The sequence below is a fragment of the Eleutherodactylus coqui genome, chromosome 13, assembly GCF_035609145.1.
Source record: "Eleutherodactylus coqui strain aEleCoq1 chromosome 13, aEleCoq1.hap1, whole genome shotgun sequence".
Taxonomy (NCBI): Eukaryota; Metazoa; Chordata; class Amphibia; order Anura; family Eleutherodactylidae; genus Eleutherodactylus; species Eleutherodactylus coqui.
This window is the reverse complement of record NC_089849.1, coordinates 84,506,901-84,643,478: the sequence shown is the minus strand read 5'-3', so window position 1 is coordinate 84,643,478 and position 136,578 is coordinate 84,506,901. Positions and strand designations below refer to the sequence as shown.

The window sequence follows — 136,578 nt, the reverse complement described above, 5'->3', positions numbered from 1 at the left end:
TTCGAAATATAATTCAATACTTTTTACAGCTATATGGGAGTTAATGTACAGCCACAAATGCTCAAATGAATTGAGATCTAGTCTCTGATTTAGCCACTTGAGGACATTTTTGTTTTTGAGCCGTGAGGTTCTTGCGCCGTTCAGGTCTGAACCTTCTCAAACTTTTAACCTTACTGACTTGGTACCATTAATGCTGGTATTTGCAGCTGGCACTTTGTGTACAGAAGGTGACATTCCACTAATTCTAATCTTTGGTGTGTGAAGGTTCTGTATAAATCAACATTAATTATAACTGCAATTACTGATCAGCGGTTCCTCCCCTGATTTTAATGAGAAGGCAAGGTAGCAGAAGCAGTGATGATCTACAGACCTTCTCTCCCAAGCTCATTAACACTGGTGCCTAGAATAGAAAAGTGGGCAGCTGAGGGGGTGCAGCACCAACCCTTGTCTTTTTAAAATTGAACATCGCGTTTCCTTAAAGGGGTTTCCTGTTTTATGCAATGAAGGAACACTCCCTTTTATTAAAAAAAGTTCTGCAACTTTACTTTTTGTATATTTCCTGCAATTTTCATGTCGTTAGTTTCAGCTTATTAGAAATGGATTCATTTGGATCAAATCCAGGCAATGCTCTGTGAGTTAAATACAATAACAGCAGCTGACAACTACTACAAATGACTCTGCTAGCTACAATTTAAGAGTATGGGCATGCCTGGTGGTCAAACACTGAGCTGATGTGGAGTTACTGCACATTGGCATAGTTCTCAGTCAATTAGTTTTTTTGATGTCCATAGTGTCTTTTTTTTTTTTTTTTGCAACAGCAATTTCGTTGCAAAACACCCCAAACCTGCAAACATTACATGGACACTCACTTTCAGACGACTTCTGCCTTTGATAGCCAATGTACATAGAAAAACTGCTTTTTAACCTAAAATAATGGTTTTGTGCTAAAAAATCACTCTAAAGTGCTGTCTCCCTCTCCCCTGACTGGTTGTCCGCTGTCTGCTCTCTCATGATTGCTAGAGAATGCTAGAGTAGGGGGCTGAGTCATCATGCTCATTGAACTGTATACAAAGTGGAGGGAGAGGGAGAGATGTAAACAGATGTGCCTGCTGCCGGAGCTAATAATGAGGTATCAGCTGCTGTTTATACACTGTAAAATCTTTCTATACACAACTGCATGTGATTGTGTGTAACACAGTAAGAAAGCATGATCTCTGTAGTTCTCTGTGTACAGTCTATAAAACAAAGCATGGCAGCAGCTCCTCCTAGCAGTCCTGAGAGGATGGAGAATCAGATAAATAGCCTTCAAAAGGGAAAAAATGGGAAATATACTAGATACAAGTCATATACGAGCCAGTAAGAGCATTATTCCTCATCTACACACAACATCTTTTTTTGAAAAGTCATCTGAAAACTCAGGCAGGTTTTAACAATCATTTCAAAACAATGTTGGCTTGTTGCCTCAACCTCATGGTGGCAGCTACCTGTGCCTGTACCGTATCAGTCTGGAGTCTAAAGGTAACTTTACACGAAACGACTTTCGGATGAATAATTGCTAGTGAGAACGAACACAAATGATAGTTTTGTGTAAACCTGAACATCAACCAGATGATGAGAATAAATTTATATGGCGATTCCTTCTAAGGCCTCATGTCCACGGGAAAAATCAGGCCCGCCGCGGATTCTTCATGTAGAATCCGCAGCGGGTCCCTCCTGCCCCGCGGACATGAGGCCTAAAAATCAGAATAAACTCACCTGCTCCGGACGATGCGGATCTTCCTGCCTTCGCGGCTGGATCTTCTTTCTTCGGCCCGGCGGATGTGCTCGGCACATCCACTGGGCCGAAGAAAGAGGATCCGGCCGTGAAGAAGGGAAGACCCGCATCGTCCGGAGCAGGAGAGTATAATTCTGGTACAGGTCTCCCGTGGATCCGGACGGCTTCCATAGGCTTCAATAGAAGCCTGCGGGAGACCCGCACGAAAATGGAGCATGTCCATTTTTTTTCCCGCACGCAGATCCGCGCCTGACAGGAGAAATGACATCGGCAGGTATTTAACTACCTGCGAGTGTCCAATGCATCCCTATGGGGCGCGGATCCGCGTGCGGGAGAAACGCTGCGGATTTAAAATTTGAATTATGCCGTGGACATGAGGCCTAAAGAGCGATGTCTTTGCAAACCACTAACGAAAAGTCATTGCTCTATGTAAATGCAAGCTGAAGCTCCATAACAAAGTACAGTATAGTATGAGTAAATCTGGATTTAACCAACCCCAGTCAAGAAATCTTCAGGGGAAGGTAGTCCTGCTGCAGGTTTTCAAATACAGTGAGTAAAATCCACAACAAATTCCACACCAACTCGGTGCAGAACACTATAGGTGCTCATCAACTAAGAACTCTTTGTTGCAGCGAATAGTGGCCTTCCGAGACATCATACAGTGGCACATGAGTCTATAGCAGATGGCATAAAGCATAAATTACTAAAAAGGGATATTCACATAGTTGAAAATTGATTTATAGTGCAAATGTTTTTGCAATATACTCTATATACAGGGGAAAACAATGATACAGCATTTTTATTAAACTTTTCAACAAAGACAGGGAAAGGTTTGCTTACATGTCATATGATGGTGGATCTACAATGGTTCAAGAAACCAAGAAGGTTCATCTCTATAGGCAGTAATGGTATGGATATTTCATCAAGCTCAGTCAAGGTTGGAGCTCGATGGCCACCAATGATTCGCTATACCCTCTAAAAAAGAGAGGGGGGAGAATGAGGTCCCTCAACTGGACCCATGCAAACATCAACCAACAAACTTCCTTGAAACCATAATTATGTTAGAGAGATTACCTGTTTTTCTCTCTTCTTGTGCAATTCCGACTCGGCAAAGATTGCACCCAGGTAACCCAAGTGAGCACGCCGACACGCGGAATCCCTATTTCACCCTCCAGATTGCAATTACATCAAGGCAATCGGTGGGATCTCTCCATATACCAGATGGTTAATTTGAAAGAGTTGTTAAAAGCCTCCCTCACATGGTGGGGCAATATATCAATAAAGCTTTCCCAGCTCTCACAAAATGTTTGTACCTCTGTTTCTTTTCTAAAATCAATTTGCATAGGAAATGAAAGTTTCCCTAAGAAAAGTTTAAAGGGCGGAGGGGTCGTGTCAATCATGTCTGCAGGACTGGTTTAACTTCAGCCATAGCAGCCATAAGTAGGAGTTTTCGACTTCCTGGAGAGTATTTGTTTTTGTCTTCATCTATGTAACCAAATATTGCCCCATTGAATTAATAGGGCTAGCTGAGGCTAAATTTGTGATGCACCCTGACCTAAAAGATCTGAACAGCAGGACAATCCCACAGACAATGTTGAACACCCGTCCCCGTCTCCTGACATTCTATGGGTGTTGGGATTCAGATCCGCTGCTTGCTTTCTTAATTGGTTTATTAAAGTTGCCATAACTGGCAGTAAATTCCCAGGTTTAGCTTCCACCTACAACCTCCTTAAAGAACATAAATAGAAAAAAATGATTAGTGGTTATCATAAGTCTTGTCATTTTCTCATTCTCTATCCATTTTATATTCTCTATATTAATTGGCCAGTATGCTCACAAGTAACGTTTCTCTGCGGTTCTTGTATTGGTTGTTACTCATTTTTCCAAATACATAAGGATTAGTGATGTGATGCTATTTGCTTATATGACCAGGCGTCAGACCCAAATGTACACAGTAGATTCAGTTGAGAATTGCGGGGGTGATACAATTTCACAAAGCTGCAGAGGAATGTCAGATTAACCCTGACCTATCATTATTAAAAATAAATCACCCGGAGAAATAACTGGACTTGTTCATTAGTCTAATGGAACGGTAATTAGCAGCAGTCCGAACTCCTAAAATAGTGAAGATACAGAGTTCTCTGCTTAGTAACTAGTGTAACAAATTGTTGCTATGAGTCGAGCAGCATCCTGTGCATCGCTAGAGGGTCATCCTGAGCCCCCAGGGTCAATGAAACCCATGTGATCATAGTTAATTAAACATTATCTAATATTCTGTGTGGGAGCTTTTTCTGCTGTGGAATTTGGAAAAGCATATCCATCTAAGGGCTATTTCCAACGAGTGTCTATCGGCCCGCCGTTTTCACGGTCGGCCGATATACGCTGTGATGTGATGCATTGGATTCTAATGCATCAGATCACATGGTCATATTCCTGTGACGTAAAAGCGCCCAGCCAGCCAATATAGCGCCGGGTGTTTTTATGTCAGGCCCAAAAGATAGTCCTGGAACTATCTTTTAGGCTGGAATACGTTGGCCGCTGCATGGGCTTCTATGGGAGTCAATGACAGCGGTCAGAGAAGGGAGGTGGGAGAGAGTTTATCCGAGTGACTGCTAAACTCCCTCTTCTCTCCTCCCCTCCAGCTGATTCCAATGGGAGGGCGTGGAATGGGGCGGAGCTAAGCACCACTCTGTCCTCCATTGCTGGCTGCAGAAAAGGGACGAGCGGAGCTAAGCTGCCCTCTCTGCCCCTTGTCCGCAGCCAGCCATGGGAGGCGGCGGAATAGGCCGGCACTTAGCTCCGCCCCCGCCCCTCTCATTTCAATCAGCTGGAGGGTAGGAGAGAAGAGGTGAGCTGACGAGGGGGAGGGAAGGCTCAACAGCATGGCAGCCTCGGCGTATATGCGCTGGGGCCTATGTTGTGTAAATGGGCGCACAAACGTTAGATTTGTGCGCCCATTCACGAGCTTTTATGCCCCAGATGGTAGCGTATATCGGCTGGCCGTAAAAATGGCAGCCGATATACGCTCGCAGGAATGAAGCCTTAAGGCTCCTTCACATGGGTGTTGCGATATTCGGTCCCCACAGAGCCCTGATCTCACATCATCAATGAGTCTGTCTGGGATTACATGAAGAGACAGAAGGATTTGAGGAAGTCTACATCCACAGTAGTTAGTTCTCCAAGATGTTTGAAAAAAAGTTCCTTCAAACAATGTGTGCAAGTATACCTAGAAGAATTCATGCTGTTTTCAAGGCAAAGTGTGAATACTGAATATTGATTTGATTTAGATTCCTCTTTTGTACATTCATTTTGCATTTTGTTAATTGACAAACAAACTATTAACACTTCTATTTTGTGAAAGCATTCTTTCTCTGCAGCATTTTTCCTACATCTGCCTAAAACTTTTCACAGTACTATATAATGAATTTCCACTTGTCTTTCATTTTTTTGGGGGGGGGAGGGGGAGGGGGCACAAAAGTACTACACTTCATTCCAAGAAAGAGATTTTGTCCACAAAATTTTTTTTCATCTATCAGACTAAACTTTCAGGCAAGACAAACCTTGTTATCAGTTGGCTAAATTTCACCAGATGAACAATCATTTTGCGTTCCCGGCAGTAAGAGGTGACCCCTATTGTGGCCCCGGCAGTAAGAGGTGATCCCTATTGCGGCCCTAGCGTTAATAGGTGACCCCAGTAGTAATAGCGACCCCTATTGCAGCCCCAAGTAGTAATAGTGACCTCTATTGTGGCCCCAGTAGTAATAGCGACCCCTATTGTGGCCCCAGTAGTAATAGCGACCCCTATTATGGCCCCAGTAGTAACAGCAACCCCTATTGCTGTCCCCGGCAGTAAGAGGTGACCCCTATTGCGGCCCCGGCGTTAATAGGTGACCCCTATCGCATCCCTGGCAGTAATAAGTGACCCCTATTGCAGCCCTGGTAGTAATAGGTGACCCCAGTAGTAATAGCGAAACCTATTGCGGCCTCAGTAGTAATAGCGACCCCTATTGCGGTTCCAGTAGAAATAGCGACCTCTATTGTGGCCACCTGTAGTAGTAGCGACCCCAGTAGTTATAGCGACCCCTATTGCTGCCCCAGTAGTAATAGCAACCCCAGCAGTTATAGCCACCCCTATTGTGGCCCCAGTAGTTATAGCAACCCCTATTGCGGCCCTAGGAGTAACCCCAGCAAAAATATTAAGCCCCCTCAGTAACAACATTAACCTCCCCCCAGTAATAACATTAACCAACCCCAGTAATAACATTACCCCCCCAATAATATTAACCCCCCTAGTAATAACATTAACCCACCCCAGTAACATTACCCCCAGTAACAACATTAACCCCCTCCCCAGTAATAACATTAACGCCCTCCAGTAACATTAACCCCCCCAGTAACAACATTACCCCCCAGTAATAACATTACACCCCCCCAGTAACAACATTAACCCCCCCAATAATAACATTAAACCCCCCTAGTAACAACATTACCCCCCCCCCAGTAATAGCATTAACCCACCCCCCTCCAGTAATAAAATTAACCCCCCCCAACCCATATACTTACCTCCTCCTGGTACTGCTGTATCTTGACGCCACCAGGAAGCTAGGGGTTTGACAAGACAGGGATGCAGGAACCCTCCTGACACACCCCTAGCTCCCCATTGGCTGCTTTCCTCCTGGTCCTTGAAGGTCCTTTAGCAGCGTCTTGCATGTCCCCTGTGAGCGGTGCTGTGCCTCTGCTCGGTTTCTGCTCCTGGCAGCATCTTGCATGTCCCCGCTACCGATGTGATTTCCAGCCAGAGAGCTGCGGCACCCCTGGCAGCCTCTCGTGGCACACCAGTGTGCCGCGGCACCCCAGTTGGGAATCACTGCTCTAATTTGTCAGTTTCCCTTCCAAATCTGATGAGGGAATTCAAGAGCTATTGCCATTTGTCTAATTTCAAAATTAATCTCTTTAAATTTGGAGGCAATATTATTCTTCCATCTGCCCTGGCACATTGCTTGATAAGCACTTTCAGCTTTTGCTGGGCTCCCCTGACCCTAAAGTACCTCAGAATTAACCTTCCCTCCAACCCCCAGAAGATAGATCAGATAAACATTCTGTAGTTACTTCAAACTATACTGGAGGATTGCTCAAGATGGGCCAAGGAAACATTTACTTGGTTTGGGAGATATGAGTTCTTCAAATTGAATATTTTACCTGGAATACTGTATTGTCTGCAATCTTTGCCCACTAGAATTCCAGCATCCTTCTTCAAAGTCCTCACATCGAACCAAATAACATTTATCTGGGGAGCAGAGAGCCAACTAGGATCAAGCATTTCCTACTCAACAACCCAAAAAACAATACAGGAGTTGGGCTCCTGGACTTTAAAACCTACTACCTTGCATCTCACTTAGAACGAGTTATTAACTGTTGTCAACACATGACAAAGTCCTGGTTCCAGATTAAACAGGGTTTCACAAATATCCTATTTCATGCCCAAACCTAGTTAGATCCACCTTGTTGTGAAAGTATTAAGATGATCTATGTTACACTAGCTTTTCAAGAGTTTATATAGATTAATCCAAAGCTCATGAAGAGGTGTAAGCTGCACTGAAATGTCCTTGGTACTCGGGAGTGTTTCCTAGAGATCATATTTAATCATTTTATCCAAATTTCTTTACTCTTTTCAAAGTAGCTAATGTATGCATATGTCATATTATTTATTGTCCACTGTGATTCAACTATTATACCTTTCTTTGTTCTACTATTTACAATGAAAACTCCTGTGAAGGAGCTACGTCCTTCAGAAGGGCTTTGGAACAAGACCTAATTGCTCCATATTTTGTTCTTCTCCAGTGCACCATACATACAATTGGCATACCTGGTTGATGAGATGCTAATACCCCTTGAATATCACCTATTACAAGAGACAAAACAATTGACTGCTACTTTACATTACACTCAGGATGTTGTAGGCTGGTTTTTGGTGTTGGAGACCTGCCCAGTTAATCTATTAGGGGCAGACATACTTACAGCAATACAAGCAATTATCGAGTATATGCTAAATAGTATTAAGGTGACTAGCCCTCTAACCACCAAACAGTTAACTTCCATTCGTGCCATGCTTACTGTTATGGACTCTCAGGCAAATGTATCTTCCTGTATGCAACAAGTTCTAGCATCATGCCAGAAATATGGTGGGCTAAAGACAAAATGGATGTTGGATGGCTACCTGTCACTCCGGTAGATGTAAAAATCAAACCTGGTGTGCAACCACCCAACATCAGACAATACCTCTGAGCACTGCGGAAAATAGTTGAAAGGCAACTAGTTCCAAACCTCACCTTTGCCAACCGTCATGTTTCTGGGTCATTGCATTTCACAAGGCACTAGACATACTATTACTGACAGAGTACAGGCAGTTCAGGCTATCCTTCTTCCCAGACATCCTTGAAACTCTGGGATCTATGTACCTTCCTGGGACTAGTGGGGTATTGCAGAGAATGGATACCTCAAGTATCCAGCCTTTACAACCTCTTAATGATTGCCTGTAACTTCTAAAATTCAAACTGTCCGTTGAGGCCCAGCAGTGCTTTTTATTGACTAGAAGAGATCTATTGCCTCAGCACTGGCTCTTGGACTTCGCAATTATGCTGTGGCCTTTACCTTATTCTCTCATGAACTACAGGGACATGTGCAAGGTGTAATTACCCAAAAGCATGATGGTAAAAATAGACCATTAATGTATTACTTAGCCAAATTAGATTCTGTGATACAAGGTTTACTTTCATGTGTGTAAGCTGTGGCTGCTGTTGTGTTGGTAGACAAATCTACCCTTATTGTGCTTGATCACCCCCTCACAGTCATGGTTCCACATGCAGTAGTGGAAATACTTCATAGAGCACAAAATAAATATTTTCAGTGGATAGGCTTATTAAGTATAAAATTGCCTTGCTAGCACCCTCTCACATCACAATTAAAAGATGCCCAATCTTGAATCCAGCTACTTTATTCCTTTTCTGAGGAGGGGGAAATCGGAATAGATGGTAAATATCAAATGCATGGCTGCTTGGAGTTAATGGAAAGTGAGACCAGAGCTCTTGAAAAGGTTATTGAAACTACCATTGCTAATACAGATTTTGAGTTTCTTGTATATGGTTCCAGATATCATGAAAATGGACAAGAAAAAACAAGCTATGCAGTGGTAACCAACAACAAGGTAATTGTGTAGAAACCACTCCCTGCTGGGAAGTCTTCTCAGGAGACTGAGCTGATGGCACTCACTGAAGCTTGTAAACTGGCTGAAGATAAGGCTGTTAACATCTATACCCATTCAAGGTATGCTTTTGGAATTGCGTTCGGTTTTGCACCTTTGCGGTACAGTAAAAATTTTATCAGATCATTGAGTAAACCAATCCGGAATGCAGAAAGAGTGTCTTTGTTGTACAAAGCTTTAGCTCTTCTCAAACAGCCATCATAAAAATCCTGGCTCATACCAAGGAGACAACTCCTGAGGCCCTAGGGAACCAAAGAGGAGTTGCATATCAGCGATCAAGGGAGGTATGGGATTAGGTTGTGTTCATGTCACCCTCCAATTAGCCCTCACACTAGCTAAAAACTATCTAACTAATTATCAAAGAGTCTTACTAGAAGGTAATAGATGCCATTCTGGCTCTTTGGTTAACTGGTGTCCTCAACCATACTGTCCTAGCACTTCCTCTAACTATCTACATTGCGTTCGGACATGAGGCTTATAAATGGCTTACGTTAAACAAGTCAGGGTTATGTACCCTTGCTCAGCTTACAACAACCACCTTTGTACTCCCACATGATGGTCTCTCATATATGGGTATTCCCAAACACACCCTATTTAGAAGAGCAGCACATAATAAGCCAAAGCCGAGTGCTAAACCTCATGTGCTGTCTATGAGTTCCAGTAACAAGGTTATTAGTACATTGTCCAATGATCATGCAGAGGTGGGATAAGTTAGTAAATGCTACCTACTATTTAGATAACCAAATATTTGCACTATTTGTATTAGTCAATCAAACCAATGTGGTACAAACACAGTTGATTATGGTAACCAATCAACATATCATAGTAATGGATTACCTTACAGCTGCCGGGGGTGGGATGTGCCAAATAATAGGACCAACTTGTTGCCATTTTATGTATCCTGAATGTAACATGCAAATTAAACATAGTGTGCAGGTAGTGGCTGAGATGAGAGATAAAAGGCTAAAAGCAGAATGAGCAATAGCAGGATACATGGTGGATGTGACACATTAACAGTATTCAACTCTAGTAATCAGTTCAAATCCATCGAAAGATGGATAATGGGTATAGTTCAAATTATTTATACCAAATATTATTGTTATACTTAGGTGTTCATGTTGCATTTAAAACCTTAATGGTTTGAAAGGGAGCTGGGCGGGCCTCCCCCCGAGGAGTCATGGAGGAGGGCCTACGTCCTCACGCATAAGATTAACATCTCAAGCAAAATACAGGAATTAAATTATAAGATCCTGACAAGGTGGTATAAAACACCAGCAGCACTTGCCAGAGCGTTCCCCCAATACCCGGACGTCTGCTGGAGATGCCTAAGAGAAAAAGGAACTTTCATCCACATTTGGTGGTCGTGCTCGGGGATCTGCTCCCTATGGCAAGAGGTTGGTACACTTTACTCATGGGTGAGTAAAAAGAATTTAAAGCTGTCGACAGAAATAGCCCTACTATCAATGTTCCCAGGCTCTCTTGGGCAGGCCAAGAAGTCACTGCTACGGTTCTTTGTTATAGCCGCACGATAATTCCCAGGAAGTAGAAATCCACATCGCCACCTACTAGATTAATGTGGCTGGAGGCACTTGATAGCATCCAACAGCTAGAAGAATTATGCGCCAAAGACGAGATGCGGCACAGCAGCTACCTGGCAACCTGGTCCATATGGACCCTGCATCGCAACGCTCCCGAAACATTAACGTGGGTGGCGAGTGGCTCCATACCCCAACAACAGTCTGTACCCGTCACTCCATAACAATGTCGCAAAATAACCAACCAACACGTAACCGGCTAACAGGTCAGATCACCCTACCCCCCCCCCACCTCCCTCTCACCCTCCCCTCATGTCTCCCCCACTACGACTGCATGCCTTCTCTCTCTATTTCTTTCTTCTTCTTTCAACAGCTGCTTCTTGTTTTAATAAGAACCAATGTTGGTAACACAGAAAGTTCAAGCGAATGCAAGCAAACCAAGACAAGGTTGTTTATTTTTTCCTTTTTCTTTTATTATTATATATTAAGTTCATTGCATTGTCAGGTAAAATTGTTATAAGGTGGTAACGTAATAATATTGGACAACACCTAATGCCATAAGTTGTTAATTGCTTTCTTATAAAAACGAATAAAACATTTTGAACCTAAAACCTTAATGGTTTGTATCACTTATTTGCTTAAAATGTGTAAGAAACGAACCAAACGAGTTACCAAAGTTGTGCTCCCTAGGGAATGCCCATGATAAGATGCTCCTTCCTGTCGTCCAGCGCTCAGAGTTTCTCTAACCCAGAGGAGTTCTCAAATTGGGGAACGGAGTGAAGACAAGTCCTCCTTGGAAGCTAGCTGTAGGGTGGTGAAGCACTAAATGTTAGGGTTTGCTGCTGGGATCTGTTGAGCTGGTTTGGTGCTCATATATACCAGCTCCTTTGCTAGAGGCTGCTGGCCTTTTCTCTGTTTGTTCAGTTTGGCAGTGTCATGCTCCTGCGTGTTTATGCATGTGGCTGGACATGAGGTGTCTGTGCAGCATTCAGCATGTTCAGTGTGAACAGTGTGATGCTCCTGCGTGTCTGCGGCTCTTGGTACTTGTGGTGTAAACTGTGTCTTGCTGTGGGTCCTTTTATCATCTAGGATGAGGTAGGTTCCTAGGTTTCAGCACGGGGTCGTCCCTATCAGGACGATTGCCCCGCATTGCAGGCAGGTTTTCCTACGATTAGTTGTCTCGTTAGTGTAGGGACCTGTGAGACAATGGGGACCCTTGAAGTTGGGCTTGCAAGCTTAAGTATCTTGGCCAAAATATGAATTAATACCTTGTACGTTCTATCGTTATTCTATCTGGCTATGTGTGCAGGTATGCAGGTGAATGTTTTGAGCATTTTTGTCCATGAGATTTGTGTCCAGTTCGCAGTTCTGCAGTTCATGTGCCGGTAAGGCACTGCCGAGTGCTCTTGTCCCGAAGTGACATTACAGAAAATGCATGTACACAGATAAGGAGATATTGGTTCATCTCCCTATTTGATGTTTGTTACACTAAATGTCCCCCAGGGGATTAGCCTATGGAATGTACCTGATTAGAGAATAAACGTGCAATCAAAAAGGGGACGATGTGAAAGTATTAAGATGATCTGTGTTACACTTGTTATTCAAGAGTTAATATATATTAGCCCAAAGCTCATGAAGCAATGTCTTTGATACTCAGGAGGGGGTTGAGCGTTTGTCATGTTATGTATGCATTCATTAGTATCAAACTTTTATAATGAATTGCTATTTTACTACTACAAAAAGGTGTAACGTAGAGCGTTGTCCACTGTGATTGGACTATTATACCTTTCTTTGTTCGAATTTTGCAATAAAAACTCCTGTGAGTGAGCTACTTACTTCAGAAGGGCTTTGGAACATGATGTAATTGCTCCATGTTGTCTTCTTCTCTCTTGTGCACCATACAGACAATTGGGCATACCGGGTTGATGAGGGTTCTATACCCCTTTAGTACAACTTAAATTAAGGGATTACTCCAACACCAGCTAGACTCACTGAGGTCTCACACCACTATTGAACCTACGATTTCATGCTGCTCCTCAACACTGGCTCTCTCCCATGCCCTCCTTTCTTCCTCCCCACTGTCTCCAATTCTGGGTAACCCAGAATTTCTGCCAAGTTCAGAGTATTCAGTATTTAGAATAAATACCTGTAGGTTCAGGGTCATTTCCTATGAGGGAGACCTACTTTGGCCATCTATTGATATTGCAGTTATCTATAATCTGCACCCCTTGGGGTCTCTGGAGAACACAAGACACCACCTCTCATCCTGCCTGCCCAGGACTACTTTTCTACAGGAAATGTCTAATTTTGATGAACTCTGCTTGGAATCAAATGGGACACGGCACACTTTATCTGCTTCTTATTTTATACTTCACTCAGATGCTGAGTAGGTGCCTTCCAGATACATTTCACAGTAGGAAACCAACTTGTGATAGTTCCTCACCCCAGAGACAACACATCTGTACTTTGACGCATAAGACCTTCCTTAGCTTCTGATACCAGGAGGCTGGCTTTAAATTACTGGTGTGATGGTATGGAGTTTCCTCATGCCTACTGTTGACCTTATGTGTTGGAGAAGTGGAGAGGAAGAGGATAACCCTCTTTCATAACTTTTGGTTTTGCAGGGTCCTTGTACGATTTGGGAGAATGTTCCACAGGTGATTCACTCTATTTTGGCAGTGACACCTAACCTTGGTCTGGTGCTGTTCCTCCATCACTGCAATATATTTATCAGAACTTACAGGAATTTACTGCTTTGCTTTCTGGTAATTGCGGTCTGCATAACCCTGTGCTGGAAAAAGAGAGATCCCCTCCTATCTCATTCTGGATCTCCAAAGTTAACAACATAATGTATATGGAAAACTTGAGACTCTCTCTGCATGATGTTTGATAAATTTTATAAAACTTGGTACTACTGCAGTGAGTTCTAGCAAATCAGTACTTACAGCTTGTCATGATATGGCTCTATAGAGTGCTTGACACCCTACGCTATCTATTATGGTGCCAGAAATGTCCCCCCCCCCCCCCCCCTTTCTCCTTGTCCAACCCCCGCTAAATTCCCCCCCCCCTTTTTTTAAATTTTCATTCTTCTCCTTTCCAGACTCGCCATCTCTTCCCCTTTCTCGCTTTTTCTTGTCTTTCTGTTGTTTCTTCTCTAATGTTTCCTAATGCTCCTCAGTCTCAAAGCTGAGACTCTCTGTTCCAAATATCTGTAGTCTAGGCAGCTAGCTTTTGTATAAGGTTGACTATAGTCAACATTACTTGTACCTTATCACTCTTTGTTCACTCTATACTGATCTTCTATGCTGAAGGGTCTCCCGCTTAAAACAAAGAATTAAAAAATATGTCCCTCAAGTTACGGATCTCCTCGTTATACATTGCTTAAGGTATATTTATGTCACACTAGGATACTCCTTCAAGCAATAATCACTCACACCACATCATGTTAAAATGAAAAAAAAACGCCTACGCAGATCTTTGAGCTCCCCCCCACCCCCTTCCCGGTCAAGGTGACAGCCGGCTATATGGATTAATTCACAGTTTTCTTCGTTATTCCAATCTGAATGTGGAAAATTGCTTCTGAATTAATCTGATGATAAGAACTGCACATTAGATGTACCGTGACCCTTGTTATCTTCTTCTTAATCACTGTCTCCAAGACTCGTGGATAGTGTTACCAAGACTCCCTGAGACATGATGTAGGGAGGTATCACTTTTATATGTTCTACCAACAACGTATTAAAGCTCTGATCATTGCTCCTGGGTGCCCATACACTGCCCGCTTGTTTACTGGAATGCATGCCTATGACTCTCGCCCCTGGAGGTTGGTTGGCATCCAGTCCCTGGCAGGTGTCTTTATTGAGGAGATATTCATCAGTGGGAAACGGCTGGGAACAGAGTATTATTTATGCATAATTTGGACTGCGGAGCTTCTGAGCACAATTAGATTGGTGCCGACTAAATCAGATCACAAGGAACTATATAAAATGCGAATCAAAGGAGGCGATTATTACTTGTATTTCAATTCCGGCAGCTGGAGACCTGAGGGGATTTGCATTACTAACAGACTAGACCTGTCACATCCACTCTCTGATGCTGGGACTCCGCATTTCCAAATCCTTCAGTCTATGTAAGAGGTAATAAATTGGTGAATTATGCTTTTATGTTGAATTCATCATCTTCAGGATCCTATATACGTTTCTATTGCAGATGTTTGCCCATTATTAATTCATCTTAGACCGCACTCTTGGGTAGGTTCCATATATGTGTACGCCAATTGCTGAGATTATTATTGGGTTTGAAGATCTAGGAGTGAGGAATATAGACAATCATGTTGCATTGTAAGGACTCTATACCCCACAGGGGCATACCATTATATGATATTTACTGATACACCTGTATTATTTACCTGCAGATATTGACACACGCAGACAGAAGAAGGCAAGTCATCCGTTTATTTAGTTTATTAATTGAACAATTATGTTCTAATGCAGCAGATACAGAATCAAGTACAAATCTACACAAATGTCTGGCCCTTAATCTAAAGGTCAGGGTTCCTGCGGAATTAGGAACGATACATGGCAGTCTCTGGGGTGGGAGGGTCAGGGACCGAGACAGTCGGAGCTGTCCAGTGACAGGTAAATCTGAGCTTTACACTGGAAGGTGCTGGAGGTGTCGGGGAGAAGCTCGCAGCTGTGAAGGTTTGGCGATACGTCTTTTACACACAGAGCCTGCGGGAGAGAGAGATGAGATGATCAGAAGCTGGCAGGTGAAGTAGCATTATTTCTGTACTGCTGATATATTTCATATTTAGATGTTTTTGTTAAAGACATTATGAATATAAATGATCAGTAGAATGTAATAACAAGTATTTCTGAGAATTACTCCATATATCTCAGACATTCCAAACGTCTTTCCCCTATTAGCTTCATTAGGGGGGTAGTGGGGAAGGGGTATAGGAAGAAGAGAAAAGAGATGTTTCTTCTTTTGGGGGTAGAGGGGGTAACAACAGAGGCTTTTAACTAGGCCCCTGTCTGACGCCAAAATGATCCCTAGGTAGATTTAAAATGTTTCCCTTTTTCTTCCTCTTTTTCCTCTCCTTCTTTCCCTCCTCCTTCTTGCTATTATCTCCATTCTGGTATATGAGAGGTCCTAGGACCTGTCTCCACACTGTGAACGGATATATTTAATAAGAATGCCCCCCACCATTGGGAACTATGCTGAAATGGACTAATATATAATTTCTTATATTGCACTGCCTATATAATCCATGCATAAGAATATATGACTGTACAGAAGACCAGCTGTAGTAAAGGGAGTCTAAACTTGTTTTTTTCACCCTATTAGTAGTAGTCCCCAACATATGAGTCCCCAGTTGTTGTGAAGGTATTTGGGAGTTGTAGTTTTGCTATAGCTAGGGAGACACAGGTTGAGGACCACTGATTTACAGCATCTTACCAACTAATTTGCTTGGCTATGTATACGACTCACTGAGCTTTGTTACTCCCAAGATTTGCACTGAATGTGAGCCTTGACGCATATTGACCCATTGAGGGAGACTTATTACTACTCGCTCACTGTGTGTCGGATTCATCAGCGTGGCTCTGGGCTTAAAACAATGCCAGGTTGGACTTAGCTTTCAGCAGTAGAAAAAAGTAAGTGAATCCCGCTCGGTGAAAAAAGTCTGAATCCTGGATGTGAATGCTTATTGAAGACCCCTATGTTGCCGCCTATGTAATGAAGTAAAGATTGTAACGTCTAAGTGCAACACAACGGAGGAGATGTATCAAAACTGATGCAAAGGAAGCATAGAGTAGCTTTCCATCACAACCAATCAGGTTGCTGCTTTCATTTATGAAAGGGGCCCTGAAAAATGAAAGGTGAAATTTGATTGCTTGCTATGGGAAATGTCTTCTTTGCTCTAGTTTTGATAGATCTCCTCCTTCGAATAAAAGTGGTTTGCTTGTGCATGCTAAAATCAACCAGGAAGAACAACCAACTTCTAAATGTTTGCCTGGAAGAAGATTCTAGGACTTCCATTTGCATGTTTCCCAGGGTACCCCAAGGAGACCATATTTTATAGCGATATACTTGGTTGGCTATCATTTGTCATATGAATAAAGCCGGTCATGCGATATTTTATCTGCAGACCATTGGCAGATGTAGCTAAAAAGCCAAGATAAATGACTTAATAGAAGACTAACTAGATGTATGAGAGCTTCGCATTAACAACAATGGTAGTTCGGATCATATGGTAGACATACAGAACAAAGTGCATACTCACCATACTTTTGAGCAGCGCTCCTTGCCGTTGGCTACCAAAGTTGTTCAAGAAGTTGTCTTCCATATTCTCTGTGCTCTCGCCTACATTTTCAGGCTCCGAGCGTCGAATGTCTGGAGATCTGCGGATACCAGACAGCAGCCCTGATGCTCTTCCCACAGAGTAATAGCTGGGGCCAGTGGACTGCTTGTACCAGGCGTTGGCACGTTGGCAGGAGAGCAGCAGAGCTAGGGCACTGCATATCAAGGTCAGTCGTAGTGAAGAGCGAGAGCCTAGAGACAGCATGATGAGGATGTGGAGCTTGGGGCTGTCGGGAGAGTCAGTTCTAAAGGAGAAAAGAGTGTCAGACTTTTATAGAGGAGAGGGTTGTGCATGCCAGCTCAACTAGAAGGGGAGGATTGCGAGGTGGGAGATGACTGGGGGTGGAGGGATGATGTTATTCTCATATTAAGCCCATGACAGCTCTCTGATCAGTCAGTAAATCTACGAGAAGCCCAGGGCGAAAGATATGGAGATGTTCTGCCAAGTGACAGATCTAATTTGACTGGGTAGCAAGTGATAAAAAATAAGTAGTTGTGATTACACTGTGACAATTGACCCAAAAAACCAATCTACATAGTAACAGATGTTGCATGCACAGGACTGCGCTCCCCAGCTAAGTATGAAGGGATAGCGAAGACTCTATAGAACTCATTCCGTCTAATCTGAACATATTGAAAATGTACGGTTTCCCTGGAAGATACTCCGGCAGTCCTAAGGAAAGTGCTGTATGCATGCTCCACGCATCGGCTGTCATGGCCCCATGGCAATCTGTCAGAATGTTTTACCTCTTATTTCTAATATCTGTAGCCCATGATCTGACACTTCCAGATAATCTGACATCAGATGACTTGATTGCTTCTCATCTTGGTTAATGAGCTGTGATGAACCAGCCTGTGACTCACAAGGCTCCTTGTTTGTTGATGCGGGAGGCTTGGGGCGCTTTTAGACGGAACGATTATTATTCAAATTATCATTCAAATGGGCGAAAGGGAACGATAATCGTTTGGTCTAAACGCGAGCCAACGACTGAACAACGATAAAGGAAATAGTTCGTTGTTCAGTTTCAGCCGGCATAAAAATCATCGTTGGTTCGTTAACTTAAGGAGAGCACCCAGAAGGTGTGTGGAGACACCTAGGGGGTGAGTGGGTTGGAAGGGACATAGTCTCTCCCCAAGGAAAGCACCCAAAAGGGATGCAGGGACACCTAAAAGGTGAGTGAGGAGATTTATAAGGCCATGCAAGCTCATCTGGGTAATTTATGCAAATAAGGGAGATGGAAGAATACCTGTGCAGCGCCACCTATTAGATGGCAGCATTTCTTCAAATCAATGTGACTTTTTAACAAGACTTAACAATGATTGGGAATAGGTTAAGACTTGTTAAAAAGTCACATACTTTGCAGGAATGCTGCCATCCAATAGGCGGCGCTGCAGAGGTATTGTTGCTTTTCCCTTATTTGCAACCAAAAATGTGAAAAACTTTACACAAGCTGAATGATTTGCTAAGGTTGATCTGCATAAACAGGACAATCGTGCATTTTGTTGTGTGTAAAAGGGCCATCAGTTATCTGTGGGGTATTCTGTGAAATATATGGCAGTGGACGACTTGTAAGGGCCCTTTTACACAGGACAACCTGTCAGATGCAGATACCCGACAGGTCAATCCAGCAATGATCCCTCCCATGCTCCCAGGAACGATCATCAGTGAGTGAATGGAGTTGGAGGGGTCGGGGATCATTCCGTCACGCCCGCCTCCGTTCACAGTAAACAGGCAGTCATTTATAGATGAATGACTGGCTGTTTATACAGGCCGGTCGTCATTCAGTTTTTATGCATGCCGTTTGATTTTATGAGGTCCCCCATGAGGTCCGGACGCAGAAGGACCGGCTCTACAGTTTCAATGGAGGACAGAGGGGGCGGTGCCAGCACAGGGAGCGGGTACCATTTTGGATCCTGAGCTCTGACACGCACCTCCAGAAGCTCACAGGCGGTGGCACAGCTCTGACAGCCCTCCCCGGGCACCCTAGCCACCTCCAAGGTAGGAAGCTCGGAGATAAATGGATGGAAGGGGAGAAACTCCATCATAGTGCATAGAGCTGCATAGTCATGGGGTTACATTTAGGACTCGGGTGCAGTTTCAGTCCATGAAATACACAGCATTTTCACAGACCGAAACTGAGCGTATTCACTGTCTTTTTAGCCCTTCTTGTGTTTTTTTTTTTGTACGCATATTCACTTTTTTTCATGTGCGCATGTATTGTGCATATTCACCATCGACTAAAGGGTAATTTCAGTCCTCAATACAGATCAAAATAAGACATCCCGTCTGTAAATACTGGCATAGATCATACATGCGTAATAGGGAGCACAAATATGCCCGTGTGATTGTTCTCAGTGACAGAAACCACGTAATCTTGTAGATATGATACCTTTTAATGGCTAACGAAAATACATGATGTTACAGCGAGCTTTCGGGTCTTCTATTGATCCTTGATCAGGCTAGAATGGAACTGGTTTGGATGGGGCACATGTATAATATACAATATAATACAGCCCTCTTGATTGAAAGTATTTGCATCTGTATATTCTATATGTGCCCCATCCAAACCAGTTCCATTGTAGCCTGATCAAGGATCGATAGAGGACTCGAAAGCTCGCTATTACATCATGTATTTTTGTTTACCATTAAAAGGTATCATATCTACAAGATTACGTGGTTTCCCTTGCTGAGAACAATCACACTTTGCTCTACTGGCTAACATCGTGCCAATCGAGTCTTTATAAACGGTGTTTTGAAGGCAACCATAATGCTGATGTGGCCCTCGGTGAAAATGAGTTTGACCCGCCTGCTTTATACTGAACGATAAATATTTAGATTCTTGCTGGATTGCCGGAATCCAAATGATTCGGACGTGTAAAAGGGCCTTCAGACACAGAAGCACAAAACAATCCCGCTGTGACTTATGTTACTAAACTTTGCTACGAAAGACAGTAGAAGTGGATGAAAGACTGAAAGGTGTGAACAGTGCCCTAATTCTAGGGATGTTCCCTTACCCCAGACAATCAGTGCGTTCCATGGGGGCCCATTAACTTCATGGGGCACCTTATAAAGGCTTTCTTCTAACTCACATTTATTCCTTTTCAGCACTTCGAATCGAGATGCTGCAGTATTGATGAAATCCTGACAGATCCTTTATAAGTCAATGGGGGTAATACCTGATCCCAGCAGACCATGACAGATCCCTCACGGATCCTGTAAAAAAAGAAGCCATGACCAGTGTGAACAGAGTAAGGCCTCATGTCCACGGGGTTAAAATCCGCAGCGTTTCTCCCGCACGCGGATCCGCGCGCCCATAGGGATGCATTGGACACCCGCAGGTAGTTAAATACCTGCGGATGTCATTTTCCCCGTCAGGCACGGATCCACGTGCGGGAAAAAATCCGGACATGCTCCATTTTAGTACGGGACCCCCTTCTATTAAAGCCTATAGAAGCCATCCGGATCCGTGGGAGATCCGTACCAGAATTAAAACTCACCTGCTCCGGACGATGCGGTTCTTCCCTTCTTTGCGGCCGGATCTTCTCTCTTCGGCCCGGAGGATGTACCTGGCGTATGCGCGCGGCACGCTGCGGGGCCGAAGAAAGAAGATCCGGCAGCGAAGAACGGCATCGTCTGGAGCAGGTGAGTTTATTCCTCTTTTTAGGCCTCATGTCCGCGGGGCAGGAGGAACCCGCTACGGACTCTACATGAAGAATCCGCGACGGGCCTGATTTTCCCCGTGGACATGAGGCCTAATGGCATTTATTTAGGCCGGCTTCACACGGATGTATTTGTGTGCAGAAAATTTGCATGCACAATTCCTAGAGAATAAAACCCATTGATTTCAATAGGTTCGTTCATATTTTCGTATTTTGCGTGCACATTTCAGTCATGCAAAAAAAACCAAAAACATCCATTTCTCTACATATTTGCTCACCAAAGGTCCCCACAGAAGTCAATAGGGAGGTGCAGGGAAATCCGCCTGTATGAAGGAGCCCTAAGGGTCCTTCTAGATGAGCTGATTATCGTTTGAACGAGCGAGTGACGTTATCGCTGACTCGTGAGCTCTCATGCAGCCTCTTAGACAGGCAGATACATTGTTGGCTTGTTCAAATGAGAAAGCGTTCAGTCGGTCACATTCGCTGTATTAGTGAATGAGAGGACTGAATGACTGGTGTGTAAACGGAACGATAAGTGAACGAGCCAACGATGATTTTTATGCCGGCATAAATAAATGATGAACGAAAAGTGATCATCGTTAGTCGCCGACTCCCGTTTAGACTGAACGATTATCGCTTGTTTGACTGATAATCGTTCCGTCTAAAAGCCCCTTGAGTTAGTTTCTGCTACAAGTCTTACTGTGGCAGAACGCGCCCTCCTACCCCCGGGGCCCTCGCAGCTCTGCACCTGCTGCGCCGGCGCTATGTCTCCTGTTGCATATTCTGCATCTGCAGCTAATAAAGAATTCCTGCCATGTATATAGCTAACCTGCTCCATGTATAAAATATTGATCTGACTCCGTAGAGCGGGACGGCACAGCTTGGCAGCACTATTCCCCGCGCCCTACGTCAAATGGAACACAGCTGTTGGTTGCAGGCCGTTAACGGGATAATTTGCCTCCGTTATGTACTCTGCTCAGAATCCACATTTCTTTACAGCTCTTTATGGCTCCACAAGGAGGTTTCCAAGCAGTCTGTGCCCTTAATAATACCAGGAAACCTAATAATCACGAGTAACTAGGACATGTTTACTACAAACCGGGACACAGAGACAAACATGAGCGATGAGCAGAGATTACCGGAAGGAAAAAAAGCTGGACGGCGCTCCCCAGAAATGAATAGCGTGGAACAAAGTCAAGCGGTGTAGCGAGGTCGCCACGGATAATGGAGGTCGGCCTCTACACCCCACAGTCATGATCGTATTGTATCATAAAGCCTCAATGAAAAAATGAACTCCCTGTCCATTCAGGACAGCTGGTTCCTGAGAACACCAATCACAGACCGGATACCAAAATCCGGGGGTGAGCATAGATTAGAAAAGAGCAAAGGTTCAGAGAGTGACGTATAACCAATAACGGCGATGATATATGTGAAATAAAGTAAACTTTCACTTACTTCACCAGGGTGGTGAGGAAGACTGGACCAAGTCACCAAAACCCCTTGTATCCACGAAAACTGGTAAAGCCAAAGGACGGGTGAACGGGCTGGTAGTGAAGAGGTCTCATCAACGAAGAATTTATTGCTAAAGGATAAAATAGGTACAACTCGATGCGACGCATTTCGGAGGAAACACATCATGAAAACCCCTTCTTTATTAAGCAGTTACAAGAGGTAGAAAAGTGCTATCACTATAATCTAAACATCTGGTGGCAGTGGTGGGTGGCATTCACTAATGCGCGTCAAAGCAGGCTCAGGCCCCTTCGAGAATGTGCGCCAGACTGGAAATGGCATGTGCGTTCCACCGGTCTGCGTCCCAAGGGCCGGACATAATGAAAGAACATTCTGCGAGAGAAAAGGCGAACAAAAACAGTCGCCGAATCTTCTGGAAATCGTTTGCAGATTCCAAAGACCGAAAATGATCCAAAGGTGTCTGGCAGGGGAGAGGCCGAGCAGACCTATAGATAAATAAAACTATGAATGAATACAATTAATAAGAATCATAAATGAAGCCCTCGATGGGAGTATATAGAAGTGTGATCGTATAAACATAATTATGTGATTTAAAACTGAAAAAATAGAGAAAAAAAAGAATGGTGAAAAAAGAATGAAATCGCATTCTGTCATAAATGAAGGAAGTAAAGAAGGTAGACATTAGGTTAAAACTATACACAATCAGGAAAATAAAAAAAAGATACATTAAAATGCTACATATGAGAAGAGGGAGAGGGGAATTAAGGACATAAAACAAGATAAAATGGCAGAATAAAATAAATAGTATCAATATATCTGTATTGTAAAGCAAGTAAGAAACAGTCGTGATACAAATGTGATATGTAACCATGGCGAAAAGGGGTGGAGAGGAGGGGGAGGAAGGGGTTGACATATATTTTCCAGTGTCTCATTGAGACTATTTAACAATAAATCCAATACATCTTCTTTCTTTTTAGTCTTTGGACTTTTCCCGCTGGTATTGGTTCAATCCGAGTAATGCACATATGTATAAGGTCTCTATGGTGAGATGATAAAGTCTCTAGGTTCACTGTGTTCCCCATCACCAATCATGATGTTGGATCGATGCTTATTTACGCTTTCCCGTAGAATGTTGATGCTGTGACCTACATATCGGAGATTACAGGAACATTCCAGTAAATAAATAACATAATAAGACCCACTGAGTCGTTGCCGAATCTCATAAGGTGTGTCATCGCCTCCGATGTCAGTCATGGTTAATATCTCTCTACAACATTTGGGTTTCCCACATTTAGGCATCGTTTTCCACCCCACCGGGAGAGGTCCTACTATTGGCAGTCTTCCCTCCGTGGTAAGGTAAAATATTTTCCTCCGCCTCTTCTCCATGAGATGAGCGAGTATACTCGCTAAAGGCAATTGCTCGAGTGAGCATTGCCTTTAGCGAGTACCTGCCCGCTCGAGACAGAAGGTTCGGGTTCGGGTGCCGGCGGCGGGCAGGGAGCTGCGGGGGAGAGCAGGGGGAGATCTCTCTCTCCCTCTCTCCCCCCGCTGATTGCCATTACTCACCGCGCCGGCACCCGAACCTTCTGTCTCGAGCGGGGAGATACTCACTAGGGACAATGCTGGCTCGAGCAATTAGCGAGTATACTCGCTCATCTCTAATGGTTATGTAACACATTTGCAGGCTGTTCTGTTATTTGTTTTACAATCCAGATACATTCATACGATGATATTATTATTCGTTTTATTGTATTATTTTATCTGGTTTTTATGTCCTTCATTTTCTTTCCCCCATCATCCTCTCATTGGTCACATTTTAATTCATTACATTTTCATTTGTCATGTTTTATTATTATTTTCCTGATTGCGTATATTTTTACCTTCTTTATTAACGTCATTTATGTATGTGGCTTTGTTCTCTATTTCACCATTATTTTTTACTTTTCTATTGTTGTGTGACTTACAGTTTTGATCATATAATTGCATTTTTATATACTCGCATTGGGGGTTTCATTTATGATTTTTATTAATTGTATTTATTCATAATGTTATCTATTGGTCGGCTCCGCCTCTCTCCTGCCAGACACCTATTCATCATTTCCGGTCTTTGGAACGCATGTATCATTTCCAGTTGACTGTTTTTGTTCATCTTTTCTTTCGCAGAACTCTCTTTCGTCATGTCCAGCTCTTGGGATAGAGACCGGTGGAACGCACATGCCATTCCCGGTCTGATGCACACTTCTGGGCCTGAGCCTGCTTTGGCGCACATATTTGACCACCACCCACCCATGCCACCAATGAAGGCAAATATCTATATTATATTTACAGCACACTTCTACCTCTCGTAACTGCTTGATAAAGGTGGGGCTTTCCTGATCGGTTCCCTCCAAAACGTGTCACAAAGTTGTACCTATTTTATCTTTGAACGGTAAATTCCCCATTAATGAAACATCTTCCCTACCAGCCTGTAAGCTTCATTCTGCAGTGTGTCAGGATTTTCTAGCATACGCCTTCAATGGATGCCACTCTGCCCTTACCGTGGTATCCATCGCCCATACTCTCTCACTGTAGAAAAAAAATATAGACAGCCCAGTATAGGATTTTTTTCACTGGTTACCCCAATGGAATAGCACAGCAGTCTACGCTATTCCATACAGCTAAGAAATAGAAAAAACTATACCAATCTATGCAGAATGCATCCTTATTCTCCATGATGGGGCCCCCTTGCAATGAAAGCATACGCAGTGAAGCCTGCACATGCATTGTGGTAACATTGAGGCGCACTGTTTGCAGGTTATTGTTGGTAAATGGGCCATGCAGGATGTATCTGTAATTTTTAGTACTCTCGGAGTTGGTGGGAGAAGTCTAGATGCTATGCTGTGTTCTACAGACTGTGCACAGACAAAACTGTGGATTCTGTCTCCTAACTGTCTGTATCCTCATCATCATGGAGGCCATTAGCAAAGTACTGAGCAGTGTAGATGTGATTTCAGTAGTTACTACACAGTAAAAAAAATCACTACTAGCTGCTGGCAATGTATGTTTGAGTCTCTGCTTGTGCCTTCCTCCTTCCCCCTCACCTTTCCTCTCCGCTCTATAGACTTCAAGCAGAATAAGTCATCTTGTTATCTCGGTTACTAGAGATGGGTAGCACTTGACAAAAGGCAGTGGGCCACAAATTAGATGGAAAGGAGACCCCTAGTGGCAAGCCCAGCTTGCAGCACAAAAACAATTTCAGTTAAATTAAGCTATTAAAGGCTCCTGTCCACAGGCGATAGTTCATCGCGTTATCCACTGCGATAATCCGGCCGCTGGTAACTCAGTGAACGCTTTCCATAGCATTGGTATGGAAAATGCAGCCCCACTGTCCACGAGTGGAGAATCATGGCGATTTTCTGCTCAGAAGATTCAAATTGTGGCATGCTGCGATTTGTCGCAATTCTCCGTGGTAAGCGTATCTGTTAGATAGATTCACCGCAGAGAACTGACAGCTCTGCTCTCTGCTCCCCCGCAAGCGCTGCCTGTAATTGGCTGAGTGATCAGCCAATCAGCACAGCCCTTTCAGGAGGCGGGGCTTTTTAAATCCCCGCCTGCTGAAAGTGCTGGACAGCAGTGCAGGGGAGCCAGCCGGAGGACACGTCTGAGAGGTGAGTAAAGATTTTTATTTTTTTTTAACCAGCTAGGGATGATTTTCAGGGAAGGGCTTATATTTCAAGCCCTTCCCCAAAAATCATGTTGCGGGGGTTGCCATAAAACCACTGCTTTCAATGGGGCCAGCGGCAGCGCCGATCCCATTGACAGCAATGGGATAACATCCTGGACTTCTGCCACAGCTGTGGCAGAGAATTCCTTCATCCCCGCGGGGATCTCCGCGAAGGAAACTCCTGTCACAGCGATGGCAGAAGTCTGCGATATTCTACCTATGCTTTCAATGGGGCTGCCGCTGGCCCCATTGATACAACTGAGCGATATCGCAGACTTCTCTGCGATGCGAAGCTCTGCTGACACATCGCAAATGATTATAAAACCATTGAAAAGCATTGGTTTCATAAACATCGCTGTGGCATCGCAGGGAAAGAAAATCGCAAGTGGGTGTCCCCCCTTACTTTGGTCTTTTGTCTGTATTTCCTCTGCATTTTACATCACCGATTTTATTCTCCGGTTTGTTATGTGGGTTTTATCCTGGTGTTTGTGGAACTCTGTCTGTGCAATTGCATTGCCTTGGTCATTATTTACGACTGGGTCTGGTTGCTGCTGATTATTTTCTCAGTCATTGTGGAGAGAACACGTGTTTGTGGTGGTAAGAGTTCTGCTGTAAAGCTAAGTGGGGTTTTTCTTCTTTTTTTAGTTGTTAGAGTTAGTGGCCAAGGCGCTAGACGTGGGGCCACCTTTATTAAGGCAATAACCTTGCTTTTAGGCACGGCCGTTCTTGTCCTAGTAATCAGACTTCACTGGGCCAAGAATAGTCCAAAAATACCTGTAGAGCCAATTCACTGGTTTGGACTACAATAAAACATAGTTTTAATTTCAATGATATTATTAAAAGTCAAGACTTACAAACACGTATCTCCTGCAAATGAGAATTCTAAAAACCATAGGGCATTGCTCACTTATTTCCATGAGTAATATAGTCGAAATCGATATGGACTAGTTTTATTCTTTTCCGTCCAGTGTACTGATTAGTTATATGGTTGTGTTTGGTGTCACTATAATTCATCGACCTAGTTCAATATCGCCCTGAGACAAAGGGGCGGTATGAATTTGGCCAATCACAGAAAAAGGGAGAGAATAATCTCCGACTAGAGATTCTCTGACGATCGATAGGTCCTGTTCCAACGAGTTTTGCTCACAAACGAGCTCCTCAGGGACCCAGATATGTCTCTCGCTGGTAATGTATGGGTGATTATACAAGCACCCCAATTCTATATACTCATTACACTTCCATATATCTTGAACAGGTAGGAGGTAGTAAAAGATATTACTAGAAGACACAAGACTTGAATTGCAGATAGCTAATATAGCCTGCAATTAGCGTTATACAGAATATGAAATAGCTGTGATACTATTCTCTATTCAGAGGGGTCTTGCTTTCGCCTCCTCCGTTTTTTTTAAGAGCCCTTCTTTTTATCTTACCATTTCTGCTCCAATAACTATTAGTCACTATTTTTTTGAACGATCTATTAAATTGCCTAAGATAGGGGATTAAGTTTCCTTTTCTATCTAAGGTACAGCTCTAGGTTGCAGTTCTATTGATAAAGTTCCTAGAGCTGCTTCATTTAAATAACCTCCCCTCTTCAGTTTCGCATACTCCATTACCATTTGAGAACATCTCATATCATTTCTATCTATTCTCAATTTAGATTTTTTCTAATTCCTATTTTTCTCTTTCTTCTCCCTATTCCTGTTCTCCCAGAAGTCTCGCATACCATAGCTATATTTCTAGAATTCTATTTACTAGAGATATAAATAATAATGATGATACAAAAAAAGAATAGATAAATAGTGGTGAAGTAGCAGACCAACAGCCTTGATGGTAGGCTGCTAGTATGAACACAACCCTACGGTCATCCTAGTCGTGGTGCTTCTTACGCTTAGGGTGAATAGGACATTCCAGTTCTAGATTGGCATGCATACCAATTTGCATTCTTCACCTGCAGAGGCGTCGTAGCAAACCCTGCCCGGCTTCCTGTCCCTCCCCTGATCGCAGCAGTCAAGGGGGAAGAGCTCAGGCATGTAGGATTTTGAGTTGAAAAATCTTTTGTCCCCAAAGCAGAGACGCTGAACGTCAGGAACCAGTCAGTGACTTATTCCCGGTTCCCCAATGAAATGCACAACCTCAACCAAGCCGAGCGTGCATGTTTAACGCTTAATCATGAGAAATTGCTCTCATGTTTCAGGACAACTTTACACGACTCAACTCCTCGGGGGAAATGGCATGGGTAATGATTCATCATGACTAGAGATGAGCGAACACGTTCGGCCCCGCCCCTTTTTCGCCCAAACACCGAACACTTCAGTGTTCGGGCGAAAAAAGTTCGGGGGCCGCCGTGGCAGCGCGGGGGGGTGCGGCGGGGAGTGGGGGGGGAGAGGGAGAGAGAGAGAGGGCTCCCCCCTGTTCCCCGCTACTGCCGCCCGCGCCACCGCGCATCTCCCCGCCCCCCGGCGGCACCCGGACCTTTACGCGCGAACACTGCAGTGTTCGGCAAAGCCGGTGTCCGGGTGCGGATGTGTCCGTAACGGACATGTTCGCTCATCTCTCATCATGACACCTAATTTCCCTAAACCTTACCTCATAAATATCTTACTGTGGTATTATTTAGCTATCATGTAATAAATAGGGGGTTTTTTTTACACTACGCCCAGAGATTAAAGTGAAGGCTGAAAAGAACGCAACCGAAATAAAAGCATAAAAGAGATCTGCACAACCTTTAAGCCCTTACCACTCAACAGGTTGCGGCGACTTTAAGTTTGTCTTGAGAGCTTCTTTAAATTATGGACAAGATAATTACCCTGTTTCCCTGAAAATAAGACATACCCTGAAAATAAGACATAGCATGATTTTCCAGAATTTTTGAGGATGCAAAATGATTTTTCAGGCTTTTTGAGGATGCTTGAAATATAAGCCCTACTCCAAAATTAAGCCCTGCTAACAGTTAATTAAAAAAAGTCAAATTAAATAGTGTCCAAGCAGCTATACATATAAAAAAGTTAAACCTTTTTGAACAAAAATTAATATAAGACACGGTCTTATTTTCGGGACAACATAGTAGTTGTAGTGAGACATCTCCTCTAGGGCATTCCGTTTAGTCATCCTGTAAGAACTTTCAAAAGAAAGTTTGTAACAATCGATGAGCTCACCCCTCTTAATCCTATAACATGTTTAATGTCAAACCAAACACTAATCAACCCATGGAGGATAATTAGCGAATACATCATCTTAGTCATGTTCTTTACCAGCATAACACTGTACCGGTGAGTCAGGTACCATTCACTTTTCTCCAGTCAACTATTATCTGCAGATCAGCACATTGGTGATGCCATTAGGACAGCACAATGCCATAATTGATTGGAAAGAAAAAAAAAAGTCAATGATTTGAATGGTTTGAGAATAAACTACCTGCAATACTAGATGCAGCCACGAAGAAGAGTAGTGCTCTCGTTGTCATTAAACAAAAAAGACTAAGTCTGCAGTCCCTTTGTTTTTGTGCTCAGTTGGCCGCCCATTGATGGCATAATATAGGACTATGCCATTTGTTACAAACTGCGCTCCTGTTCACCTCTCCCCCACTTGTTGAGTAATGTACGATTTAACATGCAAGTTATTATACTTAAAGGCAATTTCAAATCACAAAGCCATAGAAGACTTTGGGAGTACAAATTTATAACAACTTTTGATACTTTCAACAGAAGGCTAAATTCTTTAAGAGGATTCATGTGTGAATGGGAAGTATAAGAAATTTATAGCACAGATAACACTCTGGCCTGGTGACCCCCTAACACTAATTCAAGGACCATAAAACCTTCACATCTTTATCATTGGAGTATTTAAGTATTTATTTCTTTACTCATCCTGTTGTAGTATTCCTTGAAGTGCAAATTAATCACATCCATGTCTGTGCCTTGTCATAAGTATGTATGTGTATATATATATATATATATATATATATATATATATATATATATATGCATGCCTGTTCGGATCTATTTCGTTACGCCTGAGGAAGAACCCTGCGTAGGTTCAAAAGCACGCTATGTATTTTTGAAAGCTATTAAAAAGGTATCATATACACAAGATTACTTGGCTTCTCTTGCTGGGAACAATCACATTTAACAGTAGGACGATCCCTTTAAATCGGAGTAATATCTAATTACTTTGCTTTTATACACGACGGTCCTCTTTCAAAATATGCTTGAAGAAACACTTAGCAGTAAAGTGATTAATTTCAGGATACTAAATGACGTTGATGAAATCATAAAATTAAGAAATGTGACGATTGACTTGGAAAAGGGAAGAAACGTGACCTCTTGTCCATGAATATAAGCAGGATAATCCCCCCCCCCCCCTTATTTTCTGCGGGGGCTCATCGCTGCAGAATAAAATAATTCCATTTCTCATGTCAATAAGTAGGAGTTTCACCTTTCGCGAGGAATGCGCCAATGTCCTTTATTCAATTTACAACTGGAAATTACAAATTTCAGTTGTCACAAACAAAAAGGTAATTCAATTGCAAAGTATGAAGTGTTGGCAATTTACATGCAGAATAGGTTCCAGAGGGATGGAGGAGCTGGCCCCTGGAATGGCAGAAGTGTATGGATGGAGGGGTGTCCACGGAACAGTCCTAGTAGAGACACTTCAGGAGGAAACCAGTCTTTACTTTCCCTTTGTACATTATACAAGTTGTGTAAACTTTGGTGCCCATTATAGAAAGTTTACATGCCGGCAATTAAAGTACCATATGGGACTCTGCGGCTGCTGGAACTAGAATCACCAGCATATCTGCCACGTACTGCAGGTACTGCAGTGTATTACTCCTTGAACTTCCACTCCTGCCGGCACATGGGACAATGCTGTTGCACTTGCTGTGAGTTGAGCCACTTTAGGATGCAGTGCATATGGAAGCAGTGTGAACAGTGTCCCCAAACCAAGGGGCAGTCGTCTCCGGGTACCTTGCCTGCAGGAAGAGAGAATACAAAGGATGTCATGGTAATACGCAACATTTTGAGGAGAATCAGGAAAATCTGAAGAAAAGCAAAGAACCTGTATGTACTCATTGCAGGGATGACGTATGGAAACTTAGGGTACTGCTACATGGGACAACTGTTGGACGCTTAGCGCCAATTGCCGTCCCAACGATTATGGCTCCTGTGATGTCACATGGGTACAACGCTCAGTCACTGAACGGTGGTGGAGCACACGGAAGATTTCGCTTGGCCGCCCACGTTTCACGGCCTGATATCGCACTCGCCCATGTGAAATTAGTCTTAGGCTCCTCATATACATTAGATCAAGAGCCATCTCATCCCAGACCTCCGTATACAGTACATGTATGCACGGCTGAGCATGGTGGTGCTCTGAATGTAATGAGGTGAGAAAGCTGCTGCAGGTCCCCTAACGTCTGTGTTGGAGCAGAGCTGGCCGCCATATGCATGAGATGATTGGCTGGACCTGACCTATATTGTGTATGCCACAAAAAAAATGTAAACCTGAAGTATTTGCACGTTTTTTTTTTTATTGTTCCCTGTTATCAGGCTGATTGTGGTGTTCCTCAATAGACTAAAGGCCCTTTTACACGCAATGATTATTGCTCAAAATTTGTCCAAAAGGCTGAAAGGGAGTGATAATTGTTACGTGTAAACGCGGGCAGTTGTGCGCTTCTCGTTTAGCTGGCATGAAAATAGTTGTAAGGATGTTCAAAATTCTCTGCATTTGAATGGAAATCGTTCCATATTTTGAGCAGCTTGACGACTAAACAATGTACTCATTGTGTTTGCCTTTCATACACAATGAGTACATTATTTACTCTGCCAGAAGAAGTCAATGGAATCCTGCCAGCCAGGTAATCCCTCGTATAAACACACGCCCACCTGAGCGAACAACTAGTTCTACTTCTACAAAGTTTACTTTAGCGAATGAGGGAAATCGAGCCTTTATATGTGCATGTAATTTTATGCAAAAATGTGGTCAATTCGTTCAGTCATGCGGCAGTTTAAGCGATTATCTTTGTGTCTAACCAGCGATAACATAGCAATCATATATCGTTCACTTGGCATGCAGTTACACTGAATAATTGTGTAATTTTGATTGTTCATCGGATCAGTATCAGACCTCTAACAAGCGTGAAATATAAGCCCTACCTCAAAAATAAGGTCCCAGGCAGTCTTGCTTGTAGTTTTCTCCTCATCGATTCCTGGTCAGGAGTTTGAAAAAACCCGCCTCCAGGAAGTGCTGGCTGTGATTGGTTCTTCAGCGCCGCGCCAAACAGAGCCAGCGCTCAATGAACCAATCGCAGCCATTAATTCCTGACCAGGAATCACTAAGGGAAAACTACAAGCAAGTCTGCCGGGGATCTGAGGAGATGCGCGGTGAACCTGACAGCGCCTCTAAGGCGATGTATTTTTATTTATGCAGCTAGGGCTTATTTTAGGGCTTTTACAGTAGGATTTCCTACTGTAGAAGTTGCATCACAACTGAAAGGAAGGCTCCACAGGGCAACATGGGCTACAAAACCTCGCAAATCGCAGCAAAATTTGGCAACCCACAATACAAAATCTTGCTAATGTGAAGGAGCCTATTGGAAACCACGGGCTTCACATACATGTGATTTCAGCACTGTCGCGGTGCAAAAAAAAAAATAAAATAGCATGATTTTGTCGACCATGTGAAACCAACCTTAGTCATAGAAAGTCCAGACAATTTTCGGTCAAATAATCTTTTTTTTTATTTTTTTTAAACACAAATCTCCAATTTTGGACACCTTTCCAAACATTGGTGTGAATGATCTCATCAGTCGTAGATTATAGGTTAAGTGTCCTTAATTGTACGTTAGGGGGAAGCGGTCGCGTCCCCACAGCACCAAAAACTAAGTTATGAAGTTGTTAAAGGAGATGTCCCGCGCCGAAACGGGTTTTTTTTTTTTTAAACCCCCCCCCCGTTCGGCGCGAGACAACCCCGATGCAGGGGTTAAAAAAACCACCCGCACAGCGCTTACCTGAATCCCGGCGGTCCGGCGTCTTCATACTCACCTGCTGAAGATGGCCGCCGGGATCCTCTGTCTTCATGGACCGCAGGGCTTCTGTGCGGTCCATTGCCGATTCCAGCCTCCTGATTGGCTGGAATCGGCACGTGACGGGGCGGAGCTACACGGAGCCCCATTCAGAACAGGAGAAGACCCGGACTGCGCAAGCGCGGCTAATTTGGCCATCGGAGGGCGAAAATTAGTCGGCACCATGGAGACGAGGACGCCAGCAACGGAGCAGGTAAGTATAAAACTTTTTATAACTTCTGTATGGCTCATAATTAATGCACAATGTACATTACAAAGTGCATTATTATGGCCATGCAGAAGTGTATAGACCCACTTGCTGCCTCGGGACATCTCCTTTAAGTGAGGTGACAGCGAGCTGGGCGACCTATTTCTAATACTCACCTGCTCCCTGGATCTAGCCGTGCCCCTTTCTGCAGTCCCGGCGAAGCCCTCGTGAGTGCGCTCTCCCATAGACTTGTATAGAAGAGCGCACACACAGGACTCTGAAAAGAGTCCGATTTTTGTGCACCGCCGGGACTTCAGTAGGGAACACCGCTGGATGGGATGAGTGTAACCACACAGCACCCGGCTCCATTACCTCCCCTGACAGCACTGCTGTGGGGATGGGACGGGTCCCTTTAAGGCCATATTCAGACAGTCATATGCGGGCTGCACCCGAGAAACTCTGGCACAACTTGCACTAGACAGCACGGTCCACGTGGAAGAGCGGTCATATAAGTAGGCTATTATCGGGGTTGTGGGCTGTTCATGAAACACATGGGCAGCATACATACGTCTGAATGGGCCACTAGAACAAGATCTTATATGGCAAGCTACACTGCACAAGGCTAAATCATTACAACGAGACATCCCCGCTCCTGACCGGGTGCCGCTCAGTTCTACAAGTGAGGACCAGCCCCGATGAATTGTCCCCCACCGGGGCGTTCTGCCCAGACTGTTAGGGGGTGTTGGGAACGGTGGATGCGTGAGGACACACAAGGTGACCGGGCTCAGGACGCCCCCTACAGACCACCAGTAGAGAGGAGCGTCCGACCAGACTGTTAGGAGGTGTTGGGGCCAGTGGATGTGTGAGGGTACACAAGGTGACCGGGCTCAGGACGCCCAACAGACCACCAGTAGAGAGGAGGGTCTGACCAGACTGTTAGGAGGTGTTGGGACCAGTGGATGTGTGAGGGCACACAAGGTGACCGGGCTCAGGACGCCCCCGACAGACCACCAGTAGAGAGGAGCATCTGACCAGACTGTTAGGAGGTGTTGGGACCAGTGGATGTGTGAGGGCACACAAGGTGACCGGGCTCAGGACGCCCCCGACAGACCACCAGTAGAGAGGAGCATCTGACCAGACTGTTAGGAGGTGTTGGGACCAGTGGATGTGTGAGGGTACACAAGGTGACCGGGCTCAGGACGCCCCCTACAGACCACCAGTAGACAAGAGGTTCTTGGCTGAACGGCATTTGATCTCACGGCGCCCATTACATGTACGGCCTCTGACCCCCACCGTCGCCTCCATTCACAGTGGTGTAATAAACAATGAAACTGGATGCTATGGAGTGGAACCGGGCTGTCTTCAGCGATGGATCCAGGTTTAGTTTGGGCACGGATGACGGTTGTGTTCGTGTCTGGAGACATCGGGGTGAGTGCATCAGTCCTTACTTTGCTGTGGAGCGGCACACTGCCCCCTGCTGGTATGATGGTCTGAGGACCATCACATACAACAATTGGTCACACCTAGTAGTGGTACGAGGGACAATGACCGCTCAGCAATATGTTCAGGACATCCCGCAGCCACATGTGTTCCTGTCATGGCGGCTTCCAGCAGGATAATGCTCAGCCGCACACACAAGGGGGTCACAGGAGCCCCCACAACATTGTCACACCTCAGTGGCTGCCCGGTCGCCAGATTTATCACCAATAGAAAATGTATGGGACCATCTGGGAGGCCAACTTCACCAGCCTATAGGTTTGCCCGATCAGTGTTTCCAAACTCCAGTCCTCGAGGACCCCACCAGGTCATGTTTTCAGGATTTCCTCAGTATTGCACAGGTGAAGTCATTCTTGTTGGCGCCTCAGACATTGCCAAGACGCAAGGTGCTCTTACTATAGGAGACCCTGAAAACATGACCTGAAGACTGGAGCTGGGAAAACAATGATCTAGAGGCTCAGTTACAGCAAATGTGGAGCAATATGCTGCAAGATATCACATGGAACCTGTATGCTGCAATGCCCACCTGTATCACATCTTGTATCCAAGCTAGAGGTGGTACAACAGGGTACTAGAGCCTCCATGCCCGCCCGTATCACATCTTGTATCCAAGCTAGAGGCAGAACAACAGGGTACCAGCGCCTCCATGCTCACTCGTATCATATCTTGTATCCAAGCTAGAGGTGGCACAACAGGGTACTAGAGCCTTTATGCCCGCCTGTATCACATCTTGTATCCAAGCTAGAGGCGGTACAACAGGGTACTAGAGCATCCATGCCTGCCTGTATCAAACCTTGTATCCAAGCTAGAGGCGGTACAACAGGGTACTAGAGCCTCCATGCCTGCCTGTATCAAACCTTGTATCCAAGCTAGAGGCGGTACAACAGAGTACTAGAGCCTCCATGCCCCCATATCACATCTTGTATCTAAGCTAGAGGTGGTACAACAGGGTACTAGAGCCCCCATGCCCACCCATACCACATCTTGTATCCAAGCTAGAGGCGGTACAACAGGGTACTAGAGCCTCCATGCCCACCTGTATCACATCTTGTATCCAAGCTAGAGGCGATACAACAGGGTACTAGAGCCTCCATGCTCGCCCGTATCACATCTTGAATCCAAGCTAGAGGCGGTACAACAGGGTACTAGAGCCTCCATGCCTGCCTGTATCACATCTTGTATCCAAGCTAGAGGCGGTACAACAGGGTACTAGAGCCTCCATGCCTGTCTGTATCACATCTTGTATCCAAGCTAGAGGCGGTACAACAGGGTACTAGAGCCTCCATGCCTGTCTGTATCACATCTTGTATCCAAGCTAGAGGCGGTACAACAGGGTACTAGAGCCTCCATGCCTGTCTGTATCACATCTTGTATCCAAGCTAGAGGTGATACAACAGGGGAGGGACATTTATGAGTGTATATGGTACTTAGAATGCGCTGCCATCATATGGCTGGAAGCAGCTGAGCAGGTAGTCACAGGGAGGAGGAGTCACCCGAGAAGAGGAGGAGTCACCGGATGGGGCTGACAGCCTGTGGATACCTGTACGTGCTGCCTGCAGTATAAAGTACGGGCAGGTCCCCGCAGCGCCGGGCTGTGAGCCGCCATATAATCCTTGTGCCCCATTATAATAACAACCACACGAGTCTCATTGATAGCCGGCAGGGGGCGCATACTTACAGTCCGGGCAGCAGCCATTAAAGGCCATCCGACAGATCCCGCAGTTCTCGTCATTTGCTACCCACATCCATGAGGCGACGCCATTCCAGGCCTTAATGTGAACCTTCATCCTGCCGCCTCTGTAATATACACAACGTCAGTCTACCCCCCGGCCCAGCGTCAGCCTTACGTCACACCATGGTTGTTATCGCTTACAGATCAGCTACTCCTGCCTGCTGCTCACACCAGCCATCCACATCCTCAATTAGTTACGTCTGCGGGGGGCGTGGCTTCTGAGGCGTTAGATTCCCGGGCGGCCATGATTGATGTGGGCAATACCTATGCTGAGAGCTCATTCGTGGAGAGCGCGGAGCGTGAGGCGGGAAAACAGTACTGGCCGCAATGTGAACGTGTGGTGTGATGCTGCGACGCCCCCCAGCGGCTCACTGTTGTTTCAGAGGGTAAAACATTGTATTTTACAGGTGATGCTAGTGGAGGAGTAAGCCGGCGGCATGCCCAGTGCTGTACCCACATGTGGTGCCTGAAGTGTTCCTCTGGAATGTAGTTTGCCTCCATCTTTCTTTTTTCCCTGTACGCAGCGCCAATGTTACTCCATGCATCTATTCATACCAGGGCTAGAAAATCCGTCCTCTAAAATCCCCGCTTGCATCAATTTGGCGCTTTGAAGCCTGCGGAGGGCGCTAACAATACGGGCGCGCTTTTGATCAACAGTGGCGCAGTCACATGAACAATATTTTCCGTATTTTGGGCGACGCACACAAATTTCGCACAAAAAAAGAAAAATATTTCCTTCTGAATGGATTCATTTACGTTCGCGGGGGGAGAAAAGAGTCGCCGCACGTTCAGAACGCCCCGCCCACTGCTTTCAGCGCACACCGCGCGGCGACTGACATTGCCGTCTGTAGAAGACATGGCGATCCCTTTATGCAAACTGTGAAGAAACACACATTTGCGCCCGCCTCAATATCGCACTTGCTGTTGTGAATGTAGCCTTATGGACAGTAAATTGCGCTAATGTGAAGGCGGTCTGAGGGCCGGTGTCACGCGGGTGTAAGCGTATTTACGCTCGGTTTTGCCTGATGGGCATCGTGTTATACTTTATCAATGGCTTCTCATCACTGCAGGTTGCGCGCAAATTTTGCGCACGAGATGCAGTTTAAATGCGATCATGTGAATAAGCCCGAGGCTCTTTTACACGCAACGATGAGATCATTCAAGAAAGCCGTTGACTGCGAAGTTGAGTGATAATCGTTCCGTGTAAAAACGGCCACCGATTGGACGACTCATTTAATTCGCTCCGCGCTCGTTGTTTATTTCAAGCAGGCGTAATAATAGTCGCATGTTGTCGCACGTGAACGCGGATCGTTGAGTTGTCGCACTTGCTGGTGTGGTGAATGCGGAGGATTTACGAATTCCGAACAAAATTGCGAAATGATGCCTGTATAATCAGGCTTTATGAGCGAACTCTGTCGCCATTCGCGCGTGCAGGTGGTTAATCGCTCCGTGTAGAAGGAGCCTGAGGGGGTTGTCTCGCGACACGTTTACCTGCCGGGCGGCCATCCCAGCTGATCCTCATCCCGAAGTGGGTTTTTTTTTTTTTTTTTGCAAAACTGCATTGCGCTCATAAAAAAACGGAAGTTTAAGAGTGCGCCATCGGTCAGAGCCTCCGGACGGCGCGAATCCGGGTTTGTAAGTACCATAACTTCGCTTCTGATCCCAGCGGCTTCTGTTCTCCTCTACATGCCTGATGCAGCAGTGATGTCACCGACACCAGGGACATGTGACCGCTGCAGCCAATCACTGATTCGTGTCTGCCTGTGATTAGCTGTAGTGGTCACATGTCCCATTGTCAGGATGCCGCTGCTGCAGCAGGAAGTGGAGAACAGCGGGGATCAGTGAGGGGGGTGTGAGGAGTTTTATGGTTTCCCGCCACCCAGGTTTAAAAAGAAATTTTTTTTTAGGTGTCTGGCCCTTTAAAGGGGTAGTATGGTAGGTAATAAAATAAAAGGCGGCGGACTAATCTGTGCTCGGCTTCCACTGCTTCCTCTTCCTCCGCTGTGAACTCCTGGCATCATGGGGCTCAATTTGTGAGCACTCATGCCAGGAGTTTGGATGGCCTCTGATTGGCCGCAGTGGCCAACTGACGTCTGGTGGCCGTTTGTGGGTGGGTCAGTGGGAGTGGCCTAGCCGGGGACAGAGGAGTATGCTGCCTTTTATTTTATCACCTTTCTGTCCGTTAATCCGGACAGTTAATAATTAACATTTAGCATGTACCGAACAGCGTGCCGTCCGCACGTGCATGGCACGTAGCGAGCATGCAATGACATTGCGTATTTGCTGCGTGCCGCCACTTGCCATGTACTATCTTGGCGTGTTTGTGCATGTAATACGCGACCGATATAGAACATGATGCGATTTTTCTTGCATATGTATTTTGCGCAACTTGTGTGAGCAGAAAATGGCCGCCTATCAGATTTATTTACATTTTCAAGAAAAATTCCAGAACATTTTTTTAAGCACCATTTAGGTTATTAACCCTTTCCAATCCAATTTGTATCCCGGTTTTCCTAGGGGGCTTACTCTTTTTCTGCTGTTATACAACGGCGCTATCTGCTGGCTAAAGCCAGTACTGCATGAGATGACACGTTGGATAGGCTCTGACAGCAGAGAGGCTGACAATATACAGTAAGAGAACCCCGACGGACGTCTTCCAACATCGGAGCTGTACAGCCTTAAATCATAATGTCTTCAGACGTCAGACAGTGGATTGGAAAGGGTTAATATCCAGCCACTGGGGAGGGAGGAATACAATGTCACCATACTGGGATACAAATAATATATTTGAACGCTTTTATGAAGTTTTATTCTGAAGACTTTTGGGTTTTATTTATTTTTTATTTTTATACAGGAAACAAAATTATAAACTGCCATATTCTGAGAGCCGTAACTTTTTTTTAGTTTTCATCACCAGAGCTGTGTGTGTTTGGGGGGGGGGGCTTACTTTTTTGCGTGATGAGATGACATTTTCATCTATAGCATTTTGGGGTACAAACATTTTTTTTATTGCTTTCTATTCAGTTTGTTTGGAGTTCATAGAATCATAGAATGGTAGAGTTGGAAGGGACCTCCAGGGTCATCGGGTCCGCCCCCTGCTCAGTGCAGGATTCACTAAATCATCCCAAATAGATATTTGTCCAGCCTCTGTTTGAACACTTCCACTGAAGGAGAACTCACCACCTCCTGTGGTAACCTGTTCCACTCATTGATCACCCTCACTGTCCAATATCTAATCTGTGTCTCCTCCCTTTCAGTTTCATCCCATTGCTTCTAGTCTTTCCTTGCGCAAATGAGAATAGAGCTGATCCCTCTGCACTGTGACAGCCAAAAAGGGGATAATGACCTCACTATCTAGACTCTATGCTTCTCTTACTACATCCCAGAATTGTGTTTCCCTTTTTGGCTGCTGCATCACACTGTTGACTCATGTTCAGTCTATGATCTATTAGTATACCCAAGTCTTTCTCACGTGTGCTGCTGCTTAGCCCAATTCCTCCCATTCTGTATCTGCTTTTTTTCATTTTTCTTTCCCAGATGTAGGACTTTGCACTTCTCTTTGTTAAATACCATTCTGTTAGTCCCCCCCCCCACCACCACTACTGTGTAAGCTTTTCTAGATCTTTTTGAATACTCTCTCTTTATTCTCTAGTGTTAGCTATCCCTCCTAGCTTTGTGTCTTTGGCACATTTGATCAGTTGCCCATCGATTCCCTCCTCCAGATCATTTATAAATATGTTGACCAACACTGGGCCTAGGACAGAGCCTTGTGGTCCCACTTGATACATTCTTCCACTTGGATATGCAGCCATTTATGACCACTCTTTGAGTACGATCACTCAGCCAGTTGCCTTGTCAATCCCATATTTGGTCATTTTTTAATAAGTATGGTATGAGATACTTGGTCAAATGCTTTACTAAGGCCAAGATAAACTATATCCACCGCATTTCCCTGATGAACCCAGTCAGTGATACTATCATAGAAGGAAATTAGATTAGTCTGGCATGACTTGTTTGTTACAAACCCATGCTGGTTGTGGTTAATTACTCCATTTTTATCCAAGTACTTGCATACATGCTGTTTATTAATTTTTATATGCGGCAGACCCACAGGTCATTGTTAGGTCTCCCGCTGCTATAGCAATCATCAACACCCAGCAGTCACATTGGGTTGGAGATGACTGGGTAGTGAACCAGCTGCTAACCACTTAGATGCTGCAGTTACTACTGACCGCTGCATCAAAGGACTTAAAGGGGTTGTCCCGCGAAAGCAAGTGGGGTTATACACTTCTGTATGGCCATATTAATGCACTTTGTAATATACATTGTGCATTAAATATGTGCCATACAGAAGTTATATACTCACCTTCCCTGCGCTGGCGTCCCCGTCTCCATGGTGCCGTCTAATTTCAGCGTCTAATCGTCCGATTAGACGCGCTTGCGCAGAAGGGTCTTCTCCCTTCTGGTCGGTCCGGGCACGAGCGGCGTTCTGGTCCCGCCCCGTCACGAGTGCCGATTCCAGCCAATCAGGAGGCTGGAATCGGCAATGGACCGCACAGAGTCCACGGTGCACCATGGGAGAAGACCCGCGGTGCATCGTGGGTGAAGATCCCGGCGGCCATCTTGGAGGAAAAGAAGGAAGAAGTTGCAGAGAGGGGATTCGGGTAAGTACTTTTTTTTTTTTATTTCAACACATCCTTTGGGTTTGCCTTGTGCTGAACGGGGGGCCTATGCAAAAAAACAAAAATGTTTCAGCGCGGGACAACCCCTTTAAAGGGATATTCTGGAAACTAAGCAAAATTTCTGTAATGTTTGCACATATACAAAACATCCATCTCAATCATCAAAGTGAACTCCAGTACCTTCTTTTGCCAACCTGTGCCATCGCTGCTTTCCAGTCAGCTGTTGATTTCCACTTTATTTTATTTGGCCGTCTGGGAGTGCATAGACTACATCTCCCACAATGCCCCACTGCCAGTTACTGAGGAGTGTGCATTCACAACTGTCCAATCTGTCATCATTACAGAATGTGAAGGCACTGAGCGTGCCCGACCAGTAAACAGTGGAGCGTAAAGGACGTAACCGTTGGCTACCAATGGAGAGCTGAGCAGGTTGGAGACCGCAGGTGAATCAATGTGTCAGCCGCCTTGTAAAGCAAGTTAAATTGCAAAACTACATGTTGTTGCCTTATGAAGCACATACATTTCAATGTGGATCACCGGAATCTCCCTTTAAACAGCAGTGATTGGAGTTCTCTCTGATCTCAGGCATCACGGTGGAAGCCTGGCTGTCAGGCCTCTGCGTGATCACCATGACATGTATGTACAGGATGGAGTTTTTCACGGCGTACATGGAGTTTTAGAGCAGTTTCCTAGGACTTTAGCATTAGGGACCTGTTCATAGTGAAGGCCATTAATATCAAATCAGTGGGAGTCCAACTCCAGCTGCTGCAGCTTAGTCCTGTTTACTGTAAAGGGGCTCGTCTGCAGTACCAGGCATGGCCACTACAAAATGTATAGAGCTCTGCCTGGGCAATTATTAGGCCCTAGCATAAACTGGAGTGCCAGTCCCTTCAATAAACCGGAGCCGCAGTGCTAGTTGGAGCCACACCGGTCTGATAAGGAAAAGCCATCCGTATCCTAAGAGTACCCTGTACGACCCTGTGTACTGGATCCGCTGTGGAATTTGCTGCTTATCAGTGTGGAAATGCTGTTTACTAGCTGCAGATTCCATTCTTTCTATAGCAAAAGGTGAAATTCTCAGTGAAAAATCTGCAGCAAATATTTGACACACTGTGGATTTAAAACCCAAACCGCATGTCACTTCTGCTAGGCCTCATGTCCACGGGCAAAATATGATTTAAAATCCGCAGCGGATCACCCGCACGCAGATCCGCACTGCATAGGGATGCAATGACCACCCACGGGTAGATAAATACCTGCGGATGGTCAATAAAAGTGAATTAAAAAAACCATGAAGCATGAAAAAAAATGGACCATGCTCCATTTAGGTGCGGGTCTCCCGCGGGGACGGCTCCCGCAGGCTTCTATGGAAGCCGACCGGATCCGTGGGAGACCTAAAATAAGAATAACTTACCCGCAGCGGACCGGGCAGTTCTTCTCTTCTTCACGGCCGGATCTTCTTTCTTTGGCCCGGCGGATGTGCGCGGCGCATGCGCGCGGCATGCTGCCGGCGTGCCGAGTACATCCGCCGGCCGAAGAAAGAAGATCCGGCCGTGAAGAAGAGAAGAACTGCCCGGTCTGCTGCGGGTAAGTTTATTCTTCTTTTCAGCCCTCATGTCCGCGGGGCAGGACGGACCCGCTACGGATTCTCCATGGAGATTCCGTAGCGGGCCTGACTTTCCCCGTGGACATGAGGCCTTAGGGATTCCTCCATGAGGATTTTTGCTGTAAATGCTGTGGATTTTCAGCTCAGAAAGTGCAGATCATTTATAGCATGCGGGAACGTACCATAAAGTGTGTCACCGTTAATATAACCACCAGTCAACATACTTGTGGCCCTGCCACTATAAACAGCCCAAATACTAAGGTTGGGACATCGAAAACCGATATATGGCTAATGCTTTGGCGATACTTTCCATCCATATTGTTCTGTCCGATATATCGGTAACATCGATAGTTTAAGGCGATATAATATTGATTTTTGTAAAGTAGTAACATGTCTTGTGGTCCGGTGACCAGATCCTCCTTCTTTACATTCCGCCCTTTCCTTTGTGTTGTACAGGATGTAGTTTTGCTCGCGGCACTAATGAACTTATAAACAAGTTCTAGAAACTTTTGGAAAGTGTCAGGTGACTCTTTGTCACCAATAAGGTTTGCTCCAGGCAGAACGACTCTCAGAATAGTGGGGTCTTCGGCCCTCCTCCACATGCGTTTGTTCATGGTGTTAGACGCAGGCTCTGAACGCTTACATCTAACGCGATGGCTGTGGGCAAGGCTTTCTAAATGAAAGATGGAGGGCTGCGCTGAACGTACAAGGTCGTGTCCAGAAAAGGAGACGTGACATGTTGTGCGATCAGCGTCTAACGTGAACACAGTGCATAGAGAGACGTTCAGGAGACAATCCCTTTAAAATATGGAGGGGAATATGCCAACCTACTCCATATGTACCCGCTTGGTAGAAAATATCCTTCTGTAGTCGCTACTTCGGTTCCTGCAGAAAGAATATTATCAAAAGCTGGTGAAATGATGTCTGCTGGAAGCAGCATTGTGAAGGGGGAGCCGGCAGCAAATTAATGTTTGGTGGCTCATCAGATAACGATTATTGGGGCCAATGGTAAAGAACTTCTCATACACCTCATTTTATTTATATGTTTCATCTGTAATTTTTTATTTTCCTGTTATTAATAGTTATAAGTTAATAATAAATTCAACAGTTTAAAGTTTTACATGTTTTTGGCTGATTTGTTGCTTTATTAGCCCCAGACCTGTTTTATTTTTACACAGCATTTTAAAAAGTCGATATATCGGAATATCGATAGTTTTCCACTGATATTTTACAATAATCGATAGTTTGTTCAGCGATAGTCGATACTATCGATATTTTTGTGTTGATGCCCCGACCTTACGGACAACACCCATTTATACACCCCTTCCCAAGATGTCACGTCACTTCTACAACACACCAGTGATTGTCTGTCCGCTGTCTCTAGCATCATGTCCTCTCTTTTCAAAACTGAACTTTTCGTGTTTCTGTACCACCGTAACTTCTAGTCTGCACGCCCGCTGTCTGGGGGTCATATTTGACTCTCATCTTTCCTTTGCTCCCTATATTCAGTCACCTGCAGCTCAAAGACCTCTCCAGAATCCATCTTTTCTCACTCCGGAAATAACAAAACTCTTATTGCTGCACTGATCCACTGACTTGGCTGCTGTCACTCACTAAACTCTCCCCACTCCAATCCATCCCAAATCCTGCCTCCAGACCCCCCCCCTCCTGTCCAGCAGTTACCCTGATGCCTCCGCCTGCAATGGTCGTCCGTCCACTATATAACACAATATAAACTGCTCACTCTCCACAATGCTGCACCGCACTCTGTGCTGCCTCATCTGTCTACCAGCCTGCCTGTGCTATCCATTCCGCTAACGATCTTGCACTAATGACCCTTTTAGACGAGCCGATTCTCATTTGAATGTACGAGTGATGTCGCTGCTAACTCGTGAAGCCTGTTTAGACAGGCAGATCGTCGTTGCGCATCATTTACTTCTCGTTCAGCGTTTCACATTTGCAGAGTGCTTAAACGCAGCAGGAAGTGAATGAGCCAACGATGAAACTGAACAACGAATGAAAAGTGAATGATTCGAATGATTCTCATTTGTCATTGGCTCATGTTTAGACCGAGTGATGATCATTCCCTTTCGCTCATTTTAACAGTTTTTTGAATGAACTGTTATGCCTAAACGCAGCACAAGTTCCACTTACTGTGACCCTCCCACTCCGGTCTCCACGATTTGTATGGAGTTGCATCAGGATTTGCTACCCCAGGGGATCAGACTAATTACCAATATCCAATTTTAAGCGTACCCTAAAACACATCTCTCTAGAATGGCCTATCGCATTTGCTAATCTTACCTTTTTCCGTTTTACCCCATTTCTACTATTCTGCTTCAGAACTTGACCCCTTTTTCCACAGTATCCCTCATATACTCTAAGGGCTTTTTAACACGAGCGAATATTGGCCACGCTTTCATGCCCGGCCGATATACGCTGCCCATCTGATGCATTGGATCACAATGCATCAGTTCACATGGGCATATTCCTGCTGCGTAAAAGCACCCGGCCGGCCAAGATAGCGCATTCCGGTGGGGTGTTTTTACACCCGCCAGAAAAGATAGTTCAGGAACTGTCTTCTGGCCGCAAGACAGCGGTGGCTCCCATAGACTCCCATGGGAGCTAAGGGAGGTGGGAGGGAGTTTAGCAATATGACTGCTAAACTTCCATCACCTTTCCTCCTCCTCTCCACCCCTTGCCAGCTGTTTGCAATGGGACGCGGCGGGAGTTAGTTGCTTAGCTTAGCTCACTAGCTCCCGCCCTGTCTCTCCCCTTGCCGAGAGCTGACGGGGAGGCAGTTTAGCAGAGCTAACCAGTCTCTCCCGCCCGTCGGTATCCCGGGCTCAGCGTATACTCGCCGCACGTGGGCCGTCTGACCGGACGCACAAACGGGAGATTTGTTAGCTTGTTCACGCGATTTTCGGTCGCACTGTAGCCGTGATAAGGTCACCCGAAAATCGCCTCCACCCCTGTGAAAGAGCCCTTAGCTGCTTTATATCTGCATATACTGGTTTGTGACTGGCTCTTACAGCTTCATGTATGGCCATTGTACAGAACAACTCTTTTACTTCGTGTCATCCTTATTTCCTCAGATTGTAAGCTCTTGTGAATAGGGCTCTCACCCCATTGTTCACTTATTCACTATTGTATGAATGTCTGATTGTTCATGCACCCTCTGATTTGTAAAGCGCTGTGTAATATGTTGCCCCTATATAAAGAAATATCATTACCATTATAAGATGGTCTCAATTCAGACCTTTATGCCATATATTTGCAATATCGTAGCAAATGGCAAACATTTTTCAGAACAACAATTCGCATCTCTGACCACCCGTCTGCCATCGCGGACGATAGTGTAAAATTTTCAACTGCTGGCACTCACAATTAGCCAAAATCGGCCAATTCAGGCCACCGTTCTCATGTGTATATCCACCTTAACCACTTCCTGATCACAGCACTTAAGAAAGTATTAGAGGTTTTTTGAACTGATGACTTGCCCTCTGTTAGGTCATTAGTACTTGATGAACAGGAATCTGCCACTTGGGATCCCCGTTCGTCAGCTGATCACGGGCCCCGCTCTCACTGCAGCGGGCCCTATGTAGTCCTCAATGGTCATGGCTGGAAGAAAGAGTTCCGGCTTCACTTCCATTGAAATCGATGGGAGCGCTGTACTTACACTTCCTGGTTCCGTTATGGTCAGAACAGGATGTAATGTCCCGACTATAAGAGAAGCGTAAAAGAAATACGGAGCTCTCTTTGATTTCAATGGGAGTGAATTTGTCACTCCTGCTGTGACTACCAATGACTACGTGCGGCCCGCTGCAGTGACAGCGGGGTCCGTGATCCGCTGATGGATGGGGGGGGGGGGACCAAAAAGGCCTTGAATGCCTCTTTAAATATACATTATGTGGTTCCAAAGAGTGTATGGAGTGTGCTTGGGGGCGAATTCGCTTGTTTCCTTGGTTATCGGCTGTTCCTGATCATCACCAACTTCTGCCGTGATTAGCATCATCTCTGATCACAACACTTAACTATTGAGGTGTAGTGCTCAAAACAATCAGCCTGCAGGGAGGGTTTCCTCCTTTGCCCCATTGGCCCCCTTATCATACAATCATGGCGTGCCGATGGGTTGGCACAGCAGCATTGAGCCTGTCACAGGGTATAAGCAACACTGAAATTTGCTATATAGTGTAATACTGAAATACTGCAGTATACAGTATGAGCGATCAAGTAATCACAAGTTCAAAAGTAGACAACGGTTTAATAATATTTTAATGTAAAAATAATTAAAAGTTCAAAAAAACATCTTTTTCCCATAAGAATTCTAAACAATGAAAACCACATTTTTTGTATCGCCATGCTCGTAAAAGTCCGAACCATTAAAATATCACAGTGTTTACTTGGAAGAGACCATCCTATATAAAAAAAATAGTTACGCCAGGTTCCAAAAATGTATTTTTTTTTTAATGATCAAATAGAAGTATGTACCCCAAAATGGTGCTAATAAATACTATAACCTGCCCTGTAACAAAACAGGCCCCCACCCAGCTCCAGCTATGACACGATAGTTAGGAATCTCAGAATGTACCGATGGAAAGGAATTGATTTAGGAAGTAAAAGAAACTTTTTTAAGTAGTAAAACATAAAAACCTAAAGAAATGTGGTACTGCCATAACCGTACCGACCCGTAAAATAAAGTGTGTATCTCATTTTAACTGCTAGGCTCCGCCCCCTCCCATTGCAAACAGCCAAAGGGGAGGAGAGAGACAGAGAGCTAGGGAGAGAAAGGGGAAGACAGTTAGATGGTAGCGTATATCGGCCGGCTGTAAAAACGCTTGTGTGAATAAGCCCTAAATGCCATAAAAACTAAGCCTACCAAAAAAAGCGCAATTGCTTTATTTTTCCATTTCACCCCACCTAAATTACGTTTTTCACTACAATATAGGATACACTGAATGGTACCATTTAAAACTACAACTTGCCCTACAAGAAACAAACCCTCATAAGCCTATGTACTAGAATAATGATGTCTATGGGCGGTTATAGACAACAAGGAAGAATCTCAGGTCTTTTTTTTCTTAAAGAAAAGTGCCATCAGAATATGCCATATTGTATAAATCAGGTATTTATGGTAAATATATTTTTCTTTAGTTGTAATTTGTGATGTGATGATCTATAGTCAACAAAACACCTAAATTCTTGCACTTTTCACACCGATCACCAATAGTCTAATAGCTCCTGTAGAGAAAACTTTTCAGCAGCCCTCCCAGTATGACAGACAGGAGTATAATGGTAACAGATAACAGGATCTACTATTCACAATAGGTCAGAATCACCTCCAATGACCTACAACAGAATGCCATAGCAGTCAATGGGCCCCCTCCTTCCATTGTGTGAAGGGCCCAGGAGGCTGCACATCTCTACAGCAAAGCTCATAGTCCGACAACAGCATAACAATTAGAATTAGAATAAGATAAATAGATAATGTTTCAGCACCTGGTTTATAATGAGTCACAATACAGCTCATACATCCCCTTTAGGGCACTGTGCCTATGTAATGGCCTATGGCTGTTTAGTGAGGTACGGCCCTCATACTGTGGCCAACGATCGGACACGAATGTCCGTATGTCCGTTCATACGCCTATCTGAACGCGCCTGCAATCAGCCGAAAAATGAGCTAATGCTGGTTTGTCGGGTGATCTACCGTATGTGGGCACAAGCATGTTCTCTGCTCGGCGGCTCCTATAAACTGGGAGAGGGGCTACCGGGGTATGCCATCCGGATGTAGTAACGGTGGTTTGTCCTCACACCTGTCATCATCTGCTCAGTGTTGGTGTTTCATGTCCACAGGCAGATTATCTGCCCATCTAAACGCCCCTCGTCGGCTGCGTTAGGGACAGTTCAGGGTTTCCATCGCTCTTTTTGGAGGACAGAAACTGGTAAAAAACTGTAAAAACATCCATTTACTCCCTCATTGATTTCAAAGGGGTTTAAAAAGTACGGAAATCCTTCCATTTGCATCAAGTTTCTGTTTTTTGGATAGAAAAGTAACGCTGCAGACTGCACTATTGTTCCATCCGATAAAACCTGAAGCCGGATGGAAGAGAAGCGAACGGGAGCCTTTTGTTTGCTTTCCATTATTTTTTTAAACACCACTGAAGTCAATGGGGAAAAAACAGATCCGTTCTATTTCAGTCTCTCCTCCAAAATGAAAAAGAGAGACGAAAACCCCGAACTGACCCTAACGCCGGTGTGAGAGCCCCTATAGTTGTGTTGTTGGTGATGCAGGAGGGTATACATTACATTATTCCATCTGGGAAGAGTTGGGGTTGGAGGACCCGCATGATAGTCACTGGGGGCCGATACTTGTGGTGCTCCGGAGTCAGAGCCGAGCAACTGAGATAACAGCGCAGATGTGAAAACTAAGGGCTTCCTTGGATACGTATTGGAGTATCTTAGGGCTGTAATTACTGGAAATAGTTCCCATCTCTGAGTTTCTGCTGCAGTTTTGGAATTTCTGTCAATTTCTTTGAGTAATGGGGAACAGTAGATAATAGTGAGGATGCGTCGGGCCCTCATGTTGGTGCTAGGGCCACTCACCGTACCCAGTAAATACACACGTAACATGCGTATATGCTACATATGGTAATCACCCATAGGGCTTATTCAGATGGGCATATATCTGTGGGATTTTCACGCCCGGCCGATCTACGCTCCCCTCTCTGCAAGGGAAAGAGGCGGGCTGGGACGGGGGGGCTAGTGCACTGAGCTCCTGCCCCTCGCCACTGTTTGCAATGGGAGAGCGAAGCTCAGTTTCACCCTGCCCCCTTCAATTGCAAATGGTGGAGAGGGGGTGGGAGCTGAGTGCACTGCTGCCCCTTGCAGAGAGGGGCAGCGTATATAGGCCGGGCGTGAAAACCCCACCGATATATGCCCATCTGAATAAGCCTATAGTCTGTATGGGGTGTATTACACAACCCAATAGGATATGCCACCATTTTTGTCGTGCATGAGAAAGCCGCAGGTCCGAATGGCCTCATGTCAACCAATGGGCTTTATTAGCACTGCGCACTACAAGTGTAAAAACTACATATGTACTACATGTGAATGACCCCCATCTGTGTAATCATTGGGGAGATTTGTAGCCAGGGGCCTATATATATATATATAATCTCCCCTGATGTAGCTTATTATCACAATATCCTGCTGCGCCTTAATTAGGTGATGCTAAAATAAGACATTTTTAATTCCCCATTGTTCCCCTCAGGAGACTCCGGCCTGGAATCCACTGAGAGGATTAGGAAACAATGCAGGAAATTCATTCTTTATTCTGGCATCCAATAATCCAGAAAGTCTGTTCTGGATTATCAGATCTGCACCAGTTAAAGCAGGGGTCCCCAACTCCAGTCATCAGGGACCGCCAACGGTCATGTTTTCAGGATCTCCTATAGTAAGAACATCTGTGGCAATGTCTGAGGCGCCGACCATAATTACATCACCCCTGCTATACTGAGGACATCCTGAAAACATGACCTGTTGGGGTCCCCGAGGACTGGAGGTGGGAGCCCTGAGCTATGGTATATGATGTCCAGAATGTCTGTGTATATGAAATCTGTTGCATTGTATACAGTAGAGCAGTGCCCGGCCCCCCAGGCTGCCCTCCCCGCCCGGGCACACCCCATACTAGTGTTGTCACAACAAGTCCTGGCCATACCGCTCTCAGCGGGGGGCACTTTCATTTGCCTCCCCCCCTCAGGCCGGTCTCACAGGGGGATTATAGAGTAGAGGCCTCTGATTTCACTGAGTTTCTTCACATTTCAGTTACAATAGATACAATGTGCTTTATTTTTCTGCATATTTGTTCCCTAAAGGTCCCATAGAAGCCAATGAGATGTGGGAAGCACTGCAAGTCCACAGGAAAAGGAACCCATCTGGGACTAATTGGCCGTGTCAATCAGTGCGTCCGTGTGCCGTGCGTAACTGAGCAAGCAAAAGGTACCGTGAATTATACTGATGGTCCTGGAATATAATCACAGATGGAACACGTCTCCAATACACGACATCTGAACTGATCATTAGTAGCAGCCATAACTGTCTCCTCGCTGGGGGTCCCACTTCAGGGACCCCCGACTAACACAGTGCCACTGATTCTGTAACTCTCCATCAGAGCCGCTGTCGTACAGAGCGGTCGTTGCGGTGTATGAATGTCGCACTCATTTGATTTCCGTAGAGCACTGATTGCTCGTTAGTGGCGTGCGGAGGTCTCCTTCACAGAGGGGGCTCCAAATTTGAATGACTTTGAACAAATTTGCATGAGCAACGGCGACTTTACACCAGACTAGTTATGGTCAACCAGCGACTATTTCTTGTAATCTAAAGCAATGGGACCAGTGACTTATGTCCCCTCACCCCCACGGCGGACATGTTGACACTGAACAGCAATCCTTTGAGTTTGCGCTTTCCAGCAATCATGTGTGACCTGCATCTGCTGTGGATATGACGTTATATGCGTATAGTGATGCCAGGAGGAACAACAGAGGACCTCATTGCAGTCTGACATTTATCTTTAATTCCCCGTTTTGTCTCATAGCGGCGTTGTGTATACAATGAATACGCTCCCCATAGAGCACAATAGGGCTGTACACACGTAAATGGTGATGTAGAAGTAGGTGAAAAGATGTGCTGGTAGCGTGAAGAATTGGGGCGCGGGGAGCGTTGTATCTGCTGACATCGCCGCGGCGATGGGCTGTATAGGTTTTGACTGTTCCCCTTTAAACCTCTCTGTAAAGTCACGCCGTCTAGATGCAGAACCAGACGTGGAATTCGCTGTCAACGGTCAAAATCCCTGAACGGAACTCCGACGTGGACAATTGTGTTTCCGCCTCAGAATTCCGTATGCAGATTTCACCTGGTCAGGGTCAGGTCACACGGCGGAATTCCAAACTGCACTTTCCAGTAAGGAGGCCTGAATGTGGAGAGGGGTCAGCAGGACAACAGCCATGTTTATAGGGACAGTTGGTTGCACATAAGGCACATGAAACTATATCTCTGCAGCGCCACCTAGTGGAAGGCAGCTCCCATCACATACACGTAAGCTCTAGTACTAGCGGCCGGCCCCCGCTGGAGACCCTCCCCCCACTGCTGATTGGCTGTGGCGAGGCTTCCCACGAACACGAGGCTTAGACCGCAACCGTGTGCGTGACGTCAGCGGGCGGAAGTGACGCCAGTAGTGGCGGGCTAGTACAGGGCGGAGCTATATAAGCGCGGCTCACTCCTGCCGTTGTATTGTTAGAACGGAAGCCGCGCCCGGGCACGTGACCCCGCTACACCGGACACTCACCACCATGGGGGACAAGATGGACATGTCCCTGGACGATATAATCAAGATGAACCGCAGCCAGCGGACGACGGGCCGAGGCCGGGGAGGGCGAGGGGCCCGCGGCGGAGCCTCCCGAGGTGGCGCCATAGGCCGCATTGGAGGTGGTGGCGGCGGCGGCGGCCGAGGAGGCGGGGGGCCTGTGCGGACGAGGCCGATGCTGAACCGTGGCGGCAGGAACCGGCCCGCGCCGTACAGCAGGGTAGGAGAAGCGGCAGGCGGGGAGGAGGAGGAGGCCCGGGGGCGGCGGGGCCCGTACATCCGCTCACCGCCCGTCTTGTGTCTTACAGCCCAAGCAGCTCCCGGAAAAGTGGCAGCACGACCTATACGAGAGCGGCTTCGGCGCGGGGGCCGGCGTGGAGACCGGGGGCAAGCTGCTCGTCTCCAACCTGGACTTCGGGGTGTCGGACGCGGACATACAGGTGGGTGCCGCTAGGGGGCGCAGTGTAGCTGTATCCATGTGTGGGGCTCATGTACGTACACAGCAGGGGTGGGGGGGGTGGAGGGCCCCTGACGGAGGGCATAACAACATGGCCGACCGCGCCAATCTACACTCCAACCGTGTGAGATGTCACCGCTGCCCCGTTGGGAGGACGCCTCGCACGGTCTGCGCTCTACTTGGAGTGTAGATTGGCGCGGTCGGCCATGTTATGCCCTCCAACGGAAACCTTGTAAAACGGACACCAAGCGCCGTCCGCTTCACACCAGCGCTGCCTCTGGTCGGGGTTCCCTCACAACTTGGTGTTCCACAGTTATCAGGGAACCCCACGGAGTGCAGCGACTCTGCCTTGTAGATCCATGGCTGACCTACAGGGCGGCGCTCTCCTGCAGTAGGCAGAGGATGGGTGTTTATACTGAACTATATAGTTGTTTTGGTCCATAATTGTGTCCTTGAATGTGCCTGTTAGTGTTGATGAGCGCCCCCTGCTGGTCTGGTGAGTGTCCCCAACTGATCTCTTGGAGGGACGCTGCCCCCTGACTTCAGTACACACATCTGCGGTGGGGGGCCACCGGTGACTCGACACGGGGCGGTTAGTTTACAAGCAGCTTCTACGCTGTTGCTATATTTAGCGTTTGCACACGTATGACCCGGGCGTGTTACATGGGATCGCTCTGGTGGCGGCTCATCTGAAATTCTAATGAATTCCTCTAAAGGGTGTTCCCATCACAGACAAGGATGGTGGAGAGGAAATGCATCCTGTGTGCTGGGCGGGAGTATGGAGGTGCTGTACCTCAGCTGTTTCCATACTTCTGGCATTGGGTAGACACGCGAGTCCTGGAGATGCCCCCGCCGCAGTCAGACCTCTCATATACAGGGTCATCGTAAGAACACTAGAGGCGTCTCTGGCAAATAACAGTTGGTGTGTACTCTGTGGGGGACGGGGGTTGGAGTTCTAAAATAGTACCAGATGCTACCACCAGGGGTATATAATGCAGCTGGTGACGGGGGCCGTCCATGTGGTGGCAGTACGCCTACTGGGTGGTGACTCTCGCGTTGCCTGAATGCACAGTGATTGGTAACAATGTATCGGCCTGTGCAAGGAGTTCTGTCTGCTGAGCCCGCTTTACATGGCTGCGTCTGAGTCACCCGGCCATGTGCTGCCCGCCGGGGGGAGTGGTATGTCCGTGATATGGACCACAATAGGACATGCTGCAGGTAATTAGCCCCTACTGGTGCCGTTCTCCGATACACTGTAACAACCATGAATTTCCCTGGTGACTTCTTGTTACCCCCCCCCCCCCCCCCCCCCGGGTGATCGGTGAGACACCGTCGGCTGTTTCTGGTTGGACGAAGGATCTCCGCTTTGTACAGCTATTCCCAGACGGGCCATTAGCCTGCTGTACGCCCAATTATGGACCCAACCAACAGCTCCCCCGATGAGCGATCCCTGAGCTGTTGGCCTCCTTGTTACCCATCAGGCCCCCTCTTGCCCCCGTGTGACTGACCTGTCTGGTTTCTGACTGTCCCGTTTGCTGTTCCAGGAGTTGTTTGCAGAGTTCGGCACCCTAAAGAAGGCCGCCGTGCACTACGACCGATCCGGCAGGAGTTTGGGGACGGCAGACGTGCACTTTGAAAGGAAAGCTGATGCTTTGAAGGCAATGAAACAGTACAACGGTGTACCGCTAGATGGTAAGCTACCGCACCTCTCCCCCCAGCCTTGTCCTATAGGGTTGATGAACTGTTGGCTTATCTGTTCTCCTTACATACTGCAGGTCGGCCTATGAACATTCAGTTGGTCACATCACAGATAGAAGCCCAGAGAAGACCTGTACAGAGGTGAGTAGCGCCCTCTAGGTGGTGGGTGCTGGTAATGCTGCTGTTAGTAGGGTGGTAATAGAATGTCTTTTTTTTGCAGTCCGACTAGGGGTGGTATGACACGACCACGAGGGGGCCCAACGGGGTTCGGTGCTGGTGGAGGAAACAGAAGAGGTGGCAGGGGAGGCAATCGAGGCCGCGGGCGGGGAGCTGGTAGAATTCCAAAGCAAGAGCTATCAGCAGAAGAGCTGGATGCACAGCTGGACGCCTACAATGCCCGGGTGAGTAATGGTGCCCGCCTGTAGACTATTACTGTGGGTTTAACCCTTTCCAATCCACTATCTGACCTCTGAAGACATTATGATTTAAGGCTGTACCACTCCGATGTTGAAAGACGTCCGTCGGGGTTCTCTTACTGTATATTGCCAGCCTCTCTGCTGTCGGAGCCTATCCAACGTGTCATCTCATGCAGTACTGGCTTTAGCCAGCAGATAGCGCCGTTGTATAACGGCAGAAAGAGTAAGCCCCCCTAGGAAAACCAGGATACAAATTGGATCGGAAAGGGTTAATACCAGTGCTGGACTACAGCAGATGTTTAGCAACCAGTATTGTAACCAGCAGTCCAACAAATAATGTCCCAACCCTTTCTTGGGGGAGCCGTGTGATGAGTGTATGCTCAACAGATCCCTGACTTCCTGGATCCTCCAAGATGGTGTACAATACAAACCGCAGAGCAGCACACGGGGATGTTCATTAAAAGATATTCAGCATCATAAGATGCCTCTTTATTTCTTCTCCATAAGAACAGGCGACGTTTCGGCCATAACACGACCTTCGTCATGCCGTCTTATGGAGAGAGAAATATCTTATGATGCTGAATATCTCAATGAAAATCCCTGTGTGCTGCTCTGCGGTTTGTTTTGTACACCAGATGTTTACTCACAGCTACACTGCTCGGGTCTGCTGTGTAATGTCCTCCAATGTAACAGAAAATGGAGAAAATAATTTAGAAAAAAAGTGCATGACATGAGTGATCACAGAAATAGTTATTTCGTGTGTACATGACGGCCTAGTCTGAAATGACAGGAATGCATTATTACTCCCAGAATCTTCTTTTATCGCCTATCCACAAGTATGAGTGATAAGTCATCATTGGGTGGGGCGTGGTTCACTGATGAGACTCCCACTTCTGCCAAGAGCATGGCCCTTGTGTCCTCTTTGCAGCAGCCAAGCATGTGCACTGCCACCCCATTCACTTCAGTGGGCCTGGTGGGTACAAGCACTCGGCTATCGCCAGCAGTTTCATTGACCTGAATAGAGTTGTAGTGGGTGTATCTGACTACTACTCCATTGATGCTTCGCACTGTGGTGTATGCAGTGAGGGGGACGTGGGACCTTGGTCAGAAATGGCCCCCACAAACCGAGAATTCTGGGAATACTTCTTTTAAGACCCTGTTCATATAAATGGGATTAAGTGTGATGTGTTGCGTCTTGGCAGGGACTTCTGCATTGATCGGCCCCCTGTCTATCAGTCTTAGATTTCTGCCTCTGATTACTATGCGCACATATCTGAAGGTTATAGATCCTAAATTAATCCCTGCCCTGCCAGTCCGTACTAGGTCCTATAACCCTTCTGGCCAGAGAAGTATGTCCACCGATGCTAATATACTTTGGTAACGACTCTTCTGTGAGTCTCGCTCTGCGCCTGTTAGTTTCCTCTGTGCAGTGGGCATTCCCTACCCGCTTCTGCGTGCTACAACTTGTGTGTGCAGTCGCGCTTTGCACCTGCCGTTATGTGACGGACTATGCATCCCTGGAGCATTCCCCACAGCAAGGAGCTGAGGAAAGGAATCCGCTGCAAGACACATTGGGGTGGGGGGTCTCGATAGAGCATGTTCTGTTTAAATCTCTCCCCCCACCTCCATTGGCTTCGGAGACTTAAAGTTTGCTTGTGGCTGTTGGGTGACTGGCGTTATCCTCTAGTGTTGCCCATATTCCTGGTGCCCGTTGCTGCGGCACACCCTGCAGCATTTGTCATGCAGCTGTTGCATGTATCGCCGCAGCAGCTGATGCTCTGCCACTTGTTCATTCTTGTTCCTAATCCCGTCTTCTCTTCTCCACAGATGGACACCAGCTAATCCCTCCCTCGTGTTCCTGCGCCACTTCTGGCATTGGAAGTCGTTTCTACACACTTACGAATTTTTTTGTTTTTTTGCTTTTATTTCTGATAGGGTTTTAAACTCATGTAAAGTTGCATAATTTTTTTCTTATTTTTATTGCGCAGACCTTTTTATTTTCTTTTTGTATGAAGTTATTTTCTCGGAAAAATTTTATTGGTTGTCATGACCAGGGTGATCTTCAACCTCTAATAAAATATACGTGTTTGGTAAATGTGTTCCTGTCTTTTGGTCGGCACGGCACGCTGGACATTTGGGGACATTATCCTGTTTCACTATACCAATGTAATATGCTCTTTTTATCTAAGTATCTGCCGAGGGCACACGAGTATTGTAACTATTAAATCCTGTTGGGTCTGCATCACCGGGTTTGTCTCGTTTTGTTTGTTTGGGGGTTTTCATCGCTAGGTTTACTGCTGCCTCATGTACTTTCCACCTGTGTAATAATTCATTGTCACAAATCTATAAGGTAGTCGGTGCCGCTAGAGAGCGGTGAAGAACAAATCCTGCATCTCAGGAGGCTCAGAGCTTCAGGACAGACTGGAGTGAAAATCCATTCTGTTCAGGTTTTATTGACTGGTGGCTTTGTTGGCCATGATCATCTGCAACAAGTTTATAGAATACCCCATGCTGTAATGTAAATTAAACGGGCATTGGATGGTGGTTTTCATGCCCCATTATGAGATTGGGGGGGGGGGGGGGGGTGACTGACTGTCATTGTATGGTGGCATAATACCCACATGGCTGCTCTACCGACTAATGTAACCGGCACTGTGCTGGCCGTAGAAATGTACCCAACTGTAGCTTCAAAATATAATCTATAAAGCCTGATACCATCTTAATAAACCTATCACTAAATATATGAAGGCGTCGGGTGCTTTAAGTCACTTCTTGACAGTCGCAGCGTTGAAGGTAACACTGGGCACGGTTTATGTAGGTGGAAAGTCTGATGTACAAGCTAAACATGCATCAAATATGGTGGATGCATTCTCCATGCTGAACGAATGTCCCGAGAACTCTATTTGGTTTTTCCTTTTCTGTTAAAAGTACTATGAACTTTAACGCATCAACCCTTTGGCCTGCTTAACGGTGTACATTATCTACATTATCTAGTCACATTATCACCTAGCCATAGGATATGTGGGCTGCTGAGACCCACTGGGCTATGCCCTAACTGCAGGGCCACCACCCACCCCCAGGGAGGAGGACAAAATGGTGCGGCGCTCATATGTATAGCACCACTCTAACCATTAATGGAGCAGCGATGTGCATGTGCCACCGCAAATCCATCCAATGGGTGCTGTGAGCTCGCAGCGGTAAACCCCCACCAAGCAGACTTATCACATATCCTATGGATGGGTGATAAAAGTGAATGCTGGCACGACCACTTTAGGGTATGTTCCCAAGTAGCAAAAAAAAAAGGTGCCGATTGTCAATCCGCACCAAAACTCTGCCTTAACACAGCCATGGAAGATAAAAAAATTGGCACTGTAGATGTATTTTGTTTTTTTGAGGCGGATCCACAAGCAAATTTTACGATTTGAAAGGATGAAATCTGCCGCGGATCCGCACCCATCTGTACCTCCGGTGCAGCCTGCTGGTACGTGGTTTCCATTCTGGTCTTAATGCAGAGTTTGGTGTGGACTGTCCGCTGCAGCCAATCCTCTTTCCCAATGTGGGAACAGACCCTTAATTGTCAGCGCTCCGGCAGACCCAACCAGTTCATAGTTATTGGTCAGTACTGCAGTTCTGAAGCTAGGTACTTGATATTGGGTGTTGTGATATATAACATATATATATATATTCTTTTTTTTTTAAACACAAAATCGCTGAAGATTGGAGTTGAGAAACGATCTAGAAGTTCAGCTGCAGTAGCTTTAGGCGAATCCTCTCCGTGTAAGGGGGTGGGGGGAGGTGGTTTTTGGTGTCAAATATACAGCCAATTCTTTCACACAAACATAAATACCAGAGATGAGCGAGCGTACTCAGTAAGGACATATTCAAGCGAGTGTCGTCCTTACCAAGTACCTGCCTACTCACCCGCAAAGATTCGGGTTCCGGCGGGAGGGAGATCTCTTCTCCCCCTCCTACTCACTCCCGCAAGACAGCACTCGCCCCTGCCGGCACCTGAATCTTAGCTGGTTTGTCAAAATATGCCAAGTTGTTTTCTACCTGAGAGTAAAGTGTTAAAAAAACCTTTAGCAAACTCACTCACTTTAATCCTGCTGTAGTGATGGTCTAGATTTTGTAATGTTTAGGGTAAGTACTGGCAGAACAAGAGTTAAACATTACAGCTTTTGTGTCCCTTCTAAAACTGTGTGAAGGCGGCAAGAAGATACCATTTTAAAATACCACTTCATTAGCTGGCCGATCAAACTGCACTTTTGGGACATAAAAAACTAAAACAATAAACCCGTAATTGCGTATATTTCCAGTTCTGTTATTGGAAAAAAGATGGTCATGGGGAAATATTTTTTTTAAAAACCTGTATAAACTCTGATCATGTAAATAAGCTGCTGCTAAACCCTATTCATGGCCCGTCATAGGCATGTGCCCGTGTGACAGAGCCCTCACTGTGGAGTCGTGCATTACTGGGGATGGCAGCCTGTAATACAGACCACAATAGGCCGTGAATAAACCCATTGATGTCTATTCACGTTATATGCACAAACCAAATATGTGTAATATGGTGCGTATTCATGTCTGAGGAGCAAGCAGCAGGGTGAGCCGTCTGTAAGCCATGTCCTATAAGGAACAGTTAATGGATCTGGGAATGTTTACCTTGCAGAAGAGAAGGCTAAGAGGAGACTTAATAGCTGTCTACAGATATCTGAAGGGCTGTCATAGTGCAGAGGGATCAGCCCTATTCTCATTTACACAAGGAAAGGCTAGAAGCAATGGGATGAAACGAAAAGGGAGGACACAGATTAGATATTAGTGAGGGTGATCAATGAGTGGAACAGGTTGCCACGGGAGGTGGTGAGTTCTCCTTCAATGAAAGTCTTCAGATGCTGAACAGACATCTCTCTGGGATGACTTAGTGATCCTGCACTGAGCAGGGGGCTGGACCCGATGACCCTGGAGGTCCCTTCCAACTCTATAGCTTATATGAATGAACCTTTTCTGGATGGGGAATCGGCTGCAAAGCCTGGACCTTCTAAGGACCAACTGAGGGAGTCTTATCACCATCAGGACATATTCAGACTCCCGCCAGTTCAAGTACAACTAGACTGGAGACCTAGCAGAACCCTCTGGAAATATCAATGTACGTTCTATTAACTGGTGATCCGCATGCTGAAGTTATACTCTATATGGACAAAAGTTTTTTGGGCACTGTGGCCAATCGGCAAATCCTGAGTTTAACGTACGGCATGCTGGGAAGGGCATACGTAAAGTAAAAAGCGGCTCTCATTTTGTATTAACCATTCATCTGATCCGGCCCTTGTGGGACAAACAGGAGCGATGGGTACGACACCACCACCCTCACAACAATCTCTTCTCACAGCCTGGCACGAGAAATGGTGAACTATTCCTGCCCGGACTTAAAGAGAATTTGCAGAAAGTCTGCCTGGACGTGCGGCCGCTGTAATACAAGCAAGAGGAGGGCCGACGCGTTACTTAATAGAAGAATAAAGCCGTTTTTTTGAAAACCATGCAGTGTGCAGATTCTTTTGTCCATATAGCATATATCCATCATCTGAATACAATGGCTGTCTGTTGACTTACCGGCTAGTTACCAGTAGGTGGCACTATTAACTTGCTGAAGACAAGACTATCTGTGCCATTGCCAAAAAAGTACCCTACTGCCATCTATCTGTTGACCTGGTGTATTGGTTGCAGTAAGCACACTACTATGTAAGTGAGTGGCGGGTTAATCACTCACGGCTTCGCAAGGTCTGGGAGTGCTGGGGGTTTCCAGTATAATCTCTTGCAGGCTTTTATTATGGATTTCATTTACAGGTACGTAAAAAGTAAAATCCTCGGCTACGTGCGCGATTCCATCCGGACGTAGCGTTCACTTTTAGTTTTGGGTACACTGCTTCATTTTTACATGGTTTAGGAATTCACACTAATCTGCAGCACCCTCTATTGTGTCACCTGTGATGTGTGTTCTGCTCTAGTGCGCCACGAGCTGAGTACGGAGGGACGTGCCCGCCGGTGTGATGTGTGGCGCATAGCCTGGCACGGCAATGGTCTAGAATGTCAAAGGGCGAGTCATGCTGTCGCTATCAGGCAGCCAAGCTGTACCAGGTGACGAACTCTAGGAGGACTGAGCGACCGCTATTTAGGCCGGCTTCACGCGGACATATTTGTGCGTACACTATGCAGAGAATAGAGCCCATTGATTTCAATGAGTTCATTCACATGTCCGTATTTTACGTGCACATTTTGGTTGCATAAAGAAAATGGCGCCTGCTCTTTTTTTGAGCACCAAGGGTTGCCATCCATCAAACATAGGTTTTAATATGAAAAAAAAGTATTAAAACCATTTTCCTTGAGATACTCATTGACTAGAGTGGAAAGAAAGGTAGATTAAACGCCATATTTTTGACATTTGACCTCCGCTTACATGCCACCATGGCAGGTGACAGAGACTGGGGGATCCTCCCGTCCTCTATTGGCACCCTGCAATGCGATCTCGGGATGCTGATGACCTGCCATGGCAGACAGAGGCTTATTAACACCTCCAGATCTGCCAAGCATGCCCGCATGTCAGACCCTGCCCCTGGTCAAAGGTTAACTGTACTGCACTACATAAGTCAGGGTTTCCCAACTCCAGACGTCAAGGTACCCCAACGGGTCATGTTTTTTGGCAATGTCCGAGGCGCTGACAATTATATCACCCCTGCAATACTGGGGACATCCTGAAAACATGACCTATTGGGGGTCCATGAGGACTGGAGTTGGGGAACACCGACTGAGGCCGCTCTCACACTGGTGCTTTTTACCACGAATAGCCACGCTAATCGAAGTACAATGTGCTCAATCGCTGCATTTTTATGTGTATATACTGAGGAGAATCTACCTCCCATCTGTGTGTATATACTGAGGAGATTCTACCTCACCTCTGTGTATATATATACTGAGGAGAATCTACCTCACCTCTCTGTGTATATACTGAGGAGAATCTACCGCCCCTCTGTGTATATATATTGAGGAGAATCTACCTCCCCTCTATGTGTATATACTGAGGAGAATCTACCTCACCTCTCTGTGTATACACTGAGGAGAATCTACCTCACCTCTATGTGTATAAACTGAGGAGAATCTACCTCCCCTCTGTGTGTATATACTGAGGAGAATCTACCTCACCTCTATGTGTATATACTGAGGAGAATGTACCTCCCCTCTGTGTGTATATACTGAGGAGAATCTACCTCACCTCTGTGTGTATATACTGAGGAGAATCTACCTCACCTCTCTGTGTATATATACTGGGGAGAATCTACCTCACCTCTGTGTGTATATACTGAGGAGAATCTACCTCACCTCTGTGTGTATATACTGAGGAGAATCTACCTCACCTCTGTGTGTGTATACTGAGGAGAATCTACCTCCCCTCTCTGTGTATATATACTGGGGAGAATCTACCTCACCTCTCTGTGTATATACTGAGGAGAATCTACCTCACCTCTATGTGTGTATATACTGAAGAGAATCTACCTCACCTCTATGTGTATATACTGAGGAGAATCTACCTCACCTCTATGTGTATATATACTGGGGAGAATCTACCTCCCCTCTGTGTGTATATACTGAGGAGAATCTACCTCACCTCTATGTGTATATATACTGGGGAGAATCTACCTCACCTCTATGTGTATATACTGAGGAGAATCTACCTCACCTCTGTGTGTATATACTGAGGAGAATCTACCTCACCTCCGTGTATATATAGTGAGGAGAATCTACCTCCCCTCTGTGTGTATATACTGAGGAGAATCTACCTCCCCTCTGTGTGTATATACTGAGGAGAATCTACCTCACCTCTATGTGTATATACTGAGGAGAATCTACCTCACCTCTGTGTGTATATACTGAGGAGAATCTACCTCACCTCTGTGTGTATATACTGAGGAGAATCTACCTCCCCTCTATGTGTATATACTGAGGAGAATCTACCTCACCTCTGTGTATATACTGAGGAGAATCTACCTCACCTCTGTGTATATACTGAGGAGAATCTACCTCACCTCTGTGTGTATATACTGAGGAGAATCTACCTCCCCTCTGTGTGTATATACTGAGGAGAATCTACCTCACCTCTGTGTGTATATACTGAGGAGAATCTACCTAACCTTTATGTGTATATACTGAGGAGAATCTACCTCACCTCTGTGTGTATATACTGAGGAGAATCTACCTCACCTCTGTGTGTATATACTGAGGAGAATCTACCTCACCTCTCTGTGCATATACTGAGGAGAATCTACCTTACCTCCGTGTATATATAGTGAGGAGAATCTACCTCCCCTCTGTGTGTATATACTGGGGAGAATCTACCTCACCTCTATGTGTATATATACTGGGGAGAATCTACCTCCCCTCTGTGTGTATATACTGAGAAGAATCTACCTCACCTCTGTGTGTATATACTGAGGAGAATCTACCTCCCCTCTCTGTGTATATACTGAGGAGAATCTACCTCACCTCTCTGTGTATATACTGAGGAGAATCTACCTCACCTCTCTGTGTATACACTGAGGAAAATCTACCTCACCTCTGTGTGTATATACTGAGGAGAATCTACCTCACCTCTGTGTGTATATACTGGGGAGAATCTACCTCCCCTCTGTGTGTATATACTGAGAAGAATCTACCTCACCTCTGTGTGTATATACTGAGGAGAATCTACCTCACCTCTGTGTGTATATACTGAGGAGAATCTACCTCACCTCTATGTGTATATACTGAGGAGAATCTACCTCCCCTCTCTGTGTATATACTGAGGAGAATCTACCTCACCTCTGTGTGTATATACTGAGGAGAATCTACCTCCCCTCTGTGTGTATATACTGAGGAGAATCTACCTCACCTCTATGTGTATATACTGAGGAGAATCTACCTCACCTCCGTGTATATACTGAGGAGAATCTACCTCCCCTCTGTGTGTATATACTGAGGAGAATCTACCTCACCTCTGTGTGTATATACTGAGGAGAATCTACCTCACCTCTGTGTGTATATACTGAGGAGAATCTACCTCCCCTCTATGTGTATATACTGAGGAGAATCTACCTCACCTCTGTGTGTATATACTGAGGAGAATCTACCTCACCTCTGTGTGTATATACTGAGGAGAATCTACCTCCCCTCTGTGTGTATACACTGAGGAGAATCTACCTCCCCTCTATGTGTATATACTGAGGAGAATCTACCTCCCCTCTCTGTGTATATACTGAGGAGAATCTACCTCCCCTCTGTGTGTATATACTGAGGAGAATCTACCTCCCCTCTGTGTGTATATACTGAGGAGAATCTACCTCACCTCTGTGTGTGTATACTGAGGAGAATCTACCTCCCCTCTCTGTGTATATATACTGAGGAGAATCTACCTCCCCTCTATGTGTATATACTGAGGAGAATCTACCTCACCTCTGTGTGTGTATACTGAGGAGAATCTACCTCCCCTCTCTGTGTATATATACTGGGGAGAATCTACCTCACCTCTATGTGTATATATACTGGGGAGAATCTACCTCACCTCTATGTGTATATACTGAGGAGAATCTACCTCACCTCTATGTGTATATACTGAGGAGAATCTACCTCACCTCCGTGTATATACTGAGGAGAATCTACCTCCCCTCTGTGTGTATATACTGAGGAGAATCTACCTCACCTCTGTGTGTATATACTGAGGAGAATCTACCTCACCTCTGTGTGTATATACTGAGGAGAATCTACCTCACCTCTGTGTGTATATACTGAGGAGAATCTACCTCACCTCTATGTGTATATACTGAGGAGAATCTACCTCCCCTCTCTGTGTATATACTGAGGAGAATCTACCTCACCTCTGTGTGTATATACTGAGGAGAATCTACCTCCCCTCTGTGTGTATATACTGAGGAGAATCTACCTCACCTCTATGTGTATATACTGAGGAGAATCTACCTCACCTCCGTGTATATACTGAGGAGAATCTACCTCCCCTCTGTGTGTATATACTGAGGAGAATCTACCTCACCTCTGTGTGTATATACTGAGGAGAATCTACCTCCCCTCTATGTGTATATACTGAGGAGAATCTACTTCACCTCTGTGTGTATATACTGAGGAGAATCTACCTCACCTCTGTGTGTATATACTGAGGAGAATCTACCTCCCCTCTGTGTGTATACACTGAGGAGAATCTACCTCCCCTCTATGTGTATATACTGAGGAGAATCTACCTCCCCTCTCTGTGTATATACTGAGGAGAATCTACCTCACCTCTCTGTGTATATACTGAGGAAAATCTACCTCACCTCTCTGTGTATATACTGAGGAGAATCTACCTCACCTCTGTGTGTATATACTGGGGAGAATCTACCTCACCTCTCTGTGTATATACTGAGGAAAATCTACCTCACCTCTGTGTGTATATACTGAGGAGAATCTACCTCACCTCTGTGTGTATATACTGGGGAGAATCTACCTCCCCTCTGTGTGTATATACTGAGAAGAATCTACCTCACCTCTGTGTGTATATACTGAGGAGAATCTACCTCACCTCTGTGTGTATATACTGAGGAGAATCTACCTCACCTCTATGTGTATATACTGAGGAGAATCTACCTCCCCTCTCTGTGTATATACTGAGGAGAATCTACCTCACCTCTGTGTGTATATACTGAGGAGAATCTACCTCCCCTCTGTGTGTATATACTGAGGAGAATCTACCTCACCTCTATGTGTATATACTGAGGAGAATCTACCTCATCTCCGTGTATATACTGAGGAGAATCTACCTCCCCTCTGTGTGTATATACTGAGGAGAATCTACCTCACCTCTGTGTGTATATACTGAGGAGAATCTACCTCCCCTCTATGTGTATATACTGAGGAGAATCTACCTCACCTCTGTGTGTATATACTGAGGAGAATCTACCTCACCTCTGTGTGTATATACTGAGGAGAATCTACCTCCCCTCTGTGTGTATACACTGAGGAGAATCTACCTCCCCTCTATGTGTATATACTGAGGAGAATCTACCTCCCCTCTCTGTGTATATACTGAGGAGAATCTACCTCCCCTCTGTGTGTATATACTGAGGAGAATCTACCTCCCCTCTATGTGTATATACTGAGGAGAATCTACCTCACCTCTGTGTGTGTATACTGAGGAGAATCTACCTCCCCTCTCTGTGTATATATACTGAGGAGAATCTACCTCCCCTCTATGTGTATATACTGAGGAGAATCTACCTCACCTCTGTGTGTGTATACTGAGGAGAATCTACCTCCCCTCTCTGTGTATATATACTGGGGAGAATCTACCTCACCTCTATGTGTATATATACTGGGGAGAATCTACCTCACCTCTATGTGTATATACTGAGGAGAATCTACCTCACCTCTAGGTGTATATACTGAGGAGAATCTACCTCACCTCCGTGTATATACTGAGGAGAATCTACCTCCCCTCTCTGTGTATATACTGAGGAGAATCTACCTCACCTCTCTGTGTATATACTGAGGAGAATCTACCTCAGCTCTGTGTGTATATACTGAGGAGAATCTACCTCCCCTCTATGTGTATATACTGAGGAGAATCTACCTCACCTCTGTGTGTATATACTGAGGAGAATCTACCTCACCTCTGTGTGTATATACTGAGGAGAATCTACCTCCCCTGTGTGTATATACTGAGGAGAATCTACCTCACCTCTATGTGTATATACTGAGGAGAATCTACCTCACCTCTCTGTGTATATACTGAGGAGAATCTACCTCACCTCTGTGTGTGTATATACTGAGGAGAATCTACCTCCCCTCTATGTGTATATACTGAGGAGAATCTACCTCACCTCTGTGTGTATATACTGAGGAGAATCTACCTCCCCTCTGTGTGTATAATGTCGAACAAACTTAAACTTTGCCACAAACATGCTTTAAGTTTTATATTGAAAAAGTAAATTGGTCACAACTTGATTATTCAATGTGAAGCGAGAAAAACGCGCGGTCAGCTTAACGTGGCGTTTCCTGGGTAATGCGATAAACCGTGCAAAATGGTGAACGGATTTTATTGCTCGGTTCCTCTGAAGTAACCGCGACTTCATACAATTTTCCATGCGAACAACAGGTAAACATCGGTACCAAATAAACTGGGGCGAAGCCGGGTATATCAGCTGGATATATATTATACACATATACTTGCTATCTCAATAATTGTACTGACCCAAAGAATTAAATTAGTATATTATTTTTTTACTTTCTGCATATTTGCGCACCAAAAGTCCGCATAGAAGTCAATGGGGGCGCGCAATATGAAATTCGGAACTAATTAGCGCAAATGAACATGTCCTGCGGATAGAAAACGTACAGCAGAATACATTGATCTGCGCACAAAAATGCCTTGTTCCTTGCGCAAAAATGTATTTATTATGGCGTGCGGAATTACGCTCACATGTGTGCAGCCGGCCTAAGGGGTCACATATATCTATATTACTCCCCAAATCCACACCATTCGCAACCTGATTGGTTGTTTGGATTTACTCATTCCAGGTGATTGGTTGTTTGGGTTGGCTGATTCCTGGTGATTGGTTGTTTGGGTTGGCTGATTCCCGGTGATTGGTTGTTTGGGTTGGCTGATTCCCGGTGATTGGTTATTTAGGTTGGCTCGTGTAGAAGTGGGGAGTAAGAGGCTAATATGCTCAGGGGTCACATCCCCTATATGGCCGATCCTGTAAACGCTGCAGAATATCCGCCACGTATGAAGGCGCTGCAGTGTATAAGCGTATGGCTGTGGGCAGACATGTACCATAAGCATGCAGCTGTTTCCATATCATTGTGCCCGGCTTTACATTACAATAAGAGTGTTTATAATTGCGTATTATCGGTCGGGCAGCTTTGTCATCCGGCAGTACCATGTAAGCACAGTGTCCGTCTGTCCGGCAGGACTATGTGATCACCAGCAGCCAATCATATCGTCGCTTCTTATCACTAGGGAAGGAAAGGCGCCAGCAGGTTGGTTACCATGGCAACAGCCCGGCCTTTTGTCCTCACTAGTGGTCCTACAGGGAGGCGCCATTGTGGTAGCAGAGCCCGGCGGCAGACCGACAGCACCCGCCGCTCCGGGGCCCCGCACTCCGCTCTTCGTCTCCTCGCCGCGCGGGAGCACCAACAGGGCGGCCCCGGCCGGAAGTTACGCAGATCCCGGAAAGGAAGGCAGCAGCGCACGGCGGGGCGTGTCCGGCCATCATCCGCCATTCCTGAGGGTGGGAGCTGGAAGAGCGGGGAACGGAGCCGGCAGCGGTGAGTGTGGTCAGCGGAGCCGCTACAACCGGCGGCTGTGTGGGCAGCTCTATGGAGGCCGGCAGGAGGCGACACCTGCTACACACTGCCAGAGGCGGCGTCATTCATGGCGCACCCGTTATCAGCCGTGCCCCGTTATTCGCCCTGCCGTTACCTGACTTGCCCCATTATCCGCCTCGTTAGCTAACTTGCCCCGTTATCCGCCCTGATGCGCCCCATTATTTGCCCTAATGTGCCCCATTATCTGCCCTGATGCGCCCCGTTATCCGTTGTGCCCTGTTATTTGCCCTGATACGCTTCGTTATCTGACTTGCCTTTTCCGCCCTGATGCGCACCGTTTTTTGCCCTGATACGCCCTGTTACCTGCCGCGCCCCATTATCTGACTTGCCCCATTATCTGACTTGCCCCATTATCTGACTTGCCCCATTATCTGACTTGCCCCATTATCCGCCCTGCCCCATTATCCGCCCTGCCCCATTATCCGCCCTGCCCCATTATCCGCCCTGATGCGCCCCGTTGTCCGCCCTGATGCGCCCCGTTGTCCGCCCTGATGCGCCCCGTTGTCCGCCCTGATGCGCCCCGTTGTCCGCCCCGTTGTCCGCCCTGATGCGCCCCGTTGTCCGCCGCGCCTGTCTGAGCCTTACCTGACATGAGAAAACGTTGCACGCTCCATTAGTAGGTGTTGACGGGGTGCTGCAGCTGATAGTAGAGCCAGAGGCACAGGAAGCGGGTGCAGCGGCGCCCCCAACCGCTCATGTCAGGTGCCCAGCCCATAAAACGTTTGGCCAGCTTGTGCCACGCCCCCTCGTAGCCCCGTCTCTTCTGCGCTGTGGATGGACCGCACGGCGCGCCGTCAGACATGGGCAGTACAGTTTTTTTCCCTGTGCCACTGCCTAGTGATGACATGGAGTCCGCGCCCTTTCCGCAGTGTCATTATGGGGGGCCGTGGACGCCCTTTCCGCAGTGTCGTTATGGGGGGCCGTGGACGCCCTTTCCGCAGTGTCGTTATGGGGGGCCGTGGACGCCCTTTCCGCAGTGTCGTTATGGGGGGCCGTGGACGCCCTTTCCGCAGTGTCGTTATGGGGGGCCGTGGACTCCCTTTCCGCAGTGTCGTTATGGGGGGCCGTGGACGCCCTTTCCGCAGTGTCGTTATGGGGGGCCGTGGACGCCCTTTCCGCAGTGTCGTTATGGGGGGCCGTGGACGCCCTTTCCGCAGTGTCGTTATGGGGGGCCGTGGACGCCCTTTCCGCAGTGTCGTTATGGGGGGCCGTGGACGCCCTTTCCGCAGTGTCGTTATGGGGGGCCGTGGACGCCCTTTCCGCAGTGTCGTTATGGGGGGCCGTGGACGCCCTTTCCGCAGTGTCGTTATGGGGGGCCGTGGACGCCCTTTCCGCAGTGTCGTTATGGGGGGCCGTGGACGCCCTTTCCGCAGTGTCGTTATGGGGGGCCGTGGACGCCCTTTCCGCAGTGTCGTTATGGGGGGCCGTGGACGCCCTTTCCGCAGTGTCGTTATGGGGGGCCGTGGACGCCCTTTCCGCAGTGTCGTTATGGGGGGCCGTGGACGCCCTTTCCGCAGTGTCGTTATGGGGGGCCGTGGACGCCCTTTCCGCAGTGTCGTTATGGGGGGCCGTGGACGCCCTTTCCGCAGTGTCGTTATGGGGGGCCGTGGACGCCCTTTCCGCAGTGTCGTTATGGGGGGCCGTGGACGCCCTTTCCGCAGTGTCGTTATGGGGGGCCGTGGACGCCCTTTCCGCAGTGTCGTTATGGGGGGCCGTGGACGCCCTTTCCGCAGTGTCGTTATGGGGGGCCGTGGACGCCCTTTCCGCAGTGTCGTTATGGGGGGCCGTGGACGCCCTTTCCGCAGTGTCGTTATGGGGGGCCGTGGATCGGACACCTTCCATTGACTTCAACAGAAGCCGTCCACGCAAAAATAGAACATGCTGCCATTTTTCCTCCGCAAATCGCTATTGATTTCCGCTCGTGGGCAGGCAAAAGCAGTTTTTAAATTCGCCCGCATGCAGGCGGCCTTAGTCCTCGCAATAAAGGGGGCCTCCTCAGATGGTAATGTTGTTGCTCCGCCGTATCCGGTAGGTGGGGGTCTGCCGGGGACCCCATCAGCTGTATACAGTGTGCGCCTGGCACAGCGCTAAATGTACAGTTACCTGAATCGGACTGAGCTGCCCTCAGGTCATGTGACTGATGAATGCGGCGGTGGCCTCTAAACACAACTGATCATTGGGGTCCTGAGCAGCAGACCCCACTAATCTGGTACTGATGACCTATTCCAAGTATCACTCATAACTGTCTTAGCCAACACAAACTGCTTGGAGGTTTCAGCTCTGAAGCCTGGATTAGGTGAGCGCAGCTCTGTCAGCATCGGCACGCGTCGGTCTCACTTCTTTATGTAGCTTAGTTCTGTACACTGGTAGAGGTGGGCGGCGTTGGCTTTATGCGGGGGTCTCCCGCTGACACCTTTTCTCTGCCTGTTCTGTACAATCAGCGGTATATTCCTACAAGCAGCTGATGACTTCTAGCAAAAGCAGAGAACCTCACCAGCGTGCCTCATATTAACCCCCATCCATCGTCCCTGCCTGTGGGGGGCACTTCCTGACGGATGTGTATGAGATGGTGATCACCGGGCAGCACTAAGCCTTGGGTCACATTGGTCAGTAAGCAGGCAGGTTAGTAAGGGCTCGGACACTAGATCTGGGGGCACAGTAACCGAGCAAGTGTTGGAGCAGAGAGTGTAGTTGCTCGCTCTCCCCTCCCGCACGCACCTTGTGTAAACAGGGAAGTGCTCAGCACAGAGCAGCGGCCAGGAGAATAGCAGGAGAAGGGATTGTTTTATTTCTCGGCCAGGTTAATTGACTAACGAGCTGAATGCGTTATATACTCAGCCAGCGGCCTACTGAAGGTCCCCTTAAGGGCCACTCCAGTGATTTTATATGCATTCCTTATGTAGCTCTCCCCCCAGTATATATAGGTGGGCTACTGTTAGCTTGGTTAGGTATTGCTTTCTGTCTGAAGCCTCCTCTTCCTCAGATGTCATGTGATCTCAGATTTACTTTGGGTTATGATCTCTGAAACTAGTCAGCCTGTGTGATACTGTTGCATGAATGCTACAACAGAAACAGCCGGTATTGGTGTATCTTGATGCCACCAAAAGTTGTGGTGGAGTCAAGAAAGTGAGTGTTTGACAGGGGGTTGCGGCCCTCTGTTACTGATTGGCTGTCCAACTGTCTCCCCGTCCTGCCCCTCACATGTCCTGTAGCCAGTGGCATCCGGCATGCAGGGGCGGCTATCTCCTCGTCCTGGACCTGACAGCTGCTGGAGGCAGCGGTGGGGTCCGCGGCGGTCAGGAGTTTTCAGCGCTGCTGCTGCTGTCGACCACACTGCGGCGTACATAAAGCCCCGAGCGGCCGGTCTTCAGTTTAGCCCGCTGCTGTTGTGCCACAGAGCGGTGAGCAGCGGCTGTGCTGGGGAGTCAACTGCGCTGTGGTGGAAAAGAAAGTGCTGCGCACAGCCGGCGGTCGGCACTTCAGTGCGACATATAGGTGAGTGCTACGGCGTGCCGGAGGGGCCCTGGTTAAATTTCCCGAACAGCAATGGCGGCAGCTGCAGCCCTGTACTCTATGTGCAGGAGGCTTAAAGGGGTTGTCCCGAGAAAGCAAGTGGGGTTCAGCACTTCTGTATGGCCATATTAATGCACTTTGTAATATACATCGTGCATTAAATATGAGCCATACAGAAGTTATTCACTTACCTGCTCCGTTGCTGGCGTCCTCGTCTCCATGGTGCCGTCTAATTCCAGTGTCTAATCTCCCGATTAGACACGCTTGCGCGGAAGGGTCTTCTCCCTTCTCTTGGGTCTCGGCACGAGCGGAGTTCTGGCTCCGCCCACTTCTACGCGTCATCGCGTAGCTCCGCCCCGTCACGTGTGCCAATTCCAGCCAATCAGGAGGCTGGAATCGGCAATGGACCGCACAGAGCCCACGGTGCACCATGGGAGAAGACCCGCGGTGCATCGTGGGTGAAGATCCCGGCGGCCATCTTGCTAAGGTAAGGAAGAAGTCGCCGCAGCGCGGGGATTCGGGTAAGTACTAAACGGTTTGTTTTTTTTAACACATGCATTGGGTTTGTCTCGCGCTGAATGGGGGGCCTATTGAATAAAAAAAACAAAAACGTTTCGGCGCGGGACAACCCCTTTAAGCGCTGCACACCGGTGGTGGAGAGCAGCGGCTTAGCAGATAGCAATGCCGGCAGCAGAAGTGGGGTCAGGAGTATATGTGCGGCAGCCTTACGTGGTGCACAGCGGCAGGGGGTGCCCGCATAAATGAACCGAGCACTTTGCTTGCTCCACAGACACACTGGGATACAGCCGCTCCTCCACACTGGTGGCTACAGGACCTGTGAGGGGCAGGATAGGGGAGACAGCCGGACAGCCAATCAGGAACAGGGGGCAGCAACCTCCTATCAAACACTCAGTATCTTGACTCCACCACAACTTCAGGTGGCATCAAGATACACTAATACCGAAACAGCCTAGAGGAGGACACAGACACTCCTGTCACCGTTACTTATGACGATCACACAGGTATAATAGAGGAGATCACAGCTCATCCTCCTAACTGTGCACTTATGGGCTGCAGCTTAATTAGGTGACTATAGAAATTAATAATTAAACTGTCCCCCCAGCAGGCAGAAGTAGTATAGCCTCAACTCCAGCTAATGCTGAACTGATGCATCATTGGATTGATGTGAAAGTTAAAAAAAAATCACCATCAAAATGGTGCTTGTTAGGTATCAGACAGGGGCTGCACTGCATGGAAGTGACTGGGACTTACAGAGGAGACCCCCAGAGTGTGACAGGCATCGGGGTGGGGTTGTGTTTGTAACTGCAGACGAGGCTTGTGTTGATTTGCAGTTACAAGCGTTGGCCACTTTACGGAGGTCGGCGCAGAGACTTCCACTCCGACCTCTGTGTATTTGCAGCACTGACAGCATGCGCTCGCTCGGCTGATCAGTTGGGGTCCTGAGCGACGGCCCCCAGCCGATCAACTACTGATGACCTATCCTGATAATAGGTCATCAATAGTATTTCACTGGAAAACCCCATTTTAAGGTGAGAATTGGCACGGTTCTTAGAGGCTTGTCCAGGATTAGATAATCCTCTCTGTACATGGCAGGAATGACTGGAGTTGTAGTCATTGATGCATCATCGATGATGTCATTGGGTGCCCCCATCTGCTGCTCAGGACCCCCGCTGGCCTTGCACACGGGGCTGATTTCTGCAGTAGCAGCCGCCTCCCTTTCCACCGCTGTGGCTCGGCTTACTGCTGCAGTTCACGTTCCCATTCATTTCAGTGGAAAGTTGGCCTTCAGCATCCTGCTGGGCCGGTGGATGAACACGGCCGAGGGACGCGGTATTGCTGTGTGGAGAAAGGAGTGTAGAATCAGTAACTCGGTGTCTACAGGTACATTTACCCAGGACTACTGCCGTCCCATAGGCTGTCGCCTGATTATCGCTCCGCAGTGGTAGCTGTTCAGTGGATGGAGCCGGACGGAGGTCTTGTGGCCCTCCCGCTGCCATCCACAGTAAACAGGCAGCTGTTCATAGTTGGACTGCCTGTTCTCACAGCCCGTCAGTTGTTTGGTTTTTAGATTTGCTATAAACCAAGCGACTCGGACAAGCGAGTGATTTCTGTCGTTGGCTGTGTGTACACGGGATAACTTGTCGCACAAATTCAGTAAAGGTCCTTAACGGAGTGTAGGGATCGCAGAATTCGCACATTGGAACTATTTAGGCTGGGTTCACACAGGGCGGATTTGCCGCAGAAATTCCGTCCGGAATTTCACTATGGCAAATCCGCCTGAGGCCGCTAATCCCGGGGTTAGCCAGCCATGTGGACGGGATTTGTCAAAAATTCACTTCCGCACAGGACGGCCTATCTGTCACGCCAAAGCGAGCAGAAGCCGGCGCGGATTTCCCGGCTGCAGATGTCTTTTTTTTTTGTGTGTTTTTACGTTGCGCCGCTGTCTGCTTTTCCATTTCAGCTAAGCCACTCCAAAACCCACGGCACAGTGCTCCGGGTTTTGAAGCAGCGCTTTCCAGGCGGGAATCTCATGTTTTTTCGCTGCGTCAAAACTGCGAGATTTCCGCTGGGAACACGTCCCGTGTGACCCCAGCCTTAGTGAGGGGCTTAGTGTCTGTCGTGGGGGGGGGGGGGGGGGGGGTGGCTGTGACCCCAACAGTCCACATTACTGCTCCCCTCTGCATAGCCTGAAGCCATCGTGTTCTGGGGCATCACATGCAGCAAGGTGCTTTACTTGGAATGACGCTCATACGAGTGAACGATAATTGTTCGGTCTAAGTGCCGCCAACGCTGATCACTTTTCATTTGTCGGTAATCGTACGCAGGCCTAATCATCGTTGGCTCGTTCGCTGATCGTGGAGTTTAAATCCCGCTCATTCAGTCCGTCTCACAGAGGGGAAGGAAACGGAACTGAAATCTATTAACACCAAGAAAACGAACTACATTCGAGTCACTTGTGAATGCTTAAAGATAAGTTTGGATGGAAGTTACCTTGAAAATGCATCCATCCATCGCCCTGCGTGGTGGGGGAGGGGAGGGGCGCTACCATTGAACATTGTCTGATACTTCCTCTTTCTGAGGAAATCCTGTAGCATTGCTGCAGTTAAATTCCCTTCAGCAGAAGGCTGCTGGGGCAGATTGTATGTAGTCATGTAGTAGTATCTGCTGGATACAGCTAATGAATGTGAGGGCCCGGAGTAGGGGTTAAATGGGCCCATCCAAACCCTAAATCCGCCGGAGTCTCTGCCTAACTTCTGTGCTGTCTAAACTAAGAACAGTACTGAAAAATCTGCACCGATATCTGTAAATATATCATAGATTACGCATATAAAATAGATTTGCAGATTTTTCCGTACTGCTTTTAGTTTAGACAAGTCAGGCAGACTCTGTGCCAGGTTTATAGGCGTTGGACCCTTTTCTTGGCTGGCTTACCTAACTCCAATCTAGTATGCCACAATAATGGTGCACGCCATTAATGAACCCGGTGTATTTAACATCCCCACTTCATCATGCCTTCTCTTCAGCTGTCTAGGGAGACGTAAAGAAAGTGTCACTTAAAGGAGTTGTCTCACATCTGCCGCTACCTGGAACACAACCCTGGCATGCCCTGCCTCGTGGTGCCCCCTGGCATGCCCTGCCTCGTGGTGCCCCCCGGCATGCCCTGCCTCGTGGTGCCCCCCGGCATGCCCTGCCTCGTGGTGCCCCCCGGCATGCCCTGCCTCGTGGTGCCCCCCGGCATGCCCTGCCTCGTGGTGCCCCCCGGCATGCCCTGCCTCGTGGAGCAGCAGCAGACGTTCGCTTCAACTGGACCACCAAAAGCTGTTTCCGTCAGTCCCGTTGAAGTGAATGGAGCAGAGGTGCTCATGTGCCTTCTGTTTTTGGACACACCAGGGTTGTTGTGGGAATACATGTGCTGTATGGCATGTATGCTGCTCCCATACACCAGTACATGCCCCTCCTGCTGCCAGCTGAGTATGTGTTCTAGGCAATGCTCTGTGAGTTAAGGCTGCTCTCACAATGGTGTTAGGGTCAGTTCAGGATTTCCATCTCTGCTCTATTTTTGGAGGAGAAAAACTGAAATAAAATAGAAAAAAAAAAGGATCCCTTTTTTCTTTTTTAGACCAATGGAGGGGAAAAAACAGCTTCCGTTTACCTTCCGTCAGATTTTTAATTTTTTTTTTAATGAAAATGTTGCGCTCGGACCGTTGTCCTCCAAGTCCTCACTTGTATGCTGATTAAGCTTTATATATAACTGGAAAGCCCCCTTATCATCACTGATGAGGTCTGCCTGTACTGTTAAAGCTCACGTATATATATTTCTCTCTCCCATTTAATTATAAAGGGTGCCCTCTCTGAAACATGGCTGAACACGAACCCACTTCAGAGCAACTTGCGCAGATTGCGGCAGAGAACGAGGAGGATGAGCATTCTGTGAACTACAGGCCTCCGGCGCAGAAAACCATTGAGGAGATCCAAGCTCTGGATCAGCATGATGAGAGCCTGCGCAAGTACAAGGAGGCTCTGCTGGGTCCTGTTCCCTCCACAATCGGTGAGCGCGGCACGTATATAATGATTTGGGCAGTGCTGTGGTTGGAGGCTGCATGAAGATTATAGGTCCTCCTTTTCTTACAAAGGCTTCCTTCAGCCTCCCCTCGTCCTCCGTAAACATACGGATTGGGCAATTAACAACCTATGGAATAGACTTTGTATATGTGAGAGCAGGGGCTGACGATGAGTACAATTTGTGTTCAGAGCTACATGAGGCTATAAATAATATAGATTTTTTTTTTTTCCCCTCTCCTATAAGATCCTAACACTCCAAATGTCGTCGTAACCAAACTAACCTTGGTATGTGGAGATGCTCCTGGCCCCCTTGAATTGGACCTAACAGGTAAGCCTCACTTAACCTGCGAGAGATCTTGCTGATGCAGTATGTTGTGTCTTGTTGCTGTGCTCAGTGTTGCCCGTGACCTAAAACTGTCTTCCACAACCTCACCTTTTTGTACCACAGTATAAGACAAGTACATGAGAAAAAAATTAACATGACTTCATCAGTGTTCAGTATGCGACTGAATGTTTTTAGAAATGTAGAAAAAAAGATAGCAGAGGAGAACCCCCTGGACTCGTTCTGTTTTATCAGTGTCTGTAGATGCGGTCTCCAGAACTGAACGCCGTATTCCACATGTGGTCTCGCCTGTACAGCGGGATCACAGTCTTCTTTTGGACTGGTAATACCTTTAATCTGTTCTTTCTTTTTGTTTTTTGTGCGCTTCAGGAGACCTTGAGAAGTTTAAGAAACAATCATTTTGCCTTAAAGAAGCTGTTGAGTACCAAATTAAAATCAGTTTTAAGGTGAGGATGCTGAACGGTCTATAAACGAGGATGTAGCGTTATTGGTGATGTGATGGCGCCAAGTTTAACCCGGTCTTCCTTGCTTCATCAGGTTAACCAGGAGATCGTGTCCGGACTGAAATATCAACAGCAGACATATAGAAAAGGTGTAAGATGTAAGTGTTTGTCTAAGACCGAATTCCGCTACATCCATTGTACTTCTGTGATCACCTGCTGACTTCACATGACAGTGAAACAAGCCGTTACTTAAAGGGAACCTGTCACCCGATCTGTAGGCAGCAGGTTATAGAGCCGGAGGACCTGAATAGATGGATGATAGATGATCTCTGTCTCCGGAGTAAATAATAGGAGCCGTTTGATTTAAAATGCAGTCAGTTTAAACCAGCAGATTAACCGTCTCAATCTTTCTTTTGATCAATCTTTTTGTCGTTGTACCAGTGAATGGAAACGATTGAATGATCGATGTCTAAACCAAGCGCTATGTGAATGAGGGACGCAAGCCTTAACGGTGTGTGATGGCACTAATTGCTGGGCATCACCTGTACTTGGTGGTGCAGCAGAGCAGTTATCAGGAAAATTTGAGTTCTAGCAGATGCCACCAGTGCTGGTGTAATACTTACCTAAAAATGCTTTAAAAAATGTTAGTTTTGTTTTCTTTTGTCAATTAACAGAATGCAAAAAAGAACTATATCAAATCCATATTTGGTGTGATCACCCTTTGCCTTCCAAGCAGCATTCATTCTTCTAGGTACGCTTGCACACAGCTGTTTTTGAAGGAGCTCTGCAGGGAGGTTGCTCCAAAGCTCTTCTGTAGATGTAGGCTAGCACAAATCCTTCTGTCTTTGCATGTAATCCCAGACAGACTTGATGTTGAGATCAGGCTTCTGTGGGGCCATATCATCACTTCCAGGGCTCCTTGTTCTTCACGCTGAAGATAGTTCTTAATGACATTGGCTGAATGTTTGGGGTTGTTGTCCTGCTGCAGAATATATTTGGAGCTAATCGGACTCCCTGATGGTATTACATGATGGATAAGTATCTGTATTTTTCAGCACTGAGGACACCGTTAATTCTGACCAAATCCGCATCTCCTTTTACTGAAATACAGCCCCAAATTTACAAGGGAGACTCTACCATATTTCACTATTTCCTGCAGACTCTCATTATTGTACCGCTTCTCACCATACTTCACTGCTGCGTGCAGACACTCATTATTGTACCGCTCTCCACCATGCTTCACTATAGTCTGCAGACACTCATTATTGTACCGCTCTCCACCATGCTTCACTATAGTCTGCAGACACTCATTGTTGTACCGCTCTCCACCATGCTTCACTGCTGCCTGCAGACACTCATTATTGTACTGCTATTTCACCATGCTTCACTGCTGCCTGCAGACACTCATTATTGTACTGCTATTTCACCATGCTTCACTGCTGCCTGCAGACACTCATTATTGTACCGCTCTCCACCATGCTTCACTGCTGCCTGCAGACACTCATTATTGTACTGCTATTTCACCATGCTTCACTGCTGCCTGCAGACACTCATTATTGTACCGCTCTCCACCATGCTTCACTGCTGCCTGCAGACACTCATTATTGTACTGCTCTCCACCATGCTTCACTATAGTCTGCAGACACTCATTATTGTACCACTCTCCACCATGCGTCATTGTTTCCTGCAGACACTCATTATTGTACCGCTTCTTGCCATGTTTCACTCTAGTCTGCAGACACTCATTATTGTACCACTCTCCAGCCCTTCAACAAACAACATATTTTGACTCTTCGGTCCTGGGCTCCTGCTGCCATTTATCTGGACCCCAGTTCTTATGTTTTCATAGTTGAATAGTTGAGTCGCTTGACCTTGTTTCTATGTCGATGGAATGGCTTTTTGGCTGCTATTCTTACTTGAAGATCACTACTGGCCTGACTTATCCACACAGTAGATGGGTGTACCTGGATCCCACTAGTTTTTGCCAGTTCTGAGTAGATTTGAGCTGAACATCTTCTGATTTCAAAGGGAAGTAAGCATGATGTGTCTTCTGCTTTCCTTGGCCGACCACTGCTTCTTCAGTCCTTGACGTTGCCCATTCTTTTTTGCTTCTTCAAAAGAGCTTGAGCAGCACATCTTTAAACCCAAGTCTGCTTTTAAATCTTTGCCTGGGAGAAACCTTACTGATGCAGTATAACTACCTTGTGTCTGGTTGCTGTGCACAGTCTTGCCATGGTGCATGACCTGTGACCTGAAACTGTCTTCCACAACCTCGCCTTTGTAGCACAGTTTGGCTGTTCCTCACCCAGTTTTAAGCCCCCTTCACAGCTGTTTCTATTTCAGTTAGTGACTGTTTTAACCTACACATGAAAATGATGGTCATTATCACCTGTTTGGTATAATTGGTTAATCACACACTTAACTGTAATCCTACACAATCCCTGACTTTGTACAAATGTTCCTGGAAGAACTGATGCTGCCTAAAACTTTTGCACAGTAGTGTAGCTTTGTGTAAACAGATTCAGTCTAACTTGCATTTTATTCATGTAAATCCTTACCTGCTCCTTCTGAGGGTCCTTTTAGACGAGCTAATTTATTGTTTGAACGAGTGAGTAACCTCATCGTTAGGGCTTATTTAGACGACCGTATATCAGCCGGGTATTCACGCCGGCCGATATACGGCGTCCCTCTCTGCAGGTGGAGGAGGCTGGAAGAGCCGGGAGCAGTGCTCTGAGCCCCCGCCCCCTCTCTGCTTCATCTCCACCCCCTGGCACAATTTGCAATGAGAGGAGGCGGGGCAGAGCTAAGTCCTGTGAGTTGGCTCCGCCCCTGTTCAGCCCTTCCATTGCAAATAGTGCTGAGGGAGCAGGAGCTCGGTGCACTGCTCCTGGCTCTTCCAGCCTCCTCCCCCTGCAGAGAGGGCCGGCGTGAATACCCGGCCAATATACAGTCGTCTGAATAAGCCCTTAGCCTGTTTGCTCTCGTGCAGCCTGTTTCGATAGGTGGATACATTGTTGGCTCGTTCAAATGAGAAATCGTGCAGTCAGTACCATTTGTTGCCTAAGTGAATGAGAACGACTTATAAACCAAACCATAAGTGAACGAGCCAACCATGGTTTTTATGCCCGTGTAAAATAAAGAATAAGCGAAAAGCGAACAATTCCCATTCGTCGTCCAGTTGCTGCTTTGTGTTTAGACTGAACGATTATTACACACTTTTGCGCATTTTAGATGGAATTACATCATTCCAAAAAAATCAGTCTTGGGGCCTTCAGTTTAGGGGTCCAGCGGCTGGTCTGATCAGTGATTGATAGCATTCCTTGTCTTATGACAACCAATTGATATAGCTGTTGATCAGGGCTAGCTTAGATTTCTCTTACATGGGCCGAGAATAGCTGGTATGGGGATGAATTCTCATCAGCACGATCTTTGTGCCCACAGAGCTGTAATTGGTCGGCTGTATATCTCCTTCTGTTTGTCAGCTGATTGTTCTCCCTTTTACTTGGCCTGATAATCGAATGGGTGCGGCAAATGCGTAGTACAGATTTAAAAAATGTTTATCTTTCCTGTGCCATCGCTAGACGATGACAAGGAATCTGCGATCTCTCTGCAATGTCAATTGTGGGTGGGCTGCAGGTTGGATGGCTTTCCTTTACATCGCACGAAAATGGAGCATGCTGCAATGGATTTGATTTATTTTCTTTTTTTCTTTCCTCTGCTCACGGAAACTGCAATTGGTTTCTGAGTGTGCAGGAAGAATTGATTTCCCATAGCATTTGCTGCAACAATGCATTCCGCAATGCAAATCTGTTTGTGTGCGGGCGGCCCAAACTTAATAGGATATTAACACTATATATGTCTGCTCAGCTGCTGCTGTTCTATAACATGCTGTCTGCAGAACTTACTGCATTTTCAATGTGATGGGTTCCCTTTATACAGGTGACTAGTACCAGTGTTTCTGGTGGCGCTAATTAGTGATATAAAATATTGAAAGGGATTAGAGTTGGTCACAGGTCCTAAACCAGCAGAGCCGGACAGCAGCCGTTTGCTTACAGGACCTGTGATGTCAGCATCATGTGATCAGTCACAGGGGTTCTGAGCTCTGCTCCTGATCACAGGTCCTGTAAGCACATGGCTGCTGTCAGGCTCTGCGTGTTTTAGGATCTTTTATGATGTCACTGTCATGTGATTAGGGGCGGATCTCGGAGCCCCCATGACTAATCACAAGACACTGACGTCATCACATGTAACTCACACAGTCACACCTCACATTTACAGACAGGTGGTCATTAGTATTTTGATTCTGGGGTTAATGTAGTATGTCTATGGGTGCAGCCTCATTCTTTGTTCCTCCAAAAGATGAGGTTCCAGGGGACTTATATCACTCATTATAAGCGTTTTCTTGCCTGCACATAATACATGTCAGATACTAATAAGAAGGGAAACTTGATCTTGCCAGTCTTTTTAAATTAGTGATATCTACGCGCCACCTGCGGCCGTAGTCACATGGCTGTATGCACCCTCCGTGCGCCACGTCTCATAAGTAGGCGGATCTAGGTCTAGCTAACAGAGCAGTTGCACTATATTGTTAATTGTTATCATGAAAACATCTACTTTGTTCACGATCTCTGGTTCTTATCAGTGACTGTAAACTATTTACAATGATGGCCTGTGCTGATGGTGCGCAGCTCTCATGTTATCGACCCGGATGTAATGAACCATGCTCGGGTCCATCATGTTACAGGTTATGGGGAAAGTTGTCAAATTGTGCGGAGACCTTGAGATGTTTTAACCTTGCGGTAATGAAAACCTTTTTCTTCCAGTGGACAAGACAAACTATATGGTTGGAAGTTACGGTCCCCGTGTGGATGAATATGAATTCTTCACTCCAGTAGAGGAAGCCCCCAAGGGCTTGTTGGCCAGAGGCTCTTACAACATCAAGTCCCTCTTCACCGATGATGATAAAAGCAATCACCTCTGCTGGGAGTGGAACCTGAACATCTGTAAAGAATGGAAGAACTAGGTCTGCCCAGAAATGCCCTCTTTTGGGGGTCTATTACACCCCTCTGTCCTCCAACTCTGAGAGAAGCTGCCGGATTGTGTCCCAATTCTGTACCATGTGGTGTCTCCTCCCACAAGCTCCTCCCCGTGCCCCCTTAAAAAAAAAAATGCCAAGTGGGATTGACATTTCTGCCTTGTGTGGGCATCGTTTGCCTTGCCCTCTTCTCCCCTCCTATGTATCCTGCAGGATGGCTGGGAGGAAGGAGTGTGCCCTGCCTGCCCGTGTTATTGTGCCTGGCCTCATAATTGGCAGCCGCTTCATTCCAACGACTTCTTGCCGTTCCCTCCTTTCTTCAGTTTATTCCACCTCACTACCGCCTTATGATCTTTGCCTGGTCCGCCATTTCATTACCAATTAAGATATGTTATTTTTTTTTTTCACTTGTAGCCATGTTGCCTTAATGATTTTTGCATTTGTTGCAGTAGGGGCATTGCCCGATTGGTTAAACGTGTGCCTCACTTTTTAAGTCTGCCTAGTGTGGCATCCCACAAGTGGGTGAAGTCACTTGCAAATCCTGGAGAAAGCTGCTTATAGTCCACATTGCCAGGATGAGATCACTTTTATAGGCACTTATCTGAAGGTTTTTTTTTTTGTTTTTTTTTCCCCCACTCCAGCGCAGATTTCTATAGGACCAAACGTAATATGAAATTTGTCATTGTCAGTCCTCCATCCATGGGCCACAGGGGCTGGAATACCCACTTTATAGTATATGGACTTGAGTGTGTCATGTGCCAGTGTATCGAGAGCTGCTTGTCTGTAGTCGGTCTGCTTCAGCATACACCATGTCCGTATGGCACTTAGAATAGATGATCCTAGAGATACGCCATATTAACACTAGTACTGACATATGAATGTGGGGTTTTAGCTCAGACTGGCTGCTTTACATCCTTGGGGAAAGTTGTAAGAAGTGCTCTTCCTTTTGGATTCTCAGTATTTTCTTGCCTTGATTTGAAGTCCTTCCTCTGATCGTACTTCCACATTCGCCATTCCACCCTGGGAACTCCTGGGGTCTCTGTATCGCTGCAGCCTGGAGAGTCTTGGGGGAGTTGATCAAGGCACAGAAGATTTGTGGTTTATTTTGTATTTGCTTTGTCTGTAAGATTTCCCAGAAGCCAGAATAGCATGATTACAGCGGTCATCTGCTTCCTTCTAATGATGAATAAAATGATTCCAGCTGGCGACCCCGTGCCTCCTGTGTACCTTAATCGGCATCGATCTGTCTGTTGCTACAGGTGGGTCACCTCCTCATACTTTACACTACTGATACTACTAAACCAGAGGGCAAGGGCGGCCTCACATGAGCAAATTGCTCCGCTCGCCGCCCGGCAAGTACGCAACGACATCACGTACTTGTGCGCCACTGATTACCATGCGCTATCTTGGCATGTATGCACACATAATACGTGCCAAGATAGAAAATGCTGCGACTTTTATTACACGCGTATGTCACACAATGTGTAAGCGGCAAGATTCGCGTATTACACGGGCAGAACCTGCGCACATAATACACTGTAACAATACGTTCGTGTGAAGGAGCTCTTATGCTGTGCACATGTAAATTGGTATGTATGTTGAACTCCTCCCCCAAATGGCCTTCTGAGCAGGCTGTGCATCTACCAGCTATTATCAGCAGAGGGCACTATAATGCTACCCTCTCAACTTCTTCCCGACTTTACACTCCTAGAACACTTGTGACTACTGCGTTGCATTAGAGAAACCTTTCATATGCTTCTGACAGTCTGTATTTCGATGGCAGTACTGATTGCCCGAGTGATCAGCAGCTCCGTCAGATGACTCGGTGTTGCTGTGTTATGTGTGACCGCGGTGTCGGCAGATGTAACCAATAACCTGTGCTCTTTGTCCTCACTTTTTCTATTCCTTGGCAAAGCTATGCAATTGGGAGATGTCCTGCTTTTAATGCGCTCTGTGCAGGGGGCTGAAGATGAAGGCTACACAGGGAGACAAAATGCTCCTTTAAAATAATTCCATTTATTGAAGATCAAGGTGTGTTTGTTGTTTTTTTTTTTATAAATTCTTATTGTCCGTCCAAAATAAACTGTCTCCCCCCCCCCCCCCCCCCCCCCTTCCTCTTCTCCCAACAACAAGTGCAATCAAACTTTTGCAATAACTTTACATCACTGTTGAAGAATTCTGGCTACTACTCTTTGCAGACTTGTTATAATTTGGCTACATTTGGAGGGCTTTTAAGAATAAGCTGCTCGGTTTAAGCTTTTAACTCGGCATCCGTTTGGGAGAAAATTGCATTTTATTAGTAGCAGCCACAGGTAGAATTACTACAGGACTACTAAAGTAGTCCTCCATATTTATGAGCAGCATCTAGCCCCGCCCACAGCGCCCTTCAGTCACTTACTGACTGCTGTCTGCCTATTACTGTGCATAGAGAGCTGCCAATCATTGGCTGGAGACTGAGGTGGGAGTGGCCGGCCAACAGCTTGTGAATATGCAGGCCTAGTTCTATGCTACTAATAAAATGCAAGTTTCTCCGAAACTACTGCACAGATCCACACAGCAGATATACCAGTGTGATCAGTGCGACTGTCCCTACTTCATGATCCTCTCAAGGCTTAGGTTTCATCTAAGCCCTTCAGAGGTGGACTTGCTTGTGTGCTTCGGGCCGTTATCCTCTTGCATAACCCGACTCCATGGGCGTTAGGTCACAAACTGATGGCTGGCCATTCTTCTGCTTTATCTGAGAACGCAGAGTTCTTAATTCCATCAGTTCTGCCAAGCTGCCCAGGTCCTGCAGAACAATACATCCCCGACCATCACACTGCTACCACCAAGTCTGGCTCTTGGTATGATGGTTTCATCATGGAATGTGTCGGCAGCTTGACTTCACATGCAACAGGACCCGTCTCTTCCAAAAAGTTCCATCTTTGATTCATCAGTTCCCACAATACTATTCCAAAAGTTTTGAGGGTCGTCTACATGTTTTTTGGGAAATGCAAGATAATCATTTGTGTTGTCTTTGCGCCATCAACCCTCCTATAGACGCTATTTTTGTCTTTCCCGGGAAGTCATGGAACCTTAACTGGAACACGTGAGGTCTGCAGTTCTTTAAATGTCTGTCTTTTGGGACCTTCTGCATGAGTCGGTGAAATTGTGGTAGGTTGGTCACTCCTGGAAAAGCTCACCAACTGTTCTATGTTTTCTCCATTTGTGGATAATGGCCTTTCCTGTGGTCTGCCGGAGTCCCAGTGTCTTTAGTATTGGCTTTTGCAACCTTTTCTAGACCGGCAGATTTCGAAGAATGTTTCGTATTTGTATTTGACTCTATAGAACGTGGTGCCTTCTTGGGACCCTCCATCCTGCTTCGTGTCTCCAGGCGGGTTCTGTTTAAGAGGTGTTTAGATACAACAGGTCTGGCAGTAATCCTCCCTGCGGGCAGCCGGTGAAATTTCACCCAATTGTCAATTGAATTTGATTAACTGTTAGATTTAATAGCTGAGGGGGTGATTAATAATACTTAGGGCCAGGAAGGGGGAACAGAATCCTTTAAAAAGATGTTTTGTTCACTTGTTATCCGTCTAATCTTACAAATGGTTTGGTCGGACAGTCGAGTATGCCATACGCAAAAATAGGAGACTTAGGGAGTGCAGCAAATCCTTTGTCATAGCCGGGTGTACCTGAGTAATGCCGGCATTCGTTCTAGTGGATAGAGACAGAGGGGGAAACTTACTGAAACTCTTTAACGTGTACATGGGTGATTTCTGAGCTTTACGAGATGCACATGAGGAGAACCTATTATGTCCAATGGGCTAATTTACATGAGCGATTTTTGCATAATCGCAGCATGTCCTATTTTTGGGCAATTCTGTTCAAGAACTGCCCATTATTTCCTGTCTGTGGAAAAATCACATGTCATTCAATGTCCATGTGAATACGATGCATTTTTTCTTTTACAACTACAGGACCAACGTGATTTTTTTTTTTCTACACATCAAATGCATATATCGCTATGTATGTTTTATCACAAAATGCATCGCAATTGCAGAAAATCCCCTCTGTTGCCTTCTAAGAGGCCGGAAAGCAATGTGGCTGTTTAACGTATGCCCTCCATGTGTGTAGGGCTGGCCAATCTGAAAGCAGCATTAAATTCCTTAGACTACCGCTGTCCAATGTACATCTATCCGAAGAGCTCTGAGGCTATCTTAACTCTTTTCAATCCAGTGTCAGACCTCGCCCAACATTGAGATTCCCCTGCTTAGCTCCACCGTTGGATGAGGTCCAACATGTTTCTAACACGATGCAGAAGAGAGCTTGAAGCCCTCTTCTGTATATGTGTGTTACACTATGAAGAAGAGAGGTCTGACATCGCAGTTCTCTTCTGTATATGCATATAACACTATAGAGGAGAGAGGTCTGACATAGCTGTTCTCTTCTGTATATGTATATTATAGATCTCTCCTCCATACTGTAATATGTAGGAAACTGGATTGGAAAGAGTTAAAAGACAAGAGGGGCCTAGGATCTGGCAGATGTGTAGCAGGGACTAGAAGGTCACTTTTAAGAGTATCTGCGCTTCCACTTCAGAGCGCTCCTGCTCCATCCACCAGATGAAGACGGCTCTATATAAACTTACATAACATTATATTGGGTCGCTTCCAGCTGCCGTAGCAGGAACGCTCCACCGTGCAGGTACTCTTTAATGCTTCTAGTACATCTTAACACCCTGTTTGCCAGAAGCTGAGCTGGTGTAGCTTTGTACTAATAATTTATCCCAACTTTTTGTGTAAAGTGCAGTAATTCTGCCGGGTGACCGGAGGCTCCACCCACTTTAATTTTAGGTGGCTTTTCAAAAAGAAAAAAAAGCAACATTTTAGCACAAAATAAGGCATGTGCCAAAACATGTGTTCCAGCAGATGGTGCTAATCACACATGCCCCCAGCGTTGTTCTATGTATGTGCAGAGCAGGTGCTCACTTAGTGGGTCCTGGCCACGGGATCGAACCACCGCTCTGATTGCATCACGCCTCTATTTGTATTAGTACTGTTCTTGGGTCAGCATGCTCCACCGGCCAGTCCTGTACAAGGACATACAAACACTTGTGCAGCAGCCACTCCAACAACTTGGTCTCCGGTGTGCTGGCTCTATAGAATATATTAGACCTGTTCTCGTAATGCACAGAGCTGCCCCGTCCCAACACACATCTTCTCATGGACAGAGAACAGCAAACTCAGTTTTGATTTCCTCCCGAAGAGTTTCAGAGTATACAAAGATGTAGAGATAATTAGTTATGTAACACCTCAGATTAATCACGAAGGAAGCCCTGGTCAACTGCGTTTACAGTCTGTAAAGTGGGGGGCATATGTGGTAGGACTGTTGGGGTACAGCTGGTATCTAGAAGAGAGGAGTTCACTCTAGTGCATTGTTAGCCTAATTAGGAACTATCACAGTTGAGGGACTACTTAAATATTAACCTCTTACAGCCGTCGTTAAAAGATGCGCATCAGAACAAAGCCCTTTGATGGCGTTATCAGAAGCCTGCCACGAGTCTCCTGTGCCGTAGAGAGCAGGTGCTCAGCTGTTGGATTACAGCGGGCACCAGCTCAAACAGCGGGGACCGGAGAGCTCTCTGCTTTCTGTGGCAGACAAAGCACTGACAGAGTGGGGGGCTCACTCACACCCATCAGACCCCTGCAATGTGATTGCAGGGTCTTGATGGGTTACTATGGCACCTGGGTCAGCTAGCTACAGTGGCCTGTGAGCCTTAACCGCTGGCTGAGCTTCATAGGCTTTGTAAGGCATTGCTATATTAAAGGGTGTTCCTCTCATAAGGCCCCCTCTATGAGTCAGATTGGAGAGTCGCTCCCAATTGTGCCACACTGAAGCTATCACGGCCGCCATGTAAATACTACATTTACCCTACAGGTGAAACGCTATGGCTTTCCTTGGCAAAATCCACATTTTGTGAGTAGCGGGACTGGAGACAATCGGCTAATCTCCGCCATATCTCCTTTCTGGAGGAGGTTGTCCGTGATGAGTGTAGAGCAAGGCAGGCAATAAGCGCTGGAAGAACAAATGCTTTGATGGAGAGTTCTCGTAGACTTCACTATACTTGTGTCAAAGGAGACCTTTTTTTGCATGTCCGCTACAAGAAGTGCAAAAAAGCCCAAGCAAAGGTCGTCTTGTGATGTGATTTTTCTCAGTATCATTTTCCAGCAGTAGCGGACTACACGGCCCAGACACCACCTGGGAAGGTGCAGGGTCATCTGTTAGGAGCTCTTGCTTCTGTCTTTCCTGGCAACCCCAGGAAAAAAAACATGCAGGACATTTATTTGCATCCTACAGCCAAGACAAAGGAGCTGCTATGTCTTTAAAAAGTGCGTTGCAGTCATCTTAAGGCCCATTTACATGGAGCGATGATCGCTCAGCTACTTAAAAGCTTATTAGCGTGTAAATGAAGCCTTAGCTGAATGCAGTTAATAGCCCGAGGGCTCTTATCTGCTTTCAGTTCCTTTGTTCTCTGACGGGAAACAATGCTAAGGCCAAACGATGATTTTTAGTTTGGCCTGAATTTAGCGATCAGCTAGCAGTACACAAAAAGTGCGCAATGGCCACGCATTTAAATGCTATGATTATCGCTCAAACAATTGCTTTTTAGCGATTGATTTTATTTTTTTTATTTTTTTGAGCACTCATCGCTCCGTGTCAATAGGCCTTTATGCTGTGTTCACATTTCACTATTTTGCTCTGGTTAACGCTTGTTGTACATTGTTACATAGCAAAACTATGTAACAAAACATAAACCTAGCCTTATGAAGTACCTCAGTAGGGGATAGCCATACCTTTCCATTACAGCATATATCCTGTTCACACAGTTACTGTATTTTTCAGACTATAAGATGCATTTTTCAGCAAAAGAAATAAACTTTACGCAAAGTGCTTGCATCTTAAGCTCCAGAGTTAGGGGAAGGGGGGTCTGGTCATGCTAGAGCCCTATGACCATTACCTCACTGATCTAGCTGAACACTGGGAACGTGTGCTGGCTAGAGATGAGCGAGCGTACTCGGATAAGCACTACTCGCTCGAGTAATTGGCTTTATCCGAGTATCGCTGTGCTGGGGTCTAAAGATTCGGGTGCCGCTGCGGCTGACAGGTGAGTCGCAGGGGAGAGCGGGCGGGAGAGAAGGAGAGAAAGATCTTACCTCCGTTCCTCCCCGCTCTCCCCTGCAGCTCCCCGCTCCGGGCCGGCACCCGAATCTTTAGACCCGAGCACAGCGATACTCGGATAAAGCCAATTACTCGAGCGAGTAGTGCTTATCCGAGTACGCTCGCTCATCTCTAGTGCTGGCTAATCAGTAGGGAGAACCATGCGGCAATAAATACTATGGCTGCATAGTTCTCCCTCGCCGATCAGTGTAGGAGAGGAAAACCTCCTGCCCAGCAGATAATGCGGACATAACAGCCAGGATAAGGCTGCTTTTACAAAGAGCTCTAAATTCATTGGAACAGCTTATACAGGCAATCTTTTAGATTTTGTTCGTAAGTTGTTCCTATTCACTGTACAAGCGTCAGACGAAACAATTGTAGTTTGCACGCAACAAGGTGTTAAAGAGTGAGTGATTAACTGCAAAAATGGACAGACGAGCAAGAAAATTCCTATTTGTCGTCCAATCGCTGCCTGCGTTTACACTGAACAATTATTCAAATTCACACAATCCAACCATTTTTTGAATTTTGGTCTGTCCTCCCTAAATCACTCACAATCCTACTCGGTGGTGCAGATCCTCCGTCTTGCGTTTGCACCCTCTGGCAACAGAAGAACCTCTCGTGATTTCACGACCACATGATCGGGGTGGCCAGTTTGGGATCTACACCAGGTAATCTACTGCACTTGTGTTAATAGAATAAATGTGTATCCTGCATGCTGCCTAGCTGTGGGTGTATAATGTGGTTATCCAAATGTAATAAGGCCGGGTTCACGCGCAGCATCCAAGTTGTGGAAGTTTCATGCAGAAGGATTCTGCAACTATGTACAGTATGTTAGTGAATGGGCTTTAACAACCCCTATTAGGGCTCCTGCACACTTGTGTTTTTGTTGCGCTTTTTTTTAATGCAATTGTCAATGGGACTTTCTAATGTTAAAACCGCATCACACAAAAATCCCACAGCACAAACTTTCGCTCAGCAGGCAGAGTCAATGGCCGGAGAGATAAAGGTTTCTCATTTTGTACATCCTTCACCACCGCGGCGAAAATATCTATGATGTGTGAACAGCCACAAAGAAAACAATCTACGAACCCACTGATGGCCAAAAATAAATGGGAGGCAGATATCAGCCCCATCGAGGAGTCCCAATGGGAAGAGATTTTGAGTATGACCCCTAAATAGAGATGAGCGAACGTACTCGGTAAGGCCAATTTCGCAATCGAGCACCGCGATTTTCGAGTACTTCACTACTCGGGTGAAAAGTACTCGGGGGCGCTGTGGGTGAGCGGGGGGTTGCAGCGGGGAGAGAGAGAGAGCTCCCACCTGTTCCGCGCTGCTACCCCCGCTCCACCACGCCCGCCCCCCGGCGACCCCTGAATCTTTTCACCCGAGTAGTGAAGTACTCGAAAATCGTGGTGCTCGATTGCGAAATCGGCCTTACCGAGTACGTTCGCTCATCTCTACCCCTAAACCATCACTGAGTGAGTCACATCGGCTGTCACAACTCTATCTACTACATAGAGTATATCGCACTCCAGCATTCCTGCGTGACAGAGAAGTAAGGGATAACCCGCCATGTATAATGTGTAAGAGCTGAAGTGCAGGTTTAATGCACATGAGGCTGCATTCCCACGAACGTATATCGGCTTGGTTTTCACGCCTGGGGGCGGGGCTAATTCTTGGAACTTAGCTCCGCCCCCAGCCCACCTCTCCCCATTGCAAATAGTGCAGAGGGGCGGAGAGGGGGTGGGAGCTCAGTTCCTGCTCCTGGCTCTTCCATCCCCCCCCTTGCACACGAGGACAACGTATATCGTGAAAACCGAGCCGATATACGTTCGTCTGAATGCAGCCTGAGGTGGGGATGACCAAAATGAAACATATTGTATAGATGATGAACACTCAATAATAAATACCAGAGATGATGATAATTTCGATCTTTCCCCACTAGTGTGCATACTGGGGGATGTGAGTGATCTATCAATAGAGGAACAGGAACAAATATAGCAAGAAAACTGACAGCCCAACACTGGTAGGATGAAGCGCCCGCCGCAGTGGGAGAGTTTAAAACTAAAGTTAATTATCTGTTACTCTGGGGAAAAGGGATATTTCTCCCCAAATATGACAAGATATGGGAAATGGCCGAGTACACCTGGAGCGGCAGTTAACAACTAGGTTATGGCGCTATCCCAGCCGAGATAGGAGTGTTGCGTATCTTCTCTGTTGCAGCAGGTGGTAGTGGGAGTACGAACGTAATGTAAATGCGTAATGTGGGTCATATCCTACATTTATGTACTTAATAGAACATAAATAAAAGCCACGCCTGTGATGTGGCTTGATGGACTGCCTGTCAGATCGAGGTATAACGTAGTACTACGGTATTACATTATACTGCAGGAGTGATCAAACCATCACAAGTTCATGTGCCCCATGGGGATTAAAAAAATAAATAAATATGAAAATAGTTTTTTTTTCTTTTTTTTAATATAAACGCACTCCCCCTTTCCCTATATTCATAACGAAAACAAATCAGCATTCTAAAACAGAATATGTCTTTGGTATCACTGCTTCCATAAGGCGGGGTTACCACAGGACGGAAATCTTACGGCTTGGCTGCACCAAAAAGCTGTGAGATTTCCGCAGGAGAGCTGCAGCTTCAAAACCCGCGGCATTTTGCTGGGGGTTTTGGAGCGGTTCGGCCACCGGCATTCTGTTGCGGCTTTCTTTCCCCATATAGAGGAGTGAGGCCGCAACGGAAAAAATAAGAATTGACATGCTGCGGCTGTCAATTCCGTGCCGCATCGCCGGTTCCGCCTGGCTTTGCAGCGACGGATTGGCCGCCCTGTGTACAGGAAATTTTTGCAAAATCTCGTCCACATGGCTGGTTAATCCCAGGATTAGAAGCCGCGGGCGGATTTGCTGCATGGAATTTCCGCGGCAAATCCGTCCCGTGTGACCCCAGCCTTAGGGCGCCCACCCACTGGCGTTTGCGGTTTCCGCGGGAAAAAAACGCAGCGTTTTCGCCGCGTTTCCCGCGATTTTTCCGCGCGTTTTTCGCTGCGTTTTCGCGGCTTTTCCATTAATTTCCATTGACTTTCATGGGTGCATTAGGAGAAAAATAAGGACACATATGCAACTGACAGTTCCTATGTTAAAAACGCAAACGCAACGCAAAAAAAAACGCCAGTGGACAGGAACACATGTTATCTCTATGCCTGTGCAGGAAAAACGCAAAACGCAGGTAAAAAAACGCCAGTGGGTGCTCGCCCTAAGAGTCCGATCTATCAAAGTAACTCATTATTTATCCCACAAGGGGAACATTGTCAGAAAAAAATACACAGTGCCAGAATTGTGGCAAAAGTCCAGGATGCTATCCCATTGCTTTTAATGCGGTCGGCGCTGCTGCCGGCCCCATTGAAAGCAGTGGGTTTTAGGCAACCCCCACAGCATGATTTTCAGGAAAGGGCTTGAATTACAAACCCTTCCCTGAAAATCATCCCTAGCTGGTAAAGAAAACAAAAAAATTCTTTACTCAACTCTCAGACGCATCCTCCGGCTGGCTCCCCTGCACTGCTGTCCAGCACTTTCAGCAGGTGGGGATTTAAAAATCCCGGCCTCCTGAAAGGGCTGTGCTGATTGGCTGAGCGCTCAGCCAATCAACACAGCCCTTGATGAATAGCTAAGCGCTGCCTTTAATTGGCTGAGCGCTAAGCCAATCAGCACAGCCCTTTCAGGAAGTGGGGATTTTTAAATCCCTGCCTGCTGAAAGTGCTGGACAGCAGTGCAGGGGAGCCAGCTGGAGGACATGCCTCAGAGGCGGAGAGGTGCGTAAAGAATTTTTTTGTTTTGTTCACCAGCTAGGGATGATTTTCAGGGAAGGGCTTATAATTCAAGCCCTTTCCCGAAAATCATGCTGCGGGGGTTGCCTAAAAACCACTGCTTTCTATGGGTCCGGCAGCAGCAGCGCAGCTCCCATTGAAAGCAATGGGATAGCATCCTGGACTTCTGCCACAGCTGTGGCAGAGGATACCTTCATTCCCCGCGGTCCCTGCAGGGATGAAGGAATCTCCTGCCATAGCTGTCACAGAAGTCCGCGATATACCCCCTATGTTTTCAATGGGGCTACCGCCCGTGCCGGCCCCATTGAAAACACTGAGCGATATCGCAGATTTCTTCTCTGCAATGTGAAGCTCTGCTGAAACATCGCAAACGAGTATGAAACCATTGAAAATCATTGGTTTCATAATCATCGCTGTCGCAACGCAGGGATAAAAAAAATGCCAAGTGGGTGTCCACCCTTAACTCCGCAGTAAAAAGCTTTTCCACTGCAGAATTTAATTTTTGGTTTAAAAGTAAAGAAGTGCGGATTTTAACAGGTGCGAAATTCAAGCCCCATAAGGATAACATTGTGACCCAGAATTGTGTGTACGGACTGAGGCCTCCCTTACACAGGCGTTTACAGTAAACGCAGCATTTTTCAACGATTTCAGCCTGTGTTTCAGCTGCGTTTTCAGCACAGCTGATTACGCAGCCAAGGAAGCTGAAAAAAAATGTAATTACTCGCCCAGTAGGCGCCATCCCTGCAGACTTCAAGGAGCTTGTCTGTTCAAGCATCTCTTGCTCGTAACGGAGTTTCAAGGTCGCGCCTCCAGCAAGAGATTGCTCCGATTGACTGAGCCGCGAGCCATTCATTCATGGAATGGTTGTGATTGGTGCATCCAGCGTTTGCTATGATTAGCCAATCAGAGCAATCTCTTGCTGGAGGCGGGGTCCTCAAACCCCATCACTAGCAAAAGATCCTCTGACAAGTGCCTGGAGCCCCGGAAAGCCGCGCCAGGGACCCGGACACCGCCAGCATCGGTAAATCTAACTTTTCTTTTTTTTTTTTTAGGTAGTGCAGCTAGCGCTGCATTTAGTGCTGCCCAAAAGGCAGCACTGAGTTGTGCCACGCTTTCAGCAGTGCTGCTAACGCTTCCCATTCATTTCAATGGGCAACACAGGGCTGAAAACGGCCAAAGATGGAACATTCAGCGTTGAAGATGCTGCGTTTTGACGCTTGTCTGAACAGCGCCATTGCATGGAATAGGAACATTTACAGCGTTCAGCGCAGCGCTGAAAAGGCAGCACTAAACACTGCAAAAACAAGTCTGTGTGAGGGAGGCCTAAATCCGTTATGAGAGAAGATTCTCTTTAGGCTGCTTTGCACGAGATTCTCACATGCAACTCACATCGGACAGCGGTTGAAAATCCCGCCCTGCTGAACACCGCACACTGACATATACTATTCTCATCCGAAAATCGAACAAGAGCCGGGCGTTCTGCGATTTTTAAACTCTATCAGTCCGAATATAAAAAAGAAAATTCCGTGTGCATACGCCCGTTCACTTCAATGGGTCCTATTTCTGTCGGATTTTCGAACTAATTTTTCTATACGGTAAAAATGTCCAAATATCCTTAGCCCCCTTTTCTAAAACAGAACATTAAAGTTATTGATGGAAGCCCCTCTGATCTGTTATACAACCGGGGATGTTTAAATGAATACAAGATAGTTTCCCTATTTTCTGTTGTCTAAACCTGGGTGCATCTTATAGTGCGAAAAATACGGTATATCAAAAACCCATGCCGCGCTCATCATCATGTGGGGTCGTCCTTCCTGAGTCCTTGTCAGCATATGGCTCCTACAGCAATAATACATCTAGGGAGTGGATCCCTTTTTTCGGATCTCTTGCTAGGACATGCCCCCATTAGCGGATGCATTGATACTACCTTGTACCGTAAAAAGGTTGCGGGCGATTCCCTTCTACAGTAATCGTCCTGGGCATGTGATTAGGGATTTGCCTGTGGGGAGTTTATACAAGAGCATCCGGTTCTACAGGATACACTGCACTATTAGGGTTACGGTACTTATTCTATGCGAAGGCGAAGACAAAAAGAAGTCAAGACCGGAGTGCTTGGGTTCTGTTAGCTGTTAGATGAAGACAGCTGATGACACGTCGGTCACGTTCACTATGCGTTTTAGTGTAGGTTATTATAAAATATTTCCCAATCTCGTATCCCCATGATACCTTGCCATACATATTAGAACCTGGGTGCTGGTTTGTGGCCAAGAGAGAGAAAATCTATAGACATTGCCATATTGCATCATTGTATTCAAAGCAAGAAGAAGGAAAGGACTTGGATGAGTTCTGCAGATGTGGCGCTCCTCACTGTGGGTTGTGCCGCTTTATGAAAAATGCCAAAACTTTTGTATCGGTCTTTGGACAAGGAATATTATATTAAGTCATTTATAAATTGCAGCACCCCTCATGTAATATATACCAAGAATTGGACTAATTCTGGAGTCCAATGTATAGTGTGAAAGACCCTCGTATAAACGGTTACATGAGCCTCTTCATGGTATTACTAACCCTGGTATCGGGGGGCTTCTGCCGCCTCTCAACATGTTTTACTTAACCGTCAGGGAATACATCATATATGTTAGTCAGTGATATAGAAAAGGTGAACAAGATGTATAAAGGTGCAGACTGGGCGCAGAAGGTTCATACCGGGTCCCCTACTGCATACTTTATCCAGCAGGTTTCTGGTGGCATGGACCTGCACTCAGGTCTCTTGGAGTGTTATTCATCTGTCTGAACAGTTACCTAATAGTCATCCAAGACATCAGGCACACAAGGGGTTAGTTTAAGGTTGCATGTCCACGGGCGATAAATCGCCGGCGGATCATGCTGTGTGAAGCTTTCCATAGCGTTGCTCTGGAAAGCGCCAGCATCCACGAGCGGTGAATCATTGCGATTTTCCGCTCGCGGGATCTAAATTGCGGCATGCCATGATTTTCCGTTGTGAGCCTATCTGTTGGATAGGCTCACCGCTGAGACCTGTCAGTGCTCGTCCCCCGCGGCAGAATATCGCTAGCGATATTCCGTGACTGCCATGGACAGGGGGCCTTACTCTAATTCATCTGATTAGGCTGGACTGTATAACAGGGAATGAATGTGAAGTTATGTCTCCCAGCATATATTGGGTTAAAGATTTGCCTACCAGGAAGTTCAGACTTGTTTTTAAATGTTCTGTTTTTTGTGGCATGGACCTGCACTCGGGTCTCTTGGAGTGTTATTCATCTGTATGAACAGTTACCTAATAGTCATCCAAGACATCAGGCACACAAGGGGTTAGTTTAAGGTTGCATGTCCACGGGCGATAAATCGCCGGCGGATCATGCTGTGTGAAGCTTTCCATAGCGTTGCTGTTCTGTTTTTATGTACATAACACGGTGAGGACGCCTTCACACTGGTGAGACAATTGTGCAAGATCTGTGTGCTGTGAGACGCACAAATCTCGCGCAGAATGAAACCTATTCTTTTGAATGGGCTCATTAACATTACTCGTAGCGATGTTTTCCTGCATGGCACTGCGTTGCGAAGCAGGAAACACATCGCAGCTTGTCCTTTCTGCAATAGAATGGTAGAGTTGGAAGGGACCTCGGGTCATCTGTCCAACCCCCTGCTCAATGCAATATCGCCCATTGTTTTCAATGGGGCCAGTGGCGGCAGTGCCGACCCCATTGTAAGCAATGGGAGAACTCTGTGATCCCCTGCCGCGGCGGTGACTGTGATGTGAGGCTGTTTTCACATGAAAGCACCCCCGCATTCACGGGGCCTCACATGGATGGTGAAAGCGATATTGGGCCGTGATTCACTGCCCAACATTGCCCTCGCCAGTGTGAAGGAGCCCACGGCTCCCAATAGTTCTGAAACGCGGCAGCAGTTGTCTTGTTTGTATCCCCGGTTTGTATACGTATTTAATAAAGCTATCATTTTAGGGAAATATTCTGCGCGCGGGACAAATCCTCCTCTTGTCAGGGTGTATTCACACGGCCGATTGTCCTGGGCACGTTCTATCCGATTCCGACAGAATGGGTTATTTCACACGATCAATTTTTCTTTCGGACCAACAATCCAAGTTGGAAAAATCACGGCACGTCTGCTTTTGTGCGATTCTTGTTCAAAAGTTGCTCATTGTTCTCTATAGGAATGCTAATGAACACATCACAATGCAATTTTCACACTTCGGGAACCTCATGAATAAAAAAATCACAGGAATTACAGAGCAGAGAAAAAAACACAATAAAAATCATGTAGAAGAGGTCAGTGGGCACACAGCCTGCGGGTACGTTCACATGGAACGGCAAGGCTGGCATTTTCCACTGCAGAATCCGCAGCATTTCCCCATCAAAAACAGTCAAAATCCACACCAATTTAGTCTTAGTTTTTTTAAGCTGAAAAGCTGTGGATTTTGCCCCAGAATCTTCCACTGTGGAAGATCCGCAGCATTTCCGTTACATGTGAACACACCGTTCGGCCGCTTTCAGACGAGCGTATTGCAAGACGTCTGTAATACAATCATTTTTAAAAGCCGACGTGAAGCCATGTGAGTAGCGCGATAGAGTAACATTAACTCCTTATTACGGTCCCCAAAACAGCCCAACTATGGACCTGGAATACGCTGATCTGAAAGCGGTCTTACTGAGGGACTGGAGCTGTCACAGTCCTTGCATCAGGGGTGCGTGCTCTATTTGTGGTGAGCTGGCTTACACTCTCTCCATGAATCGCTAAAATGAATGAAAGTGAACGATGATCGTTCAGTTTAAACGCGAGCCAACGATGGAACGATGAATGAGAATCATGCGCGTCTCACTCGTCATTCATCATTCATTTTCAGCCGGCATAAAAATCATCAGTGACTTGTTGGCTTCTCGTTGCGTTTAACACTAATCATTCACATAGGGATGTGAAAGACTGAACAAGAAGGGAACGAGACGATCACGCTACTCAACGCTGTCTAAACAGGCTGCAGGAGCGCGAACAAGATGGTGATGACGTCACCAGATCGGGCAAACGAGAATCATGAGGTTTTCGTTCGGTGTAAAGGGGCCATAAGGCTGCATTCAGCATATGCTCCACTACATACACTAACCTCTATGGGCCCACCAAATGCCAAGTGACCTTTTGACATCCATGTGCTGTACTTTTCCTATACATTTGGATATATATATATATATATATTTTTTTTTTTTACAAAGGTGGCATATTAACGAAGCATGCTGCTAACAGTTCATGTATAATTGCATTTTACAGATAATTACAGTGATACCTTGGGTTGCGAGTGTCTCAGCTTACAAGCTTTTCGACTTGAGAGCAGGCTCTCTCACGAATTTTTGCTCTGATTTAAGAGCAAAAACTTGGGTTACAAGCCTCGCTCTCAATTGGGCCGCCGCTGCTGCTGGTGGTCCCATTGAAAGCAATGGCCTGCCGGCAACCCCTGCAGTGATTTTTGGGAAAGGGCTTTAAATATAAGTAAAAAGCTGAAGTAAAAAATATATGCTCACCTGTCCGCCGCTGCCGGGGCTCAGGCGTGTCTAGCTGCCGCTTTTTCTCCCTGCTAAAAAGCTTCAGAGCAGTGCAGGAAGAACAAGCAGCCTGAACCCTGGCAGACAGGGGAGTATATATATATTTTTTATTTTTTTACCACAGCTAGGGATGATTTTCAGGGAAGGGCTTATATTTAAAGGCCTTCCCCAAAAAATCGCTGCAGGGTGTTGGCGTCCTATTGCTTTCAATGGAGCACCTCCATCCCCATTAAAATCAGTGGAAGAGCTTTGTGATCCGGAACAGATTAATGGCTTTTTCATTCATTTCAATGGGGAAAATTGATTTAACTTATGAGTGGGGGGCGGCGGGGAATAGCGGGGAGAGAGTGAGAGAGATCTCTCTCTACCCCCCACCCCCCGAGCATGCTTGGACAAGAATGCAGTTACTCGAGAAGAGTGAGGCTCACTCGAGTAACTGACTTATCCGAGCGTGCTCACTCATCTCTAGTTAAGAGCTCCGTCACGGAACGAATTAAACTCTTAACCCAAGGCACCACTGTATACCCCCCAAAATGTTCTTCTCCTTAGTGGTACTTTGTTTATCAAGTTGCTCGCAAAAGAATGGGTGGTGATCAGAAGTGTTTCTGAAACCCAAAAGTCTACAGAGGTTCCAGCTCATCAAGACACTTTAATAATCCAAGTTTATAAATAACCTTTACAATTAGCAGCAGTCACACCACCTTACCCCGATGTCGCACTTCTGATGCTAACGAGCGGTCTTAGTCATAGTGACTGCAAACAATAAATAGGTGGTGCGACTGTTGATCAGTCCGTGGATTCTCTATTAATAAACTTGGAGTGTTCCAATAAGCTTGATTCTCCATACCTTTCCATGTTCATTGCGTCTGGTCTGAAGTTTTCCCTGCACCAGATCCCATATAACGGGTGAGTGGGTTGGCTCAAACTCATTACATCACAGGTAGAACATTAAGAAAATCCCCAGCTCGTGACCTCTTGGGGTTCCTTGAGGGTTGGCTTGGGAAATACTGGATTAGAGGATTATGTTTGCCCATGTCGCCTAAAACCATGCCATTCAAAGTGAGTTAGAAATAAAGAGAATTGGTGCCTGTGAAAAGCCTTTGTAGCATTGGCAGCCTCATCATAGAGACATTTGTAGGCTGCCTTTAAATCTTTCCATTTGACAAGTACATGGTTCAAGTGCCTTAAAGTATTCTGGAGCAACTGTAGAGGAGAAACACGAGTGCTGAACTCTTCGACAGTCTGAGATGAACTCAAGCTTCAGGAGATATTTTAGCACTGGAATTTCACACCCAACTTCCAACCCTGTTTCTTAGGGATAGACTACACAAGCATCTGTTTATAGGACACACATACAAACTGCTCAATCTCCCCACCTTCCACTCGTGCCCCATTATCCAGTTATGGGAGTGTGGAAGCTGTATGTCAGGCTCGTCATACATAGTCAATACATTTTGGTTAAATGTTTTTGTGGAAAAGATGGCCATACTTGACCCATTGTAATATCCTTCTCTGCTCTCATCTTATATTTCTCACGGTCCAATAGGAGACAGAATATGGCCAAATGATGGCTTTTTTTTGTACCTTGAGCCCTCAGCTATACCCCTGCATGCCTCCAATTACACATACTTTATTTTGTCATATGTGGTATGCTCCATTGGTCTCCGTATATATAGAAGGTATTCTTCCCTAGAGGAACTATACAGGCAATGCATTGGGTGACCTAATCGATGTGTAGAAATATATCACAGGGTCAATACAGAGATCTCTCCCATGATCTATTATTTATACCCAGGACTGTGACTGTAACAAGGGGGCGCCCTCTACGTTTAGAGGAAAGAAGGTTTCTACACCGACATAGAAGGTGGTTCTTTACTGTAAGAGCAGTGAGACTATGGGATTCTCTGCCTGAGGACGTTTTGATGGAGAACTCGATAAAAGGGTTAAGAAGAACCTGGACGCCTTTTGTTGAGCGTAACAATATTATAAGTTATAACCACTAGATGACTGGAGATATCTGATTCAGAGCTCATACACATTAGACTAAGGGCTCCTGCACACTGGCGAGGGCAATATCGGACCGTGATACACGTCCTGATATCGCCTTGGCAATCCTTCTGAAAACCCCTGGATGTGAGGTGTTTTCACATGGAAACAGCCTTGCATCCCTGCGGGGGTTTTCTTCATTCCCGACGCGGCAGGAGATTGCAATGTTCTCCTACAATCCTCCAGAAACAATCCCTCTTTGAAAGAATGTTCTCAAGCATTTTCCACGTATCAGCTGGTGTCATTGAACATGTCTGGCTAGTTTGAAGGGCTGTGACAGCTAATATAGAATAAAATATATATGGCCGAGTCTGTGAAATGAGCCTCACCAGACAATCATTTGTTTAATGGAAGTTCAACCATCAACCTACTTCTATCTAATATGCATGACCATCTTTAGAAGAATTCACTTCCTCACAAAGCTAACATCATATTTTACTGTGGTTGTAAGGCCACTAGCTGCATATGCAACCGAAGACCAAGCCTTCCGGGGGCTCCACTGAAGGCAATGGTCTGCCAGTACCCCTGAAGTGATTTTTCAGGGAAGAGCTTTAAGTATAAGCTCTTCCCTGAAAAATCGGCCCCTTTAGTGTAAAAAAAAAAAAAAATTTATATATATATATATATATATATATATATATATATATATATATATATATATATATATATATATATACATATACACACACACACACACACACACATACACACATATACATACATATACACTTACTTGTCCGCTGCTGCCATGTCCCCGCGGGGATAAAGAACACATCTGCCACATGATGACAGCTGCGTTAGGGGATCCAGCTGCTGGCACTTATTAACGGTTTTTCAGGGAAGGGCTTTAAATATAAACCCTTCTCTGAAAAACAAGCCAAACTAGTGTAAAAAAAAAAAAATCATACTCCCCTTTCTTCAGCTGCCAGGGCTAAGCCACGTCCTGTCTCGGTTCTCCCCGGCACTGCACTGAAGTTCTTTCAGCAGGCGGGGAATTCAAATCCGCGCCTGCTGAAAGAGCTGCTTCTGATTGGCTGAGGCGCTCAGCCAATCACAGGCAGCTCTCGCCTGTTATTCATTCAGCCAATCAGAAGCAGCTCTTTCAGCAGGCGAGAATTTTATATCCCCGCCTGCTGAAAGAACTTCAGTGCAGAGCTGGGGACAGCACAGACAGGACGCAGCTGAGCACCGGCAGCTGAAGAAAGGTATGTTTTTTTTTCACACTACTTTGGCTTGTTTTTCAGGGAAGGGCTTATACTTAAAGCCCTTCCCTGATCCTCTACTACAGCTGTCATCTGTGACAGCTGCGCTATGGAATTATTTATTCCTGCAGGGATGAAGAATTCCTTTGCTGCATCTGTCATATCTGTGACAGGTGCAGCAGGGAATTCTTTATTCCCTGTGGGGATGAAGAAAACATCTGCCGCATGGGGCAGATGTGTTCTTCATCCCAGTGGGGGACACGGCAGCGGCGGACAGGTAAGTTTGTTTGTGTATATTACACTAAAAGGGATGATTTTCAGGGAAGAGCTTATACTTAAACCTCTTACCTGAAAATCAATTCAGGGGTGCCAGCAGCAGCAGCGTCTCCATTGAAGGCAATGTGCAGACCTTCATACATGTGTGTTTTTGCGCGTACAGGGGTGTGCACATATGTACTCACCTATGTATGCACACGCTTGTGTGAAGCCACCCTGAATTTGCATTTGTGGATTACACAGTGAACTGTGTTTACAGACAATGATTTCTGGGAGTATTCCTTAGCCCATGCAGTGATTTGCATTACAGAATCATGCCTGTTGTTAATACAGTGCCCTATCAGGGCCCGTAGACCTTGAGCATCCCTATATTGACCCTTATGCGCAACTCTGAATTTTTTGATGATATTATGTACTGTAGATGGTGGGATATTCAAAGTCTTAGCAATTTTACGTAAAGGAACATTTTTCTGAAATTGTTGGATAATTTTTAGATGCAGTTTTTCAAAGAGCGGTAAACCTCTGACCATCTTTGCTTCTGAGAGACTCTGCCTCTCTAAGGGCTGCTTCACACTGGCAATGGCGATATGGGCTGTGATTCACGGCCCGATATCACCCTTGCAATCCATGTGAAACCCCTGGAAGTGAGGCGTTTTCATGTGAAAACAGCCTCGCATCACTGTGGGTAATCCCTTCATCCCCGTGGGAATCCCTTTTACACCCTACCACGTCTGAAGGAATCAAGCCGCGGCTGTCACAATGATAAACAATAGGCGATATCTCAAAAAGATAGAACATGCTGCGTTTTTTTTTCACGCGACAGCGCATGAGTGAAAACATCGCAGATGGTAATGAAACCATTGAAAATCATTGCTTTCATAATTCTGTGTTTTCAGTCACTCCCGCATCACGCAAAAATCGCACGATTTTTTTTCACCAGTGTGAACCTGCTGAACATTCTCTTTTTATACACAGTCATGTAACTTAGTAGAAAATTGACTCCCCAGCTCTTCTTCATTAGTACCACTTAGTTTTCCAGCCTTTTGTCACCCCTGTCCCAACTTTTATGAGATGTGTTGTTGCCATCAATTTTTGAATGATTTTTTTTTTTTTTTTTTATAATGAAATGGAAAGATGTCTCACTTTCAACTTCTAATATGTGTTTCTTCGTGCCATTGGGAATAAAATATGGTTATATGAGATTTTCAAATCATAGTTTTTTTTTCTTCACATTTTACACAGTCTCAACTTTTTTGTAATTGGGGCTGTAGAACATTTGACAGCTGTTCTTGAGGAGAATGGGGAACCCACTGCAGCGGTAAGCCCCTTCCCCATCATAGAGTACAGCAGGTTCTGTGCTGTTAATGCCATTATGGACTCTTCCCCAGCAGTACACACTATGACAGTCCCATTAAATCTAAGGCTGTGTGATCCACACTGCAGGGGAGCTTACTGAAAATGACCTGTGCCCTGTAGTTCACACCACACTTGTACACTGTATCAGCATTCTGGCACTGATTGTAGTTATTTTAGTGGAAGTGTTTTTTTGTAGTCATGATTATTACAAAGCAACTGTACTCATCTACCAAATACTCGCAGGATTGTAGACTCTAGATGGCCTTGATTTTAGAACAGAGCTTATCAAGCTATCCGGAAAACAGTACGCTTGTGAGGGAAACTATGTGGCATTATGTACTGATGTACTGCCAAGATATTTACGAGTATGTAACCTCATTGTAGTGTATGCCACATTCATCAGCAGACGAATACAGTTCAGCTACGGCTTACCACTATTTCCAAGTGTAAACATCTATTTTTTTAGTAAATAAGTCCCTTCTCCAATTTATAAACTTTGCAGTCGTCAGAAAAATAGGTGGTGGTGGGACTTAGTAAATATGCCTCTATCCAGGGGCGTAACTAAAGGCTCAGGGGCCCTGATGCAAAAGGTGAGCTGGGGCCCCCCCCTCTATCTGTATCTGTTCCCGTACCCATACCTAAACCATGCTGCACAGAGGCATAACTTGAAGCTTCTGGGCCCCAATGCAAAACCTGTAACAGGGTCCCCAACTATAATGCTTTATTCATAGTACTGGGGTCCCTGTATGGAGAAGAGAGGCCTTATGGGCCCCCTAAGGCTCCTGGGCCCGGGTGCAACCGCATCTCCTGCACCCTCTATAGTTACGCCCCTGCCTCTATCTTTACATGCCAGACCTCAAAGGCCTTTAGGGCCACTCAGATGGTTTTTTTTTTATTATTATTCATTATGTAGCTATCCCTCCACTATATATAAGTGAGCTAGTGTTACCTTCGTTAGTTATTCGTTTCTATCTGAAACTCTATCGGGCCCCCTTTTCCTCAGATGGTCATGTGATCTCAGTTCTGAGCAGCTCAGATTTCCTCGGGGTTATGTGTTCAGTGTGTAGTCACTTCCTCAGTCTGCATGATGCTGTTACATTTGCCCTATCACAGAAGCTGCCTACAGGGGGATACAGACACTCCTATTACAGTTACTGATGATAATCACACAGTTCCTGTCATACAGGTATAACAGAGGAGATCACAGCTCATCCTCTTGACTGTACACTTATGTTCTGAAGCTTATACAGGTGAATTTAGAAGGTAATAATAATTGAACTGTTGCCTCAGAAGGCATAAATGGTATAGCCTCTAGCTAATGCTGTACTGATGCATCATGGGATTGATGTGAAAGTGAAACAAAAAAAAATCTTACTATAAAGATAGTGTCTGATAAGTATCAGACAGGGGGCTGCACTGCATGGAAGTGGATGTAATGTCCTGTCACACTCTGGAGACATCCAGAGTGTGACAGGGCAGGAATGAAAAGACGTGGCCCTTTAAAGGAGTTCTGTTAAAAAAAAAAATCTATACTTACCTATTCCTCCCAAGGCAGTCTTCTCACCGATCTTTTCCTAGCTCCTCCAGTCTTCTGGGTCACCTCACCTCCAGCCGGACAGATCCTCTTCTTCCTGTGATAAAGCGTACATTGCCGGCCTACTGCTTCCTATAGAGCAATGAATGCTACATCACTAGTGACGTAGCCTTCACTGCCTAGCAGGGAATGCCGAATCCTCAGCAGCCTGCTTTAGCATGACTGTGCAATGTCTCACTGATAGTGTTGCCTATACTATATGAAACACTAACGGCGAGATATCGCGCTAAAGGAGGCTGCCGAGAATTCGGCATTCTCTGCTAGGCAGTGAACTCTACGTTCTTCCTGCCCTACAGGAAGTGAACTGCAGCTAATGGACAATCCAAAAAAGGAAGAAGAGCATCCAGCCGGCTGTAGGTGAGGTGACCCAGGGGACTGGAGGAGCCAGGAGAAGATCGGTGAGTAGAAGATGCGGTAAGAAGACTGACTGGGGAGGAATAGGTGAGTATTGATTTTTTTTTTCTAATGACAAAACCCCTTTAACCCAACAACATTGTTAAAAAAAATACGACTCACAATAGAACCTCTGTATACTGAGTTGCACAGCTTGGCCTCTGTCAGTGTCAGCCCTTGCTGTCAGCAGCTGGTTATGGGCAGCTGTCCCTCTGAATGCTACCTAGAAAGTAGAGTTCTTGCTGAAACGACTCAATGCAGAGCGTTTCGTCACACGAGAGCTCATCTGCACCTTTGGTACACTTTCTTTTGTTCTAGAGCAGTTCAGATTATTGCTTATGAAACCAGTGGACTATATGAAGGAATTGGAGACGGGTCAGAGTTCTACAAGGAGCCTTTTGTTTGGCCTCCACAAAGAAAAATGTGTTTCGTGAACAACAGCTTTTTTGTCTTGCGTGAGGGCCTCTTATGTAAAGTGTAGATTAGTAAATTTCAGGATGATATTGCTGTCAGTCATCATTCTGGCATCAGTTCAGAAGTCGGCAGGAATGACGATGTCAAAACCAGGCAGCATAAAATAGTACAAGGATAACACAATAATAATACAGGTCAGTGGGGGATTGTGGCCTCCTGTCCACGGGTGATTCTGCATTGCGTTAGCTGTGGTGATACTCCACACACGGGTAATGCATGAAACGCTTTCCATAGGATAACTATGAAAAGTGCAGCCCGATGTACACCAGCGGAAAGCCATAGCGATTTTCATAATGATAGGTTCATTGTGGAAAATCGCAGTGACTTTAAGTGTTCTCCCGCGGCAGAAATCCGCTTGCGTTAAAATGCAACGCCGGTGGACAGGCGGCCTAAAACTGATGTGCACCAATTAGAGCTATACAGGCTGTGCACAGAAATCCCTATCCAGGGGCAAAAGAGATCTTCCCAGCATTATACGAGTTGGAACTGCTTGTTCTGGCGCCAAAATAACCGATGAAAATCAATTCAAGACAAATTAGCCTAACCAATAGTTTCTGACTGTAAAGGATTTATTACCTTACAGAAAATGTTCAAAATGACTGCCGACAGCGGCTATACAAAGGTGTGCACGGTGGAGTGTGGCGGAATGGAAGGCATGTAGCATGTCACCATTGCACAGGCTACTCATATATTCATCTGTCTAGTTCACCAGCATCAGGAGGTGCTTCTGGGGATCTGCTATAGACAGCCGCCTTATGGCGATCCCACAGGAAGAAATCCAGAGGGGTCAAGTATGGGGAACGTAGTGGCCAAGGAACAGTGTGTGTCCACAGAAATGGCTATCCAGGGGCAAAGGAGATCTTTCTCTTTCAATTTCATTGATTGCATTACATAACAATTTTGTCCCAACAACATTTAGCAGCCACTTTGGGCCTTATAGCCACATAACCAAGGCTTAGGGAGTCCTGCCTGTAAAATGTTCGAGTTCTACACAAATGGTTGACCAAGTGCACCAAGTCTCAGTGAGGTAGCTTGCTTAGATCAAGAACAGTGGCAACTCAAACTTGGATAATTTTTCGAAACATCTGCGAGGGAAGAGTGACTTTCATGCAAATGGATCTAGTGCCTCAACCAAGTTATACACAAAGCTGAAACTGTGCAGAACTTCCTACAGGTGGTGGAGGAACATTCTGTAAAAATTCCCGTACAATTGAAGGTGGTCGAGCAGGGACCCTCTCCCAGATTCGGCCAGTTGACATGGAATGACCCTTACACTAATTCATCTTAAATTGATTCCCTTTGGTTATTTTAGAGCTGGAACCAGTGGCTCCACACACATACCCTCATGTAATGCTGAGGTCACTTTTGCCCCTAGTTATTCCTGTGGACACGCTGTATGGCGATATATAGAGATAAGCAGTGCTGCACAGCTGTTGCTTATCTGTACCCTAGGTGTACACAGTAGGTGTTGCTTATCTGTTACAGATCACTTGTGTTGTTTCCTCTTCTGTGCCAACCTTTAGCTCAGAAAGAAGAATGAACATGTTAGTGGCTAGTGACTGGTTCACTGGGGCATCATTGTATGGGCATATTAAGGACTATCCTTTTGGGGGCAACGGTGGATGACACTGTTATGAGAGATTATTTCCGGTTTACCTTAAGACCCATTTACATTGAGCGATGATCACTCAAACGACAGTTTGAGTGACAGCTTTGAGCGATCATTTTGCGTAAACTATTAAGTAGCTACTCAGCTACTTAAGAGCAATTAAGTGTGCAAATGAAGCCTTTAGCTGAAAGCAGTTAATAGCCCGAGGGCTCATATCTCCATTCAGTCCTTTTGTTCTCCAACGGGAAGCAATGCTATCAGCACTACCTGTGGGGAACTACTGGTAAGAGTGAAGGACGATTTTTAGGTTGGAATGAATTTAACGATCAGCTAGCAGTGCCCGAAAAGTACACGATGGGCGCACATTTAGATGCAACGATTATCACTCAAACGATTGCTTTTTAGCGATTTTTGAGCGATCCTCTCTTCGCATAAATGGACCTTTACTTAGGAGCACAGTGTTTGGCATTCTACGTGAAAACTGTGAGGGCATTTGAGACTGGCATGTATGAGTGGCCCTGTGGCTAGCACAGTGGTATTTTTTTTATATCTTTAGCTATAAATGTAAAAAATCCTATAATATTGCAGTTTTTACACTGGTCACTGAGCCTCATAGTAGCCGATTCTATAGAGATCACTTTTCAGCAGTCATGTCATTATCAGCACAAGTGGGATTAGAATGAAACAACTCTATTATAAAGCTGGAAGCAAATAATACGGGATTGTATCAGAGACAGTAGATGTGATGGGCACGGCTCACCCCTTCTTCCTGAATATGAAAAACTTTGTTCACGGCACCCTCACATATAAGTCAGTAAACCATAGTCTCACTTATGCCCGGGGGCCTGCTGCAAAGCAACTCTTTGGAACTGCCGTTTGCAGCTCAGCCAAGGTTTTTGTTTTTAGGATCATGTGGCAAAAAATGTAGAATTATAAAATTAAAAAAGGTTAGAAATAATAATGTTTCTGGATAGATTGTGGTCTCTTCGTAGGGAAATGTCTTTCTACATGGTAACTCTTTACTGACTTTAATATTCTTCGAATTCATATTGTGGGGCCAGTTTATTTTTTATATATACATACACATAATACATCTATATCTAGCCAGGTGAAACAGTAGAGATTCCTGGCAAAAACCAACAGAACAATAAATGCTTAGTACATTAATCCAACTATCCCAAGGTTCTCAATTTTAGCTTAGCAAACACCCAATTAGTAAGGGCTTATCTATACATGCTCAGTAGGAATAAGGAAACTATACCTAGCTATCCTGCAGCTGTCTTAATCAAACTCACTCAATAGAGATAAAGAAGCTATACCTCGCTATCTTACAGCTGTCCACGCTCAACGCGTTTCACTAGTTCCTAATCCTAAACTAGATCATCAGAAGCACGAAGAACGTCCAAGTTGCTGCGCTGACAGCAATATCAAAGCCCCTTTAGATAATAAAATAAAAAAACTGCCCAGCCCTGACGAGGACTGGTAGGTATGGGAACAGCCAGTGCATCCAAACAGACATCTGGTTTTATAGCCCACAGAGACGGCGCCTACTCTGGAAGGTTGGTCCACCCAGCCAATGCTAGGAGTCATATGACGCTAATTGCAACGCATAAGCCATCAATGCGCCGTAGGGACCCCCACATGTGCACAACTGGAGCTATGACGTCACTGGTGTGCCCAAGTGCTGGGTGTGCCTCATGGTGTGCCCAGGTGCTGGGGTTCCATGGCATTAGCGGTGGGCGTGGTTGGCATAAGTCCATTTGTGAACATGTGAAGTCCCCTCTTGTGCATTGTTTGGCTGATAGACGACACTTTGTGTTCATTTGTGAAGCCCTTATCGTTTTGTTGGTTTCTGCCAGGAATCGTTATTGTTTCACATGGCTGCATGTAGAGGTAATTTATCAGCAGCACCTCTTTTGCAGTTATGGTTTTGCCCTGGTGGGTGCAGCAGTGATTATGCTTTTATGCAAATATTGAGGTATGGTTTAGGGACATTTTTCTCTTTTTGAATATTTTTTGAGTAGAGACAATTCTATCTATTTTTCTCCTTAGCAGTTCTTGATTTGGCATGTTCCACACGGTCCGTGTTGAGGTGCGGTTACCTACATATAATGGTTCCAGCGCTTCTTAGGATATGACCTATTTGATCATAAAGAACATCTATGTTTTCCTTGAACTCTTCATACTGCCCTGGATAGGGATGTATTAAGGATCAGTGACAGTATTTGGAGTATTTTTGGTACTATTTAGGTTTGTGTATTAGTCTGGGATTTTAAACAAATTCCTTATTAAAAGTTAAGTTTTAGGGGGTATCCCCAGTGGTCTAAGTGCGAACTAGGGCTTATTGCAGGTTGCTATCTTCTGCACTGACTAATTTTTGACTCTGTTATGTTTGCAATATCAAAGGGGAACATATTGTACTGTAATTATACGATATGTCAAGCATCTCAGCCACGGCCTCATCATTTATGCAATAGAATAGCTAGATGGTTTGGGGTCTAAGATATTTAAGAAGGTTGGTGAAAGTAAAGCTCAGGGCTACAGGGCTAAAATGATTGAAGTGCTTATACTTAATTATATCACCCACTTGCCTGCCATGCTGTATCATACTCCTCTGCAGCAGCCTGCCATTTTCAGATGACTTGACATGCTGTCTGCAGAAGTCATAGCACCTACTAGTGCCTGTAAGGTTATACACATGGGCAGGAAAATACATGTCACCATCACACACTAAATGGGAAACCGCTAGGTAACACTGATATGGAAAAGGACTTGGGGGTTTTAGTTAACTGTAAGCTTAACTGGAGCAACCAGTGTCAGGCAGCTGCTGCCAAGGGAAATAGGATCATAAGGTGCATATGGATATATCGCAGGAAAATACAGAGATCTCTTTCATCATCTATTCATACCAGGACTGTAATAAGGGGGCGCTGTAATAACTATGTATAAATATATCAAGGGACAATATAGAGATATCTCCCATTATCTGTTTATACCCAGGAATGTAACAAGGGGGCGCTCTAATAACTATGTATAGATATATCAGGGGACAATACAGAGATCTCTCCCATCATCTATTTATACCCAGGACTGTAACAAGGGGGCGCTCTAATAACTATGTATAGATATATCAGGGCACAATACAGAGATCTCTCCCATCATCTATTTATACCCAAGACTCTGACAGTAACAATGGGGCACCCTATACGTCTAGAGGAAAGAAGGTTTCTACACCAACACAGAAGGGGGTTCTATACTGTAAGAGCAGTTGCAGCGTCTTGTAGGGTGGCCCTGGACAAAGGGCATACGTTGAGGAGTGGGGAGGGTAAGATGCTGGCTTGTCATGGCGGCACCTACCACGCTCCCTCCCGGAGGGGTGCACGTAGCCTTGGCCAAGGCAGCGCTGGGCCTCTTCCGGACACCCATAGGATAGGTATGCCCAAAAAACTGGAGAACAGGGATAGTAGTTGTCACAGGTGACGCCACCGTCCCACTTCACACCGGAATGACTGTCGGTGGAGAATAAAGGAGCCACAGACAGATATAACGTACCTCAGGTCTCTGAGAACGGTAAGGACCTGGCAAAACTTTACTTGAATAAACTTCAGTAGTACAAGGCAGAATAAACAATGTTCCAAGTGCAGGCATTAAGAGTACCTCCACACTGTGATCCCCGACTTCAGGACGCCCGTGTGTGAATTAAAGATGAGTGCCTCTGCACTGGGCCTTGGGAAGAACTCACTCACGGTTTGCTCTCTCTCTCTCTCTCTCTCTCCCCCCACTTGGGGGCTCACTCTTCTCATGCTAGAACAGTCAATCCAGGGAAACCTCTCTTCTTCCATTCTTCACTACATGAGGGTTGAGGGTACCCTCATGTAGCTGGCACTCTTGGTCAGGAACCCAGAAGACATGGACCTTTTACCCGCTCTCAGGCACTCCTATTTATAATCACACTCATACCACGTGACAGGACATAAACTGATACATTCACAGGCAATCTACAGGCTTTTGCCAACACTTAACTCCTCACTTGCTGCAGCTGTGCAATCAATACACATAACAGAATGACTAGACACTTTTGCACAGCGTACCAATATAAGACATGACATGTATGACATAATAGAATGGATGTACTGGGCCACTACACAGTGGGACTGTGGAACTTTCTACCTGAAGATGTGGTGACGTCGAACTCAATAAAAGAGTATTAGGGACTGGCTGATTGTTGGAGAGAGGTACATGGAAAAGATAGAGGATATACCTTTTTCTCAGCACCAAACTAGACCTACTCTAGACTCGACTACGTGCTAATCTCGACACAGCTAGTACCCCAGCTCGCGACCACCAGGCATTACCCGAATGCGTGGTCGGACCACGATCTGGTACTCTGTGAGATACAATTAGAAAACACCAAAGGAAATGTGTTCAGATGGAGGCTAAATGAGGCGATCCTGAAGGACCCAGCAACCTCAAACAAAATTGCGACCCAAATAGCAGAATTCTTTGAGTATAATAAGGGGCCAGAAAACAAACCACAGTGGGCATGGCTCGCCCACAAGGCATATATCCGGGGTAGATTGATTCAAATTTCATCCCAGAAAAAAAAGGAAAGATCTAAAGCTTTCCAAGCACTAGAAAGGAGATTATTTCTCCTGGAAAACTTGAACCAGCGGAATCCGCCGCGGGCGACCACGAAAGAAATCAAGGACATTAAACTCCAACTAAACATCTTAATGTCGGAAAAAGTAGAACGGGCGCTACAGTGGACTAAATACAAATACTATAAATTTGCAAACAAACCAGATAAAATGCTAGCCAAGAAGCTGCGGGAAACGCAGAGACTAAACTCAGTATTCAAATTATACACCTATCACCGAGGGAATCACTAAAATATAACTTTTATTAGGTAAAGATAAAAATAAAAATGTATAAAAGGCGTGGACTCTTATTCCAGTTACACTCCTACTGGACAAGTAGATATTCTAACAGTAGTAAGTCCATATAAGTATATACCAGATGATGCGCTAAGTTCTAACTCCACAACCACAATGACCCCATCTATATTGTTGGTGCATGGGTCGAGATATATATTATGGTTGTGTACAGCTCCACGTGTATAAATGGCCACAAGGGCTAACAAAGCACAATGTAGGTTATATTTTTTGTATTTATACGTTGGAGCCGATAAATGGGTAAAGGCCAGAATAATAAATGTAACCCCCGTCTGGCAGAGTATTGAGGCATATATTAATGCCCAGGAAATATAGCATCAATCAGGTATATACTATGTGGTATATCCCCTATTATGGTGGATTATACCCTGATGCGATAACCAGCTATAGTAAACACGGTCACTAATTTTATCTATATAGTGACTTGCTTGACTGACGTCATTTAGCGTGTTTATCTAGTTTATATAAAAGCTGGCAAATAGACTGCAGCGCTGAGTGGTCTGTAACTAGGAGTTAAATGGTGCAAGAACCTATTACAGCACCAAACGTTCCTTTGGTTTTACCACATTCCCATTAGGGACAGACACAGCGGAGAGTCTTAGACTCATGGATGCAAAAATTCAAATTATACACTCCACATAATACAACGACCACCAATCCAACAAAAATCTACAACACATTCGCCGACTTTTATACGGCCCTTTACCGAGAACATGGGGGGGGGGAGGAGAATCCTTGAGAAAAGAATTCCTAGAGTCAGTACAACTACCCACCATAAGTCAGGAACAGAGAGACTTATTAAATGCTGACATCACGGAGGAGGAGATAGTAGAGGTAATAGACAACCTAAAACCAGGTAAGGCCCCAGGCCCTGATGGCCTTACAGCTATATATTATAAAAAATACAAGGACCGTCTAGCCGGACCCCTCGGGGAGATGTTTCAAACCCTGATGGACGGACAAACCCCACCAGCGGAATTTCTTAATTCAAACCTAACGGTGATACCGAAGGCGAACAAAGATCCACTGTCCCCAAAAAATTATAGGCCAATATCGCTTCTAAACCTAGATTATAAAATCTTTACAAGTGTCCTAGCGAGGCGACTGAATCTCTTTCTTGCAAAACTCATCCATAAAGACCAAGTAGGCTTTATTCCGCAAAGACAGGCGCCGGACAATATCAGGAAAGTACTAAACATTATTGACCAGGCCCAGAGAAATAGTAACTCCCTGACTCTACTCGCTTTAGACATCGAAAAAGCGTTCGATTCCATATCGTGGGACTATCTGTTCGCCCTGCTGGGTCACATGGGTTTTAACGGGGAATTTCTACGGGCAATAAAATCTTTGTACTCTCATCCCTCAACCCTATTGAAACTGCCAACAACCAAAGAAAGACCAATCCCAATTAAGCGAGGCACCCGACAGGGATGCCCTCTCTCTCCAGCGCTTTTCGCCCTAGCTATGGAGCCGTTAGCGATAGCAATAAGAGAGAACCCAAATATAAAGGGAGTCACCTTGGGGGATAAGGAATATAAAATAAATTTATTTGCGGATGATATGCTATTGACTATCACTCAACCCCTAACAACCTTGCCAAATTTGATGAATCTCCTCGAGAAGTGGGCAACCTTAACGGGACTGAGAGTAAACACAGATAAAAGCGATATAACACATATAAATACTCCACCCTCCCTAATAAAGTTGATAGATATAAATTTCGGCTTTAATCAACAGGCACAATATATACCATATCTGGGAATTAATCTGACCCCCTCTCTGTCCTCTCTATATAAATGGAATTACCCACCGCTAATCAAGAAACTAACCTCGGAGCTAACAAAGTGGAATGATCCCATGCTCTCGTGGATGGGAAGGATAAACGCGGTAAAAATGAATACCCTGCCCCGGATACTATATTTGTTTAGGTCACTGCCCATTCCTATCCCAAACGGAGTTCTGGATGAATTTCAAAAAGCTATCTTCAAGTTTATTTGGGCCGGTAGAAGGGCAAGGATTAAAAACAGGACTATGTACTATCATAAGAAATTAGGAGGCCTTTCAGTCCCCAACCTGAAAAAATACTATCTAGCAGCGAGACTGGCACAATGGATCGAAACCATGGGGGGTACAAAAGCCCCAATCTGGGTCACCATGGAGACGCATAAGCTAGCCCCACACACCCCCGCGGAACTGACTTGGTTGGCAGGTCCACTCAAATCAAACTTTATGGACAAGAGCGCACTATCATATCACTCGATACGCATCTGGAGGGAATCCAGGTACAAACATAAACTATCAAACAATCCATCTAGACTAATGACACTGATACCAAACAAAAAGTTCCCTCCAAGCAGGGACCTGTTACATTTTCAGTGGTGGAAAATAAACAAGCTTACTAGCCTACACAGCATGATAGAAAACTCCAAAATACTCACCATAAATCAATTTAAGATCAAATTCAATCCTCCCACATCCGAGAACTTTAGAATTAATCAGGTATACCATTTCCTAGGCTCACTCAGGCTTCCAAGTTCTCTACCAGAGCTGACTGCATTCGAGAGACTATGCCTGAGGGACCCTATGAAAAAGGGGTCCCTATCCTTAATCTATAACATGCTGAACAGACCAGGGGGAGAAGGAAAGCTTCCTTATATGGAAAAATGGGAAAAGGACTTAAAAATAAGCTTGTCACTAGAGAAATGGAGACAGTGTTGTGAGACGGTGGCGAAGGGGAGTCACCAGGTGACCTTGACAGAAACATCTATGAAGATTCTCCATAGAACCCACTTGGTGCCATACAGACTGCACCAAATATATCAGTTCTCGTCGCCTTTGTGTTTTCGAGGATGCGCTGAAATAGGCACACAAGCCCATATCTGGTGGACATGCCCAGTGGTGGCTAGACTCTGGACGCAAGTCCATAGGCTTCTACGGAGGCTATTTATAGGTAACCTACAGAGATCACCAGCCACACTCTTACTGGGTGATCGTCAACCTGGGACCAGATATCGAGCCCACAAGTTAATCCAGGCGATCTGTATGGCCGCCAGAATACACATTGCCTCCAGATGGAAGCAGAGAGACCTTTTCTTCCAGGACGTGCTAGATAGAGTCTCACGTATCGTACTATACGAGAGAATGCACGCAGTAGGAACAGATGCTTTAGAAAAGTTCGGTGAAATTTGGGACCCCTGGATAAACATGGTAGAAATACCAGGATTGAGACACATCCTCCAGTCGACATAAAAATAAGACCCATATGATGAATAGACGAGAGAAATACGAAAGCACCCAATAAGGGAATGAGAGACGACCACAGTTGATCTTCGTTAAAAGTTTAATGTTTGAACCACGATATTTAGGACCTACAAATATTTTTTTTTTTTTAATTTATTTATTTTATTTTTTATTTTTTTTTGTTTGTTTGTTTTTTGTTGAAACAATATTTCTAGTGAAAACCGGAGAGAGAGTCTAAGGAATAATATTGTTAGAATTAAATTGGATAAGAGAATAGTACACTCAATTTAGGAATAGGATTAATGCTGTTTGTTATGTTACACCCCCTGCGAGGGGAAATTCACTCTTGAATATTTAAAAAAAAAGTTGTACTTTATATGTTTGACTCCTGAATAAAGTATTTTGAAACTAAAAGAGTATAAGGGCCTGGACGCTTTTCGTGTGCGATACAATATTACATTATATCACCGATTACTTCAGAAGAGTTGGTGATCCAGGGATATATTCTGATTGCCGCATTTGGAGTCAGGAAGGAATTTTTTTCTCCTAAAATTCGAAAAATTGGCTTATACCTTTATTGTTTTTTTTCCCTTCCTCTGGATCAACACTGCGGAGTACATATGGACATATGTCTTTTCTCAGCTTTATACACTGATACTATGTTACTGGTGCAAATTCGGACTGTCCCCCCAAAGAAGCAGGTAGATCCCCTGATGGGCCCTGAGCAGGATTGGGCCCCCAGCCCCCACCCACCTGCACTACATACAAATAGGCAGCTTACAGCACTCAGCCATTCTATATTTTCATATAAGAAACTGACTAGTTTATCTATTTATTGACGATATTTAGGCACATTGGCACAGGGTCTTCTCTCCTAGGCATGATGTGACTGCGGGGTCCCCATCACCAAACATCTTGCAGCTTCTTGCTATTGGCTGTAGCCTGGCACTGAGCACATCTTACTGTCTCACAGAGCTTCGAGGGCCATTAGTTCAAGGCAAGGGCCAGAAAGCAGGCACTGAGAGGGGTCCCAAGATAGAAACAGTTTTGAAGCAAGGGCCAGACAGCAGTCTGCTACTGAAAACGTACCATTTCATAGTAGGTAATTAAAATACATTCACTTTAAAATTCCTGTCATCCCTTCCCTATCCATAGGGAACTATAACTCCCAGCATGCGCTGCCAACTGCAGACCCTCAGGACATGCAAACCACTCTAATAGCCAGTTTTACTGCAAATGGGCACTGTTTTCTAACGGATTAATGGCCACATGGTTTTCTAGCTAAAACTGTGGTTCACTTGCAAAATGGCACAGAGGGAAGTTGATTTGGTGGTCCATCTTAGAACCAGTGGGCTGTCTGATGGCAACAAATTTAAATAGGCTGAAGACCGCTTCCAAAACTTGGGGATTTCACTGACATTTACTACTTCCAAATTATTTGGCATTCATTTAAAATCCCTTATTTCAACTATTAAGTCTGAACTAAAGAGACGTAAGGACTTAAGGGATTTCTCGGTTGGGTAAGATTTTGGTGGTGTGAGAGGAGGCATAATGATACGCCATCTTGCATTCTCTATCCAAACGCTATTTTTGACTTTTCTCTCTCTGCTAAAACGTATATGCAGGTGGCTTGGCTCTAGCATGGAGCGATTAAGAAGAATTCAAGGTCAATTCACATGAAGAACCTAATTAGCTTGGGTCTGAATCGAAGGCATATGCAGAAGGGGAAGCTGGGAAAAATAAAATAGATAATTAGAAGCTGGATTTTGTTTGGAGAAAAAGATTGGTTGCATAATTGTCTTTTAGTGCAAAATGTTTATGTCTATATATACATATATATATGGTTGTGCCTCCATAACTACTGTGTTTCCCCAAAAATAAGACCAACCCTGACAATAAGCAGTACCCTGATTTTCAGGGGGGATTAAAATAAAAGCCCTCCCCCAAAGATAAGCCCTAGACACACTAGGTAAAAAAAAAAGGCAATACTTACCTCACATCTGGGACTCCCGCAATTGTCTCCCCGGCGGTGCGGCAGGCTGTTCTGTAATCCTCCTTCCTGTCATCTCTCTTTGATAAACAGGATTTCGAATTTCCCCGCCTCCAGCAAGTAAGTGCTGTGATTGGATTGAGCGCAGCCAGGTCTCGATCATACACAGTCATTCAGTGAATGACATCACTGAATGGCTGTGATTGGCTGGCGCTTGATCCAATCACAGCACTTACTTGCTGGAAGCGGAAGAATTCAAAGCCCCATTTACCATAGAGAGATATCAGTGGCGAGGATTACAAAGCAGCCTGCCGCTTTGCGGGGGAACACAGAGGCCAGCTGAGAGGTGAGTTTGCGCACCCCCGAAAACAAGACACTGTGCCTCTTTTGGGTCAAAATTTAATATAAACAGTGTCTTATTTTCGGGGAAACATGGTATATTAGGGCAAATGTACTCTGTATATATGTATTTATCTCTCCATATAATACTTTATATGCATATGACATTTATATGCTTTATGTAGGCTTAACTGATAATTACTAAATACTGCCGGTGTATAAGCTTAGAAATGTAACTAATTAATGTTCCTAGAAATAGGTAACATACAGGTAAGGCCAGAGAGGAGGTAACTCTGGAGAGCTTCTAGACCAAACAACCAACAACCCGGAGCTTTCATTTTACCTCAGCAATATAAGAAATGAAAGCTGAGCTGTGATTGGTTGCTATGGGCAACAAAAATCACAGAGAAAGTCGGTGAGTTTTTGATTTTTAATTACGCCAGTATTCGTCGCTGGTGCTGAAGAACGCTCAGGCAAAATTTCACTCAAATTGGAACAGAACTGTGGATTTATATACGACACCAACAAACAGATTTAGCATTTTATAATCTATTAGATCTGCTTAGATCCCTATGATTTAATGATTGTTCCAGGGCTTGGCTTTCAATCGAAAACTCTTTGCTAGGCATACATCCCCTTAACACCCAACTACTAAACTCATCTTTTGTAAGACCTACGTTCCCCTCCAATTTGCCGATACTGGTGTACCTTGACGCCACCGAAAGTGGTGGGTGTAGCCAACAGTTAGGCTGCTTGACAGCCAGGTTTTGCCCCCAGTGCGTGATTGACGGCACTCACCACTCCAGGGGCTGGTTGGCTGCACTCACCCCTCCAGTGCAGGTCTGCTGAGGAAGCCATCTGCCGTATTTTGGGTGAGTGATAGCACCGCTGTGCAATTCGCCTACCTTAAAAGCTTTAACAAATGTTTGGAATGCGATATCAAGGAAGAAAAAAATGCTTTCCTTCTCCTTACATAAATCTGACATAGGCATTCTGGAGGTTGCTGTTGAAAATCTTCACCTTTCCAAATGAAAATCCTTAGGTTTATTACAAATCAATCAATTTTCATCTAAAAAGGGTTTTCAGTCATTTTTGGGTCTTGTTTCTAAATTTCAAATACCCACAATAGATTTTTATAAATATCTCCAACATTTGTCAAAACCTTTTCCACCCCCTTTAAGAATGGACATCCATTCTAAACTTGATGCCTGCTACCCTCATCCAACTATGGAAGTTTTAATCCCCTCCGACCCCTTCTGTGGATTTAAAAAGAAATGGAAACATGACTTAAACTAGAATTAAGATGATTAGTAATGCGCACACTTCTGTTTTTGGATCTACTAACCATATTGAAAATTATTGTAAAATCCTGTATGGATGGAATCTTACTCCAGCTATCCTTAATAAGGTGTAAGCTATTCGCTGCTAGAGATGTGGTTCAACAGATAGTACTCTGTTATAAGGTCATTATCACCAAAAGTGTATGTCAAATGTTTGGTACCAGATATTACAATTGATGTCAAATATGAGTAGCGTACAAATTCAACCTCACCCTGCTACGACCTTATTAGGCATAGATACTGATCAACTTCCTAATACTTTTCACACAATTCTTCATATTTGTATTGCATCCAGAATAAATATGCTCAACGTTGGAGCAGCAACTCCATTTTTTCTATATTCGATGTAATCAAAACAGTTAATAATAATTGCTGGTTCGAATATATGAATGCTAGACCATCTAACAAAAAAGAAAAAAGTTTAGACACGCTTTAAAGGTCTGGCTAGAGAGTAACTTAAGTTATATCCCAGCACAGAAGTCACCTTGGCTGATTTGTAAAAGCCCATACCAATATCTTATTCTTAATTTTGTATATCTATGTTACCAAATGTACGTTTTATTATTCTTTTTGTTTACTATTTGTATGGGAAAAAATTTATTTTTGATTTAAAAAAAAATGAATATATAAAAAAAGAACCCATGATTTGTCCCTAAGGCCTCCTGCACACGAACGGATTTGCATTGCGAAATCTGGTGTGGGATTCCGCCTTTGTATTCTGCAGCAAATCCATCCCATAGCATACTATGACAATATGCGATTTCCTGCCTACGAACGGAAATAGATTGTGATTTTCTGCTCGCGGGGGAGAAATCGCAGCATGCTGCCATTTTGTGTGTGCAATGCACGGCTGACTTCCATTGAAGTCAATAGAAGCCCCCCGTCCTGCGGCCATTCTGCAACCATCACCGCAGAATGGTTGCGGCAGCCGCGTCATCGCTGTAGTGATCCTCTGTACTGCACATGTGCGCCGGCATGTCAGCAGCAGAGGAGAAGATGCCGGACAGGTAAGCAGGGGTCACCGGCTGGGCACCAGGTCGAACTCTGCCGTGGGAATCCTGCATGCGGGGTCTGACCCGCTCGTCTGCAGGCGACCTAAAAGATTTACTTTCAGTACAAAGAGAATTGTAAAGCCCCTTAGCCACGAGCTTTGCAAAAATTACAAGTTCAATTCCATTTTCAGACGTTTTTGCCGATCTGTAATCAGAGGAAACAAGGCGCTTCATATCTCCGGGTTTAATGTGTGGTTAAAACAGTGGTGTAACCCCAACAGTTAGTGGTGATGCTAGTAGGTGTTGTAATAAGGACTTGTGCAAGAAGGAAGGTTTGCATACATCACATTTTATCCATCACTTTCTTCAAAGAAGTTCTTGGTGAGGAATTCAGAATTTTTTAAGACATTTAAACAAGTTGAAGGGGCAGATTTAATTTGAGGATAATTAGGATGAAGCAGCGTGCTGCTAACTCCAGAATCATGGTTGTTGGTATGGTAGATGAAGTTAATGCTGTTGGTGAGAATAAAACAAAAAAATGTTCTCCACTTCTTAGACAGAGCCATGTGATTTCACAACCTGGCCGTTTCACTTCATTAGTTGGTAATGCCCAGTTACCAACCACTCTACCACAACATTACCTTTCATTCCTCTTGGATGCGAAATGTCATGGGCCCCAGGGGTCTGAGAACTCTTCTTGAATTAAAGGGTAATTTAGATATACCAACTGGATCTTGGTTCCAATATTTTCAACTATGTAGCTGTATTAACCCCTAGATCAAATTTAACAGTAGATCTTACCCCTTTTGAGAAGTTGTGTATCGCCCCATGAAGCACCTAGATATGTGATTTCTATAGTCTATGGACTGCTACTAAATTAACAGACTGAGAGCTTTGAGCCTAGTTGGAGAGGGCATTGGGTAGGTCTTTCTCTGGAGAGCTCTGGTCTAAATCTTACATACTGTCTCATAAGATGACTATATCAAGTAGGCTACAAGAGCTCAACTTTAAAATAGTCTCACAGTGATACAGAACCCCAACCAAATCACACAAAATATTATTCTCTATCTATTTTACCTCCACCCCACTCCCCCATTTTAATTGTTTTTTTCTTTTTTTAACTTCCTTCCTTCCTTTCTTACTTTAGTTTATGTTTGGATTGGATGTAACTTAAGCAATGGAAGAATAACACAATATGTGGATCCTTTTTCCGGTTATCATAACCAGGGCTTCAGGTATATTCATATTTGAGAGGGATATACGGAGAGGTGGCATGTCACCAGCAAAATTACTCCCTCTAAGTTCATATGAAAATTTGAGTCAATTATTATAAAGCAAAAGACAATACAACAAGTTACACAATTATGTTATTACTATATCTTTGATGTTTCATTTGCATTCATGTTTCTTCTATTACCCTGAAAGTTTCAATAAAAATCTTGTGAACAAAAAAAAGTGTTCTCCAATGTGTACTAATGCTCATAGCTATTGGCTGTCATATCTAGGGATAATTTAAATCTGAATATGATAACAAAGACATGGTTCGAGGATTCTAATGATTGGGAAATAGCCATACATGGGTACACATTGTATAGAAAAGGCAGAGTAGAAAGAAAGAGCGGTGGACTGACCTTTTATGTCAAGGATCCTTTTAAAACAATGGTGATTCAAAGTACACACAAAGAGAAACTTCCTGCATTGGCTTAAATACTAAGAGGGAACTGTGATTAGAATCTGTGCTGTATATAGACCTTCGGGCAGATGGAGGATTATGATAACCTGTTGGTTGATTCACTTACTCAAATGGAGGGAAATATTGTAAGAATGGATGACTTCAACATGCCTGGTCTTGATTGGACTATCTCTAGTGAACTTATATGTAAGAGCAGAAATTTAGCAGAAGTACTTAACCCCTTGACCCAAAAGTGGGAAAATGTATGCCCTCCAGTGGTCACGGTTTTCCAGCAACACATCACCTCCTAACACTAGCGCACTAGCCTAGTGAACAGCTATTCAACGGGGATCTTATGCGGTGGACCCTGACAGTCAACAAATGATGACCTATCCCAAGGATAGACCATCAATAGTTGAAAGCTGGAAAACTACTTTAGAGTGCACTCACACATAGCTGATTGGATGAAGATTTCACCTATTCAACTGAATTCAAATTGAAGGGGCTAAATCTGCTGCAGATCTGCACCAAAATTCATGCCAGAATACGCAGCAGTTCAGCTACATATGAACACACTCGTAAGGAGGTGGATAAAACCTTTTTCAGGTATATTAGTGACATTAAAAAAAAAAAAAAAGTAGAATTATAAAAATTAGTAACTATATTCATGGAGATAAGTATTTTCTGAAGGTGACTTTCAAAATCATAACATGTTTGGGCTTGTCATTAAGCATTCTAAGGCCAGCAAGGACACCTTGGTGTAGTAAAAGAGATATGGATGTGGACACAATACAGGCAATCTACACGTTTTGGGCACCCGTTCCCAGAAAGAATGTCCTGCAATTAGTGTCCGTTTAAAGGTTGGGACATCGACACAAAAATGTCGATAGTATCGACTATTGCTGAACAAACTATCGATTATTGTAAAATATTGGTTGAAAACTATCGATATTTCGACTTTTTAAAATGCTGTATAAAAATAAAACAGGTCTGGGGTTAATAAAGCAACACAATCAGCAAAGAAAATATAGTTTTCTTTTAACCCTTTCCAATCTAATTTGTATCCTGTTTTTTTCTAGGGGGCTTACTCTTTTTCAGCTATTATATAACAGTGCTATCTGCTGGCTAAAGCCAGTACTGCATGAGGTGACACGTTGGATAGGCTCCAACAGCAGAGCGGCTGGCAATAAACAGTAAGAGAACCCCGACGGACGTCTTCCAACAACAGAGCTGTACAGCCTTAAATCATAATGTCTTCAGACGTCAGACAGCGGATTGGAAAGGGTTAAAACTAGAGATGAGCAAACGTGCTCGGCCCCGCCCCTTTTTCACCCGAATACCTCGATTTTCGAGTACTTCCGTACTCGGGCGAAAAAATTCGGGGGTCGCCGTGGTGGCGCGGCGGGTTGCAGCGGGGAGTGGGGGGGAGAGGGAGAGAGAGAGGGCTCCCCCCTGTTCCCCGCTGCTACCCCCCACGCCGCCACGCCTCTCCCCGCCCCCCGGCGCACCCGAGTACTTTTCACCCGAGTAGTGAAGTACTCGAAAATCGCGGTATTCGGGCGAAAAAGGGGCGGGGCCGAGCACGTTCGCTCATCTCTAGTTAAAACTTTAAACTGTTGAATTTATTATTAACTTATAACTATTAATAACATTGTGAAAATATATTAAAGTTACAAATCAAAATAAAAAAATACAGATGAAACATAGAATTAAAATGAGGTATATGAAAAGAAGCTTTTTATCATTGGCCCCAATAATCGTTATCTAATGAGCCACGAAACATTAATTTGCTCGTATGCTCTCCCTTCACAACGCTCCTTCCAGCAGACAGAATTTCACCAGCTTTTTTTCCAAGCTGCCACTGAGGGAACAACGGTCTCCATGGCAACTTGTAAACAATGCAGGGCCTGTTAACGCAAACGCAGTGCCCCGAACACAATTATAATTGCGTTAGATGGGTCTCCTATCTTTTCTATGGGCACTGCGTTCGTATTGGATGCTGAACGCACAACATGTCGCGTCTCCTTTTCTGGATGCGACCTTTGTGCGTTCAGCGCAGCCCTCCATCTGCATGTGGAAATGCTTTCATTTAGAAAGCCTTGCCCACAGCCATCGCGTTAGATGTAAGCGTTCGGAGCCTGCGTCTAACACCATGAACAAACGCATGTGGAGGAGGGCCGAAGACCCCACTATTCTGAGAGTCATTTTGCCTGGAGCAAACCTTATTGGTGACAAAGAGTCACCTGACACTTTCCAGAAGTTTCTAGAACTTGTTTATAAGTTCATTAGTGCTGCGAGCAAAACTACATCCTGTACAACACAAAGGAAAGGGCGGAATGTAAAGAAGGAGGATCTGGTCACCGGACCACAAGACATGTTACTACTTTACAAAAATCAATATTATATCGCCTTAAACTATCGATGTTACCGATATATCGGACAGAACAATATGGATGGAAAGTATCGCCAAGCATTAGCCATATATCGGTTTTCGATGTCCCAACCTTAGTCCTTTTATATTTCCCTATCAGAATGCTGCTGAGCCATGCCCCATTGTGTCCATGTGATACTAAATGAATGCTTCCCTTCTGCTCTTAATCTTAACCAAAATAATGTGCACCCAACTGCTCCACCACCATGTACAGATGGCACATAGACGCCAGGTAAGGGAGGCTTCAGACTGCTTTGTTCTTAGCAGTAATGGCTGCATCAGTCAACAAGTCACACGCTCATATCTGGTATCTTTATAGTCTGAGGCATTAAAGGATTATATCAAATGTTAAACTGAATTGGTTACATCAACTACATTCGAGTACAAGGGGGAAGACCTGAGGGAGTTGCATTTGGATGCTATTCTTAAATACCAAGTTGGTATTCACAGAAGGCATAACTGATACACCGCTGTACTTCTCAGAAGACATCCTGTAAGTTATATTGTTCGCACGCACTAACCCCAGAACATGTTGGGCTATGGATGTAATAGGTAAACTGCACAGCATAGCATTTATGGGCAAACTGCATAATCTACGAAGAGAAGGCAGATGGTTAGCAGAGTTTGACGATACCTTTGGGTGTATTCAAACGAGCTTGTGATATCCCAGGGGATTCAAAAACTATATGATAAAATTTTAAGGGGGTCTGTCATTAAAAAAATAAATTAAAGGGGTGGTCTCGCGAAACCAAGTGGGGTTATACACTTCCGTATGGCCATATTAATGCACTTTGTAATGTACATTGTGCATTAATTATGAGCCATACAGAAGTTATTCACTTACCTGCTCCGTTGCTAGCGTCCTCGTCTCCATGGTTCCGTCTAAATTCGCTGGCAGCTTGCTTTTTTAGACGCGCTTGCGCAGTCTGGTCTTCTCTATTCAGCACGAGCCGCTTCAGTGTGCTCCCCGCTACAGCTCTTCTGCGCATGCGCAGACGAGCTGTCACTGCTCGGGAGCGCGCTGCAGCGGCCATTCTGCACCTTCCTCTGTTAGAGGAAGGTGCAGAAACTGGAGCTGCCCAGCGGAGAAGCCCAGCCCAGCCCAGCAGCCCCGAGAAGCGTCCCAGGTAAGTGATGGGTCGGGGGGGAACTAGCGCTGCGGGGGGGGGGGGGGGGGCTGTCGCTGCGATGGGGGAACTAGCGCTGCGGGGGGGGGGGGGGGCTGTCGCTTCGATGGGGGAACTAGCGCTGCGGGGGGGGGGGGGGCTGTCGCTGCGATGGGGGAACTAGCGCTAGGCCGGGGGGGCTGTCGCTGCAATGGGGGGGCTGCCGCTGCGCCGGGCTGCGCCGGGGGGGGGGCTGTCGCTGCGCCGGGGGGGGCTGCCGCTGTGATGGGGGAACTAGCGCTAGGCCGGGGGGGGCTGCCGCTAGGCCGGGGGGGCTGTCGCTAGGCCGGGGGGGGGGGCTGCCGCTAGGCCGGGGGAACTAGCGCTGGGCTCCGGGGCCTTCACCTGGGCTGAGGGTCTAGCGCTGGGGAGCCGGGGGCTAGCGCCGGTTACCTGCTGCCTGGCGGTGGGCGTCTGGTCGGCGGCTGCGGGGCGTCTGGTCGGCGGCTGCGATGCGTCCGGTTGCCATGGAGACACAGCTGGCGGCGTCTCGGGAGCGCGCACGTCGGGCTGCAGCGAGCGACGGGGAAAGAGCCGGCGGCCATCTTGAGAAAACTTTATAAGTTGCTGAAACGCTGGAACGGTAAGTACAAACCAGCTAGAAATGTCATTTACAGGGGGGCTTAGTAATGTGTACTTAATGGGGGGGACTGGGCAAAAAAAAAATTTAACTGCTTCCTCGAGACATCTCCTTTAATAAAATCAATACTTACCTATTCCTCCCCCGTCAGCCTTCTTATTGCATCTTCTCCTCGCTGATTTTCTCCAGTCCCTTGGGTCACCTCACTGCAAGCCAGCTGGATCCTCTTCCTCCTGTTATGGAGCGTCCATTCTCTCATTCTTCTTCCAGCAGGTCAGTGAGGGTTACATCACTAGTGACATAACGTTCACTGCCTAGGAAGGAATGCCGAGCTATTGCCGAGACTGCGCATGCACGCTGTCTCGCCGTGAGAGTTCATATACTATTGCAGAGAGGCAGTGCGCATGCGCAGTCTCAGCAATAGCTCGGCACTCCCTGTTAGGCTATGAACGCTACATCACTAGTGACCTGGTACATTGCCCTGCAGGAAGGAGAATGCAGAGAATATATGCTTCGTAACTGGAAGAAGAAGAATCGCCCGGCTGGAGGTGAGGTGACTTGGGAGACTGCAGAAGATCAGTGGGGAGAAGATGCAGTAAGAAGACTGACGGGGGAGGAATAGGTAAGTATAGAATTTTTGTTTTCTAATGACAGAACCCCTTTAAGGACTTGGCACAGTAAATTTACAGCACTTGGTCCTGGGCTGTAATTCCAGGTGATAGTAAAAATACGAAGCGGGATTACAGCTCCTGTTCCTTAAATCTAGCAGGGGCAGGTCAAGTCCTCGGCTGTTAATCACAACCAAGGACCCAGGGGAGAAAACAGAATAAAAGAATGGACATGCTGCGGCTGGTGAATCCGCACCGCAATACCGGCTTCTGCTGGCTTTGCCACGATGGATTTGCCGTCCCGTGTGGATGTGATTTTTGAGAGATCTCGGCCACATGGCTGGCCAATCCAGGGGTTAGCGGCCGCAGGCAAACCTGCTGTTTGAACCCAGCCTAAAGGAATGCAGTCGGGTGGCTAGAAGTTATATCGTCATATAAAGTTACTGTTTTGTAAAAAGTCTCAACTAGATCCGTGTAGTGGTTCAGCCACCATGGTGCAAGCTTACCTCTAACCTAGGTTTTAAACAAAAAACTGCTTGTTGCTGGGAAAACGATTGTCTGCATGAGGCTTTATTCACATGAGCGTATGACCGCCTGCAGACGGCCGGGCTGGATCCCCTGCAAGAATTCTCGCAGCGGGACCCAACCCGCACCCCTGCAGGGACCAGTGCGGCTCTCAACTTCACCCGCGGCTCCAGCTCTGTGATGTGTCAGCTTCCGCCCAGCCGGTACAAGCGCAGAACGGAGCCAGGGAAACCAGGAGTCACAGTACATGCCGCGATTTGTTTTCCGTGTGTATTTTCACGCAGACAAATCACGGCCGTCTGCATAGGATTGCGTTTTGCAATGCCCGTGTGCAGGGGGCCTATATTGGGCATGTTTCACGCGACCATCTGAGGCATTGGTTTCCAATGTATTCATTCACACGTACGAATATACGGTGTGTAAAAATGTCGCACTATAAAAAAAATGGAACATACGTGACCGAAATACGCGCCGACACTTATACGGTGGGCAAAAAGATATTTCTGGTTCTATCTTTTGACCGATATAACGCGGCAGCTCCCATAGATTCCTATGGGAGCTGGGGAAAAAAGGGAGGGGGAGGCATTTTAGCAGCATCCAGCACTGCAAAAAGCTTTCAAGTGCCTTTATGTAGGCATTGGAAGTCATTTCGAGAATTTATGCCAAGCAAGGGTTTTCTGGGATGCAACGCTCAGCAATACAGACTCCACAGGAGAGTCGAAGCTGAGTAAGACTCTGCTACTTGAGATGTATTGTATCTCCTTATTTTCTTTTCCTCGCTCTCTCCTTATTAAATCAACTATTATAGATTAAATTCCTTTTCTTAGACCGCCTTCACACGGGCAAGAAAATCGCGTGAGATTTGTGCGTTGCGAGACGCATGAGTATGAACCCTGTTCTTTTGAATGGGGTCACACATACAAGCGTTTTGTTCCCGCACTGCACCACGATGCAGAAAACAAGTTGTGGCATGTCCTATCTTTCTGCTTGCTCTCGCATCACATCTCCCATTGTTCTCAGTGCGGCCGGCGGTAGCATCGCACCACATGCTAGGTGCACGCAGTGCGATGCAAGGTCTGCCATTGAAAACAATGGGCAAAACGGTACTGTTGTACCTGGACACCACCGGAAGCTAGGGGTTTGACAGGGCTTGCATTGAGGAACGCCCGTCACGCCACTAGCTCCCGATTGGCGGAATTCTCTAAGCTCCTAGCAGCAGCATCTGTATTGATTTTTGCCTGGGCTGGAGGGTTAGGGTTTGTTTACCTGTGAGGCTTACATTATATGTAAGCCTAACAGGAAAAGTAACCCAAACCCTCCAGGCCAGGCAAAAAAAAAAAAAAATCAATGCAGACGCTGCTGGTAGGACCTGTGGCTCTCCTCCTGCCGCCGCTCCCTCTCCTGTCACCGCAGCCTCTCCTTCCACCGCTGCCACAGCAGGCTCTCCTCGTGCCGCTGCAGCAGCCTCTCCTCGTGCCGCTGCAGCAGCCTCTCCTCTTGCCGCTGCAGCAGCCTCTCCTCTTGCCGCTGCAGCAGCCTCTCCTCTTGTCGCTGCAGCAGCCTCTCCTCTTGCCGCTGCAGCAGCCTCTCCTCTTGCCGCCGCCGCAGCCTCTCCTCTTGCCGCCGCCGCAGCCTCTCCTCTTGCCGCCCCAGCAGCCTCTCCTCTTGCCGCCCCAGCAGCCTCTCCTCTTGCCGCCCCAGCAGCCTCTCCTCTTGCCGCCCCAGCAGCCTCTCCTCTTGCCGCCCCAGCAGCCTCTCCTCATGCCACCGCAGCATATTATCGTTCCATCTAAAAGCGCCTTCAGTAAATCTCCTGAGGGCTGTTATGAGTCTGAATCTCTTAGGTTGGCTTCCCACAATCATATGCATAAAAACTCACAGGTTAGTGTGATGTTTTTGTGCCACGAACGTCACGCTTCTGTACATTTTACTGTACTTTTTGCACTGGCAGGCACATTTTAAATGGCGTGGGGCACACCCGTCCCATGATTTAAAAGGCTATGTAGCCTCATTAGTTCCGGATGTGTTCTTTTTCTGTGAAATTGTACAGCAATACTGTGCAATTACTTGGGTATCGGATGTGCATTTGTGCAACCCCCAATGACTCCTATGGTGCCATGAACATTTAGTTTTTTTTTATTGCAGTGTGTGTGCAAAAGCAAAAGTGAGAATGAATCTATTGAAATCAATGGGTTCTATTCTCTGCAAATTACATGTGCAAATACGTCCTTGGGAAGCCACCCCTAGAAGTAAAGTTGCTTCAAACATGGAGTGGGTCTATATGTAGGTGCTTCAAAACCATTAGAGAAAGAGAGCTGTCAGGCAGCCGTGTAGTAGACGTGTTTCTTACAAAGAGCCTTGAGAGAACAATAGCAGTAAAACAGTAAGGGGAAAATATTTTACATTAAAAATGTGAATCCGACCGGGTGAGAGTCATGCCTGCGTCTGCAAACTGGAAAGACCTGTTGGATTTGGAAGGTCCTGATGTATTAAAATGAGTAAAATGTTTGAGCTCGGGTACCTGAATTTATTATGTTTACTCTTCGTAGTGCTACTCTGTGCAAACATTCAGCATGTAGCAGTCATTGTACGAACTCTGTAATATGTGCCGCGGTGTGTTCCTGGGCCAGACAATACCTCGAGGTATACGGGAAGCAGGTAGTGCGCTCAGCGCTGCTCACAATGCAGTGACATAACTTACGAACCAGTAAACTGTATCCACTTTTGTCTTCGAGTGTTCAGAAGTGTATTCTTTCATCAATGTAGCTGTTTGACACTTGTGGAAGCGGGAAAGGAGTTTTTTTTTCTACAACATTGTTTAGATACCATAGTCAGCAATGGCTGCAGCATCCTCGTGGTTAAATTGTGGTTAGATGAGCAAGTTCACGTCTTTTTATTACTTTTCTGGATGAAAAAAAGACCCCCATGTGTGACAATAAGAGAGCAAATATGCTTTCTTATGGCGGGGGGGGGGGGGGTTGTTGATAACATGAACAAAAATTTATGTCACACAGATGTTCTCTGCTGCTGGTTCCCCCTCCCACTCTGTTCTGCACACGCTGACTGAACACACACATATGTAGTTATATCCTAGTGTACGGTAAATACATTACACTCATATAGCAGAGTATTATGGAAACATTAGAAACAGGTCTTTGCTACAAAAGAAATCATAAAAGTTGTTCTTGGTTACAAAAGGCCCACTTACAATCTAAGGGCATATTCACATGAGCGCATATTGGCCGCCGTTTTCACGAATTTCAATGCATCAGATCACACAGGCTTATTCCCACAGCGTAAAAGCGCCTGCCCGGGCGCTTTTACGCCAGGCAGGAAAGATAGTCCTATCTTTAGAACTATCTTCCTGGCCAGACTACGGCCGATGCCATAGACTCCTTTGGGAGCCAATGACAGCATCCGGAGAAGTGAGGTGGGAGGGAATTTAGCAGTGTGACCGCTAAACTCCCTCCCCCCTGGCTGTTTGCAATGGGAGGGGGCGGAGTAGAGCCAAGCTCCACCCCTCCCATTGCTGGCTGTGGACATGGGGCGGGGAGGGAGACAGAACTTAGCTCTGCCCCTGTCCCGCCCCCTCCCATAGCAAACAGCCGTAGGGGAGGGGAGAGGAGCCGGCGAGGTGGAGGGCGTAAGCTGTCTCCCCTTGCCTGACGGCATATACGCCGAGCCCATGCATCAGATGGTTGCATACATCAGCTGGCCATGAAAAGACTGTCCGATATACACTTGTGTGAATAAGCTCTAAGGCCACATGCACACGGCAGAGCAGAGAATTAAGTGTCACTTTACCATAGCATGCTATGGGTGGTATTTGCTGCAAAATCTGGAGCCATCACCCGCTCTGGATTCCGCCATTGAAATCCGCCCGTGTGCGTTCACCCTTACGATTATCTGCACAATAATTCTACTGTTTAAAAGGGCCTCAAGCGAAGTGTGAACTGACAAAATTATAGTGTGATGCTTGTGGATTCATTTGATGAGGGTGTGGTGAAAAGCGAGCCAGGACGGAGATGATTAAAATTCACCCTTCGCAGCCCTGAGCTGAGATGATTCAAATGTACTGCCATGAACGGTGTTATGGTACATTTATACGGGACAGCTGCTGTCTAAACGAGCGCACAAGTGGGTGACTTCACCGCTGGTTGTTCGTGCTTGTGTGGATCATTTAGACAGGCAGATCATCATTGCTTAATCCTCACTCACTGCATCAGATTCTAAAATGAAAAGTAAAAGAACAGTGCGCTTTTTTGCTCATTTTAACAAATTTTGCGTGACAACCGTTATGTGTAAATGGCCCTTTACTATAGATGGAGTTTAGCTAGTTGAGTTATTCTCTGAACTGTTGTAGTTTGTCATTTCTGTGAACTTAGCTGTTCCAGATGGTTAATTGTAGAAGTATGGAGGGACTGGTGCCAGGTTGACTGCACTCCCACTGTCTCCTAGTTACACAGGGGCAAGTTTACTCAACACTTGAAAAGGGTCAACTAACAATTCACACTTTGCAGATCCTCAGAACAACATTAACTTCAACAGTTTCTCTGTCTGTAAGAGTAACACATATCAACTCCTCAACTCTCTCTATTCTGGAAAATGAGCCCACCAGTCTCCGTTATCTGGGGGTTGTAGAAGTATGGAGAGACTGGTGCCGGGTTGACTGTATTCCCACTTTCACCTAGTTACACAGGGGCAAGTTACACTCACTGTTGAGAAGTCTGCTTTTTCGGTTCTCTACTCCTCGCTGTGGCTTGTTCCAGTCACTCTACTCCACCTCCCGACCTCTGGTAACTTCTTAGTTGCTGCAGCTCCACACACTGCTTCCTCTCTCCTCTACGTCCAATGACTAACTCCTCCGCTTCCTGTCAGTCTTCCGTATCGACCTCAGCGGTGACAGAGCATTCTCTTCCTGGTAATGTGGGTTCAATACCCCGCCTCCAGAAAGATTGCTGTGATTGGTTCAGCCTCAGCCAATCACAACCGTCGCTCGATGAGCCAATCACAGCCATTCAATGATGTCATTAGTGGCGGGCGATACACCTTTTTACTGACCTCAATAATGCACTTTTAACTTGCGTATACATCTTTTTAAGGCTGCGGCTTAGCTGACTACTGACAGCCAGGCTCCTGCTCCTGTAGTAATCTCAGACACTAGCAGTTTAACCCCTTTATGCAAAAATCAATAGCAACTGCAGGATTTAAGTAAATGACAGGGAAGCGGATCCTTCTGTTACCCATCAGCACCCTGCAGTGTGATAGCAAGGTACCAATGGGTTCCCATGGCAGCTGGAAGTCTAACAAAGGCCTCCATACCTGCCAGGTGACTCAGCCTATTGCACCCTGCCTCAGGCAGAGTCTAACAGGCTGCTGGTATAGGTTTAACAATTTTCGCTCAAAATTCGCTCAAAGCTGTCTTTTAAGCAAGAATCTTTGGGTCTAAACGCATGGACATCGTGCAGTTTCGTTAACGATTTGCTCATCATTGTCTCAGCATGCTGAAAGAGAACGATGAGTCTTATCAGGACTGCGCAGTGAGTTTTTAGAGTTCCAACTGTCTTCTGTATACCCCGCTTGGAGTGCTCAGCTGTATACCAGCTGAGTGCTCCGTGAACACAGTAGGAGTATGCAGAAGACCGTGCTCCAGCTGCGTTCTGCATACCCTGCTCAGAGCGCTTAGCTGTATACCAGCTGAGCGCTCCGAGAAGACAACAGCTGTATGCAGAAGATAGCGGTCCCGCTTGTCCTCTGTATACAGCGTGAGCCTTCATTTACACACTTATGCAAAGTGAACGCTCAAAACTGTCACTCAAACTACTGTTCGAGCGAATTTTGAGCAATCATCTTTCCGTGTAAATGCACACAATAATTATCACTCAAAAGATGTCTTTTGAGCGAATTTTGAGCGATAATTGTTGTATCTAAATGGGCTCTAAGTAATGCAGTGTACTATACTAGCAATCGATCTATCACTTCTTCAAATTCACTTGACAGACTAAAAAAATAGCGTAAAAAAAAGCTCAATAAAGTTTAATTTAAGAAAAAAAAACTGTTTTAAACAAGTATGCATTTTTCCTTACAAAAACACTTTTTTTAAATGATAAAATACCAAATAAAATTTTGAAAAAAAACCAGCACATGTTCGTAACGACCCAGACAATGAAAATATTTTGTTATTTATCACACGTGATGAACACCGTAGAAATAATTTTAAAAACTAATGCCAGGATTACCATTTTTCTTAGTAGTTTCAATTGTTTTTCTTTAAAAAAGGTGTTTTTGTGTAAAAGTAGTAAATAAAAAAATCTCTGTAAACTTGGTATCGCAGAAATCACGCTGATCCAGATAAGAAAGTTATCATACTATTTTTACAGAATTGTGAACGCTGTGAAAACTCAAACACAACGGTGGGATTTCTGAGGGATTTTTCCATCCAAAACACAAATAAAAGTTATACAATACCAGAGTGCTGTCATAAAAAATACAACTTGTCCCAAACATCAAGCCCTCTATGGATATATCAACATCTTATGGCTCTTGCAATCATAAAAAAACAGGCTCATTACCAAGAGGTTAAAAAAGCCATGCGGGTAAAGGAATGCAGTTAGGTGGCTAGCAGTTCTATTAGAATTCCACTCTTTTGTGGCCTCTTCTAGATTCTAGCAGCACTTATTCTACCAGCATAAAGCAAACTTACCATTAGCCTAGGTTTTAAACTTTTGACAAGACAATACACTTCTGGCCTTTGTGAATACACGCTAAGGGTACGCTCACACGGGGCGGCGATGCAGTGGAAAGTTCTGCGTCAAATTCAGCAATTCAGCATCCGAAATTGAGCCAAATCATCTCCACCCTGTGGATTGTGACTCGAAATCAGCCGCATATCTGCAGCTGAATTCAGCAGATACAGTGCTTGCCTCCCAATTCTTCATGCTATCAGCACTCGGCGGCCTGTAGTGAACGCAGCGCCGCTGGTCAGATGATACCACTTGTACATCGCCTGACCATCGGCGCTGCACTCACTAGAGGTCGATGAGTACCGGGTAAAATAATGGACTAAGAATGCAAAGAATTGGGAGGTGAGCATAATCAGCTGTGGATACATAGCTGATTTTTGAGTCAAAAGCCGCACAGATGGATTTTGTGTATATACCCTAAGGCTGGATTCACATGAACGTATATCGGCTGGGTTTTCACGCCGAGCCGATATACGTCGTCTCTCTCTGCAGGGGGAGGAGGCTGGAAGAGCCAGGAGCAGGAACTGAGCTCCCGCCCCCTGTCTGCCTCCTCTCCGCCCCTCTGCACTATTTGCAATGGGAAGAGGCAGGACGGGCGTGGCTAATTCTTGGAACTTAGCCCCGCCCCCGTCCCACCTCCTTTCATTGCAAATAGTGCAGAGGGGCAGAGAGGGTGTGGAGAGGAGGCAGAGAGGGGGCGGGAGCTCAGTTCCTGCTCCTGGCTCCTCCATCCTCCCCCTCCTGCAGATGAGGACGACGTATCTCGCTTTGGCGTGAAAACCGAGCCGATATATGTTCGTGTGAATCCAGCCTAAGGCCTTAGTCACACGGGCGTTTTTTCACGCGATTTGCGGATCGCATGACGGATGCGCATCCGCAAATCGCGTGACCGGTTTCATTAGAAACGGGCCGGAGCTGTCCAGCGCATTGCATTCAATGGAGACGGCAATAGAGCCGGCTCCATTTAAAGCAATGCGCTGCGGGCGAGCCCGGGATGAATTGTCGGGAAGGGCTTAAATATATAAGCCCTTCCCTGCAATTCATCCTAAAATGTGTAAAAATAAAAAATATATATATACTCACCTTCTCCCGGCAGCCGGAGCTCCGCGCGGCCGTCCTGCAGTGGGTGTGAAGGGGGTGTGAGTCAGACCTGCCCCCTGATTGGCTCAGCGCTGAGCCAATCAGAGGCATGTCTCACTCACACCCATTCATGAATTCATGAATGGATGTGAGTCAGACCTGCCCCTGATTGGCTCAGCGCTGAGAGGCAGCAGTCACTCACCCATTCATGAATTCATGAATGGGTGTGTGAGTGTTTTCAGCCTCTGATTGGTCAGGGCTGTGACTAATCAGAGGCAGATCATTCAGCAGGCGGGGATTTTAAAGCCCCGCTGGCTGAATAGTGCCGAGAAGCAGTTCAGGAGAACTGACAGTGGCCGCGGCTGGACTCCGGCTGCAGCGGAAAGGTGAGTATACAATTTTTTTTTATTTTAACACATTTTAGGATGAATTGCAGGGAAGGGCTTATATATTTAAGCCCTTCCCGACAATTCACCCCGCGCACGCCGGCAGCACATTGCTTTCAATGGAGCGGCTGTATTGCCGGCTCCATTGAATTCAATGGGCAAACATCGTTCTTCTCTGCCACAGCTGTTACAGCTGTGGCAGAGGAGAATGATTTGTCTACTATATGTTCTCAATGGGGTCGGCGCTGCTGCCGCCGGCCCCATTGAGCGCATATAGAGAAGAGAACAGGAATCGCAGATCGCAGATAGGTGCGATCTGCGATTTCTGTTCCATAATTTATCGGATGAGCGCATAAAAAGCGCTCATGTGTCCGATACCATTGCAAAGCAATGGTTTTATAAAATCGCCGGACGCATGCGCATGCGCAAATCGCGGCTAAAAACGCCCGTCTGACTAAGCCCTTAAGGCTGTATTCGCATGGGTGAGTGTGATGTTGGTCCATGAAAATCTGATGTAAATTGCACTCGATTTACCTGCTATTTTCTGCAATGTGTTTTGGAGTTAAAATGCACTGCATCACTGTAATTGTGTTTTCACGCATGTGAAAAAAAACAACAAAAAAACGTATGTACTTCCAATAGTTAAAATCATAAAAAATGCATCCCACTTGCATGCAAATTGCATGGCATGCGACTGTGATGTGATTTTTTGTGATTCCACAGGAAATAATGGGCGATTTTTGAACAAAAATAGGCAGAGAGATAAATCACATATGAATTAACCCATTCAAGGGTTCTTTTCACGTGTGAGTTCTGTCCTCGCAATTAGACAGAACTGATACGTGAAATTCATTTGAGTGAATACATCCTACTTAAACCACTAAAATCGATTTACTGGACAGATCTACAACACTAGAAGCTCCTTTGAGGGAAAGGCTTCCGGCATCATATGATTGTCCAGACTTAGGGGCGTATATACTATTCATAGGACCCCATAGCAAGACCTAGAACTGGGCCCCTCCAAACAATTTACATGTATATTCCATAAGGCAGCTTTTATAATATACTGTACCTCTAAATACTGCAGTCACCAAGTTATACTCAGTGATAGGGATTACCAAAAAGTTACCTCTAGTGAACACAAGTGGTGTCTGATTAGTGACGTCTGTTTCGTTGTCTTAT

At 45.8% G+C, this 136,578-nt stretch overlaps 4 protein-coding genes and 1 long non-coding RNA gene across 5 annotated transcripts; 3 read left to right on the top strand and 2 right to left on the bottom strand.

The window, feature by feature from the left end:
• Positions 1-15,027: 15,027 nt before the first annotated feature.
• On the bottom strand, positions 15,028-132,025 carry NPB (neuropeptide B). Its single transcript, XM_066586885.1, has 3 exons — positions 131,904-132,025; positions 16,854-17,175; positions 15,028-15,300 (listed from the first exon to the last, which is right to left on the bottom strand). Exons 2-3 carry the CDS (start codon positions 17,133-17,135, stop codon positions 15,172-15,174), a joined length of 411 nt encoding a protein of 136 aa, XP_066442982.1. The 5' UTR covers positions 17,136-17,175; positions 131,904-132,025; the 3' UTR covers positions 15,028-15,171.
• Positions 30,211-36,516, bottom strand: ANAPC11 (anaphase promoting complex subunit 11). The gene is made up of 3 exons (XM_066587509.1): positions 36,402-36,516; positions 36,207-36,325; positions 30,211-30,732 (listed from the first exon to the last, which is right to left on the bottom strand). The coding sequence occupies exons 2-3, from the start codon at positions 36,313-36,315 to the stop codon at positions 30,587-30,589; spliced, it is 255 nt and encodes an 84-aa protein (XP_066443606.1). The 5' UTR covers positions 36,316-36,325; positions 36,402-36,516; the 3' UTR covers positions 30,211-30,586.
• On the top strand, positions 36,515-51,103 carry LOC136588359 (uncharacterized). The gene is made up of 3 exons (XR_010787568.1): positions 36,515-36,646; positions 41,287-41,385; positions 50,423-51,103. It is a non-coding gene; the product is annotated as an uncharacterized lncRNA (long non-coding RNA).
• Positions 51,767-56,722, top strand: ALYREF (Aly/REF export factor). Its single transcript, XM_066587508.1, has 6 exons — positions 51,767-52,129; positions 52,218-52,349; positions 53,911-54,058; positions 54,142-54,205; positions 54,285-54,465; positions 56,308-56,722. The coding sequence occupies exons 1-6, from the start codon at positions 51,896-51,898 to the stop codon at positions 56,320-56,322; spliced, it is 774 nt and encodes a 257-aa protein (XP_066443605.1). The 5' UTR covers positions 51,767-51,895; the 3' UTR covers positions 56,323-56,722.
• On the top strand, positions 67,605-83,007 carry ARHGDIA (Rho GDP dissociation inhibitor alpha). Its single transcript, XM_066587916.1, has 6 exons — positions 67,605-67,821; positions 75,758-75,964; positions 76,223-76,306; positions 76,691-76,767; positions 76,859-76,922; positions 81,588-83,007. Exons 2-6 carry the CDS (start codon positions 75,775-75,777, stop codon positions 81,785-81,787), a joined length of 615 nt encoding a protein of 204 aa, XP_066444013.1. The 5' UTR covers positions 67,605-67,821; positions 75,758-75,774; the 3' UTR covers positions 81,788-83,007.
• Positions 132,026-136,578: the final 4,553 nt, after the last annotated feature.

Coding starts and splice junctions, on each gene's coding strand:
- ARHGDIA (XM_066587916.1), top strand. CDS start 75,775: ATGGCTGAACACGAACCCACTTCAGAGCAACTTGCGCAGATTGCGGCA. Junction 76,307..76,690: donor CCTTGAATTGGACCTAACAG/GTAAGCCTCACT, acceptor TGTGCGCTTCAG/GAGACCTTGAGAAGTTTAAG. Junction 76,768..76,858: donor AAATTAAAATCAGTTTTAAG/GTGAGGATGCTG, acceptor TTGCTTCATCAG/GTTAACCAGGAGATCGTGTC.
- NPB (XM_066586885.1), bottom strand. CDS start 17,135: ATGCTGTCTCTAGGCTCTCGCTCTTCACTACGACTGACCTTGATATGC. Junction 15,301..16,853: donor GAGCGCTGCTCAAAAGTATG/GTGAGTATGCAC, acceptor TCTCTCCCGCAG/GCTCTGTGTGTAAAAGACGT.
- ALYREF (XM_066587508.1), top strand. CDS start 51,896: ATGGGGGACAAGATGGACATGTCCCTGGACGATATAATCAAGATGAAC. Junction 52,350..53,910: donor TGTCGGACGCGGACATACAG/GTGGGTGCCGCT, acceptor TTGCTGTTCCAG/GAGTTGTTTGCAGAGTTCGG. Junction 54,206..54,284: donor CAGAGAAGACCTGTACAGAG/GTGAGTAGCGCC, acceptor TTTTTTTTGCAG/TCCGACTAGGGGTGGTATGA.
- ANAPC11 (XM_066587509.1), bottom strand. CDS start 36,315: ATGAAGGTTCACATTAAGGCCTGGAATGGCGTCGCCTCATGGATGTGG. Junction 30,733..36,206: donor TAATGGCTGCTGCCCGGACT/GTAAGTATGCGC, acceptor CTCTTCCTGCAG/GCAAGGTACCCGGAGACGAC.